This window comes from Cyclopterus lumpus, chromosome 12 (assembly GCF_009769545.1).
Source record: "Cyclopterus lumpus isolate fCycLum1 chromosome 12, fCycLum1.pri, whole genome shotgun sequence".
Taxonomy (NCBI): domain Eukaryota; kingdom Metazoa; phylum Chordata; class Actinopteri; order Perciformes; family Cyclopteridae; genus Cyclopterus; species Cyclopterus lumpus.
Genome location: NC_046977.1, coordinates 18,081,605 through 18,225,783, shown reverse-complemented (window position 1 = coordinate 18,225,783; position 144,179 = coordinate 18,081,605). Strand labels below are relative to the sequence as shown.

Sequence of the window (144,179 nt, the reverse complement as noted above, 5' to 3'; positions counted from 1 at the left end):
AAATACCCAAATAAATGAACAGTCATTCAAAATATCCATGGTGTGCAGAAACATACAATGACAACGTTGTGTCTTTTCTGCAAAAGTGTGTAAAAATATTCGGAGAACTTTGTGCTAGAAATATTTAAGAACGGCTGCCCACATCTCCAATTTGTTGAAGTTATTCTTGTGTTTGGTGTGCTTATGAAACAGCTGTTTCCTCAGTTGGAGACACAATCAGAGTCAGAGTTTTTAACATGGATTAAAGATGGGGATGCCAACCACAACAAAAGAGCAACCAGAAAAAGAACCAAAACCATACTGAGAGAAAATATACTATTGATTTAATAGAATACTGAAAAGATTGGTTGATCTAGGAAAAGGGCCTCTACACTTATATATTACAATCAATGTTTTTGTGTTTTATCATAATTTTTGATAATAAGGGAGGCAGAACTATTCGTAATTTAATTTTAAATAGGTGTCTTTGGGATTGTTTTTGTTGTTGTCTCTACAGTTGTTACTTTGTGATGATGGATCGAAGCCAGAGAGAGAAACAGAGACGGGGGGAGAGACGAGGGCAGAGTTATTTAGTAGTCATTTGTCCTTGGAAGTGTAATGAATTGTAAAGTGAACCGGCTACAGGCCATAATGCTCTTTCAATGCAGCTCCCACGCTCATCACTCCAGCCAGAGACTGTCGATAACATCCCAACACACACCAACAAATCATTTACACTTCAGCAGTCTGCACTCAACGCTATGAGCTACACAGCTGCACACATGTCCAACATCACACAACTATACTCATTTACCCTATTGTTGCTCATCTCCTATTATGTTTTATCAACACAAAATATGTAATGTTACGTCATGGTACTTCACAGAAACCCTGACATGGTCATGGTCACACATCTCTATCCTAAAAAAAGAAAAAACATCTGATTATGCATAATTGTATGTCATGTCATGTTTATTATGTTATTGTCATATTTGATATGTTGTTGTCATGACATATCATGTATGGTGCTATTGTCACGTGATGTCATTGTGTCATCTTTGTCATGTCATTTCATTGTTATGTCATTTTATTGTCATATAATTTCATTGTTATGTCATTTTACTGTCATGCCATATGATATCATGTAACGTTTGTTATTATATTGTGATGTTTGTTATGTTATTTTCATGTGATGTGATTGATGTCTGTTTTTGTCATGTCCATTTCATACAGTTTTATGAGATCTTGTGCCATGTTATCAAGCCATGTTATGTATCTTCACACGGTATGAGATGGTTCATGTTATGTCACACTCTTACACGCCATTTTTTTTCACATTTACATCACATCTTACATCATAAAATATCAGGTTATCCTATTCCGGGTCTCGGGGGTGCTGGAGCCAATCCCAGCTGACATTGGGCGAAAGCAGGGTTCATCTGGACAGGTCTCAATTTATGACATATAGAGAAGACAACTATTCAAGCTCATTCACACCTACGGGCAATTTTAGAGCCTCTGAAGCCATTTATAGAGACATTTAGATATGCTGCTATAGACTTATAGACTGCTGGGGGATGTTTTAGGATACACTGAGCACCTATTTCCTCTTCTCTCTTTATTTCTGGATGAATTTACATCTCTCCATTGCACCTTACTAACTCTGCTTCCTTCCCGGAGTCTTTGTGACTTCACGTCTCATAGGGTCCATTGGACCTGGTTGTGTCTGATGCCTCTTGCCTGGTGAGCCGGCCTCCTGCCTTGGCCCCTGCTGATACGCCCCGCCCTCTCTCCTCTCTACCTCCTTCTGTTTCATGGATTGGAGTTCCATTCATACATTGTCATATTCATGTAATGTGTTTATGTAACTCTGTAATGCTTTCATTCAATGTAATTCATTCTGTACACATGACATCTATTGCATCTGTCCATCCGGGGAGAGGGATCCTCCTCTGTTGCTCTCCTAAAGGTTTCTTCCCTTTTTCCCTGTGCAAGGTTATTTTTGGGGAGTTTTTCCTCATCCGATGTGAGGGATGTCGTATGTGTACAGATTGTAAAGCCCTCTGAGGCAAATATGTAATGTGTGATATTGGGCTATACAAAATAAACTCATATGAATTGAATTGAATTTAACCTAAGCTGCATGTCTGTGGGAGGAAGCCGAAGCCGGAGAACCTGGAGGGAACCCGCGGTGCCACAGGGAGAACGTGCAAACTCTTGCTGTGAGGTGACAGTGCTAGCCACTACACCACCATGCAAGGCTATGTTTAATTATATTTCATATGTGTCATGTCATTTCAGTTCATGTTATGTATGATTTGGTCATGTCATATTACGTGATGGCAATTCATTTCATTTGATCTAATAAGATGTACTTTCAAATGATAATGTGTCATTTCACATAACACTCTCTTGCCATGTTATGTCAAGGCACTTCCCATATGATTCTGTGATAGTGTCATAAGATGTCACATCACATTATGTTGTTTCATATCGTGTCACGACATAATGTGTTGTATCATGGTGTTATGTGCTGTGTCTTGTCCTTAAACATCCGGTTGTGTTGGTCCTCTTATAGTCACACTGGGACCATCTCATGTAGCAGCAGACTGATTCACCATCTCTCTCTGTCCTCATCAATGCATGAACTGAGAAAGAAATTCATGAATGTAATTTAAAAAAGGGATCAACATTTACAGCAGTACAGTCTGTTTTCTTTTGCATAATTTGCTTCCTGGCATATTGCATCATGTTGAGTTTTCTTGTTGTACTGTTTTGTGAAGTTGCTGGGGGGAAAGTCCAATATTCAAGACTTTGAAATTAAGCCAGTATTACAATTACTTGTTTTTTTTATATTTGGGGGGTCAAATCTAACTTTAAAGATAAATGATGGACAGACATAACCCTTTCTGGAGGTTGGAGCTTTGCAAGGTAAAACACAAGACCTCAATGTCGGGGAAGGTTTTGTTGTCGGTTCAGGTTTTATCATGTGTTATTTTCTGGTCACCTTACTCTCTCTCATCAATCGGAGGCAGCAGGTGATGAGATGAGAGCTGAGTTGAGATCCAATTTGAATGATTTATGTGGGCAAATTGCTTCTTTGTAGCAGCAGAAGAGAAAAAAAACTGCATCCTCCATTAGAATCCTGCTTCACGAGTGAAGTCGACTCTCCACAGTCACTGTTTTATGTTTTTATTTATTTTTTATGTCCGTCTTTACTTTTACTTTTTCTTGTTGGTTTTATTCATAAGTAAATATAAATTATGTATGTTATATTAATAAATAAGGAGCTTTAGGAGGAGAACGTAAATGTCTGTATAAAAGTAAAATGTCTGTATAAAATGTAAAGTCTCTAAAAAGAGCAACCTCCCTGAATGGTGCATTTAGTGAATGTTCTGGAGCTTTTGATCACATTCAATCTAAATAAAAAATTAAAGCACATTAAAGACTTTTTTTTTTTTTTTAAACAACTGGAAAAACTCCATCTCGTTATAAAGAAGTAGCGGAACAAACACCGCATGAATGTGTCTTTTCTTTGCTTGAAATTAGTTAAAGTTGGGTAAAGACATGTTCAACTGACTATTTGGATCCACACTATAATTATGTGTTGTATTTTATAATACTATCAGATTTTTGAATAGGGAGAAGATAAATGCAAGAGAATAGTGCAGGATATGACACATTGTATGCACACTTACAGAACAGTCGCATTAATAGCCAATTAGCATTGTACAATAAAGATTTCTTTCCCTGTTCGAATCCAGCCCGGAGCAGCTGCACCGTCCCTGGCGAGGACACACGACTGGTCAGCTGGGCCCTTGCACCGCTCCCTCCCGCTCCCCATAGGCGCTCCCGGCCCCTCTGACTGGTCAGCTTCCCTGTCAGTCACGCGGGGGGGACGCCCCTCCAACCGAGCCCGCCTCCACCTCCCGCAGCAGGTTGGGTTGAGCGGTCGGCTAGGGGACCGTGGACAGCTCCTGTCTGAGGAGCAGAGTAACGCAGGAGGAGGAGAGGGCTGGATATGGGGGAGCCACCGCACAGGCCCGTAAGATCGAGATAAAAAAAAAAAAAAAAAAATAGAAACACTTTATTTTTTTATGGGAACCCACCGGGGAAAATACACAAAGACACGGAGCTGGAGAGGCCTTTGGAGGACGGGGAAACAACCGAGGAAGTGAGGTAAAAGGGAATACGGCTACTGACCCATCCCGGCGCATCAGGGGAGAAGCAGCGAGAGCAAGGAGGAGAAGAAGGAGACCTAATTCCGCTCGACCCGATGGACTGAGAGGACAGATGAATGAAGACTGCCTACACTAACGCCTATAGATGCCTGGCCAAGGACCTAGACGTCTATGCCATGAACACGGACATGACAATGGACGGGCTTGGCAGCCTGCATGGCGGGGTGGCCGTGGGCTCCATGGTCCCTGACGTGGAGCTGATGAGCGGCCACAGCCCGCACCACGGTCGCGGGAGCTCCTCGGGGGGACACGGGGCGGCGGCGGCAGCGGCGGCCACCCTGCGGATACACCAGGACCTGGCCGCCGCCGCCGCGTCGTCCCGCTCCGCCATGGTGTCCGGCATGGCTACGATACTGGACGGCAGCGGGGAATATCGGCCGGAGCTGTCCCTGCCGCTGCACCACGCCATGAGCGTGCCCTGCGACACGTCGTCTCCCGGGATGGGGATGAGCGGCACCTACACCACCCTGACCCCGCTGCAGCCGCTGCCCCCCATCTCCACCGTGTCGGACAAATTCCACCACCATCACCACCACCACCACCACCAGCGGCTCTCCGGTAACGTGAGCGGGAGCTTCACCCTGATGCGGGACGAGCGGGGGCTGCCGGGCATGAACAACCTCTACAGCCCCTACCACAAGGACCACATGTCCGGGATGGGTCAGAGCCTCTCTCCAGTGCTGGGCAACGGCCTGGGCTCCATACACAACAACCAGCAGGGTCTCCACAATTACGGCACCGCGACGCACGGGGGCCACGACAAGATGCTGAACTTCGACGCGCACCACACCGCCTCCATGCTGGCCAGAGGGGACCACCACCAGCACCGAGGCCTCGGTGGCCCGGCGGCCGGGATGATGCCGCACCTGAACGGCATGCACCACCCGGGGCACCCGGCCGTGTCCTCGGCGGGCCACCACCCCCACGCCCACCTCCAGTCTCCATCCCACGGGCCCGTGTTGGCTTCCACCAGGGAAAGACCGCCCTCCTCCTCGGGGATTCAGGGGGTGAACAGCTCGGGGCAGCTAGAGGAAATCAACACCAAGGAGGTTGCGCAGAGGATCACGGCGGAGCTGAAGAGGTACAGCATACCCCAGGCCATCTTCGCCCAGAGGGTGCTTTGCCGCTCACAGGGGACCCTGTCAGACCTCCTGAGGAACCCCAAACCCTGGAGTAAACTAAAGTCAGGCCGGGAGACCTTCAGGAGGATGTGGAAGTGGCTGCAGGAGCCCGAGTTTCAGAGGATGTCGGCCCTCAGACTGGCAGGTAAGAACACAACAAAGTGCGCTGCCACGCTGGTTGGTTTGTTTGGTTTGTTTGTGTGCGCGTGTGTGTGCGTGTACGTGTGTGTGTATGTGCGGCTTCTTTCCCGCACTCCGATTCAAAAATGAAGGAAATGTATTTAGAATCACCGGTGTTATGATTACCATTATTGATCAATAACAAAAAGGGATCGATGTGAAATGACAAGGTCACGGGATTTCCCTCCAAACAGTCCCCCTCTCTCGCTCTCTCTCTGCAGCGACCCAGTTTCTGTTTCCCTGTCCCTGCATGTTAAGTGGGGAAAAACACTGCACTTGTACTAAATATCAATTACATAATTATATGCTATGCATTTTCGCCAAATTATGGATTAATAATACAATATCACATGAGAAGAAAAACAAAGGGGGAAGATGGAAGGAAAGTGCGTTCACTTCAAAAATAATTTAGGAAACATTTGCACAAAATGTAGGAAAATAATTTCATCCATTATAGTCAAACTTCATATGAAACCCGTTATTCTTATATTCTTTATTCTAGGGTGCAGGGGATTCTATTATTCAGCCACTGTCATTATCCCACTGAAGGCTGCTTTTATTCTCTTGCGGTATTTGTTGCAGGGAGAGAGGTATGAGAGAGGGGGTCGGGAGAGGGGTTTGTGTTTGATCGCGAGGGGCGATCAGACGGGCTGTGTGACAAACATGACGGTCTGCAGCATCAGTGGGTCTGCTGCCCCCTCTAGTGAGGGACCTGGTCCTCTGTCGTCGCCCCCACCCCCCATACGCCCTCCACACCCCAACCCCCAACCAGCCTCCATTGTCTGCAGGGGACGATAGCAGTAAAAAGAATACATATGTATACATATATATAAACATATATATACATATACACATATATATACATATACATACATATATATACACATATATATATACATACATATATGTATATATATATATATATACATACATATATACATACATATATACATATACATATATATACATACATATATACATATATATATACATACATATATACATATATATATATATATACACATATATATATATACATACATACATATACATATATATACATACATACATATATATATATACACACATATATATATATATATATATATATATATACATACACATATATATACATATACATATATATAAATATATATATATATATATAGATATATATAATTGAACTAAATTAAAGCTATTGGAATCCATCTGGATGTTGTTATTGTAAAAATCAGGTAGCTTTTCAGATAGGTATGAGAGTGGCGTTCTTCTCGTTGTTTCCTTGAATATTGTGTAACATGTTCGCCAGCGAGATCCCTTTAAATGTATTTCAGAGGTGTCTTTATGGCAATTTGGACATGTTTTAAGCCGGATGTTTGAATTTCACTTCAGTAGAATCCACTAGTAAATAACTAGTGTTTACGTTTTTGTCTGTCTGTGTGTGTGTCACAAGTTTAGTTCAGTTGTGCAATTTAACATGTTGTTCGGTTTTCCCATTCCAGCCATACTGTAGCTGCCTTCTGATGTTTTTTTTCAGACACAAACGCAAATACAAAAGAAACCATATCAATTCGGTAACAATTAGAATAAAACATGAGGAATGTGTGCAGGTGTGCGTTTTTAAAAAGAAAGTGTTGAATAGTTTTATAGCACCGGACCCAAACTGTTCCTAAATTAAGGCTTTTGGAATCCATCTGGATGTTGTTATCTTCCAAATGTGAACTTTTAATCAGTCAAGAAGAAAAATGAGGCTGGAGCAGTTTCTTAACCCATAAAGAAACAGTTATCTTCTTTTAGTTTATCTATGAATACAAATAAATCAATTTATTGAGACACATTGTGTTCACCTTAAATCAACATGTTATTTGTTCCTTCTTAAGTTCCAAAACGTCTGAACCTATGTGTTGTGTGAGGTTCCAAAACAACTAATTGTTATACTTTTAAAAAAGGTGGCCAATAGTAAGATTTGTAACAAATAGTTGCTGGAAAGACACTTATACTGTATAAGAGTTGCGTCAGGATATTGAAATATTTTTACAGGCATCACAATGATTTTTCCAATTTGTAAGCAGTTTGCTTCACTATCACCCTATCACTATTTCACCTCATATATTTTTATGTTTAGTGTGCTTAAGAAAAAGACCCAAACATTTTTTTAAAGACTTAAATCGAAGTATTTAACAACTATGCTACTCTTCCTACCTTTTTTGCACGTGGCAAACAAGATGTTGTATTAAATCGTTAATTTTTTTTTGAGCATCACAACATTATGTTTGCATCCTCAGAGTTGATTTGTCACAAAATACAAATATTGATACATAACCCAACAAAGTCAACTAAGGTGAACAAACGTACAACTATTAAATAATATTTGAAATGATGCAGAACCGTACAGTAAAAAAAAAATGTCAGTGGAAATTAAAAGATGTAATTCTGCTTTATGGGTTGAAAAAAATCCTAAAACCTATTATTTATTATTTATTATCGAGACCAGTGTGTCCTCTTTGGAATAGAAAAACATGGATGTCAAACTGACAACAAATAAATATTACATTACATGTCATTTAGCTGACGCTTTTATCCAAAGCGACTTACAATAAGTGCATTCAACCATGAGAACAAACTCAGAACAACAAGAATCGAGAAAGTACAATTTCTTCAATAAAGTTCTTCAATAAAAAAAAATATAATGAACGAAACTGTTCATTTAACGAACATAATCTACGTGGAGCTTCCTATAAAATCACTGAATGGAGAGTGCCCTTACTATGCCTTATTTCAAATGACTAAAATAATTCCGTAATAATCTCATGACTCGGTTAGTATCAGCCAGTTCTCTGTAACAAGATAAAACATTGAGCACTACAAAAGCTCAGAGGTCAGAAATAAGAAGAACACATTACAATTAATAAATAAGTGGGAGTAGATTCAGTATGTTTGAAATGTTTATAATTGTATAACGTTTGGTTAATAATTCTGACAGGATCTCTATAATAACTTTTCTAAACCAATTTTATTTCTCTATTCCTACATTATACCTGATGTTCTTTTGTGTTTACATTGGGACCTTTATGGAGATTGTATTGTATTCTAAAGTCACGTAGTTTCACATGTTACAATGTTTGCTCGTAATATCTGTCAAGTCTCCTTTTAAATTTACTACAGCGTTTTTTTATGGTGTGAATGTACCGAATAAAGAATATTCACTACTAATAGGTGGTGTTACCCTTTTCTCCCCCCCCTATTTATTTCCAATTAATGGAGATTCAAACATCAGATTGGGCATCTGATTCTCCAAAAACGTATTGGAATTGTGCATTTAATTAGCCTAGATTTGGTTAGTGGATTTGGACCAGCTCTTAATCTTGCAATCCTTTTTTTTTGTACCCCTACATTTTAAAAGTTAGATTATCTCTGCAGGATTCGTCTGTTATTTGTCTGACGGAGCTGCACTCATCGGCTTTCCCTCTCATATTGTAAAATACTCGCTGGCTGCTGTGTGTATGATACTGGTTTATTTTTAAAAGGCAAAGCATCCAGAAATCAAACCTGAAATCATTATTAGGGTTGGGTATTGACTGAATATTTTTTAAATACTAGTTCCAACAGTTGCTGTTTTGGCTATCCGAGTTTAGGTTGGTCAATACCAAAATGACAATTTCTTGCATTGAGGAATTAATATTTGTTTTACTCCAAAACCCTTTTTTATTTTTCATTTAGGAAATTTTACGTTTTACCGTTTGTCATGTAACATTGATGTTCTACGCGAGTAGGTGGCACTTCGACGATGACTGAAAATAAGCTTGTCGATATCCTCAGGCCGTGACTTGTAACAAGCACGACAAGTTTGGGGACGATTCGAGCAAATCCAGTCGCGCCAGTAGGTGGCTCTCCGACTATGACTGAAATTAGACTTGTCAATATCCTCAGGCCGTGACTTGTAACGAGCATGACAAGTTTGGGGCAGATTCGGGCAAGTCCAGTAGATGGCGCTTTGACTATGACTGAAATTAGACTTGTCAATATCCTCAGGCCGTGACTTGTAACAAGCACGACAAGTTTCGGGCAGATTCGAGCAAGTCTAGTTAAACCAGTAGGTGGCGCTGTGACAATGTGAACATATACATGCATCATGTGTCTCTACGTGAAATGTAGATCACGTTGTGTAAATTACATGTGAATCTGATGCGTTTTAGGCTTATTTGTTTTGGCCAGTAGGTGGCGCTTTGAGAATGTGAACATATACATGCATAATGTATCTCTACGTGAAGTATAGACCACGTCATGTAAATTAAAGGTAAAAATTAGCACTGGCTTGGATTTGAACATGGGTCCTCCGGTCACAAGGCGAATGCTAAACCTGTTATGCCACAGATCAGATGAAAGAACTTGATCCGTTCGCATCTAAGGATAAGAAATTATTGTCTACAACTTGTCATTTAAAAAAAAAAATAGGTGTTCTTATGAATATGTCGAATGTTTCTTCATCTAAATGTGTTCAGGCCTTGACTGGCATCATGCATGACAAGTTTGGGCCAGATTCGAGCAAGTCCAGTTGAGCCAGTAGGTGGCGCTGTGACAATGTGAACATATACATGCATCACGTTTCTCTACATGAAGTCTAGACCAAGTCATGTAAACTAAATGTTTTAAAAAAAGTGACGCAAAAATTAGCCCTGGCTTGGATTTGCACACCGGTCTCCCAGTCACAAGGCGAATGCTTATACCAGGGGTGTCCAAAATGTTTGCAGAGGGCCACATTTTTTTAACCACAAAAGTTACATGAAAATACACACTGTTATGAAACAATTTTCATTGTCACAATTACCTTTATTTTTCAAATGACAATGTAACCAAATATAAGCAAATCAGGCAGACGTGAACAACTCTAAAAACACAATTCTGCCTTTCATTCAGTCAGATAACATTGAACAAACTGTATAGAATACCTTCAATTTCCATGAGTTAAATATCTTTGCCTCATGAACATTTTAAACAGGAGTTTATAAGTAATGCAAAGTGGTCTGTTATCATTAAACTTTAAAACAAGTGAATTTGAAAATCTGAAAGCGGCGGCCCTCACTATCAACTTTTCTCTTTTTTTTGCGGTCGCCATGGCAGAAATGATTCGAGAAGGGTTCGCCACACGGATGCAGAGCCAGATAGCATTATGGTGCGTTCACACCAAACGCGATGCGAATATTCGCAACGCTTTACTCGCATGAGTTTCGTCGCCCAACAAGTTGTGCTGCGTTCACACCAAACGCACGTCGAGATCCCAATGCAAAGTCAATGCACAGGCGCGTTAGACGCGAAAAGGGGGCGTGGCTTTTCTCCGTGGCTCGTCTCTGTAAAAACAGTTATAATTTCCGCCATTCACGTCGGAACATCTCAACGCTGATTGGCGCTGGAAGTTGAAATATTTCAACTGTGGCAAAATTGTGCAACGCGCGAAACGCGTCTATCGCAACGCCCGGCGAATTTCGCAACCAAACGTGTCTGTGCGTTAACTTTACATGGGATCCAGACGCGTGAAAAATTCGCGACGCGTTTGGTGTGAACGCCCCTTTAGAACCAACTTGATCTGTTCTGTATCTAAGGATAAGACATTATTGTCTAAAACTTGTCATTTTATTTTTTTAATAGGTGTTCTTGTGAAAATTTCGAATGTATCTTCATGTAAATGTGTTCAGGCCTTGACTGGCATCATCCATGATTATTTTTGGAAGGATTGGATCAGTTAAAGCAACAGTCTATAATAATAAATCACAAAGTGATATAACATAACATCAAGTTAAGTTTGGTGAAAAGTCACCATTTGTAAGACAATGTGTGTGTTTTATTGTCTTCTGCAAGAGCAAATAAATGCTGGAAAAGAAATCATCATCCGAGTGAACTTCTTCCCTGCCCTATACAAATCTGTTACATATATATATATGGGGGGGCAGCAGCTGAGAAGGCCCTGTCACCCTAGGTCCGGTGCTTGCTCCTGATGGTCTTCAGAGTGTTTGCACCGGGTTGGGGCTTGGAGGGGGAGGAGGTCTGAAAGGTAGGGAGGGGCCATGTTGTTTAGGACTTTGTAGGTGGTGAGTAGTATTTTAAAGTATATCCTGAATTTGACCGGGAGCCAGTGAAGGTTGCGTAGGACCGGGGTGATGTGGTCATAGCAGCGGGTGGAGGTGAGCAGTCGAGTAGCAGAATTCTGAACAACTTTGTTGGGAGAGCCGAAGAGGATGCTGTTGCAGTAGTCAAGTCTGGAGGTTATGAGGGCATGGATAAGAATTTCAGTGGTGGCAGAGGACAGGGAGGGACGGAGGTGTGCAATGAGATGAAAGAAGGCAGTTTTGGTGATGTGGATGGCGTGGGGTAGGAAAGGTGGCAGAGTGGGTGAAGGAGATGAGTTTGGATTTTCTGGGGGCGACGACATCAAGACAGGAGGAGAGTGCATCATTATAGTAATTGACCAGGGCGGTGGGGGAGGCAGTCGAAATAGTGGCAGAGGCAGAAGCGGTGGCAGCCAAGGTGGAGGAGAGCGAGGGGAGGTTGATGGACTTGATGTTCCGGAATGTTATGGTGCGACTCTGCTTAACATGGGGGGGTGGGGATGTCTATGTCCAAGGTGATAGCCAGGTGGTCAGAGATGGTGAGGTCAATGTTTAGATTACTGATGGTAATGCCGGAGGTGCAGACCATGTCAAGTGTGTGTCCTTTTTTATGGGTGGGAAAGTCGACATGTTGGGTGATGTTGAAGTAGTCGAAGATGTCCAGGAGTTCTGTAGAGGTTGTGGAGTCAGATGAGTCGACGTGTATGTCGAAGTCACCAAGTAGCAGAATGGATTAAGAGATGGCGCAAAGTTGTGTGAGAAATTCAGACAGTTTAGAGGGGAAAGCAGGATTAGGTTTTGTGGGGCGGTAAATGACTGCAGTAACCAGGTTTGGGACCAGACAGTTTAAAGACAAGGTGTTCAAAAGGAGGGAGTCGGGATGGTAATTGTACTTGCAGTGATGTTAGTGGCTATTCCACCATGTATGAATATCCAGGGGGTGTGGTTTGGTTAAGTGAGAAGTAGTCCTGTTGGTTTTGCTATGTTTCGGTTAAACAGAGAAAGTCCAGATTATTGTCAGTTGTGAAGTCATTGAGTAAGAGGCCATTGTTGTTTAGGGATCGGGTGCTAAACAGAGCAATTTTGAGATGTGGGTCAATTTGGACAGGCAGGGGTGCTTTGGTAAGGGGGTGGATCCAGGCAACTCGCTCGTGGAGATTGTTGTTGTGATGACGTGCAGGAGTTGCAGCCATGCGCTCGGTTGACCAGAGGGAGGGGATGGAAAGAGTGGAGCGATTAGGCCAGGAGTAATTAAACTTTCTACGGGAGGCTCTGTGGATGTAACGGGGCCGACGGAGGAATCCAAGTGCCTTGAGATGAACGGAGGAGCAGAGAAGTTGTTGAGTTTGAGGAGTTGCGAGGTGGAATACTGCAGAACCATGCCAGCCGAGGAGGATGCAATCGCCAGCCACGGACCAGATCACCAGAACTGGAGAAGTGACAGGCACGTCAGGATAATCCACAGGTGATCGGGGTTCAGTGAAAAGCGGCGATGGATGAGGCGAAGAAACGGAGAAGGCAGTTCAGTCAACTGCCGACGTTAGCTAGACGCTAGGCGGCAAGCTAACAGCTAGCTGAAGAAGCAGCAGTCCGACCGACCACCAGGACAGCTGAGAGGCGACCAGGCAACCAGCATGGACAGGAGTATCCAGCAGGGAGTCGGATAACGTTAGTTGTCCAGGGAGTAGACGGTAGTGGTGGAGAGCAGGTGCAACGGTAAGCAAAAATAAAAAAATAATCCAAGACGAAGCATTTGTAGAAGAATTAAAACAGAGAAAAATGGCTATTGAACTTAAGTACAATGTTAAATAAAATACAAAAATATTTAAATGAATGTTAAATATAAATAAGGTAGAATAAAACAAAAAAAAACAGTCCCAGACAGAGCGGCTTTAAGATCGCCAGCGTCCCCGTTGCCGTGGAATTGTAAAGGAATTGTAAAGTTGGCATAAAAATTGTATTCTGTTGTTTCATAGAGAATTGGTCAATATTGTTCAGGTTTTTACAACCAGTAACACATCTGGTTGTTGTGAAGATCCTCCATGTATTATCTTTTAACTCATTGCTTTTTTTTTGCCAGGCGTTACATTTAGCTTATTTCACCACTCTCTCTTCTCTCTTTACAATGACTGTATGAACAGAGGGAGCCTCAAATCCTAGATCAACAACGCTACAAGCAACCAATAGAGCTGAGGTCAAAGGTCAGAGCTGCAACACTCAGACAATAGATGAAGCAAATATTCCCCTGACCCTGAAACGAGCAGAGAGGAGAGGGAGGAGCAGCATGCAGGGTGGAGAAAGAAATGAGAGAGCTGGGAGACTTAGTTTTTTCATTTGCTGTTACATCATCCACATTAATGTTCTTTACATTCACAAACGTGAACATGTTAATGATTAGCCTTCCTGTTTTGGTTCTCTCTTTCAGTTCCCTTCTTCCTCTCCACTTGTCCCCCTCAATATCTTTTTCTTCCTCTCTAAATTAATCACTTGATGTAGTCCTGTTTAGAGATGAAGTAATTATTTGATTCATTGCCAGAAAGGTAAAAGTAATTTTTAAAGCACAAATAACAAACATTGTCTAGTTCCAAAAATGTGCTATTTGTCTTTGTATTACATAACAGTAAATTGGATATTTTGCCGTTTTAGACAAAACAAGACATTTGAAGAAGACAGATTAGGGTTTAGGAAACTATGATGGGCACCGTTAACCATTAAGTGTAAACATCTCAAGTGCAGCAACAAATTAATCAAAACTTAAACACCAATTAAAAATCCAGTATATAATGTACATAGTACATAAACATAGAACAACATTGAACATTGTACTTTAAATAATATAACATGTTGTTATGCTTTTTTTCTGAATAATTTCCCAAATAAGTTTCATAGAAAGAACTACACAAGTAGTATTCAACTGGAATACTCCCAGTAATTAATCCCAAATAATTGCCAGTGTGTCACTTAATTTTAGATTTTTTTGGGGACATCCTACCTATCATATAATCCAGGCATTGCTTAAAATGAGTTTGATTTTTGAGATATTCACATTTAACAGACAAGTAGAGCATGGCGTTGTCTGCATAAAAGCGAAACTATGTGGTGATCCTGAATCAGCTAGGATTTATTTTTATTATTGTCATTGCAAGAATATGGCAACACTGGTTTGCTGGCAGCACTCCTCGACTGTTGCCAAACAATGAACTGTTGTTTATGGGACTGTTCTTGTTCCGTGTTTCTTTACGTTGATAGTTTGATGTGATTTATTTCCTGTCAAATTTAAAATTTAAATCTACTTTATTTAAATGACCACAAATACACAATATGGCCACATGTATGAGGACATGACTATCTATATATTTGTGTGTACCTAATCTGAGGATTATTTTCATTGTTTGGGCTATTGTCCCCTTTAATTTGGTTTCAGACCTCTGAATCAGATTCTGCATCAGTAATTTATTTCATAATTTAAAAAATCTGAGATTTATGGGCAGGTTTAGAAATGGTCATCTTCCTACAAATGTTATCTAGCGACAAAAACTGCCACAAAAAATGTCAACAAGCTTGTATGAAATCCACATAACTGTACAGGTTAGTTAGTCGACATTCAAATGAACTACTCTTAGAAACCACTATCACAGCTTCTGTGTCCACTTCAATTGTCAATGGTGGGACAAATCCGTCCTCCACTACTGATTGGTAGGGTAAAGCAATACAGTCGCTGCACCGAGCTTCCAAACTGATTAATGACACCTTCAGCACTATCACATATTGGAGTAATGTTTGGGTGATTTCGGCCTTACATTGTTTTGCGCTTCCTTTCAACATTTTTATGTTTTCCATTTAAACACAAACTGTCTATATGTTAGTATTGCCAAAGAAGGTTTTTGCACCAACAAAGTTTACAATGTGAGTGTCAGAATTCAGAATTTTAAAGAAAAAGACAATTTATTTTCTTGCATATTACCAAACGTATTCTATGATAAAAGAAACACAAATGTGTCCGTCTCCTCAATGTCTCTGTAGACCTTTTCCTCCTTGCCTCCTTCCCCTCTCCCTCTTCATTTATAATCTTTTTCTATCTCTCCTCCCTTGGACCTGTCTCTCTATCTTGCTCTCTCTCTTTTGGGGGAAGGTATTATGTTATCGTCGGGGGAATTGAACACAAGAGCAGAGGCAGCAGCGGCCCGATGAATTATTGATGGGAATCTCGGCATGACCCGCCTCGGTCTGCTCACTTCACTTCTTCTTCACCTCACAGCCGGGTTAACCAGGCAAAATGGAGGGAGGGAAGGGGAGAGAGAGAGAGAAAGAGAGGAGGAGTCCATTGGTTGGTTGGAGGATGCTGACTGCCTGTGACTCTGAGTGAATTATGGATGAAAAGACATCGATGCTCAAATCAGTGTTAGAATAGAATAGCTCATATAAAAGCTGGAGTACAACTAGGATCCATGGTCAGCACAAACGAGAAAACATAGGGGGAAGTGCTTTAATAGTTTACATGGTAATTCAGTATAATGTGCATACCCTAACCCTGTCTCCGAAACATTACGTACAAACTGCATTGTGAATTTGATAGAAACCTTTTTTGTTGTGGTTTATGTTTGCTTTTGACGTTTGAAAAATGTGTTTATAATAAGTCCGGAAGTCCACGAAGGGACAAGGCCGGGGTGGTGGACGGGTTAAAAGACACAGGGCTCTCACTCAGGAGACCGCTGTTGGTGTCCTCTCTGAACCAAGAACTTTTGTTTCCTACCTTTGTAAACCTTTTGTTTTGTTTGGTTCAATGTCGTAGTCATTGTAAGCCAAACCATGATGTTTTTTAGTAAACATAACCAAATAGTTATGTCACCTTAACCTAACCAAGTAGTGTTGTTTCCCTGACATAACCAGGTAGTTTTGTTACGTTAACTTAACCAAGTAGTTTTGTTACGGTAACTTAACCAAGTAGTTTTGTCACACGAACATAACCAAGTAGTTTTTTATTTGTTTTTTGTTTGAATTTACTGCTGCTGCCTCTGCTCTTGTGTTCAATTCCCACTGTTAAGTTGCTGTCAACGGAAAGCAACACTTACTACAAAAAGCCGGCTTTTTGTGGTGATGAAGGAACATGTTTTTAATAACTTTTGGACAACATTGCAGTTGTATGGCACAGATAATAAGCTATAGCAGGCTTTGGATATACATACAATGCTAAATGAATGCTCAATTCATTGCCGGAAAAATATTTTCAGACGTATCCTATAATGTCTTTTATGTGACCGAACAGAAAGAGGAGAGTCCACTTAGAGTCAAATTGTGCTGAAAATCGGAATGACTTAACCTAAATATTTTCCATTTCACGCATCCTGCTGCAGGCAGACACAGTGCATTATTTATGAGCCGGCCCTGCTTTATGACACAGATTACCAGCAGTTACTGCTTGTGTTTGTGTGTGTGTCTGTGTGTGTTGGGCTTTACGGTTTCAGACTGGGAATAAAGTTTGCGTCGGTTTTCAGGGTTTTTGTTCTGACCTCCTGCATATTTACAGGCTGCTATTGATCTGTATTAGTGGATTTCAGGCTGCTGAGAGGAGACTTTTGATGTTTGTTTGTGTGTCAGCGTGAGAAGATTTGACAGACCTGGTTATTTCTGTCCCCTCCTGTCAATAGTGGTGCTGGAGGCGGAAACCGAGACATGATGAAGTGTGTTTACAGGTGTTGTGGAGTACGACTGCGGAAAACAGAAAAGTTGTAAAAACCTTTGTTTGGGGCTGAGGAAGTTTGAAAATAAAATAAATCTGGGGCTGTGGAGTTTGAAAAAAGGAATTTTACCAGACACACAAATATCCTGTTGCTAGTAGATGCACTCAGAATTTATTATTTATTCATATTTGTATTTGCGATCAGATTGCAATCAGCCAATCAGCAATCAGCTGCCCACTGGTGGGCCTCAGAGTGCAGAAGTGTTGCCAAATGGTTTTATTAAATTCAAATTAAATGTATTTTGGCACTATACAAAGTTATTTTTATATCTAAATGTGCTCAAGACGTCACATGGATGAAGGTCATTAGATTACTGTGCATGAGCTCAATGACTAGTTACGTTTGAATATGACATCATCAGGTGACAAATGTCTTTTGTCAGTTTGCTAGCTAAAGTTCCCAGTGACACAAAATGGATCTGTTGAACAGAAATGTGATATGGGAGATTATCCTGCAACAGTAAAAGCCCTAAAGCATGTGGTGGGGAAATATGACACGGAATACATTACATTTGAATTCATAATGGCAGGCAGAGATTGGTGAGAGTTCGGGTTTCTTTTGGTTTTATACAGCTGAATGTAGCATAACACATATTTACAGCCCAGTCTTTTTTTTCACCTTTTTTTCTTTTGCCAGGTTGGGTTTTTTGTTTTCTTGTTTATTTATTTGGGAATTTTTACTTTTTGAACAAACAGAAGTGGGTCTTACATTACAAAGATGAGCACCCCTGGTGAAGAATTACATCTCTCCAGTTTGGTCACCTAACATCACCTCACAAAGAAAAATAAGAAAAGTAGGACGTAGCAGCATTGCTCTGGGAGACTCAAGGGAATTCTACCACATGCAGATTAGGGTAACTGAGCTAGCACTAATGCTAGCGAGCTTCTTCTCTGGCTCTAACTGCCTTTTTTTTTTTTTTCTTCTTTTTTTTTTACAGTAAATGAAACATTAGCAATGTTAGTAAGTCCCAGTAAAAGTAGCGTATTAAAGCCTAAGGCTGTCTCTGTCAGTCACATGACCCTTGCCTTGCAACTTGTAGTAGTCCCTCAAGAGCAGACTATTTATTGTCCCTGAAATTAGCATATTGAGCTCTGATCTCCAGGCAGGCAGAATCAAGAGCACTTACGTATACCAGTTGTAAATGCGAAGGCCTGAGATCAGATGTCATTATCTAGCTAACGTATGCAGATCGCAGGTGAATACCGGGAGGAAAGCTCCAAGCTTGAATCTGTAAACTCGAGACATCAGCGTTGTGCGTTCAGCCTCTTTACAAACCTTCGTTGCAGTGCCAAATAAGAAAATAAGAGGAATAGCGTAGTGATTTTTTTGTTAAGTCTGTCCACACCAATCACGGCGACCCAGCGAACTGAGCAGCTCGGGGTTCAGAGAAGAAAATGGTCCTGTCGCCGCTTTATTACACCGGTCAAATCAAATGTGACACATGGACTTGGAGCTCGTCGCACAATCACACACACTCACACGCACATACCATTCAAAACACCCATATTTCTGAAACTCTACTCCTCAAGGCTATCTGTTTAAAAGTTGAAGCCCACAATGGCATTATCTTATCTCAATTCATTCGCTGAAAACAGCTGGGCACTGTAGCTTTTATCAAAAAATACTCCAACAAAACAAAAAATTTGCATTTGTCTGGGGATCCAATAATGTACATATGTGTAGGATACTGTTTCCTGGGCCATACTTGATTTGACGATGATGCGTTTCAAGGCATCCTGTAAATACAACATGTTCAACGATCCACTATATATTTTACCCGTGGTGTCAGAGTCTCGGGTCCAATCAATATTGGGGACTCGTGGCAAATTTAGGTCAGACGTAAACTAGAATGGAGGTGCGCAAGAAAGTCCAGAGCTGGCTTGTTTGGGTCGTTCTGGGTTTAGAAGCAATGTGTAGACCAGAGGCTGATCACTGTTTTTAAAATTTGTCTCAAATATTACGTCGGATTAATTTATTGTTCGCGTGAGGAATGTTAGAGCACCTTTTCAACAGACTGAGCCAACTGAACCCTTTTCATTCTTCCCTGTTGCTGTTTTTTTCTTTCTTTCTCAGCAAAAAAATAAAATATCTTCCTCTTTTTGAATTCTCTCACTCTATCTTTGCTCTGTTGGTTTCCTTCCTGTCGTTGTGCCTCCCTCCCTCGGGTTTCATTAGTATTGGTGTCGCAGCCCTGCTGAAATAACTCTGTCCGGAGGCGTAATGAATGACGACAGGCGGGACGGAGCCGTCAGGCAGCATGGCAGGGTTTACGGCGAAAGACAAACAGTGTTTTTAAAAGAAGAGGGCAATAAACGCAAGCTCTGCTATGACCTTGTGCTTCACCAAAATCCTGTATTTCCCTCTGTGTATGACAAACAAACAAATAACATAATTATAATTTTAATTATATTGTCGGGATTATGATGGTTATTACTTTAATGGTTACTGCTTAATAAATAATAACAAAACATATCTGCTATACATTTTAATCTATAATAATAATAATAAAATAAATAATAATAATAAAGTCAATTATTATTTATATTAATATTAACACCCTTTCCAAAGGGAAAATAAATATATATAATTTTTTTTAAATTCATATTATATTTATTAACAACGATGACTCAATATACATTTAAAAATATATATATTATAATAGGAAAATAAACAAATTAACACTTCATTTCATTTAAAGAATTATGTACTTTAAAGATTGTGACCGCAAAATGTGTCCGCACTCAGTGGTAGATATTACAAATCTATTTATTATTATTAGTAGTATTATCAATGCTGTTGTTACTGTCATTGTTGTTAAAAGAAAAACAAATTCATAATAGTAAAATAATAAAAAATGACATAACGAACAACATATAAATATTTCTCACTTTTGTCTATAGTCTGATTTGTCTGTCTGCTGCTCCGGCTGACAGTCCTCTGTATGTAAATGTGTTGATGTTTATCTATAGCCGATCAATACTCAGATACAGAGACCGAACACAAACAGGAAGTGGACACACATTCTGTTTGTTGTCCTTGTTGCTCCGCTTCTCTGCTCGTGTGGTTGTTTTCTGTTATTTCTGTTTCTCTCTCTGTTCGTGTGTCAGTGTTTTTTTTTCTGAAATGTGTGTGTGTGTTTGTGTGCGTGTGTGTGTGTTTGTGTGTGTGTGCGTGTGTGTGTGTGTGAAAACGGCAGTTTTGGGCTCCGCTGTGCATGGGGATGGATGATGTGGATCGATGGCTGTAATCCCGAGCAGATTAAAAGAGCATTAATACTGGCAACGATAACGTAAACGGTGCGGAGCCAGATCTCCATTGATCTGCAGGAACCTGATCCAGACCAGTTCCTGGAAGAGATGGGTGTGTGGGGGGAGCGGAGGGGGGAAGTGGGGAGAGCTGACATTAGACAACAGAGAGTATCTGAATGGCTCATAATAATAATAACATCGCCACTTGCAATATTATATGCAAATACATTTAAATACTATATGCAAATGAATCTCTACATTGTTGGCACATGTACATATGGATACTGTTTCCTGGCACGGTTTAGGGTACGATTGGGGGTTGCAGGTTTCTTCCTAAAGTCAACATGGATTTCCCTATTCTCTTGGGAATGTCGTTGTTTTTTTCCGTTGTTGTTCCGTTCATCTGTTTGTGTTTTTTCAGTTTTGGGCTTCCAGGGCCACCGTACCAATCAATTATTGAGGTGCACGGCCGTACGACAGTGTGCACAGCTCTGGAATCAAATTAGCTGGAAGCAAATGTACAGATTTTAACGGCCACTGAATACTTTATATTGTAATTCAAACCCCAATGAATTCACAGCATTTGAAAACCATATATTTATCCTTATCTAGTTTATTTGTTCTCAATTCCCTCCAAAGTTGCTTCGATTGCATTCAGGCCGGATTGCCTATCCGGGTAGCTGTGTGACACGTTTTTCAACCTGAACTTTTGGGTCTGACCATTCAAATTTAAGCAATCTGAATCTATTTATTTTGAAATTTAGAATCTTGAATTTGTGCATCCGAATAAAAAAGAAGCATTCAGCTTTTGAAATTCTATTTTTTTATTTCAAAGCGGTGAATCGAGGACAAATGAATACGTGGTTTTCGGAGTAGAAATATTTACGAATTCATTGGTATTTAAATTTGAATATAAATGATTTGGGTTGCTATTAAAATGAAAATGCTCATGACTCAATTTCTTCCGTACCTCATCTCCTGTCCCATAACCGTTTGCTGATCATGCTGCATCTAGCAGTGCAGTGAATGGCATATTTGTAATATAGCCAATATGACAGCTTCCTCCCTACATAGGAATTCAAATTCACAAGTTTTCGACGTTTTATAGAATTCATGTTTTTGTTCCAACAGTCTTTGGATGATATTTGGGTTTCTTCACCTCACCGCCATGCTTCGATGTTATTGTGTTGACCTGTTGTCTTGTCGTTTGTCTAAACCAAAACATGAAGGTCTGATGGTCAGATTGTCATTATTTTTTCCCCTCCAGCTCACCTGCTGCAGATTTGCTAGTAAAAGCATTAAAAGCAGCCAGTTTGATGTGTGTCAGATGAATGGGTTTGAAGGGAATCCTCCTCTATTCGATTGTGCCACCTAACTGGATTCATTAAGCGGAATCGGTCTGTTATTGGATTATGCTTCATATTGGATGGATGGCATCCAATTATAGATATTGCGGCCTTTAATGGGGACAGGTTTGGTTGGACTGAGTGGGCGGAAATATGTCGGAGAAAAAGCTGAAGATGGGAATAATTACTCACAGCGAAGGGAGCCGAAACAATTAAAACCACTTAATAAACTATAAACATAAGGGAAATAATACAATATAAAAAACAACTAAGCAATAAAACTAGATATGAAGAAAGAGTAAGAAAAAGAAAACACACCAGGGTCATCTCTGAGCAGTTTTTTGTCTCTCAGAGCAGGAAACCGGGTCAACTTGTATCGTTGGCCACCGATCGTTTTGGAGACAAACACAGCCAGGATGTCTGTTTATAGCGTGCCCTACCTCCTTTTGAACAATCGCAGATTACATTACAATCTATTGATCAGAGAATATTATCTTTCTACCTGTGTTTGTTCTCTGGTGCTGTGTCCTGTGAGACTGATTGGCGATGACTTCAGGCTGCCAAAAAAACATCACTGATAAGAAAAGGTACTGAGAGGCCAGTTAACTCATCATCTATTAGTCTCTCTCTGTGTGTGTGTGTGTGTGTGTGTGTGCATGTGTGTGTGTGTTTTACAAAAAGAGCTTTCCTCTGACTTATCCTCACTGTCAACATAAAGCAGGTTAAAGGTCAGTGAATGTTTTCCCTGAAGAAGTTTTGAAACTTTCTCTCCAGAGACTTTCGCTCTACACATAATGAACTTTTTTATGCTTTTATTAATTTTAACCCATTTACATTTCTTTGCTGGGATTTCCCTTTTTATTTTTATTTGGGGCAATTCCATTGGAGTTTTGCACTATATTTTCAATAATGCTTTGTTTAATTAAATTAGTAAGCATAATGTTGCCATGAAGTCATTGGCTGGATCTGAAATCACACTGTGCTTTATTATAACCGTCCACAATAAAGAAAAACAGCAACAACTTGCGAACAGTGAACACAACACTAGCTCAACACTAGTTTCCATTCGCATATTTATGTGCATTTAGAAGTATCACTTTCAAAACGCTTTATGGAAACGGCAAAATTATGCAAAACCTCTTCAATTGCGCAAACAAAGTCTTTACGTGCACTTGAGGTGGTTTTTGCCTTCATGGAAAAAGAGTGGCTGCACTTTCTTCGTCCCTGAACAGCATGAAATATGGCCAACACTCGCTAACATCAAAGAACAATTGAAATGTTTCCAATTTAAAAAAAAAAATCCTGAAGACTCTTCCTGTCATTTGTCATAGAAGGCTACCTTCTTGTTTCCGGTTTGCAAACTCTTCTACAAACTTCTTCTACTCTGAATTCTGGCGGATTACATACATGCGTAAAATGTAGGGGTTCACTGGGTTTGTCACTATGAGCAGCCTCTTTCACATACAAGTAGTCGTGTGATCCATGTTAATCGCCAAAGAAAAGAACAAAAAGTTACAAAAAAAGTTATTGCCAATTTTAGTTCATGTGGTCACGTTGTTGTGTTCATGTGTTCATGGTCATCTTGGTCTCTACATGACCCCCAGCTTCATGTGGCACCCCGTGACCTTTCCCTGGGGCAGTTTCGACTTACAGTCAGTCAGCATGCTAGGTTGGCATATCTAATACTACGGGTCACAAAACTTGGTACTCAATTTGTGTGGCTAAAAGTGCTGTCAGTCTCACTTGGATGGCTTTAGACTGCTCCCATAGGCTCACATGATTAAAAGGAGGGGTCTTAGACTCAAATCGGACTGCGTACGGGACAGTTATGAAAAGTATATGATTCATCTGCCAACTTTTTATGATGATTACAAAGCATTATTTTGTGTATGTTACTGCTGTATGTGGATGTATTGAACACTATTAATATATAAGTGAAATAATAGCATGTTACATGAGGAAATGGAAATATCACACACAAATCCTATAGACGCTCAAGGTGAAAGTCCACATGACGTTGAATTTTAGAGGTCACAAGCCACAAAGGTCAGACGCCGCCACTCTGGGAGCTTGATCAAGGCCTCCTTCCAGACCAGTTCATACATTAATCCCATCGACGTCATCAAGATGGGGAGAAAGATCAAATCATTTGTATCAATTAACAATGCAAATAAGAGCAAGAACACATCTTCATAACTCACAAATTGATTTCATTTAATGTTATTAGCATTGCTGTTTTTTAAAATTATTATATAAATCTGTTTGTTTAGCCACCTTACAAATTGCTGAATGGTGAACATAAATAGAGCTGATTGAGACAAAAAGGGAAATGAGAGAAGAAGACAGAGAGAGAGGTGGATGACATCAAACTCCTCTGAGGCCATTTCCTCATCAGCTCCATGACATCACTGAGCCACCGGGGGCCGAGATTGGTCAACCCGTTTCTCCTGCTAAACAACTGGAGATACATTACAATGTGTGTGTGTGTGTGTGTGTGGGTTGGTGTGGGTGGGTGTAAGCGGTCAGCGAGACCGTTGTCCGGTGATGTCACCACAGACTGTGTGGACATTCAGATTATACACTGATAAACCATCTCTCTGGACACACAGACACACACAAACACACACACACACTGAATACTCACTCGCTCTCTCAGCCTTTGTTCCTTAGAATAATCAGTCATAGAAACAGATTTATGTATTTGTCTGTATTTGTGATGTAGTGCAGGATGTACACAAGTTGGTAAACCAGAAACCCTTAAAATTATACTTTAAACCCTTCATATTTCAACTAAGTTTGCATGAGGAGAGAATAATTAACTCACCATCCACTATCTTTTGTGACATTAATCATTGAATGGTTTAGGGCTGCAACAACGAATCGATTAAAATCGATTATTAAAATAGTTGGCAACGAATTGCATTATCGATTCGTTGTGTCGCGTGATTATTACGGCACCCAATAAGACGCAGAGATGTTTGAGTATAAAATGTTATGAACCCAAACACCAGGGCGTTAGATGTTCCGACATTTATGGGATGTCCACAACAAGTATAAAGCAGAACTAGAGGTTATTTATTCCGTGGTGAACGGCGGAAATAACTGTTTTTACCGAGACAAGCCACGCCCCCTTTTCCTGCGGTTTATAGTGCGTACAATTTCTTAAAAAACTTAGCAGGTGCGGCCTATAGATAGGTGCGCTTTATAGTCCGGAATTTACGGTACCTGTTACCTGTGCATTTTCTGAATAAAGGGTTGGAAATGAATGTTTTTTTGTTTTTTTATCCGATTCATCGATTAATCGAACAAATAATCGATAGATTAATCGATTATTAAAATAATCGTTAGTTGCAGCCCTAGAATGGTTTAACCCCTGGGTTTAACGAAGGCTGGTGTAATTTTCCTTTTCTTTTATTGTAAACAAGACCAAAACCAACGAGTCCGTCTTTCAATACTTTTGACTTCCATTTGCTCCATTTTGCTCACAGATGCATAGTTCAGTAATTTTCCAAAACAGCTCATCACCGTAGTTTTTAATCAGGCGTCGTTCAAACAAATAATATAGTGTGTTTGTTGGGGACTATTTTCATCAGCGGATTAATGCACATCCGGCGCGCTGGGGAATATTTGTGTCAGCAAGACAGCGTATGTGTGAGTCAAAATAAACTACAGTGTTTGTGTTCATGGTGATGAAAGAAAGTGTGGCTCATTGTTAGTTTTTGGACAACAATGGAGCTCTATGGCACAGAGGCAAGAAGAAAGACACAGGACACCGGACATTCCCTTTTAAAGAAACAGTGGCTGATTAAGCAATCAACAAAGATTACTGTCATTGTGATAATCAATTAATCTCCCACATCTCTTAAGGTAAAACGAATACGAGCCAGCCAGTCATAGTAGTGGCTCAGCGAGGCTGGGGTTAGGAACAGTGCTAACATACTCACAATGAAATTACATTACATTACATGTCATTTATCTGACACTTTTATCCAAAGCGACTTACAATAAGTGCATTAAACCATGAGTCCAAACTCAGAACAACAAGAATCGGGCGGCCACCGGTAACCAGTGAAGGTTGCGGAGGAGCGGAGTAGTGTGGGTAAATTTCGGGAGGTTGAAGACCGGTCGAGCAGCTGCATTCTGGATGAGCTTTAGCGGTCGAATGGCATTAGCAGGTAGACCTGCCAGGAGGGAGTTACAGGGCAATCGCTTGTGGCAATTCCACTTTGTCAATGTACGTTCGTGCCACCGACAGACTCAGATTGTTATTATAAGTGTCTGACAACATTATGGAAAGAACCCTACAGATAAGCAAAACCTGTTACTGGACCTTTGACTTGATCTGGTCTGTTTGCTATTGTGTTAAACCAAGTATCGGACAAGGAGAAGTCTTGTTCAGAAAACTGCGAAAGGTGACTTGTTGCCAGAAGATAATGGAGGAAACGGGAGTGAGAGTTGGAGAGAGGGGTGTCGGTGAGTTTGTAGTGTTGGCCTACAGAAAGCATAGTTATCCTAAATACATATGTTCAATGTAACAGCTCAATTTCCGAACGAGACTTCTCCTTGAGTGACACTTGGTCAGACACAGAGGGTTTGCCTGGAACCCCTTTTAGCGGGTATCCGTCTTTAGCATTCTCCCTCAATACTGGACCAATTTCAGAAATTGGTAACCCTGTTAGTCACTTAGACACCAAACCATGGGCATATATATATTCTAAAAAATAGCAAATCCCCTTTTTAAGCTCTGCTAATCGACTCTAAAGACAAAGTACATCTGAGGTTGATGGGAATGCCATTATTTTGTCACAAGAATTTGTCCTGGCTTAGGGGAACATGAATGAATATTATTGTAATCCGTCCAATAGTTGTTGAGACGTTACACTAAAAAACTAAAATGTCAAGTCAGGTGTAACTTTGGCCTCTAGAAAAAGAGGCGACAGGAATTTGCCACTGTTTTGTAACATTTCAGAGGGTAAACATTTCATTGGTTAATTAGAAAAAACTAAAACAAATCAATAGGAAGATAGACATTAATCCTGCTTTATTTCTCAGCTGATAGACATACAACACAATGCTTTATTAAAGGATTCTTTCAGATTAATTTATGCTCTGTTATTCGGTTTGTGTGTGTGTGTGTGTGTGTGTGTGTGTGTGTGTGTGTGTGTGTGTGTGTGTGTGTGTGTGTGTGTGTGTGTGTGTGTGTGTGTGTGTGTGTGTGTGTGTGGTGTGTGTGTGTGTGTGTGTGTGTGTGTGTGTGTGTGTGTGGTGTGTGAGTGAGGGAACCAGAGACAGAGTGTCTTTCGTCTGTTGTTCCATTTCCGGTTATCGTCTAAACACGGAGGCATCGGGGTGGTGCATTAAGCTCAACCACACACACACACACACACACACCACCCACACACCCACTAACTTATAGTGGAGTGCTGATTGCTACGATGCTGTGTCTCTACTCTCTATACATCTCTGTGTGCGAGTGTAAGTGCTGAGATATGAATCCTCGAGTGTGTGTGCCAGGCTGCCATGTCAAGGTTAAGCATCTCAAGTCTGAACACTGTAATGTACTGCAATATTCCTACGACTAGGAAGGGTATTGTTTTTCACATCCATGTGGTCATAGTTTTGGCCATCATTCGTCTCAGTAATGGTAACTGAGTCACTCACCAGCTCCATTGTAAACGTCTCCCCTTCAACCGAAAGCTCTGGTGTTAAATATTGGTGCTAAATATTGTCTTTGGTTATGATTGTAACTATGCAATAAAGTGGTTGTTTCGACTAACTGACCTACTATTATATGGTGATGTGTGAATGTTTTTAGACATTGATAGTGGAATCGTGTAAAGCTTGGAAGTATAACTTTCGCCGTAGTTGAGGAATGAGGACTCAATAATGACTCAAATTAGGATCTGTGATGCCTCACACAAGGTTTCTTGAGAACATGGATTTCTTTAGAGGGAATTACTGTGCTCTTGGTTGTTCTTGTGATGGTCCTACTGGTCCCCATCCTCGCATCCAGATTGTCATTTGGCTCTTTTAGCTACTGAGAACATGATTTTTCCTGCACAAAAGGCTTAAAATGGCTGATATTAAATCAACATTTGATTTACTTGCTGATTATTGTCTCACCCAACATCCTGTTGTCCAAAAGAATGGCATCACAAATGTTACCCATTTCAAACCTCCACTGCAGATGATCTATTAAAACCCATCATAATATGTTGTTATCCTTTAGTTTACCCAATGATTAAATTTGCTGATGAACAACTGAATTTGCAAAGTGTATTGTAATATAAATATTTAGGGTTTATTTTCCTTATATGAACATGTGTTAATCCATGCAGAAAGCTTATTAAAATGCCTAAATATAATACAATCTACTAATGTATCAGTTAATATACCAAACATGGGGTACACCTATTAATATGTAGATTGAGTTAAAGTCAATTTAAAGTAATTTGTTGATTAAGGGATTTAGGAACTTTTAAAGGGTTTGGTTTTCACCTTTTCAAATCAGTGGCTTAAATCAATTAACAGTTGACCATATAATATTCGGATCATTAACATAGCAGGAAACAAATATTGACTAGTATGTAAAGGCAGTTAGTGGTGATAACAATGTCAGAACTGTTGCCGTTATCAGCACCGCTGAGAGCCGCGCTGAGGCAATTCCTCATTTATAGATATGTTCTGAATTTGTAATATAGCAAACCCTGAATTCCTATTTTGTAGCACAATTTGTAAATTTAACTCCTGGGGAGCTGCTGACCATCCCTGATCATGCTGTGAAAGCCATGTGATCGATTGTTAAAACCCCTGTTCGAAGCCTGAGGCTCAAGGTAGAAATAAATGACAATTAACAATTAAGTCATGATTATTTAAGGGGTGGGAAAAGTCAGCGGTGACATCACAACGACATCACACAGTCGCTGTCGCACAGCTGTAATCACGTCACAGCTGATTAATGATTTCATCAAAACCTCGCTCAGCTCTGCTGGCACATGACCGAGTGTCGAAATGTGGCGCCACACACAAGCAGCGAAGTGTACGTTGAAGGGCGACTTTACTACTTACCCTGCACTTATATGCCCTCTGCGTAATGGATACCAAGGCTTAAGTGGTAATGGTGCAATAAAAAAAAGAAAAAAAGATAGAGAGAGAAGGAAGGGGAGAGACGTGGAGAAAGAAGAACGAGGGAGGTAAGGGAAAGACGGAAAGGTAGGAGGGGCGGGAATATGAAGGAGACACGGAGTCAAGGAGACAGGAAGGAAGAAAAGGAAAGCATCAGAAAAGAAAGAGTTTGGGGAGGACGACGGGAAAGACGATGGGGAAGAGAGTTAAAGAGGGATAATGGAGACGAGAGGGGGGCGATGAAAGAGAAAACAAGGAAGATGCAAAAGATACATTACAGATGAGAGTAATAACAACAACGGGCAAGACAAAAAAGATTGAGGACCGAGACGAAGAAGGCAAGGGGGGAAAAGATTGCGATGGCTGAAATAGTAATTGGCCAGACAGCAAGACAATACTAAATGACACACAAAGAGGCATAAGAGACGCTGTATAAAGAGAGAGACAGAGCTCTCCAGCTGATGGCGGCTCTTTGTGCCATAAATTATTTGTTCTCTTCCAGAATGAAGTCTGTCTGTCTGAGTCTGTACAGCCCCCTGACAGACATCTAGGTTTATATTCAGCTATATTGATCCTCTCGCTCTCTCTCTCTCCTTTTAATCTCTCGTTTCTTCTCAGTCTCTTCCTCTTCATCTCCATCTCTCTCTTTTACTTCTGTCTGCGTCTGGCCATCAAAATGCTAAATGAGGAAAAATGTCCAACATCTAGAAGGATGTTAGCTCAGAGTGCATAGTTAGTTTGTCAGACTCTATGATTTGATGATCAGGTCAGGTTTGAATGTGAGTGACTTGGTGACAGCTATTTGTCAGCTATACATATTAATTAAACTCCCATCTAGTAGCATTTGTTCTACTTTATCCATGCCGTGTGCCGTCGTTTTGTTATTATTGTATGTATTGTTTCTGCTCCATATCATGTGATCGTGGTCCTTCGCCACATATATAAAGGAAAAAATAAAGAAACGGTGCAGAATGATAGCTTCACATCATTTTTCAAAGAAATAAACTTACAAACAAGTGCAAGTTTATTTCCATGATCCTGTGTAGCTAGTATATAATTAAATACTTATTAGGTATTAATGTCTATAAATAGATTCTGCCTTCATTTGGGGATTGTGTTTCAACAGGCTTCAGTTGAATGCAGGTTAACATTTCAGAGAAAAAAAGAGGCGGAACAACAATAGCTGGATTTTCTACGTGTCGTGGTGGTTCGCTAGAAAGTCAAAGTGTGGCGTGTGGATTCCCAAAAACGTGTCTATATTTAGGTCAACAGACTGTCACTTGTTTTTGTGAGGAGCTCCTCAATTTCCATTGCATACGGGCATACATGGCGCTGTGGAGACTGAGGCTGTCATGGTACAGCTGCCAGGCGATGATCTATCTTTGCGGTGAGGATGAAAACAGTCTCTAATGACTCTGTCGAGCTTCTCTTTCTCCTTTCCCTCCCTGTAAAATGAAACCAAAGCTTGCTGGCTCACTCACGTCCCCTCTTTAAACTTTTACTTTTAATATACTTGAGTTCTTCATCACGCCTCATGAATTAAATGCAACACTAAAGGCTTTACATAAAAGTAAATGTTCTAACTAAGTAAACAACATATTTACAATAAAAAAAGGATTAATTTAATCATATTTATTGATTATATTCTTTATCTTTTAGCTGTCAGAAATCCATCCATTATCTCACAAATTAATGCAATCAAGTTGTTGACATGAATTATTTGGACATACACAGATATACAGCTGGGTATCGTCTGAGTAGCTATGGAATTAGAAGAATTGGGCCCAAGATAGAGCCCTGAGGGACACACTTAAATCTATTTAATTAAAGGGTGGTCCATGGCCCCTATCAACTATCAATAAACTATAATCACCAAGTAATGTGATAGTGAGGGAGTCCATACAAAAGTTAAACTTACATTCTCATCATTGCTTTCTTATCTCGATTCTCTGCTGCTATCCATCTTTTTCTCTCCATTTCTAATTTCCCTGCCTAACCTCTCTACTCCGTTTGTTCTCTCTGTGTTTTACGTATTCACTTGAAATGGCTGCATCACCTTGATGTTTCTATTGATGTTTAGCTGCCCTTGACTTGAAAACCTCAGTATAATACACTTGTGTAATTGCTGTGAGTGTTTTACCAGCTCTTGTGGCTCAGCACTTGACTCAACCCTATTCAAGTGAATAGACAAAAGGTTTTAAGGTGGAATAATGCCTCTCAGCCGCCATATTGGAAAAGGCTTGACCCTTTGGTCAGCGTTGGGTGTTCACAGTGGATTGTGTTTTTAAAATGGAAGTCTCAATAGATGCAAATGGATGCAGTTCATTTTTTAATACCATATTTAGAATGCGGAGAAGTGATGTAGAGACGCCGTATACGCTTCTGGTAGCAGCAGCGACCAGTCCATCACGGTACTCCCGTCCAAAGGCATATATGTTCTATTTTACCCCAAACTTCACAATATTGACTGAGGTTATAAATCAAGTGAGAAGTTGAGTCATTTTCTCATAGACTCCACGCCATCAGACTTTTATTGCAAACCTGAGGACCTGCTGGTCAGTGTAGAGCTAGTCAGTCCTAGTGTTATAAGTACTAGTGCAGTGTCCTGTTTGGGGCTTTGGAAACGGCCATGTCCATATCAATATGTTGATAGATTGCTTGATTCCGAACAAATGGCTGATCGGAGTCTGTGACTGTTCAGAGCACGCCAATTGCTTGGACCCTGGAAGCCCTGCTTGCAGTGTTGTGGAGACTACTTGCCATAACTATGGTTTTCACTTTCTTACATCCAGAAGCAAAAGGGAACTGCAGACAATGAATGAGCCTGCTGTGGACGACACTAAGCTCTGAAGCACCGCCCCCGTTGCTGTACAGAGCGCTAATGTTTGTTTATTCAAACTTTATTAATATTGAGAGTGTCTTGCTTCCAAATTGCCCCTTTTTCACAGCACATCCGTGGGTCCACAGCAACACACCTGCAGTGTCAAGCAGATTGGATGAACTGCGCTCGAGATATGCAAAGGACACATACGCACACATACAGGGATTCCTTGCTTTATAGCTGCATGATAAGCTACATGTATCCTCTGACTTAATATTTTCCAAGACAAGTATCCTCAAGGCAAGGAAATACTACACAAGTGAATGTGCTCTTCGTGAATGGAGCTCCTTTTACATAACCTGCAACCCAACAAACTAATGTAGTTTGCTGTTAAAATGCTTTATGGAACCCTAACCCTTGGAAATAACATTAGCCTTCATTGTATGTAGTAAGCTAGTTAGTCTGCAGTAGCATCTCCAGCTACAGCAGAAGTTGCCAGGTGTAGTTGGTGAGCACAGGTTTCTCTTCAGACGTGATAGTACCCAACCTGGCTACCGGACTGTAACGAGAAGGCTTCAGGAAGGCTGTGCACAGTCACTGGGGACAGCGGTTGTTTGTCAATGAATAGTTCCAGCACGTTCCAGCATGTTCCAGCACGTTCCACCCTAAGAAAGCACAAGCTGAGCTTTCAATGTGCTGGAAGTTTGGACAGGCTCGGGCTTGCCTTAATCCCCCCTTCCAGTCTTTATGCTAAACTAGGCTGAAGTTCCCAAAATGTTGTTGTATTTCCCTAAGATGATGATTCGATTGTGATGAACATGATATTCATGTCATGAGATGATCGGGTGGTGAGGAGTTTGTTTAGAATGTTTTTCTCACTTATAAATAAGATGGCTAAGTATCATTTGCCATTTTTTTAAGACACAATACTCAACACAAAACTCTGTTTTCATACAGATACTAAAACAATAGATTCCATATATTTATGTTATTTTTTAATACATGTTTTTTTTTCTTCCTGTAAGTCCTTTTCTTCTTTCAACTACAGAAGCCAAAGTTTTGAAGAATCGGACCTCTAGTATAAAAATTATGATTACAGACATTCCCTCCACTTCCCTCCACTCATGGAGCATAATTCATTTCATAGTTAAAGATGATAATAATAATATAATAATAATAATAACATAATTGTTGTTATTAATATTATTATTATATTATTGAATATTATTTAAAAATGTAATGATTGTTTATAATTATTTAATATGTATTTATTATATTATTGCGATAACATCGTCATTATGAATTCTTTTGAACAAGATAATTGTGAGTCGGCTATCGTGACAGCCCTGTTTAGCATTTGAAAATCGGAATATGGTTGAGATGGTTATACTGATGATGATGATGATGATGTGCTATTAGGGGAATAACTATGACGCCTGTGATTGGAGTTTGAATCACTGTGATTGTGTTGAATAACAGAGACGAGGGAGGCTGTGACAGCTGAGTCACATCGAGACAATAAATAAAAAGAGACGGCGAAGAGATTCTGGTATTTTCTGCTGATCTCGTTCACAGGACATCAGCAACACACTGATGTCTAGAGAGAGAGAGCGTGACCGAGAGAGCTGATGAAAGACAGAGGAACCCTGCTTTATTGATCCTATTGACTCAACCCTTTACTTTGAAAGAATAGCTGCCGCCGCCGCCACTCCCCCGCCACCCCCTTACTCTCTCCCTCCTCAAACCGGTAATCCCCTTTTGAATAATATAATTGCGTATTTGATCCTCACTGTAACCTCGACCAAAGGGGGGAGAAAGAAAGAAAAAAAAAAAGCCTGATGGAATCACTCGAGCGTGCTCTTTGCACATTGCCGGCACGCTGCGTTTGTGTGCGTGTGTGTGTGTGTGTGTGTGTAGGGGGGGGGGGGGGGGGGGGGGGGGGGGGGGGGGGGGGGGGGGGGGGGGGGGGGGGGGGGGGGGGGGGGGGGGGGGGGGGGGGGGGGGGGTGGGGGGGGGGGGGGGGGGGGGGGGGGGGGGGGGTGGGGGGGGGGGGGGGGGGGGGGGGGGGGGGGGGGTTAATTGCTCGTAGAAGCGTCTGCACTTTTTTGGGGTGAACTGCTGCAGAACTACAGTAAGCATAAAAGAGACCGACAGACAGAGGGAAAGCTGCACATTGTACATCTATTTGCAGTATTTAAATTGTGAATTTATATTTCACTGTTTATTTTTTTACCTTTGTGAAACATTTATTTATTTATTTTTGTTTGTTGAGGAGATTTTTCTCATATGGGATACTAGCAATGCAGAAACAAACCTTTTGTAATCAGACCAGTACTGCTTCCCCATATTTTCAATCTTCATTCGTGCCAACTGCATGTTTGAAATGATACAACTTGAATTAGTTCCAACTTGATGTCTTGTTATTCTGCACTTGTGCACAGTCAAATATCCTAAATAGACAGCAGCCATCTCCGAATAAAGTAGTTCCAGAACATTTGAGTGATAGACACGTTAAATGACAAAAAATAATAAAAACAGATGAAGCCAGCAATGTTACGTGTGTATGGAAGGGACACATGGGAAAAGCTAATTCTAACTGCAACATCAGGCAGTTAAACGTTGTAAAATGAATACAAAGATATGAATTTACTAAATTGTTATTTATTCAAAATAATGCTATCCGATACCAGACCTGGTCCAACTATTTGAGTCAGTACAGGCCCGATATCTGATATCAGTATCTGGACCTGTGTATCTCTATTCAGGACTCAAAGATATTTTCACATGTGGCCTAATGATCTTCCGTACCAGAGGGAAATTCTTAAATTACCAAGTGAATGATTTCAAATTCATCAGCCATAATTTGGTTGAAAATAAAATGTTTTTGGTGTAGTTGTTGTTGTTTTTGGTGTGGTAGTAATTTTTTCTACCAATGTTTATTTTTCTTTTCATTTACCAAAAGAAGCTTTTTGTGTAATATACATATAAAAGTGCAAATGTTTTATAATTATATGGATCTGACCAGACACACTTGACAGTTTCTGTGCGACGGCCACTGGGAAATGTGAAACGAAATTTGTCAATCAAAGTTTAAAACAGGTCAGCCACAGTCAGCCCAGAACTGTCGACTGTTGTGTTTCATATGCATGCACAAAATATGCATGGAAGTAATCCTGAAAATAAAAACCTGTATACTCTTTTCTGTCAGGTGGAAGTACCTCCAGTTACTCACAGCTACCAGAGCTTCACGATGATCAACACAAGTCCAGTCAGGAAATGCCAGGTGCAAAACAAACACTACAAAAGTGCACAAAAGAAAAAATCTTATGAATATTTTTTTTTCTGTAAACCTTAATTATAGAACTGCAACTATTGAAAGTGAAGACACTATTTTGGGTGTATTCTGTTATGTATATATATGCACAAAAACACATTCATTTATCAATAAAATTTAGCACAGTGTTATTCTAGATTAATTTTGAACCTGAATCATTATTATTATTATTATTATTATTATTAGTAGTAGTAGTAGTAGTAGTGGTAGAAGTAGTAGTAAAATCACTTCTTAAAACATTTGTAAAAGAAAGTTTTTGGGAATATTTAATATGTCTCATGGTTGTACCATTCCATTCCATTCCATACTTTCACCTACTTTGAACCTTATTTTTATTTTCTTGTGTTTTTAAATCTCTTTTAGTCTTTAACATCATTTATTTTTGCTGATAGTATTTCCTAATAGTATTATCCTTATCATATTATATTATTAAGGTGAATATGGGATTTTCTTCCTATTAAGAACAGAAGGAGTTCATCGGACAAAAATGTCAAAACAAATATTTCCCAATAAAGGCCAAGTGGGAGGATTGTTTTGGCACAGATTGCTATTATTACTAGTAAACATAGTAAACTAAAAAACACATTAGCAGCTAGCTTAAAGAGTTGTACAATGGCCGTGATAATCATGGGATAGCATGTGTATCACTACTAGCATTAGAAATGTAGTGGTGAACATAACACTGTTCATGTTCTCATTGTTTGAATAATAGTTTAACACAGTTATTATTTGGGTTTCCGATGGAAAAAGAGGTTGACAGACGTGGCGATACTAGTCAATATCAGTTCAGTTGCTAGAAAACACACTTTGGCTCACAGTCGGATGTGTAATCACAAAGATCAGCCAGTAAATAGTCAGGTCCAACGTCCAAGATCCTTTCTAGTTAAGCTTTGAATAAACAAGAACAAAACTATCAATCAGTTTTGGGTTGATAGTGATGTCTTTCTATATACACTACAGAATATGTCCTATCTATATAAATATGAATAATAAGATGAGCAGCACTTTTAAATCCAGTAATAATAATAATGACAATAATAAGAGCTCGAAAATAAATTCAGGTATAACGAGAGATTACAAAAGATGATATGACAGAGGTTTAATCAAAACAGGTCAAAAATAAAAGGTGGCACTGGCAACACATGTGCATCAACATGAAGTGTGTTTTATATGGTTTATTTAAAAGACCAGACCGATTTTGATGCTATATATTATTAATATTACAGTATTATTTCAATTTGGCCTTTCATTCACAATTTGTTGACATTTTACGTCTGATGATTCTAAGCAGATGTGTCTCTTTCGATCTCTGTCTGTGTCTATCTTACGCACGCACAGACGCACGCACGCACGCACACACTCAAACACACACACACACACACACACACACCCATGTCATGTCATGTTTCCATTACTTCAGAAGATATTACATTGACTTACTATCATTTCCTGGAGACTTACTCCTACCATAGCAATAACCACGACTTGTCTAATTATCATTCTAGCCTTAAACACAAAGAAAATGTAACCATGTCCTCACCCTCATGATTTACTTCACTGGGAGGTGCATTTTGTCCCCAAAAGGTAGACACGTCCCCACTATGTGACTGTAAACTGATTTAGGTCCCCACCATGCGATAATCCACACACACATACACACAAAAACACTAGATATATCATTTAAACCCAGCGTGTGTGTGGCTCTTCATATGCTGAGATCAATAGCACCACCTGTTAGTCACAAATTGTATTACAACTCCTGTTTGGAGTAAACATGAATTCTAAAAAAACAGATGTAAAATATGTCCAGCCATGAAAAAACATGTGTAAAGGTGAGATATGTAGAGGCGTCGCAACGGAACCAGGCAACTGCCTAGGACCCCGAGCTGAAGGGGGCCCCGAGGGACGGCTGACGTCAATGACAAAATAATGGAAACCGCTTTAGGACGCTGCAACGACAACGCATCGGAAATGCCCCCACAGGCCCTTTCCGAGTTGTCACTGGCTAGTTGCTAGTAGGGGGCCCCGACAGACGGCTGATATCGCTCCATAATCAGCGACACAACTTGAAACCCCCGTAGACACTGCAATGTCACGTCGGGAATCTCCCTAATGCGGTGCCGGTCAAACACAAACAAACAAAATGAAAAAATGAAGCGAACATATCACTCTGGGCACACGAAACGAAAAAAAAAACAAGAAGAGGATGAAAAGAAAAAACGTGACAGTGGCAAGTGGGAATGTGGAAGCTATGTGTGTTACATTATGAACAAGTAGTGCTGCCAGCCAGCCGGCCACTTTATCCCAAACATCATCCACCAGGCACCAAATAAGTTTACTGCACATTAGCCTCTTGAGCCCTGGTGCAAATCAAAACATTTAACAACAGATAAGCTTCATACGAACACTGATCACAAACAAATATAGCCATCAAATTAAACAGCAGAACCTGGGCTACAAGAATATATAAGCTCCAAACACTAACTAAATGAATTACCAAATATCAAAATTCATATCGCAGAATTTCGTCAACCGATTGGCGCATTTTGGTGGCTAACGCTACGTAGCATTATGCTACACAATGAAACAGCGTCGCATAAGAGAGCAGACACTCCGCAGATTCCGTGTAAAGTGAATTCAGCCATTTTCTTCTAAACACATGCATAGCCACACAATAAGTTAGTCCTTTGCTGCCAACGCCAATGATATTTTCTCCCAGAATAAAGCATTTGTTGTCATATGTTAAAACTGATACCAGCATCAAATCAATTCTGCTGTCAGTTTAGTCTGTCTAAACTGGTGCTAATTTGTATTTGGAATTATGTTTTTTAATTATGGTCCTTCTTGCCTAGGGCCCCCAGGGGGTCTAGAGACGCCCCTGGAGATATGCGTAGTGTTCATGAAGGCTATAAAGACGCTCAAACAGACCGAGCAGCAGAGAAACAAAACGCTGTGATAAGAAGCTGTGTGTGTCTGTGTGTGTGTGTTTACAGCAAGGACAGTCTAAAAGAAAAATCAATTGAGAAGCCATCACTTTGTCTTAAACGGTTATAGTTATATTCAGTAAAGAAAGTTGGTTTAATAGAAGCAGACCAACACATTTAAATTCTGAATCACTTTATTGAAATTTAGGATTTTATTCGCAGACTTGACATTGTTTGGGGGGGGCTTAACAAAAAAAACACTTGGGAACCACTGCTTTATTGGACAGCCGGATGGAACAAGGAAAGAGAAATGGGGAACAACATGTGACAGAGTTCATGGTATGCGCCTTAACTGCTGGGACCAGACCGCCCCTCTTTCTGATAGACTTCATAGTATTTATCCTACGAAATCACACCACACCCGAACTGTACCAGTTTGCTTCGAGGTGGGGTTAGACCCACAGTTTCAGGCAGTCTCCGTCTGCTTGTTTAGTCCACATCAGAGTTGGATTGAAAGCTTTCACACCCAGCCCATAGACTGTATATAAGAAGTGGCCACGGAATACAGCAGTCACCATGTTGTTTTTTTGGCAATCGATAAATGGAATTGACCATATTTGAAATGCGGAAGAATTATGTAGCGATGGCTTATACGCCTGTCAATCAAAGTAAGCCCACCCAAAAGCATGTTGTGCTTTATGGTCTTTTTTACTCTAAATAGACCATAATGTACTAAATTAACGATGTATTGAAGACTGGAAACTAGAGATTGAGGCCATAATGTTATGTGGGGCTGCAAACAGGACACTGGACCCAAACGCCGTCAACGATGGAAAAGCAACTTTATTGCTAAACAGGATTCCAAAAACAGGCTTCAAAAAACCAGGATACAAAACACGCACACAAGATCTTCCACGATCTAGACAAGACGAACCGACAAGGGGGAATGACATGAACAGGACTTAAATACAGAGGGCTGGTGCAGGTGATTAGACACAGGAGGAAACAATCAGGGACAGGGCAGACAATCACAGGGACAGGAAGTACAGAGAAACAGAGGACACGAGAGACAAGGACTTCAAAATAAAACAGGAAACACGACACAACACTACAGATCCTGACACATAAACTCAAGTTTACAATGTTTACTGAGGGAATTAATTTAAGAGATAAGATTTTCTCATAGACTTCTATACAATGACACTCCTTTTTACATCCAGAGGATCTACTGAGGAGTCTCTCAGTAGAGAGTGCAAATGCAAGTTTTAGGACACTTCCGCATTGGCTTCTCTTGGCAGAATCGGGGGTTGCCACCTTATTGAAAAAGAAATGGACCAAACAAGAAAAACAGAGTTTATTTGCAATGAACCAAACAGATTTAGCGTGAAATAACTAAACATCCATCATTAAGCTTTACCACTACATCTCAAACTTTCACATTGCATTATACTACGTGATTCTTATGATTTTGAACACACATTGGGAAATTCAGACATCAGATGTACAGGAACATGAACTTCTGTCAACAAGATCATCGGTTTGTGTTTTTATATCCTCCAATATTTAACTGTTGTTCAAATACTACAAACAAAATTAACACTTTTATGTTTTGTCTCTTCCTCCCATCACCCCACTCTCCTCTGCTCTCCTCTCTCTTCTTTCCCCTCTGTCCTCCCTCCAACCCGCCTCCACCCACCAGCATGCAAACGGAAGGAGCAGGGACACAGCGAAGGGACCGCAACAACACACCAAAGAAATCGCGGCTGGTCTTCACTGACCTGCAGCGGCGCACCCTGCTGGCCATCTTCAAGGAGAACAAGCGGCCGTCCAAGGAGATGCAGCTCACCATCTCGCAGCAGCTGGGCCTCGAACTCACCACCGTCAGCAACTTCTTCATGAACGCCCGCCGCCGGAGCCTGGACAAATGGACAGACGACGGAGGCAGCCCCGGCGCCCAATCCTCGGCGTCCAGCACTTGTACCAAAGCGTGATAATAGGTGGCAATGAGGGGGAGGGGAGCGTGGGGTGGATGGGTCTCGGGCGGGAAGGGGGGCGGGGCAGGGTAGAGAAACGGGGCGGGACAGAGGGGTCAAGGGGCGCGGGTTGAGGTTTCGTCCGGTCGAAGCAAAAAACCTAACTTTTTACACATTTTTATTTGTTTGTCCGTTCTGCTTTCATCTAAGGGTGACAAACTGAGAGAGGGGCTGCTCACTGCGACGCCTTATTTGTAGCCTAACCGCCTTTTTGCAAAACCATCGTGAATCCATAACAAAAGTCGAAGGGTAAACTCACCTATAAAACATAGAAACCTCACTGGGGGGGAAACAAACAACAACTTTTAAATCAAAGACTTTCACTGCTGATGACTCCTTTAGAACAATAAGCTGACACACTAGCCCAAATACCAAAGACTAGAAGACAATATATGTTTTCTATTATGCAATATATAAGCTAGGAGCCAACCGACCAAACAAGAAACCAATGGAAGCGTTATGAAAAATTCTCTTGGAAATTGTATTCGACCTAATGTCCCAAAGTCTGGTTTTAGAGATCGCAGTCACATTCAGAAAGCTGTCGTTGAATCCTGATTTAAAACAATGGGAGGTCAGTTTGCGCAGCTTAGGGTGAGGTTGGACTGTGGATACTTTAAAAAAAATGTTTTAACCAAACCAAAGATGTATCAGGGGACATTTCCTCAGTCATAAGAAACCAAAGGATGTTTGACAAAATGCTTGGGTTGAGTGTGCTCAGTATGCTTGGGATAAGCTAGTGGTTGTTATGTTAAAATGATTTAGTCAAACATTCAATTATTAATTCATTGAAATCAGTAGGTTCAGCCGGTCAGTTTATGTATGTGTCAATTAATGACTGAGCGATGGAGGAAAAAACAGTTCATTTGGCTGTGCAGTCCTTGATTTGAACCATCAGGCTCACATACACTAATAGAAAAACCAAAGTCTGTTTTTCCCATGAGAATTGAAGAGTTTGCTTCCAAAATGTTCTATATTCCCATTTTTTTTTGTTTTCTTTACAATATTATGAGATTTCTGTCATTTTTGGGGGTCAGAATTCTTCAATTTTACCCCCCAAAAAAGAGAAACATGTATTGATTGGACTCTTTTAGGGGGGGAGGGTCATTGAGGATTCTTAAAGTTAGGAAATGGCAAAATATGCAAGCACAAACACACAGATACACAACCGTTCACCGACACACAAGCTTTCTCTCTCAGCATTCTCCAGCGTTCAGTGGTGTATTGGTGTATACTATCTGAATGTATACATCGTATGTGAGCACAAACTTGAAGCACATTTTCTTTGCAATAGAACCGGGGCTCTCTGCCAAGCCGAGTGGTCTTCACATCTTAGAAAACTCAGGATACCATTTTTTCTAAACAGTGGCTGAAATCCATTAGGCATTCTGTCGCTGTCACTGTAATGTACACACACGCGTAGACACACTATTGAAGACAAGCAAATACACCTGCTTTACACAAAGACACACAACTTTGAAGAGTCATTTCCTGAACGTTACCCTGGAATCCCCAACCTGACCGAAACGTCAGCTAAACCAAAGCGAACCAAAGTTTACCCTGGCTTCACCCACCCATAATTTATGTTACCATGGTAACTCATCCATCAGGGCAGCGGTTTCCAGCCTAGCATCTTATACAATTGGAACAAAGACACCAAATTTTTTTTTTTAAACACTGCTGCTGTTTGATCACGACAGCTGTAACTGAGATTTTTCAACAATTTGAGCCAAATCTGTGGTCCTAAACGTGGCAAACTACAATGTATGTAGATTTGAAGGCATATTTTTTATGCACAAACTCCCAACATGCATCTCTACAGCTATTGCTCTCTTTCAGAGACATAAATCCTAACCAAATGTGTCCGAACACAATGAAGTTTCTTTGGACCCAGAACAACCAGAAAGTCATCAATCCCTAACAAAGCATTAAAGCTTAAAATTAAACATAATCCATGTTTAATCAAGAGAGTGCTGAGCGGCAAGAGTTCCTGTACTTTCAACAAATCAGCAGAAGTGTCAAGACACTGTTGCACATGAATTGGTTTCTTAAACCATTTCTGACAATGTTTTGTGAAATGACACAATGTTTCAAATGGCCCCATCATAGTGAGAGGCGACCCATACAAATGGTGACAATCTGTCCTCGAAGGCATTTGTGTTGTTAGACCACACACCTTAAGAGATGTAAGTAGTTGAGAACTTCTAGAGTGAGAAGTTCTAACCTTTGGTGTAACTCCAGCCATATTGTAATTAAGATGCTTTCTGGAAGCCTCCAGCTGCCATTACACATACCCCAAAAAACAAACCGCAAACTCTTAACACATCAAGTCAACAGCAGAACCAATGAACTGTCTGACCCCGCGGAAGACGAACTGTCCAGGCGAATCAGGGCCTTTGTAATAGTTAAAGAGGACAATCTAAAGACGATGCCCGACAGGTCCGTCTCTTCCCGAAGGTCAGCGGGCTGGAAAATCGGTATTATCGCTGCAAACGCTAAAAAAGTCACATGTTCAGACTTCAAATTGTGTTCATTCATCAAGATGAGAAAATGAAACTTTTTTCCGCTTGTAAAATGTACTTGTTTCCTTAATGATAGAGGTGAAATGTACCACTCAACAGTTTGAATACAAAACTTGAGATTAAACTCAAGATGGAACTTGTTTGCAGCGTAGTAGAGTTGGATGCTTGGTAAAAAGGACAGATGGACTGAGACAGAGACAACAGTTCTCTGCCTGTCTCTCTTGACTGTCTTCGTGTTCGTACAACCCTCACCAAGCATCCATCGCTACCAAATTCCGCAACACCCAATGATTTTACTTTGATCCGTCACACTGTACAGCCTTGACACATGATGTAAATACTAGCGCACCCAAAAAACCTCAACCGCCACCACCGCCTACTCCAGTTCAACAGCCTTGCCATCCAGCCATCCACCTCATCAATCATCTTTCACTCAAGCTATCAAACCAAAAATAGAAAAGAAACCAAAGGAAAGGCATCAGTCAGCAGCCCCTGCTCCTTAGAAAACCCCAGGCTAAGTCCCGGCCTGGTTAGAGGCAAGCCAAAGGCTTTTAGAAGGATTTAAAATTTAAAAAATGGACACTTGAGACTTTTTCTATATTGACAAATCGAAACCAAAGAAAACCTTTTTCTGCACCTAACTGTTCCACCAAATGGAAAAACTGAAGATGGAAGAGGATTATTACCAAAAAAAAAAAAAAAAAAAAAGAGTGGTGGCGACGATGTCCAGAATGGAGGATGTCGACAACGACGAGAAGAAGGATGGGAGAAAAGAAGACATCACAGGATCGGAGAAGTAGCTTTGTTCTGCCTGATATTGCGTCAGGCCATCTTTAAGGGGAAGCAAGACTGAAAAGGGTAAAACCACACAGGAAGGAGGGAAGGAACCAACGGAGGACGCCGTCGACCATTTTCTTCCCTCCAACCCTCAAAAAACGGCAGAACATTAATGCGTCTCTCACGGTTGAAGAGTGTCTTTAACGTGTGCCTATGCAGTTTTTCAAGTAAAAAAGCGGTTAAAGAACAACAGAAACCTCATCAGCTAACAAACCAAAGATTCAACGTTAACGTCCAGTTGCAAATCCTCCTCCCCCTAAAAGGAAAGATCTGGACTTTTCACTCACTAATTATTATTCTACTACATCTGTTGCATGCAAAAACTGTCTGGGTTAGCATGTAGTCTAATCAAGCCAGTCTATTCTTTAACTTTCAGACCTGACGCAGTTTTGCGTCCTTCTGGACTTTCAAGTTGAGAAAGGTCGCCAGGACGCTCAATCACAGTTTCTTTTAGGATAGCTAGCATTCTGCCAGCGAATAGCTTGCTTCATTTTTCCCACGGCAGACACGCATATGGGTCTGTACAGTATTGTATCTTACAAAGTTGAAATGAAAACATCTGGTATTTTGATTGGTCATTCCTCCAGCATGGCGTCAACACATGCAGCCATTATCGTTATCAACACCCACGACCATGACCAAACGTTACCGCAAACTTCTGATTCTTGAAAAAAAAGAAACATGTTTCGGGAGCTTCTAAGATGGTTGTGTTGTTTTTTTTTCACCGCAAGTCATTATTTGCTCCACAGGACAAAGTCTACCTCCAACAATCTCCAGCAGTAGAAACCAAAAGCTGCCAGACAACAGCACAGGAACGGTTTATTTTCCCCCGCTGCTTCACATCCATGCAGTTTGACACAAGCAGCTTGGTGCGTTAGCAACGAGAGAAAAAAAAAAACATCAACTAGCTGTTGACCGTTACTCAAAAGCTTCCATCTTCCATTTTGCTTCCGCCTAGTCTGTGGATTCAAATAGGCCACTTTTTCATGTTGAGCTGGCTGTTGTCCGGCACACTTCCTACTGCGGAGAGAGTGACAATGTTATGTTATGTGAAACGTACAGTACATACCAAAGATTTTCTGCTGTACAAACAGTAGCACACAGATACCTTTTTCTTTTCTCCATACTCGTCTTAGGACAGAACCTAGATCTGCAATCTATATCGATCAATGTCACTCACTGAGTTTTCACCTTTTCAACCCAAGGCTAGCAGATGGACTCAGATGGTTTCAAGAAAATAATGTGGGCCGTGAAAAAATTAACTAACTGAAAAACAAAACGTCACCCATTCTGAATACTCAGCTTAACAAGGGTATAGAACAGAAAAGGCTTCCTTACTTTTCTTGTTTGAGATTTGTCGAGTTTGAAAAAGTGAACACTAAATTCCAATTGTTTCAAAATGAAGAGATGTGGCTGACACCAGACACAAGAATGATAGTCTGCTTAGTTGAGTTCTGGGTAGCAAACAAAAGCACTGCTAGCTTGGGTGGAAAGGTTTTAAAAAGGTGGAAAGCAAATTGTCGAAATTACAGTTAGTTATAGCCCACACTGCCATGCTGGAGGAGGAGCCTCAGAGAGAGTGATAATTGGACATGCTAACTGTCCATTGCTAACAAACCCACGTTAGCGTGTTCTTTATGGGGGAGGAACTATGCTGCTGCTCCATATATACAACGACAATAAATGAAACAAAACCAAAAAAACACTTCACCCGCTGAGAGAAACTGCTAAAATATCGGTCAAATAGCTTTATCCTTAGTTTTCTCTCTCTCTTTCTGTATGTAAAGCTTCTAGTCCAAAGAAATCCTCCGCCCACCTGACCCTCCAATCTTGCTGACCACGCCCAATGGAGGGGCGTGGCTTGTGGCTCAGGGGGGTGGCGGCCATTTTCCATTCCCACTTGCAGTTCTGTCTGGATGTAACACAGACTAAACCTGCCAAACCAAAAACAGAACAAAAGATGAGTATGAAACCAAAAAACTGTCCCAAAGAGGTTTTCATTGTTAGTTTTTTTAAGTACTTAAAAATTATTTGCCAATACGTATGTGTCTACTATTACTACTACGGTCCTTCCTAAGTTTTTGCAATATGCGATTTTTTCTTTTTTATTTAATGTAATTTATGTTTCATTTTAATTGTGAATTAATTTAAGCGAACATATTTGTTGCCAAATCTCCCTCTGAACCCTTTTTCCCTTGATGATTAGCTTTGCCAAAGTTTACATTGTATGTTCCCTTTTCTTTCTGTTCAATGCTGTATTTATTTATGAGGTGTTTTAGAACACACTAGTTTTGTACTTAATAATTTAATGTTATTTAATTAGATGTAATTGGGTTTTTTTATGGATATTTATGAGTATTTAAGAATGTTAGTTGCATCAAAGATGCAGTGCTTATGCCAGGCCTGTTAATTTATTCTTAGTTAGCTTTACTTTAAAAAGCAAATGAAATGTTGTTTTATGAATGTTTAGACTTAATGACAGAATAATGTAGGAAAGTCGGATTAGACTTGGGTACTTCTGAATGTCAAACACTTGCTCTCACTTTTTAAACAATCTAGTTGTTTTTTTGTCCTAGTCATGATTTTTTTCTTTTTTGAAAATGAAAACAATCTTTTTATGACAAATAATAGCTTACCAAATAATGAGCACTGCATCTGTTTTTCTTTTCCATCTTGGGATTCTTATGGCTAATATATTGGTTATTTGCTTTTAATTTATTTGCCTCCTGCTAACCATTGTTGAACAAGCAATGCATTTCAGACTGATGTTCTAGTGGCACTTGATCAGGTGAAGTAAGGGCCACGCGTTGACATAAACTAATTCACCAAAGATAACTGGAATCCTTGAGAGGCCAATAAACAGTGTGTGTTTACATCCATGCAGCTCTACCCTGGTTAAGGTCTTATTCCTACATCAACTTAGTACAAATTATATACAGTATATTCAAAAGCGACATTTTATGCTCCAGAAAGAAAAGATGACTTCATTTCAGAATCAAACATTTTAGCTCCATGCAATGTCTCAAACACCTGCATAACTAAATTAAACAATATCAATAATGCTCTTATATAGCCTATGTAGGGCTAAAAGGGACATTGGTAAAGATCATTTCAATTATTTTCTTGATGGAGAAGACCATCTTTACTTATATTTTGTGATCACAACCCTAAGGAGCCCCAAGTACTGCCACTTTTTTACACTTTCTATCAATCATTTCTTTGCATTTATTGCAGCATATTTTCCTTTTTCCAAAAACATTTTGATGATCACCAAATAAGTCTGTCAAGCTGCATTTTTTCTACAATTCTGTGTAAGAGCTTATCCAGGGTTACTGTGAACAGAATGTGATGTTAACACACACTACCTCTCCAGGAAAAATACCTGCTGTGTTTCCCATTTGTTCCACGAACATCGGTGTGTGTGTGTGTGACTGCGTAAATGCAAACACACCGACTTGTTTCACTTGTTAAGAAAGGAAAAACTTAGGAGTCCCTTAAAGCTGTAGTTGCTTCCAAGATTGACTTTTTGTGTGCGTGCGTGTGTGTGTGTGTGTGTGTGTGTGTGTGTGTGTGTGTAAAAAGAAAAAAAACAACTTTCTATTTCAATAGTGAGAACCAGAGAGGCTACCTCACTAACTATCCATTTGTCCTTTTAATCGTGTTGATGATACCAAAGAAACCAAAGATTTGTTGTCCTCTTCAGTGCGGTCTGCGCTCAGCTCTGTGCATTTGCGCTCTCAACCCCTAATGGAGACGCCTCACGTTGTCCCCTATCCACATTCTCCTTTCCTTTCTCCCTTTTCCCTCCTTCTCTCTTGGCCTTGTATCGTCTTGTCTGCTCAAAAAGAATGCACGTGAAGGGATCCTGCTGGATGCTGGATATCAGGGAGTGTCTACGCATACATTCTCAATTCTACATTTGTCTGGGTGATGACACAAGAGCAGAGTACGTTTCAATTTTAAAATTCAGCAATATGAGAAATGAGAATAAGGCTTCTGGAGAAATAAAATATATGTGACAGGTAAATAATGGTAACTAACGATGGATGGATCAAATATGGATCTGCTTTATCCATTGTTTTCCTGTCTCCATAGCTTTAAGGCCTCGCTATGCTTCAAACGAAGCCATCGTTACACCATCTTACAAGCGCTTTGTTCGAAGCATAATGGCAACCTCAGACTTTGATCTGCAAAACAAAAATGCTGTAATGCACTGAAAGATAAAAGCTGCACATTCATGAAGTTTTAAGAAGATGAATCTCTTGGTGTTCTGTTCCAGGCACCCACATCCCGTGTCTTCACAAACAAGAAGCTTTCACTGGGGTTTATTCCCAACAACCTGCTCCTCTTTTTTCTCTTTGTGCTCATCTCGCTACGGCAATTAGACAACAGTTTGGTACCAGCTTTGTGCTGCGTAGCAACCACGGTGATCCAACGCTGCTCAGACCCTGTGAGTTCAAGGCTGAACTTTCCCGTTTGATTGGTGGCAAGTCTGATGAACTACTTGTGGTCCTTATAACTGTCTGTAAAGTCAAATCGTGAGAGAAAGCAAGACTGCCCTCGAATTGCCTTCAAATTACTCTCCTGCTTTCTCAAAAAGAGCCTACAAATTATAGATCTCGCCAAACCATCCCTACCATCCTCTAAAGCTCATGCAGGTCATGTACTTTTATGTACTTTTACCTCAGTCATAGTCAAAGTCGGTTAAAAAAATGCTGATGTCTGGCTAATGGTTACCCTCTTTATTTAGCATACTAACATTTTCTAATTGGCGTTAAACACAAAGTCATCTCATCGGTTTTAAAGTATTTAGTCACAAACCAAAGTATTGGAAATTTGACCTGATGATGGCGCTGCATTAAAAGTCACAGTTACGCCAACTTTTTAAGATCTTATCCTGTTGGGGACTATGAATATCTGTACCGAACCCAATTACAACGTTTATTTTTATATTTCAGTCTGTGTCACCAACGTGGTGGACCGACCAACCAATCGGTGAGCATGGCTAAAAATCCAAATGTGATACTGGACGTCATTGCAAAGGGTAACCAGCCCAGTAGAGATCAGGGAGGGACACAACAATGGTCATCCGTTATTTCAGTGCAAATAATCAGCATCACCCCAAAAAGTGCTTTTGTTGCAAAGTATGAGATAACCTTGGATGAGTGCCTTGAACCAATGAAAAGTCTAGACCTCGCTGTTCTCTGCTCTCTTGTACTTTGCCATGCAATCAAAGAAATCCAGAGCGATTACCAAAAGGCTTCCCGTTCTATTCGACTCTTTTACTATCCCTTCTATTTTTCTTTCTCTCTTTTTATTTCCGAGCTGGGTTTAGATCTGTTATTTTATTTAATTTTTTTCCCCTCGTCATCTTCTCACAGCTGTCCAAAGGAGACACCAAGTCAATCTCATTTCCCTTGAATTTGTACACAGACTTTTCAATTCAATTCAGTTTATTTTGTATAGCCCAATATCACAAATTACAAATTTGCCTCAGAGGGCTTTACAATCTGTACACATACGACATCCCTGTCCCAGACTTCAGATGATGAGACTTTTTAACAAAATATAATTTTGAAATATTGCAAGATCATCCATGATTCGAGCTGTGAAACCGACTGATCCATCACAAAAACATATGTAATGTCTTTATAATGATACCTAATTAAGATTAACATCTCAACATACGGATATTTTCTTTGGATCACAGGACCGTTAAAAACAAAGCGCATTTAAAGACAAATAGCTATTTGAACCCAGCTCCTCCCTTCCTTCTCTTTCTTCAAACGGTCGCAAAGCTTTAAAATGAAAAGAAACAACGGAGACAAACTTGTGCGAGTTGTGCGCAGACCGCGCTCTCTTTACCAAACTGTTGCAGATATACCTCATAGACACTAGTGTTAGGATGATGTAATAATAGTAATGTCATAAATTATTCACTTGCTCTTCTTCCTTTTTTTCCTTTTCTTTTTTTTAATGGTGACTGTAACTTTAAAAACAAATACAAATGTGTGGGGGGGGAAAGCTTGACACATTTTGAAGTTTTTTTTTGTTGTAATCGTTAAAAAGGTGCGCTAAAACCAAAAATGAAAAATGCTTGTCTTCTTCTATGCTCTCTTTCTTGTTGATGTATTACTGTTGTCCCATCTGCCGAGGATTGAGGGATTTATAATTTCAGATCTTTTTTTTTTTGGTCTTTTGTTTTGAAGGGATCATTGTACCCTCATGTGGATTTCTTTTGGGATTGGGAACATTGTTGGAACGATGCCCGGCTTATAATAATATAATAATACCGGCTTCTTTGATCCATCGGTTTTGTTTAATATCTAGCCACGTTTCAGTTGATTTTCATGCATCATTTCTTCTTGTTTTGGTGTCCTTCGTCTCCTGTTCTAAGGCTTGCATCGCCGTTACATTACCCATACAGCAGTGCTCTAGCTCAGACTTTATGCATGAGTATATTTACGATTAGCTAGCCGTTTAATGCATTGTGATACTTATTATTAACCTTATTATTATCATTAGTTATCATGCTATACACACGCAACTTCGGGTTCCATCAGGCATTAGTGTTACCTGCAGATAGAAAGCTTGCAAACTATTTTGACAGAAACAGAATCATCGCCACCGTAAGGTTTACCGCGAGCTACTGACAGTTTATGGGTACATGTGGACACCAGCCGTTGTCAGATACGTGATGCACAAACACTTTTGACGAAACTGAAAATGTGAGAAAGGAAAAGGTTGTTAGCTGCCGACTGACAGCGATCTTAAGCAGTCGGCGGCCGCAGCGGCAGCTCTGCTCTGTTGTACTTTCATTTAGCCTGTCCAAGCATTAGCCAGGTTCTCTCCTGTACATACCGGCTCCCAAACATACCAACAAGTTTTTTGTGGTATCTTATTAATTCATGTTCATATATCTGATCTTTCCAGTGCCTATCAAAATGGTAGCAATTGATTTTAAACCAACTGTGATTCACAAATACACTATGCCCTAACACGATGGACCCTTATTTGACTGAGAGGGTAGCTGTTTGCTAGTAGATTTCAATTGGAGAGATAAATGATGCATTTACAGCTGAAATAAGTCAGCAACAACTAGCTTGATCTAAGAGTGAGGAAACAAATGGCCCAATGAACAAAATGAGTAAAGCCGAAAAACAAAGAATTCAAAGGTTTCAAAGCGACAGCAATGTCAAACAGTAAATATCAACTCAACGAGTTTGAAAGGCCAAAATAAATGTTTTTTGTATGTCTAGATGCAAGATTTCCAGATGAGTTTTGGCACAAAGATTAATTGCTTCCTGTAAACCAATTCCTGTACATTATCATCAATATCATGTTTCGGGACTTTCGTTGCGGGGGATCCTTACTGAACAAATCAGATAAAATAAAATAGGATATGAAGTTACAGTTCGAACAAAACTAACGTTTTGATTCAAGCATCAGCAAGACCAACAGGTCAATAGGGGCAGATCCATGACATCAGTTTTTGAACAAAATTACAATCAGTGCACTTCTGACGTCAGGCATCCAACATGCTACCGCTCAGCTAAACATGTATGATGTAAGATTACTTATTCAAACAATTTCCTCCCCAAACATCAAGCTTGACCTTTTTTTTTACTGACCCTTTCTTTTCCTTTTGACCATTTTTCTTTCATGGTTGCCATAGAGTAATCAAAAATCAAACGATGCATTTTATTTTAGACATTTGGTTGGAACAGAAAAAGAGAAGTGACTGAAAACTTGTGGTGTGGAATAAAACGATGATCAAACATGAAGGAGATATTGGGAGAATTACTGTTGTTCCACTCTATGTATAAAAGAAGAAAAAAAATCAATAAAGAAATCACGATGGTCTTATCCATGTACAACTCATCCTCCTGTTATTCTTTTCTCTACTAGAAATATCCTGATGGGGAAACGCAATCGCAGGTGCTTGGATTTCACATTTGGGGATTTTAATACAAAAGTACAACATTTCCATCTGGAATGTGGTGGACATGAAATTAAAACTCTCAACCAAAGTAGAAGTACCTGAAAACTATACACAAAGCACTAGTTACTGTATTAAATTCCATCTAGCTACGGCTTGTAGTAAACACAGCTACCTTCTGTAGCTACTTGGCAGGCTGGGCTTCGTCCAGTTAAATACTTAACTTAAGTAACTGAAGTAACAAACTTAATTATTTTAACCCAAACCACAGCCTTTTACTAAACCTAACCAAGTAGCGTTGTTGCCCAACCCTAAGTGGGTACCCAGAGCGAGAACGGGTCGGGGAGTCAGGATAAGAACTTGTCTCTGGTGTCAAGATACTGTGTTTTGTATGCCAGCCATCTACTCTTTTTTCAACCACTCCTTTCATCCATCCATCTAGTTTGTCCTGTCTCTGTCTTAAATGACTCTATCGCCCTCTGTCTCTTTCTACATTTCTTGCCCCCTTATTTTTGTTCAGCTCTCTGTGTGTGTAATCATCCCAGCATCCATCTCCTCTCATCAATCCACCTCATCACTTCTCTCCTTTAACCTCCCCCTCTCCTCTTTTAATCACTCCGTCCCATCCTACTGCTCATCTTCCACGCTCTGTTGCCAAGGAAACAGCGGCCCACTCTGTGGCTGTTAATCTGGTGACATTGTCTTTCTATTACCCATGGGTCAGGCGCCTGATAAGAAGGACAAAGGGTGGGAAACCACAGGGTGACTCACTTTAAACATTTGTAAAATGTTGGTCTTCATTAACACAAGTGAGTTCTGTAGAAGGGATTTCTTTTCTTTTTTTACTGTGGAAAACATATTTTCCTCACTGCCCTGAGTGCATACAAACTCTTCAGGGATATGAACAAGCTAATCCAGTAGAGCAGACCTGCAATATATCCTGTTTTTGTGAAGTTCATAATGTTCTGTTTTTGTTGACGCCATCTGATAAGAGTTGGTTCAATCTTTTGCTCATTTTGGTGAATGTTGTTGTTGTTGTTGTTGTTGTTGTTGTTGTTGTTGTAATACGTCATCGTGACGTCACTTGTTGGTTTGTGGACTGCCGTTATGAAGTTGAGGTCTGCGTTTTCGCAGTCGCCATCTTGGCTTTTTTGAAACCGATGAAAAGTAGTTACCATATTTGGAATGTGAAGGAGTGATGTTGAGATTCGCCCTGAAGCAGTTCTATAGTATATTTGACTCGAAATGGACCAAAATGTCCCAAATGAGCATTGTGCTGTATTGAAGACTTGAAACTAGAATACCCCTATTTTGCTGAAGCTAGCTGTCAAACTAGCTTCTCATAGGCCGACCTACAATCACAACAACTGTAGAGGAGTCTCACTCTGTCAGAAGGTTTGAGCGTGAACATGTTTTTAGAGTTTTAAATGTTCCTTTTCTGTTTTCTTATCCCATGCTTGTTGATGTGTTTGATACCACACATCCTGATTCCTCCCTCCGGAAAGTCTTCTCTCCAGCTCCCTCCAGTTTTTTTTGTTTTTTTGCTGACTTAGCATGTATGCCCTGATTTTTCCTTTACTTTCTCTTTCCTCTCCTCAATTGCTTTTCACATTCAACTGTTTCATTATTGTCCATTCATCCTTCTCTCTCCACCTCCTCATCTATCATCTCTCCTCTACTCCTATTTTCTCCTCCTGCGTTTTTTTTATTACAAATTCTCTGTACTTCGTCTCCTCTGTCTGCCTCCTCGATTCCTTCCTTTGTCTCCACCCTTCTTTCACTCCCCGTCTTTCATACTTCCCAGTTTACCTCTTAGGCTTTCCTTTAGTTTTGTATCTACCTCACCTTCTGTCTTCCCTGCCCTCTTGCCTTCCATTCTTCTTCCTCTCTTTTCTCCAAATTTCTCGTTTTCTTTAGCCCTCGCTCCCTCTCTTTCCTTCTGTGTAGAAATCAATGGTTGTTCTCTCAATAGGAGGTCACAGGGGTTGCAGTCGCTGGCGTCCCGGCTTTTCAATTACAAGCAGCCTGCAGTAACCACACACACACACACACACACACGCACACACACACACACACACCTTTTCGTCCTAAATAGCCCCCTTCCCCCATTGAACTGACCGGCCACCAGACAGAAAGGACAGGGTAAAGATTTCAGAATGAAAGGAAAGGGGAGCAGTTTGGTTGGTTGTTGTAAAGAGAGGGAGAAGAGGGAAGGAAGTCAAAAGTCGGAACGAAGGGCAGTGGAGTACAAGAAGGAAGACTACAGAAGAGGGAGAGGAGGAGAGTGGATGAAGAGGTCCAGGGAGGGGAAATAAGAAGAGGAAAGGTGAGATAGGAAAAGTGGGAGCTCAGGCAGAAGAGTAGAGGTCTCCCTCAGTCAGTCTTCTTGTTGGTTGTTGTGTTCATCAATCATCAGTCAAGGCCAGGAGTGAACTCTAGGCTTCAAAACATCAGTCCACCAACCAACGGATGACGTCACGATGACTACGTCCTCTTCTTATATACAGTCTATGGTCAAGGCTACAACTGATGAAGGTTCTACATACCTTTAAGGTATCTGCTGAAATAACCCAGTAGTAAGTAGAATTGAAACTTTTCCTGTCAAACAATACCAGCAAATGATCACAGCGATCCCGTGACAATGTGATCCCGTGGACGTGGGTCTTGGGTCGATGGGCTCTGTGAGCTGCGCAGTGCTACGATGTTTAGTACACACAGTGGGACACATACAGCTCCCATTAATGTGATGGGTATTGAATTAAGTACTTTGTTGGTATTGGTATTGGTATCGCTTAAGGGTACTGGTATTGGTACTGGCATTGTTGTTTCTTTAAACAACTCCCAAGCCCATAAAGTCACGGAACAAGTTCCGTCAAAATTCAAAGTCTTCTTTCAGCCACTTCGGTACAAATTCCAGGAAGCAGTCTTCGGTAGTTGACCAGTGACACAGATGTTTGTTGACTAAAAAAATCTGTCAAGAAGCCCTTGAATTGCCCTTGGGAGAATTACTGATAACTGACATGAGGACCAGGGGCAGAGCCAGACATTGTAAACATTCAGGGCCCTGTCCAAACCAAGCGGGGTCCGAGGACATCCTCCCTCAGGCTGATGTTTTAATACATTAACCGCAGCTATATGCATTTTTCAAGCCATTTGGGATAATAGAATGCTCTATACATGTACATACATCTGTACATAATTTAGGAGAAAAAAATATTATCAATGCCAAGGAAAGTAAATCGTCCTAATGACATTTACATATGCAATTTCATCTCCAATTGTCCTAATATGTTACTATTTTTTCTATTTCCCCAGTAATAGAACTTTTGATGCATGAATTTGCTGGTCCAGTCAGAGACTGAGGGAAAATGGCACACACATTTCAGAAGGGATGATAGAATATAATGAGATGAAGAGAGGAGAGGAAACCAGGTTGAAAGAGAGGAGACAAAGATACAAGAGGAGAGAGAAGAGATGAAACAAGAAAGAAAAAAGTTTGAGGGGTGGTGGACGAGAGGAAAGGGAAGGTGCGGAGATAAAAAAAAGTAAGAAGAAATTAAAATGAAAAGGGGAGGATGCAGCTGACTCAGATGCAGGGGGGGGGGGGGGGGGGAGAAAAGGGGAGTCGGGGAGGATGGGAGGGTGCGCCCAGCCCAGAACCCTCAGGGGTTATTGGGTCGTGGACAGCCAATCTCTCTCAGCTTAATCAACAGCAGCACAGGTGATTGCAACACCGCAGGGGACTGCTTTGAAAAAAAGAGAAAAAAAAGATGGCGGGAAGGGGAGGAGGAGAGAGGTTGAGGTGGAGAGAACGAGATAGGAATGAATGGGAAGGTGGGAGATGAGAAAAAGATTGGAATAGGAGGGAAAACTGGGGTGAGGAACAGGGAGACAGGGAGGAGGTGAGAGAGCAAGCCCAAAGAAGGGGGACGGCTGAAGATTGGAAAGGATAACAGGGAGAAAGGAAAGGGGAAAGGAGGGTGTTGGGGTGGGGGACAAAAATAGATGCAGGAGGATGGGAGGGAACGGGTGAGGGTGATCACAAATTACAAATTTGCCTCAGAGGGCTTTACAATCTGTACACATACGACATCCCTGTCCCAGGACCTCACATCGGATCAGGAAAATCTCCCCAAAAATAACCTTTCACAGGGAAAAAGGGAAGAATTTTCCCTGGTCCAAGTGAGAGAACCAGGAATTACCACCCAAACTGTCCACGATGCCTTGGACCCGAGGGATAGGCTGGCGGTCAGGATGCGTCTTCCTGTTCAGGTCTCTAGTCTATACACAACCAAAGGGTGCTATCCTTTTTTCTAACACACACGAAAGGTGAGGAATATGAAGAATTAGACTTCCTCACCCAACCCTGTGCTATTAGGTCATGGGGGTATCCTTCATCTCCTGGTACAGTGGTTTTGGAACTGATATGCATGTGTGTTTGACTGGTTCAGGGTCTTTGAGAGAGGTATTAATTTGCAACCTCTCAATGCACCCGATATCATTGAATGACTCTTCTTTCAGCATCTGTCTAACTACCCGTCTCTGGCCTTCATCTAAGTGCCTTAGGTCTACGGGTGGATCCCACTGTTCAACAGTTTTACAGGGAGTTTGGGTGCTGGTGGGATTCACTGTAGCTGGTGTTGCAACTATGAGCGCATATTTTCCAACTTGTCCCACCAACAGAACCACATCATCCGCAAAGAGCAGCGATGCAATTCTGAGGTCTCCAAACCGGACTGCGCCTTGTGATCCCGTCTTTTTCAGGTACTCAAAAATAAATCGTTAATGCAAACAGCTTATAACCTTGTTAAAAAGAGTGCTTGCAACAATGAGGTTGTATTCTGCTGGTTGGTATTAAGAGTTGGTCAACAGGAACTGTCTTTGTCTCCAAAGCTTGGTCATTGGTTGATGTGTCTCACAGTGAGATCTATGACTACCATTTTCGATTGATGGCCATATATTACTCACGAACAACTTTCATCCAAGATGAAAAGCCAAATATTGCATTCCTTGTGTCATAGGGGCTCAACGCAAAAAACACACAAACAAACACTTCATCTTTTTATTGTATTTTATTTTTAAGGAAGACTCATGTGTATTCACACTGCTAATACCGTGCTTTTCAAATATACATGTAAAAAATCGTGTTATAACAGAGGAGACTAGATGATTTGTGTGGTCTGGAACACAATAAAAAAAGACAAAAAGAAATACAGAAAACAACAAAAGAGTATGCCAGAGCTGCAACAAATCCGTAAGCATCTTTATTATATATGACATTCATACCCTGCTAAATGCATTTACAGCTAGAGACACAGCACACATTTGTCAAAATAGAGGATAATTAAAAATAAATAAAAATTGTTGTTGGGCCTTCACAGATATTAAGCATGTGTTCCCGCCCTGAGCTGAACATTTTGCCATCCCTGCACAAATGTAACTTTTTCCAAGTTATAGGTGTATGAAAGTGACAGTTGAGTTGCGCTAAGCTATGCTAATGTCGCCGTTAGAATACCTTCAGTTGTGCATGCAGAGACCTAAAACAGATAACTACAGGTAAAGTATTCCTCAAAGACAAAATCATTTCCACCATATCAAACTTGTGGAAGAGCACTACAAGCACCAAGTAACACTGTATTGAGTGAGAATATTAGTTGAAATATCAATAGCAATCACATCTGAAAGCACCAAAGTATGCTGTCTGTACTGACTGGAAAAAAGGCTGATGCGAGTGAGACAAGCTCCTGCAAAAGCCAAACACAAGCTACAGACTCAGAAATGTGTTAGCATTCACTTCTGACTCGTTCGCCTCGAAGTCAGTGATTTTTTTTAAACGGGTTTTCGGTTAGTTGCCTGAAGTAAGGTCAGAGGTCAGCACAAGCTTAAGAGGTTTTAACGTTTTTGTTTAAATTTTACAATATGAAATACGTCAAATTTGAAGCCTTTACATGTCTTCCAGAAGGTGGTTGTTATCAGGCTACAGAGGTCGTCTGGGACATTGAACAGGATCACGCTGACTCGTTCACCTTTACAGCCTTGTTGCGTTTATACTTGCACTCATGCGACCGTGGCGTAGGTCATTTAGGAACCAACGTTAGCTTTTTACTTGCCGATTGCACAGCAGGAATATGTAAATTCAGATTTCGAGATGGTTTCTTCCTGTCAGCATTTTGGTTGTACAAAAAAACCAAAGACCAGTGTTTATAAAAAGCCAGTGTTAAAGGCACATCATCGTGGCATAGGAGGAGGACGAAAACAGTAAAGGGGGAGAAGGGCCAGAGGTCAAGTTACCCATAAAAAGTGCACATTTCATTAGGGAGTCTTAACCCAAATGGGACGGCGGATGGGATGAAACCTTTTAGCTGTAGCACCTGATGGCAGAACACATTTTCTTTTAAGAATTTAATTCAACCTATCAACTAATTTGATTAGTTTTCTCACATTTAGTGCACTGTGATCAGGGAAGTGAGTGGATTAAAAAAAAAAAAGCTTGACTTGAGGCTTTAGGCCGACCCAAGTCAGAGTCAAACTATGTTAAAACTAAAATCTTATCTTACACTTATATCTGTGCTACTTCTCTACACGATATTAGAAATTGAACACATACTGCATCTTGCTGTTGGACAATTCCAGCGCCATTGTAATTTATGCTATTCTACGCTTTTTCTGCAGTGACATTGTTTCCTGCTCTTACCTCTTATGTAGAAACGGAAAAAGCTAAACAATAAAATAAACACGTTTATGAATTTGTAGAATAAAATGTGTTCTCCTAGCTTGTAAACCATCTCACAGAATCCCACACATTATTTCTTGACACCCTAAAAAGTCGCAACACTTTTTAAATTTGATTAATTTAGTTATCATAGATTGACTACAACTGCACAGTTTTACAGTTATAGAATATATGCAGTAACTGATACTTATTTCTAAACATAAACCTTAAAGATAACTTTCTTGAATCCTTAAAATAGTCGTAGACTTCCTTCAAGACAGCGCTTCTCTCTCCTCCTCCTCCTCCTCCTCCTCCTCCTCTCTCCCCCCCAAATCTCCAAAGCACAGTGGTATCCACTTATCAGGCAGCAGCATTTTGAGCAGCAACATCCTCCTCCAATCACATTGCAGAGATTGCAGGCAGGGGTGGGGGGCAATGATGTCAAGTGGCGGGAGAGAAACAAGTCAACTGACCGGAGTGGTGTCGTCGTCATCATGGTCGACTGTTAGTCGCTTAGCACTAGCGAGAAGAGAAACAGGTTCTCTGATGGGGGGGGGGGGTTTGCAGGGGCTAAGCGAATGGAATGTAACCACGGTAGTGCAAGGCCTTTCTCTAACCCGCTTTGATGTGAGCGGTTTCTGCAGTGCGTCAGTTCTTTTATCTACACAGATCTTTTCACCCAATGGTATCCTTATAAGCATGTTTGTGTTGATCTGAGTCTTTCCTGTGCGGATGGGAGGTCCTGGGACAAAGGTTGTTGTATTGTAAAGGCCTGAGGCAAATTTGTGATTTTGGGGTCTACAAAATAAATGTAACTGAATTTAGCAAATCAAACATATTCAGCTGATCTAAGAAGATCGTTAAGGACAAATGTTAGTGCCACTGGGTTAATTTTCAAATTGATCAGTATTTTGTGTTTTATTGATATTTGCGTCTTCCGACATCCATTGAAATATATTAACCATCAATAATCTCAATTCTTCAAAATAACAACAATTCTAAGACTATAATACCCATTTCTTTGAGGATTAAAAAAATGCTAATTTGTGTCTGGGTCACATTTTCTGCCCTGAAGTTATTTCCCCCATAAAGTAAAGTACTGTGGTTAAACTCTCAAGCATTCACAGAAACCATTTTGTCCCGTTTTCTAACCCTCTAGCTGAAGAGACAGAGAGACAGACAGACAGAGACAGAGAGAGAGACAGAGAGAGAGAGTGTGTGTGTGTGTGTGTGTGTGTGTGTGTCATCTGTTTATTGGAGAAGGCCGTAAGTTTCTTCTTAGGTAGCTTTGCTGCAGAAAGGGCACCTGAGTGTGTGTGTTTGTTTCTATGAGAGCGTCTGGCTGGCGAAGAAGGCCTTGGTCTCTCCACAGGTGGGGTTGGTGCACAGTGGGCAGCGGAGGGTGAGCTGGCGGGAACAGGGTTCGTTGGACTTCAGGTGGGACTGGACCAGGTCTGCCAGAGCCTGGACAGGACAAATGGCATACAGTTAGTATCGAGACAGAGATAATTAGGGAATTACTCTCTTCTTTAGCTCTCTGTACCCCTGGTTGTGTTGTCATTCACTGATGACCACACCCTGCTCTTATTCACGAGTTATATACAGTGCCTTCTACTTTGCAGAATTTTCTCCAATGTAAACATGCAGTAAATAACACTTCCTGCACACATGCTTTCACATTAAAAGTACCCTGTGGAGTTTTTTACCGATTGAGGTGTTCGTCGATGAGTGGATTGTTGGGTTGGTGTAAAACCAGTCATCAAACCGGACGTTATATGTTTTGTTGCAACCAGCGAACAGAAGTTACCATGTTTGGAATGCGGAGCTGTGACGTAGAGACGACGTATCTGGCTCTGGAAGTGGCACTGACCTGTCACTCACAGTAAGCCCGCCCTAAAGCATACCCTGCTTTAGGTCTGTTTGACTCTAAATTGACCATCATGCTGTATTTAAGAAGACTTGAAACTAGAGATTGAGACCATAAACTCATGTTTACAATGTTTACTGAGGGAATAAATCAAGAAAGAAGTAGAGTTATTCTCTCATAGACTTCTATACAACCAGAGGAGTCGCCCCCTGATGGCCATTAAAGATAATTCAGGCTTAAGACATTTCAGCATCGGCTTCAGTTTTCAGAACCGGAGGTTGCCAGCTGGATACACATTAATTAATCAACTGACAGGCGATAACGGACCAAGAGGCACAGTAATGGGGCAGCACAAAGCAGGAAATAAGACCACTTTAACCACTTTTGTTAGACCTCAAGTAGACACTATGTATTTTTAGTACTTTAGTCTGTTAACAAGAAACCTGCACAGGTCCCCTGTAAAAGCCTTGCAGTGGCTTAAGGAGCCCGATCCCTCGGTTTTGAAATATCTGCAGGTGTTGAGTTTCATTTACAGAAATGTAACCGTGTTTAGAGAAACTGCTCGGTGTGAAGCAACTGGAAATAAGTAGTGGATAAAAACAGTACTTATATTAAAAAGGAGTAGTCTGGCATTCTGGGAAATATACTCGTCGCTTTCTTTCTTATTTAGTTTAGCATTAAACTGGAAAAACGAGTCAAACAAACAAGAGATTAATTAGTGAGCTTTAAAATGTGCTGGTAGGCTGATGACCATTGGACAGAGCCAGGCTAGCTGTTTCCCACTGTTTCCAGCCTCTACGCTAAGCTAGGCTGCTGGTTGTGGCTTCACATTTACTTTAAAACCTCAGTGGTATGAACCTTCTCATCCATCTCCACGAGAAATGTAAGAAGTGTTTTTCCCATTTATGTTGAAGTATTCAGAAACAAAGAGTATGACATGACTGTTGTTGGCCTGACGGAATTAGTACGACTGTGGAAATGTGCATTTTTATGAATTAACTTTGTGGGCTATTAAAGTGCAGCTAATTCCACCACCTCTCATTGTTTTAATCCTGATCTTTATTAGACTCAAGCGTCATTCGTTTGTGCTGGTCGTGGCTATTATTTGATTCAAATTTATTATATTCATACCATGTGCATACACTTGAGGTTTTGGCTTCTTTTTTTTTTTTTTAAACATGTGTTATCTTCGAGCCAAAAGAATAATCGGAGAGAATTTAAAAGGCAAGTTTAAATTTAAAAAAAAATGTAGTTAGTAAGCTGATGGTAAACCCTTGACTCAGCCCGGCTCTGAAGTTAAAAATTGTGATGAATGTATTTTGCTTTATTTCCCAGCCAGCTGCTGCTAGCAGACTGAGAAACTAAAACCACACCAAGGAAACCATCCTTCAGTAACTACCAACTAATCATCCTCTGGACACGGACGGACACAGACGGACACAGACACACACACACATGCCAGCCAGCCAGCCGGGCGGTTCAGTTCTACTGTAGTCAGCTCTAAAGGTTCCTATTGAACTGGCCTCTTCCTTTAATAAACCCTGCATGCACGCGCACACAACTGGAGGTGTTGAATGTTGTGAGAAAGGTTGAGGGTTGAGGAACCGGAAGAAGGGAAGTTGGATGGGGAAAGGAGGGATGGATGTAAGAAACAAGGGAGAGGAGAGAAAGGAAAGAGGGAAGCCATTTATTGACCATCTCCTTCGTTGGAGTTCACTTACTTCACTGAACCTTCTGCTGCTGTCTATTTTTCTATTACTAGAGCCTTTGTACAGTCTATTTTATTCTAATCCTTTATGTATTTGTTAGTATTTGCATTTTAATCATCGCCCCCTTTATCCTAACGTTCTTAACAGTTCAGTCTGGATCTTCCTCTTGAGCTGAAAGTCTGTTCTTGTTTGTTAAATACAGATGTGGTCACATTAAATACACTTAAACCTGCCGCTCCACTTTAAATTCTATTTACATCCATTTAAATTAGTTGATATTTACCTACTTTGCACATTGGCCCATATAATGTTTGGAGATATGATGAAGGAGCCAAGTGTGTGTGTGTGTGTGTGTGTGTGTGTGCGCGTGCGTGTGTGTTTAGCGTACCTCCATAAAGAGAGGGTTACCGTTCAGCGACTCCGCTCTCCTGATGTTCTCCACCCCACACTGAAGAAAAAACGGAAAGACAGACAGAACAGACTGTTCATATGAATTAAATCAAACAGGTGTAAAAAAGACAGAGTTTATATCCGCACTGGACAAAAACTATTAAAGTCGAGATAATGACTTTCTATTTTATTTTTTTATTAAATCGGGGACTTCAAGAAACAAAATAATTGTCTTCGGAGTGTATTCATTATTGTCAACAGCGGGTTTCATTTTGAGGGAAGCTACTCTCGACTGTGGACAGCAAGGATTTGTGAATAGTGGGGACATGTTTTGCAAAGAAAACACATTTTGGCCCAATTTTTTCTTCACAGTTATCACAAGTATATTAGTACAAACCTTTGTGTTTTTGTGGCACCTGTCACATTGAATGGAGGTCACCTCATTGGTCCACACACACACACACACACACACACACACACACACGCGCACGCACGCACGCACGCACGCACGCACGCACGCACACACGCAACCATCTTGCTAATTGTTTAGCATCTGCTCTTCCTTACCTCCTGCCCCAGCACCTGTCCGTACTCGATGTCCAGCTCGTGTAAAGTCTCTATGTGGTCGGAGGTGAAGGCGATGGGCACCAGCAGGATATTCTTCTTCCCTCGCTCACACAGGCCTTTGATCACGTCGTCCGTCTGGGGGCCGAGCCACTGCATGGGCCCCACCTGAATGACCAAACAACAGCTCAGTCCCAGTGGGGGGGAGGTTTGCAGGTTCCGCTTTTTGCGTCATCATCATAATGCAACAGTTCGTCCATTGGTTTCCAACCCCTTAGATTACATTCCAAATGGCCGTGGTCCCCAGAGGGTGGTCCCACTTTAGATTTTTAACAAACGCATGGCCTCCCCTCTACCGCCACCTTTAGGACAAACTTTATACTTTCAACTGGGGAGGCTCGAAGAATAGCTGAATCATCAGTGTGTTTGTACGGTCCAAGATATAATGTGCTTCAGCGGCAAGGGCTCATTAGGACTCACCTTCAATAGGAAGAATCACCTTTCTGGTTTAGTTTTAAAAAACTAACTTGTGTCCATTTTTCCGGTTAGTATAGTTCATTCAGGCTGGCGTAGAAACTGCAGATGGAACCCTGTCACGGTCCAAACAACCGAACCAAGACCGCTGCTGCGGTTTTACAGGATTTTATAATGGCAGCTATGAGATTTTAGCTTGATTTCAAAAAGCTAAAATACTAATAAAGGCATCTGGTGATCACGTCACCTGCTCATGACGCGCTCTTTATAATTGATCTGTGTAAGGCTGTGTACAGAACCTATTGATGCAAACGCGTATGCGTTATTCTCCATGATTGAAGCGGTTGACACTCAGCGTCGATTACATTGCGGACACGTAATAGTACCGTTTGTACTCGCCGCCCCTCCCACACATGGGCATTAGATTGCTCGCTAGCACTGTAAAATGTCGGTATGCGGATGTCCACAGAGCCTTCGCGTGCATATGATGAAGTTCACGCCACGTGGGCCTTCTTGAACTGGCTTTTGTCCCACCCCAACCCCCCCTTTGGTCCGGGCCAAATGAACCCAACTACAGGTGTTAAAAGTCTTGTTAAAGCATGATGGTGAGGTGTGACTTGGAGGGAAGTCACACCTCAATTTCTCATCACTGCGACATAAAATATTGTCACTGGAAGTCTCTCGTTTTTCAACAACGAAAATGTTCGTCTTAAAGGTTAATTGAAAGACGCCATGATGGCACACGGTGTTACGTCTGGAGTATTTAAACATAATGTCTGGTTTATTTTTCTGCTAGACAGGAAGCCAGCAACACGTCCCAGTCCTCCTCTAAACACAATGACCTAATGAGCTTTGAGGGTTCCTGCTCTAAGCAGCTGGCAATATCAGATGGACGGGTGGCGCCATCTTGTGGCGTTCCAAGCAAAGAAACATCCTGTGATAGAAGCACTTCTGAACTACACTGCAGGTCCTCAGCCTGACAAACTTGTAGTTACGTGGTTATACACACACATGCAACGGCCTCTATGTCTCTGCTCACCAGCAGCGATGTGCAGCATCAGAGTTTGTGAACATTAATTATATAATTATTAATGTTCACAAACTCTGATGCTGCACAAAAAGGATTTTGCAGCTTCGTACTTATATAAAGCTGCAAAATCATTTTTAACGTCTACTGTGACACCTGGAGAATTCATTTAAAAAAGGTCAAATGTCAGGTGATGTTGGATCCGGCAGTTTATAGTGTCATTTTGTTGAAGGAATCAGGTACCAATGCAACACCTACTTGTTCCAGCTGGTGCTCAAGTTTACTTTAGAAGCACAGGAAGAATAAAATCAATATTTTTGTAATAACAATGTCATGTGATCAAGTGAAAGATGCGCCATGTTCTGACGAACATACAGATCATCATCAGCTTTAAGTGAACTCATTGTTTAGATGTCCGGCTGCGACTTTACCGTCGTGGTTTACTCTCAGCGCTCTCATCGTATCGTTATCAGCAGGCAGCCGTTTTCCAGAGAAAAGGCTGTAAAAAAGCCACTGTACACTACCTGTTACACTAGCTGGTGAACATAATGGATATTATATGATTAGCTATGTCCCTCATTTGTGAATCACCAACTGATGATATGTCATCATTGTGTTCATTACCTGTTTCGGGTACCGGTGCGGTACTTGGAAACAAAACAGATAACATTTAAGTACCAGTGAGAACTGGCAAGTGTTTTATTAGTTCCTAATTCATAGAGTTAAATAGCAGTGTAGAATGTATTCTATAGTGCGACCAAATAAGGCTAATGATGAAGGGCAGATGCAGCATTACAAACTGTTACAATACTGATGGTTGTCTTTAACGCAGTTCAGTTTCAGCTGACAACCACTGATGTGGTTCCCTTGAGCAAGTCATCAAACCCCCTACTGCTTAGAGCACCGACAGTCTGGCTGCACTCAAGTCTATAGGTCCTGTGTGTGTGTGTGTGTGTGTGTGTGTGTGTGTGTGTGTGTGTGAGCATGCGTCCAAGGTGCGTACCTCTGTACGGGGGGGACACACACACTCACCCTGGACTGCCACACAAGTCTGTAAGGGTTACAGTGTCCCAGTCTCTCCATGACTCTCTGAACGGTGGCTCCCACTTCCTGAGGATACGGGTCGCCTCGGTTTACAACCTGCACACAGAATACAGCAGCGTCGCTTAACAATCTGTACACATACGACATCACTGTCCCGGGACCTCACATCGGATCAGGAAAAACTCACAAAAAGCAGGAGGTAGGGCCACAGAGGCAGGAGACCTTTGAGCCACACAAGGAGTCTGAATGTTCCAATTGTTCTGCCTATTTATACACAAATTCGCTCACGATGTATAGGAACTTCTCTGTAGTGAATTGGGCCGCAACGGTTCATCATTTTTTATTTAATTTTTTTTAAAGAGTGGGTCCCAAGAAAAGAACGTTTGACACTGGTCGATACTGTAATGTTATCTTCTTGGTTGTTCTCTACGTGGAACATCTATTGCACGACCATCCGTCCCGTGAGGGGAGGAGGGATTCTTCCTTGCTTTCTCTTCCAGGGGATCCTCTTTTTCGCCCTTTTAAAGTTTGTTTTTGGGTGAAGACTTTTCCCAAGGAGGGTCCTAGGACAGACAGAGTTGTACGCGCTATAGATTGTAAAACCCTTGGAGGCAAGTCTGAAAAATGTGTGGTATCAGGCTGTAAATTTGACTTTAATTAGAGTTCAGTCCAAGAACTGTCTACCAGAGCCGGAAAGCCCACAAAACCAGGACAAAACACTCCTGAAGTCATTAGTCATGCAGGCTTGTGACTATTAGTGCTGACACGACTTGTACGAATATAGTAGTACTTCATGGTACTTACAGCCATGGGGAGTGAGTGTGCCGAGAACAGAATGACAACGTCGTCCCTCTTCTCTTCTGGAAACTTCAGCAGCTCGTTGCGGACGTGATCTGCAAAACACTGCACACGCACACAATATTTGTCATATTTAATGTACTTTTTATTATTTTCTGTTTTATTGAAATACTGAAACTATAGTAATTTTCCTCAGAGTTTAAAAACAAGAAGTTTCTGACTAATGACTGCTTCCCACCATGGAAGCCATATGCTGAGATCTAAAAATACAGTTGTTAGTTGCTATAATGACCCAGCACGGCCACTTTTAGCTCATTAGTTGCTATGACAACTTCTTGCCCTGGTCAATTAATTATCCAATATATATTTTTCTAGGTTTGTCTCTCAGAGGAGGAGGAGCCTGGAGGGCACTTTGGTGTGTGTGTGTCTAACCTCCACCAGCAGAGGGTGTGTGGGCCAACGGTCGATGACACTCCAACGCATTTTTGGCCTGGCGCCTCTGTTGCTGTAGTAACGGTAGATGGCATTCAGACTGCTGCCTGTTTAAACGACAAACAAACCAAACAAACTAATATTAAAAGCGTGTTCCGTTACGCAACAGGTAGTCCTCCCTTTGAGAGAGGGTTTGGAATGAAGTGCCTTGCTCGAAGGCACAAACAAGAGCTGAAGAGGGAATGAATCTGCGAAGACAAGCTGTTGAAAATGAGGAAGCATTGTCAGAGTTCCTTTATCCACCATCGATCAGCTGGAGAAGAGAAGCAAATGAATACACACTAGACTGAAATATTGTTCTCAATGGTGCCAATATTGGTAACTCATGCTAAATATATTCAGCTTTATGCAGGTATGCACGATTGATGTGCACAGTAAAACCTTCTCTAAATGAGCAATAACTTTTATTGTTCCCATTCTTCTGATGCTGTTTTTGGCCTTTTGAACATCAACGCCTGTCACAGACTGAGTAGGTAGAGCACTGGTGTTTCCCCATTGGCCGCCGCACTTTCTAAATGGAAACGTATTTGCAACCACAGCAAATGAATGCTAAAAGAAAATCACATAAGAAAGAAACCTTTTTTGTTCTGCCATTTGATGTTTTTAAAATAGTTTCATATCACCAGCTAGGACTGGGTAATATCTTGATAATATAAAGAGATTGTGATATAACACTAGATATAGTCTTAGACTTCGGATATCTTAATATTGTAATTTTGCATAGGTGTTGTCCTTCCCTGGTTTTAAAGGCTGCATGAAAATTAAGTGATGTCATTTTCTGAATTCCGCAGGACTTTAAGACGTTTTATTATTTGCCTTTACCCACTTAGTCATATCCACAATACTTATTGCTGTTTATGAAAACTCTCATTGTGTAATTGGTCGAAGATGTCGTGATATTGGATTTTCTGTGTGTGACTGTCACCTGTGGTGGAGCAGCTGTACTGAGGGTACTGTGTGAAGGCCACGGCTCGCTCCACTCCATCCTTCTCCATCTCCTCGATGGCCTCCTCCGTCAGTGGCTGAACATACCGGAAACCGATGTAGAATTTGTGAGGAGCTGGAAAGAGAGACCGTCAGTCAGCAACTGGCAACCAGGTGAAATACACTATATAAGATTGGCTATGGAAAAAAACTAAACCACAAATCTAGCATTTGCAGTTTAACTGAAATAATCTATTAACTACAGTCAAGAAATAAATAATGGGAAGTTATTAGTTGTTACCAGTTGTGATCAGTTTCTAGACCGCAGTTGGGGTAGTTATCAGTGAGGTGTGTGCAGGCGTGTGAAGTGACACTCCCTCACTTTGTCCATATCTACGCTTCACACCCGAACAGCTTCCAACAAATGAGTCCAATAGCAGGAAACACAACGGCGCTGTTTTTTTTGTTGTCGTCAATTTTTAAAAGCGCCGTTCGCATGACAATACATCCCCCCTGATGATTAGCAGCTACACTAAACCGGGACTTCTTAAGCCTACGACAGTGAGGAATGAGAGCTCTGGCATGTGGATGAGATCTGGGACTGTCTCACCCGTCTCAGGACTCATCTCATCCAGCAGCTTCACCATGCCCTCCCCCTGCATGGAGGTCCAGTGTTTGATGGGCGAGCCTCCTCCGATCTTGCTGTACTGCTCCTGGATCTTTGACGTGCGGCGTGCGGCGATGAACGGGCCGAGCTTACTGCAGATCAGAGGACAGATTGCGACGCCAAAACTCGTAGGCTAGCAGTACATGTAATAACTTGAGCTCAAGCAGGTAATGCTGGTTTGTAATGCTGCTTGTGAAATGTACAGTATGCGTATTCTCTTTGAAGCCAACGTGTCAAAACGACATTTTCAGGAAGAAAAAAAAAAATTGTTAAACTGCTCATATATTGTGTGTGTGTGTGTGTGTGTGTGTGTATACACACAAAACTTATGATTTATAGGCTGTGCTTTCCAGACTGCATTAGCAATGTTATTTTAGCTTGTGCAAGTCCCTGGTCAGGGTTTCTATCCCCCAACAAACACACACTACATTAATGTTACACTTGTTTATTGACTAACTACTGATAACCAAGATATTGTTTTGCCATGAAACTGGCAAAGACATGCAGTAGTCAATGTCTGGTCAACAGTGTGTTGGTCCAGAGAAAGATATCAACTATGCCACAAAACTGATGCCAGTTAAAAAGCTGCATTTGGTCAGATGAAGGCAATATTATAACTGACTAGTGACTGCTTCCCACAATGGAAGCCATATGCTTAGATCTAAATATACAGACAGACTTGTTGGTTGCTATAATGACTCAGCACGGCCACGTTCAGCTCATTAGTTGCTATGACGACTTCTTTCCCTAATTATCCAATATATAATTTTCTAGCTTTGTCTCTGAGAGGAGGAGGAGCCTGAAGGGGGGTGTGTGTGTGTGTGTGTGTGTGTGTGTGTGTGTGTGTGTGTGTGTATGTGTGTGTGTATGTGTGTGTGTGCATCCACGGTGCATACCTCTGTACGGGGAGTTTCATCAGGTCTGTGTCAAGGAACAACCGCAACAAGAAGTCGTGCACGTCTTCTAGTTTCTCAGGCCCTCCCATGTTCAGCATCAAAATGCCCGTTTTAGGTTTCCTGCAGGCACAAAAAATTCATAATCAATAATTCATATTTAACAATGCTTCGGCTTCTCTAAAAGAAAATGTATCTTATTGATTATGAATGACGGTTAATAAATATCTTTCAACAATGAAATCTCACAATAAATAGTTTTTTTTTTTTTCGTCTTCATGCCCAGATCTTTTTAAACTATTGTTTGCCAATGCCATTACGCTAACATAAAACACAATCAGCAATATATTTATTTGTACAAATATATAGTTTGGTGATAATTAATACCAGTATCTGTGTTTTAAACTTAACTTAAATACTTTTTGGGGAATTTGGAACTACTGAAAACCTGAGAAGTTAGCTTGCCCTGTCAGCCTGTGACATCAACGTTAGCTAAAGCAACTAATGTAAGCCTAACTTTTTATAATTTTATTTTTAATTATTGGGAGGGGGGGGGGGGGAAGCAGCAGCGCAATGAACAACATTACCAGCCAACTCAAAATTATGTAATATTGATCCCCTAATTATGCCACTAGCCCCACGTCCCCCCATATGGGGGGGAAGGGTACTAATGTACTAATGTCAGCTCAAGTCGCTAACGTTCGTTTGTTGTGTCTAATGGAAAACCAACGAACGTTAGCTCAAGTAGCTAGTGTTCACTTGTTCTGTCACCTTGTAAAACCTCAGCTCAATCAGCAGCTACTGTAAGGTCCTTCTGTCAGCTTGGGAAACCAACTTCAGTTCACACGCTAATATTAGCTTGTCACCAAGTTCTGATGGGTGCTGTAATGGGCACCTACATTCTTTAATACACTTTTTTTGAGACTCAAATGGCCCTGAAGAACCTGCCATCTCATTCATGATTATGGTTTTGCTGTCATCTTCAGAGCACAGATAAGAGCCAGACGCAGACGGGAAGGATTGTGCAACAATACATTAACTGAATGCAAAAGTTGCCTCCATACGGCTGGCAAGGGGGGACAGAAGTCACCTGTCCATATTAGAATAAAAATGTTTAACAAATTTAATAAGGATGAGCACTATCTTGCTTTAGTTTTTTTCATCTCCATTTGTTAATTTCTGTCTTTTATCATATCTAACCAATTGGCTTAAACCAGTCATCCCTACTGAATATGTGACAAATCTATTGTTGTACCCTGGGACACATCACACAAGGCACCTTTAACCAACTGGGAGCAATAACCCGACACAGAGGCTGGGCGACTGTCAGCCACAGATGCTCAACAAGCAGCCAGATGACAGCACAATGGATCACAGATGGCTGACAGCAGACTGTTGTCTTGTAGCGTCAGGGTTCTCTGAAGCGGCATCCACTTTGTGTAAAACTGCTACGCAGTGTGTTGCCGGACGGTTGTCTTGTGTGGGTGTGTAGGTGTTTGTGTGGGTGTTTGTGCGAGTGTCACCTGTTGTTCTGTGTTTCTGGAGTGGAAGTCTGGGCTAAAGCAGCGGCAGTGGAGCGTCTCCTCACACCCAGACCAACAGTGCTCCTGGCAACTAAAGCAGGAAGTAGGAAAACATGTTCATAACACACATGCACTGCATCCCCGAGCCCTTCTTATAATTAGTGGTCAGTCTGGTTTTGGGACACAGTTTGAGTCATGATAGTGGCTGCACCTTGCACCATTTCATTAACTTAATAAATTGTTCTAGGGGTCATGTGATAAACTGCACACACCAAAATCCAGCCTGATGCATTTGGCATCTTTGGAAAGTAGGGGATCTTCTCCAGAAATGCAGATGAATAATGGCCGGCAAGCAGGAGTTCGCAAAGACAAATGCTTAAAAAAGTAAAAAGTACTTTCCATATTGTCACACTGAGTGACCTTAACTTTACTAATTAGCACCAAAACAGTTTGTGAAATACAAAAAAAAGACAATAGGACACCAAACCCGATATGTACCGATTGATGTAAACACACTTTCCAATAAATAGCACTAGTGACTTCGAACCTGACCCCATCTTTAGGGTCAGCTTCACTTTCATAACCTGGTCTGCAGTAACGAGAAAACCCCGCCAGGAGGCCCACTGCGATTATGCAAGTTCATAATGCTGGAATTGTGTAACTCTGTGAAAATGTTTAGTTCCTTCTCGCGGCCGTTAATGACCATGTGCATTGTTCGCGTATCATTGGCTTATACCAAACGCAGCACAAGTACGGAATAAGTCCATGTTGTAACATTAACGTTCAACTGCGAGCCACAGTAATGTCGGGCTTTGCGACAGGTGGAGCTGCGGAACCGCGGCTATTTGTCTATAAAATAAAAGCACATCTACAGTCACGTCTCAGTAAATATTAGGCATTCGACTTGACTGAACGGCAAACATGGACGAGAAATACAACAAACAACTTGTTTGAGCAAGAACAAATGGATGCAGATGATTAAAGAGTAAACAATACAAATACTTAACGGTGTTGTGAAAAGTTCCTGCCGGAAGTCGTACTTCCACCATCCTCGATAGCTTAACGCCCCATTACGAAATGTTAACGCCAATGTCAGCGTGGTTTACACTCCGTTAGACCGCGCACCGTCACTCAAAACTGCACTCAAACTGGATCAAATCAGCGCAGGGGCAGTCTGCTACGTGACACTACCTTCTGAGCTAGCTACATCGTGAAACTTGAAATTATCCATGCGCAGCTCTGTCCTGGCTAAAATGGCTCATAGTCACACTCACGTTGGATCAAGCGACCGGCGCTGCCCAGGACCGCCATCATGATAACGTCCTGTTTTCCCTGCCGACGAAGTCTCCGTTCCCGTTGCGGTGAAGGCTGGATACTTGTGCTCTCCGCGGCCGCCTCCACGAGTGTTTTCCTTCACTGAGTGACTCGCTGATCACACCGACGTGTCAGCCAGATTCCTTCAGCTACCGCCGGCTGGCTGTTCGGACTCTGTCAAGTTGGTCAACGATGGCTTCAACGCTTCCGGTTTTTAAAATTCAAAATAGAAGCACAGACGACGAACCTGGGACGGTGAAACGTTTTAGAGGAGACTTTCATTTGTTGTAATTCCAGGGATTATTTGATTAATAATTTATTTCCTATTAATAATTGCCATTGTCATCTTATTACTGTTTTAAATAGACTCGTTTTTAAATATGTTATCTGTTGTCTGTTTCAATTGAGAAAAACAAGAAAAATAAACTAGATATCTGCAACACTGAGTAATTTCAGAAGACTTTAAACGAAGTGAGACAATTGAAAAATCTATAATAAAAATGTACAGGGGGAAAAAAACAACAATTTTAATTTAAAAAATACATTCAGAAAATTTAGCATAAAAACATTGAATAAGCAAAAACAACATGCTAAAATGTTCTATAAAATGCCATTCTTAATATTGCGAGATTGAAAGTATAGTCAACGCCATGGCTTGTACGTAGTGATTGTATTAATCATTTAAAAATGTGTATTCTTTATACATATTGTTTTGGAAATATGAACGATTTCATGCTTTTATTGTGGAGACCACTTTGCTATATTTCCGGTCTCAAGCTAGCTCACTCTGGTTTTCTTGATGCAGAGCGGTTGTCTTAGTATGGCGTCACGTCAACATTTGACTACGTTCAAGATAACCACGCCCCCGCTCGTGCCGGTCACACCCACTTCAGAAACCTGTGCGTGTGTGTGTGCGCGTGTGTACGTCCGTGTGTTCTGAGATAGTTTATCAGCTCTAACCACCGGGGTTTAACAGTTGCCGTTTAACCCGCTGTCTGGTTCCAAGGAAGTCATTCAAACGGCTCCATGAAAAGACAGAACACCTCTGAAGCCACACGAAACAACACAACCGCCCGCTGAAATACAAAATAAAAGAATTACGCCAATTACGAAAATAAAAGCTGCACGATCAATTAAATTTATGTTTTCATATCAACGCCAAAAACGTGGAGGACACTGCAGGGACTCGAACCCCATCCCTGGAAACCAGGAGTACCATTACCAGCGTCTGTTGCTATTTATATGCTACATGAAGGCAAAGCAAAACCTGCATTACCATGAGCAATTATATTAATGCATAAATGGCCTTTATTTTACTTTATAAATGTGGATGAATACCTTAAAACTACAGCTGGTTCAAGTTTCCAGAACCAGCTTTTCAACTAAACATGTGTTATACACTTTGTTATGATGTCTGTCTTTTAACTCAAGTTTACCCGTTGTCTTATTAGGTCCAAAATCCTGAGCATCTATTTCTACATAATTGGGACATGTTTTCATTAACTGCTCAAAATTATGACTATTCACTTGAGCATTTGTGGGGAAAAAATGTGTAAAGATGAATTCTCTTCACCAGTTTCACATTTCTTCAACAAATCCATGTCACTCGCCATCAATTGCATTCCTTTTTAACGTGTCCTCGGCCTATTTATTAACTCTGCATACACACAGGTTAACGCGTACATCATCAACATACAATGGCTTCCCATGTACTGGTGGTGACTGGAAACCATCTCCAATAGCAACCACACTCACATTACCGAATGGGGGAAAATCCCCCCCTTTGTTTGATCTGCCGTAATCTGCCATGAAAATACGCTATCAGTTCATGATCAACCATGGATATTTCATCAACTATTGCACAACTCGATATTGTGATGCAAACATTGCCAAACACATATGATTAAAAATACCATTATTTGTCCTATTCTGATACCGGTCCACCAAACTCGTCATCCACACATCCTCTGTGGTAAGACTTTTAGAGTTCGCCTTTTGCTTTAACACACTTCATGGGAAACTTAATTTTTACTGCACTTTCCCCTGTTGGCACAAACTGAATCTTCCTTCTATAAACTGCCTCCTGAGGACAAACATCTCTGTTGTGTGAATAAACACTTTTTCATTGCATCCTTTACATTGACATCGTCCTGTGTGAATGCCTCTCTATGTGCATTCCCCAACAATAATCCCATCTCCTTTTCAGCCTTTGAAATGTAGGACATTATATACGCTTTAATAACATACTGAATGTCCATGTGTTGCATTCCAGCATTTTAACAATGGCCTGCTATGCTGATTAATCTATACGTCATCAATCTCTCTTTTAATACAATGTGTGTATTTCTGCAAATACATTTGTATGCAGCCTCAAAGATAGTTCGATCTATCCCTAAATTATGAAACAACTGCTCCACGGGACCAAAACTATCAGTCTTATCTGACTGAGACAATTTAATGGCTTTCATAATCGCTACTGCTCTTTACTCTATCAGCCAAAATCTGTCCTCACTGTGCACATCCACACAGCGTCAAATTACTTTTATCATTTTGAGTTGTAGTGGATTTTATATATACTTGCGCATGTAAGAAAGTTTATGTTTTAAATTTAATACATAAAGAAAGGTATGATTATTAATTTGGGATATTATGAGGAATATTCTGGAGGAATGTATTATAAAGCATAAGAGAGGATCACTGTTTTATTATTCTGTTTGTTGATGACAAATGTAATGATTAACTGTATGATGCGTGAGAATGAATGTTTTATATGTTTTATTTAAACAATAGTTCAAATGGATGCCGATTGAAACCTGATATGTTGCTTTTATTCTGAAGGCAGGATAATAGGTTTTATTCTGACGGGGAACTTCCGGTACCTGACCGGATGTGTGCACTTTGACCCCGCCTGTTTAATAATTAGCTCAGCGAACAGAACGGCGGCATCCTTTGAACTGACCAATAGAACTAACCCATAGGTGTGAATTCATTTGCATGACCAGACTTACTGCCGAGCATTTGTTCTGGGGAGATGGTTCTACTGGACTGGGGACTCGAGACAGCCCCAGTCTGTTGCTCCTTGGGAACTGCAGTCCGTCTGTGGAGAGTTTCTCCTTTCTGGCACCACGATCGTGAACGCTACATGAGTATTATCTTTGCCATTAAATATTGTTAAACTTTAATTCATTGAATCCTGAATTTCCTGCGGCCACGGGACCCGGAGCTTTGAACAAATCTTACAGTACCTTTCTCTCATCTGCCGTGAAGGTCTGTGTATTATATTCAATTCAATTCAATTCAGTTTATTTTGTATAGCCCAACATCACAAATTACAAATTTGCCTCAGAGGGCTTTACAATCTGTACACATACGACATCCCTGTCCCAGGACCTCACATCGAATCAGGAAAAACTCCCCAAAAATAACCTTTCACAGGGAAAAAAGGGAAGAAACCTTCAGGAGAGCAACAGAGGAGGATCCCTCTCCCCGGATGGACAGATGCAATAGATGTCATGTGTTAGCAAAGACACATTATATACATCTGAGAGATATACATCTCTGCCTTTCTCGCCGATCCACAGGAGTAGATAACTGCACTTTTCTTCCTCCTCTTTGGCGCGTAGCGGGCCGGAGAACATTAGCTCCACATGCTGGTGAAACTTTCTCCATGCGTCGGGCAGGTTAGACAAATCCCAATCCATCCGTGACGTGGGGACGCCTGTGTTCTCCATCTTCTGTCGTCAGGTCAAAGTGAGAACTAGCTATTCTGACACCATGTAGTATTTTATGTGTGTACTGACAGTGAGTTGTCTAAGTAAAACACTTAATACCAGATTGACTCTTTGGGCGCAGTGCGTCCATCTTTATTGTCTTCTTACCTACGAGTCACTTGCGCACCTTGGTGACGTCATCACAACAACACTATTACAAACAGGAAGTAGTCAATATACTACACACATGTCTGCGAATCATCCCTCACGCATGCTCACTCATTGTTTACTTGCCGTCATTGTTCTGCGCCGTCAATCATGACACCAGCTCCGCAGATCAGCTGATACCCTCTATCCAATAAGCACACGGTAACGATGACATGGTTAGCCAATCATCTTGTTGCTGTCTCATTTAAATATGACTGTCTCTCTACCTTCAGTTCATTCATGCTGCAGTTACGCACCCCTCCACCTCCCCATCTCCGCCCAGTCTTCACGGATCTATCAGCTTCATCAACTCATCATTCTATCAGCTCATCACCACCAGGTCTGGACTCCATGGGGGGATCTATCTCGTTGCTGATCGGGGCAGTCGGCCCTCAATTGCAAATCTCCCCGCAAAGTCCAAGCACCAAAGACTCTGAGACTTCATTCCATATTCCAAGTGTATTTCGAACAGCGCAGAGGAGGAATCGAGCTTTGGGAATGAATGGGGCCACCTGCTGGCGAACCATTGGCCTTGGAAGTACCTGCCGAAGTCCGCCGACGGGGCAGCGTCTGTGAAGAATCTTAGGGAGTCGGAAGAATTAACCACGTCGTCGTAAAAGAATGTTACCCCGTTCCAATGTTTTAGCAACCGAGACCAGAAGCGCAGGTCGGAGCGGCACTCTTTGTTCAGTGTGATGACGTCTTGCAGATTTGGCATGGATGAAGCCAGGGCCAGCAACCCGGAAATGAACGAGCGGCCCTGGGGGACGTAATGGCGTAATTACGGCATGGCGTAATGGGACGGCATGGCGTAATTTAAATGGCCGAGGAGGGAAAGCAATTCCCGTTTTGTTATTACTTTTGATGCAACGTAGGACTGGGAGATGTTGCCGATGCGCTTGAGTTTCTCTGCTGGAAGAGAAGCTTTCATCTCCAGGGTGTCCAGCGTGATGCCCAAAAACTCGAGTCGAGTTGACGGACCGGTTGTTTTTTCGTCTTGGAACGCCGAGATGTTTAAACAGGAGTTTAAGTTTTGCTAGTGATGTTCCTGAGTTATCGTGCGGAGGGTCTATCAGAAAAGAATCGTCGAGCAGGTGAAGGAGAGAGGGTACTCTGACCCTGTTTAGAAGAATCCAGCAGAGGGCTTCGTATACCTGGTTAAAGATGGCGTGACTGCTTTTACACCAGAACGTGAGACGTACTGCGAAATACAGTTTAGACTCCCACTTGACGCCGAGAAGGATGGATTGGGATAACTTTGAACATGTCGACGATGTCCGTTTTGGAGAGCCAAGCGCCCTGCCCGGCGAGCTTGATGAGCTTGATGGCGTTATCGACGGTGGAATAGTGGAGGGAGAAGGGCTCGGGGAGGATGAGACTGTTAATGCTGGGTGTTGGCCCCATGTGGGGGGCAGACGGGTCGAATATTAATCTTTTTTTCCCGGAGTATTTCCTTGTTGCTACTCCTATGGGGCTGGATCGGAACACTGAGAAGGGCGAAGCACTAAAAGGGCCGATTACGTACCCCTTTTCGACCTCTTTTTTAAGGAGATTGGACGCTACTGTCGGATCTTTAAGGTGGACGCTAGCGGTGAAACGACCCCTACTCGGATCCTCTGTGTGAGGCCGGAGAGCAGATAATCGTCGAACACGGAATCGGGATGGGAAGACAGTTCTGCTGCGAGTGCTAATACGTTTATGGGTGTGGAAGGGTGGACTGTTAGTAGTTCTTTGACCCGTGATGCTTCTGCTGGGGCCGGGTCCTGCGTGGGCACCTGGATCCGGGTAGCGGCTGGTGCGGTCAAATCTGTTTTTGCCCTTAACGCTGTGCTCGGTGGGGAGAAATGGTACTGTAGGGCAGAGTGATGCAGAGTGGCCCGGGGTACCGCAGGTTGGGCAGGTCACTGGCTGGGAGCCGCCCGCTATCATAACCAGCAGTTCTGTGTTCAGAACTGACCAGTTCAGTCGGGTATTAGATTGGGCTATGTATAACGCGGCTTTGCTGGAGAATCCTTTGTGGTATTTATAAAATACATTTCTCCCGTACCTGAGGTTGAGGTCACCGATCAACGCTAAATACCCGTCCAGTTCTTGACGGTGTTCCGGGAACAAGGAGCATATGACTTCGCGAAAGATCCCGAAAGCTGTTAGAAATTCTCTTGACAATCTTGGGTCAGCGGTTTTGATGAGTGCGGTAAAGTGTTCCCCGGTAGTAATTTTCTCGTCGCGCTCTGGGGAAGGCAGGGTGATGAGGTTTATATCTTTCCACTGCAGAATTTTGGATCTCAGGCAAAGTGAAATGTTTTGCCGGGGGCTGCGGTGATGGGCTCGTCCTGGGCTGGTGAACCGAGGCTCTGAAGCTGTGAAACGTTTAGGCCCGGAGCCGGATTGATGCCGTGACTGATTAGCAACATTATTCCAGGGCCCGTTTCCTCTTGGCGGGTAGCGATCCGGGCGCTGCGCCGGTTTGTCGATATGCAGGAGGCCGAATCAATCTACTCGACCTTGATGAGGTCTATGTCCGAATCTGCCATCGTGGGTGAAGTGGCAGTTTAGTAGCCGAACGAAGAGAGATGTTTCCGTGAACATGCGTTAGTACTAGCTCGCATTCGCATGGAAACAGCAGCAGGCGCTAGAAGCAGGAATACAGCATATTTAGAGGAGACGGCGGAAGCTGATAGGCTAGCTCAGAGGGCGTGACTGTGCTATTGGCTGCGCCCGGCTGTTGATCAGCTGGTAGTGACGTGATGGTGACAGCCGGTATGGAATGTGAGCTGCTGGTGAGGGGGCCATACAGGTGGGGCCTACAAGCCTGGTGTGAGGGGGTGGTCTTCCTGTCTGAACTTACGCTAGAGCTTCATTAGAGAGCGCTCTGTTTAGTAAAGTAGATCACTTCTCCAAGATCCAAAACAGAGACAGTAAAAAACTTCAAGAGCTGGCAGACTTACTGATAGAATTGGATTTGCCAAAAGAGACAGCTATCTACCAGGGCTAGCTTACCTTGACACAACAAGGGGAGTGCAGCCCATCGTCGAAAAGCTGCCGTTTTATCTCCAAGATAAGTGGCTGTCCTGAGGATGCAAATACAAAAGAGAACATTGTGTTTCTTTTCCCCCTTTCTGCTTTTTTAAAGACTTCATCTGCAGGGAAGCTGAAGAAAGAAGTGACCCAAGCTTTAACTTTCCTTCTCTCGCTCCAACCTCTTACAAGAGCGAGAAGTTAAGTCACATGAAACCGATCTCTGTACATAAAACAAGCATATAATTATCAGATACAGTAAACAAAACAGATTTTGACAAACTGTGCCCCATTCATAACAGATCCCACCCACTGAAGAAATGCAGAGGGTTCAGGAAGATGATCTTAGATGACAGAAAGAAATTCTTAAAAGAGAACAATATCCGCTTTCGCTAATGTGATTCTACTACACACCAGGCTAAATCCTGTGAAACCTTCATCAAATGTACAGAGTGTGACAGCATTAAAAACCTTGCTGCTCTTCACCCTGGTCCTGCTCCGCCATTCCAGCCAGGTTTCTTCCCCTATTCAGAGAACGGCGGGGAGAGGGAGGACACAAGGCAGCCAGATATCACATCGAGGTGTACCAAAGTATGTTGTGAGGACTTCAAAGGCAAATCATGCTCAAAGATCTGCTCTGTGAATGTGTACCCCAATGGTCATCGTAACCTACAGAGAAAAATGTATGCCATTTTAGATGACCAGAGCAATGTGTCATTAGCTCGATCAGAGTTTTTTTAAATGTTCAACATCAAGGGAGCAGCAGTGACATACACACTCAAAACCTGTGCAGGCAAGATGGAAACGCTTACAGATTAACAGTAGAATCTATAGATGGGGAAATAAACATCCCACTATCTACACTAACTGAGTGTAATGAAATCCCAAACAATAGATCAGAGATCCCGACACCAGAAGCTACGTACCATCACCAACACCTAAGACGGATAGCAACGGAAATTCCACCTCTGGATCCAGACGCTGATATCCTGCTGCTATTGGGAAGGGACATCATTAGGGCCTATAAGATTCGTAAACAGCACAATGGCCCTCACTATATCCCATATGCACAAAAGCTAGATCTGGGGTGGGTTATAATAGGGGATTTGTGCCTAGGAAGCACACACAAGACAAACATGTTGAGTGCCATGAAGACCTGCATCCTTGAAAATGGAAGACCAACTTGCCTTACTCCATGTGAGAATCAGATACGAGTGAAAGAAATCTATAGTATCGAAAGTAATGGCAATAATCCTCTTCTGCATAAACCCACACAAAGTGCATTGGCATCAAAGATGGATAACCTTGGAAAACGGTTTTCTGTACAACAGAGAATGACAACCTGCTCGCTCAGTCTGTTGAGGACCTAGCCTTCTTTCAGATCAAGGAACTAACTGACTGTTTCATCTTGCAAGGCAAGATGAAACAAACAGCTGGGTTGCTCCTCTCCCTTTCCGTCATCCACGGAGACGTCTCCCTAACAATAGGGACTATGCTCACGGTCATCTGATGTCGCTGCAACGGATGTTGCAGAAGAAGCCTGGAATGAAAGTGCACTTCACTGAGTTCATGCAAAAAATGCTTAACTTTCAGCATGCTGAGCTTGCACCGCCACTCAAAAAAGGGACGGAATGTTGGTATCTCCCTACCTTTGGAGTCTATCACCCTCAAAAACCATTCACACGCCGAGGCGTACTGTCAACAGTGAACAGTCTGTTTGATCCACTGGGTTTCTTGGCTCCTGTCACTACTGAAGGCAGACTGCTCCTCCGAGAGTTTTCAACCCAAGATACAGAATGGGACACATGTGTTCTTGAAGCCAAATCTGAAGATTGGTAAAGATGGCATGAATCGCTGTCCGCACTAAAAGAGTCAACTCGACCGGAGCAGTGGAGTTATGTTCCCTCTGAGCTAAATCCAGCAGATCATGGGTCCCGATCTGTTGCCGCTGCCAAGCTTACAGGCACTACATGGTTGACGGGACCAGCTTTCTTGACCGAGCTGGAAAGTCCGGTGATCAACACTGAAGAGGAGGCGACATATAATAATAATAATAATAATAATAATAATAATAATAATAACAATAATAACTTTATTATAGCACCTTTAAAAACAAGGTTTACAAAGTGCTCTACATAGGCAAGGCAACAAACATTTCAGAAATACAGGAGGCAAAGGAGACCATGCCATATAGGCAATGAACACAATAATGGAATAGAAAAATACAAATACAAACTAAAGCAGAACAGACAAATTAAAATAGGGGAAACAAAGAACTGCAAGGACGACATCACTTAAAAGCAGTTCTATAAAAATGGGTTTTAATAAGTGATTTAAAAGAAGTTACTGATTCTGCTAGCCTTATCCCCTCAGGCAGGTCGTTCCAAAGTCGAGGGGCTCTGATGGCAAAAGCACGGTCACCCTTTGATTTAAGCCTTGACTTTGGAACGGCCAGAAGGGCCTTGAAGGGCCCCACCGGAGGATCTAAGGCTGCGAGCTGGCTCATATGGGGCTAACATTTCAATGATGTAGCTTGGGGCCAGACCCAGGCGTGCTTTAAAAGTGATCAGCAAAATCTTAAAGTCAATTCTAAAACTAACATGGAGCCAGCGGAGAGAGGCCAGGACTTGAGTAATGTGATGCCGTCTGTTAAAACCAGTCAGAAGCCGAGCTGCTGCATTCTGAACTAGTTGGAGGCGGGAGATGGATTTTTGATTTATGCCGGAGAGGAAGGAGTTGCAGTAGTCGAGTCGGGAGAAAATGAGTGCATGAATGACTTTTTCAAGACCTGAGCGTGACAGTATATGTCCTCGTATGTCCAGATTCTGATGCTGAGATTCGTGGCAAAGTAACATCCCTCGCCACAAAGTTTACTGAAGACAAGCTGGGTTCAAAAAGGTTTGAGCGTTTTTCTAAATGGAGCTCGCTCACCAAAGCTGTGGCCCGCCTCTGTCACATAGCTCAGTGTTTCTCTCTCCCACGAAACAATCACGGTTGTGTTGCCTGGCACTTGTGCAAGAAAGGTTGTCAGTTGATGACATCGCCAAAGCAGCAACGTCAAAAGTGGCAAGCACCAAAATCCAATCTCAAAGAAGGAGACATAGTTCTGATGAAGGACAGCCAGACAAAAATAAATCAGTGGCCAATGTTGACCATTGAATCTTATTACAGAGGTTAGAAAACTGTGTAGGAATCTCTGGTACTGCTCTAAACTGGTTCAAGTCCTATCTCGAGGACAGGACGTATTTTGTTGAAATTGGTAACTGTGTCTCAGACCAAATGGCCTTGACCTGTGGGGTTCAATCTGTACAGGCCAGGTAATACGCAGCTATAACGTGTCCTACCACAACTATGCAGATGACACTCAGGTCTACGTGTCACTGACGGCAGGTGAATGTGGGCCTGTAGATTTACTTTGTCACTGGATCGAACAGATCAGTGTGTGGATGCAAAACAATGTCCTCCAGCTAAACTCAGACAAAACTGAAATCATTGTCTGTGGCCCACAGTAACAAAGAGAAAGTGTTATCAGTCACCTTGAGACTCTCTCTAATACCTTAAAATCAGGTTAGAAATCTAGGGGTAATATTGGACTCAGAAATGAACTTTAACAGCCACATTAAATCAATAACATCAACAGCTTTTTACCATCTAAAAAACATTGCCAAAATCAAAGGAATAGTGTCTAAACCAGACTTGGAGAGACTAATCCATGCGTTTGTCTCCAGCAGGTTAGACTACTGTAACGGCCTGCTTACTGGACTCTCTAAACGAGCTCTAAGACAGCTGCAGTACATCCAGTACGCTACTGCTCGAGTTCTGACTAGAACCAGGAAATACGACTATATTAGTCCAGTGCTCAGGTCTTTGCACTGGCTTCCTGTTGCTCAAAGAATAGACTTTAAAACAGCTCTGCTTGTGTGCAAATCTCTTCATGGTCTAGCACCAAATTACATGTGTGACATGTTAGAGCCATATGAACCATCTCGGGCTCTGAGAAGCTCAGGGAGTGGTCTCCTTCTGGTCCAGAGTCAGGACTAAACACGGGGAGGCTGCGTTTCACTTTTATGCTGCTAAAATCTGGAACAGTCTTCCAGAAGATGTGAGACAGGCCTCAACTCTGACAATGTTTAAATCCAGGTTGAAAACAGTTCTATTTGACAACTGAAAGTATTTTATCTGCACTCTTTGCTTTTAATATAATTAATTAATTCTAATTATTTTTATGGAATGATTTTATTTGCCTTTTTGTAATTTTATGTAGCTGTAAAGCACTTTGAATTGCCTTGTGTACGAATTGTGCTCTATAAATAAACTTGCCATGGTCAAGATATTCTCCAGACCCATTTCAAGAGGTGGTCCTGCTTTTCTCCTAGAAAGACATGGGAAGGGCAACAAGTTCTCATTCAACTCAGCAGTCTCCGCAGCATGGAGGTCAATAACAGAGCAGTGTAGACTAGTGACATCATGACAATGACGTGTCTCACAGTCCAAAGCTTGCTGAGGGCAAGGCCATAGGTGGGATAAGTTGCTGAGTGTCAGCCCAGTCAACTCACTGCAAAACTGCATTCATATATTTGGTGCAATGGCGGTTGTTCTCCTGTACAGACTCGGACTAGAAAGGACTGTGGGTAATGTGTACATAGTGGCATATATCTTAATATGCCAGGCGGGGAGTCATTTGTGTGAGTTCAGAGGAGTGTTTGTGACCGAGCATCATGGGGTCACTTCCCTGTGGTGTGCTCTCCAAATCAGATGGAGAAGAATTGTGTCTTTCCTCTCAGTTAAAGGCTTCATAACTGTTTAACTTGTTCTTCCAAGAACCCAAAAAATGTTGCATCACCACATAAAAGGAAAGCAGTCATACAAATCTTTAACTAATAGCCTAATTAGCATTCAATTAGCGTGCACGGAGGAATCATTTCATTTCCTCGTGGAGAACTCTTGTTTGACCAGAAACAAAAGAGCTGCTCGGGTTCCTCTGAAATGAGAGTGTTCTTTCTAGATCTGAGATCTATGGTTGCGTTACAAAATGACTTTGAGAGAAGGAAGCAGAGAGGAAGAGAGGAACAAGGAAGTGGATTCAAAACCACACAGCAAAGGAAACACACCTGCTCCTGATGAAGGAAGTTCTCTCACACACACATAATCTGTTATGTTGGTCTGTCTGCTGTTAAAGGCAAATGCTAATAATGCAAACAGGATTTGGGAAAAATATTTATAAAAACACGTTTTATATTCTCACGTCACTCTATTGGAACTTTGAAGTGAATTTTTTTTTCCATGATAGTTTATCATTTTAAGCATAGTACACAACACACTTCCACTCACTTATTCAGTGGGTATACATTTGAATAAACAAAACATATACGTTTTTGTTAGCGCTTTCAAAGCGGAGTGTACTTAGCTTTAGTGAATCCTGTTTTATTCATGTTCCCTATTTTTTATTTATTTAAGTGTATGCCTGTCCTGGTGATGTGTAACCCAAGTGCTACGCTTTAAACTTACTGCAACTCATCAGGCTGCTCTAATAAGTCTCTTAGGTCCCTCCAGTTACTCCAGAATGCTGCAGCTTGTGTACTCACAAAACTCTGCACTGGCTCCCTGTAAAATCAAGAATTACATTTAAAATTCTTCTCCTCACCTACAAAGCCTTGATTGGTGATGCACCATCATATCTTAAGGAGCTTGTAGTACCATATTGCCCCACTAGAGAGCTGCGACTAAATGCAGGGCTACTCGTGGTTCCTAGAGTCCTAAAAAGTAGGATGGGAGCCAGAGCCTTCAGTTATCAAGCTCCTCTTTTATGCAACCAGCTTCCACTTTCAGTCCGGGAGGCAGACAGTCACCTCATTTAAGAATAGACTTCTGTTTAATAGTGCTTATAGTTAGGGCTGAATCAGGTTTGCCCTGGTCGAGCTCCTAGATATGCTGCTATAGGCTTATAGGCTGCTGGGGGATGTTTTAAGATACACTGAGCACCTATCTCCTCTTCACTCTATTTATGGATGAATTTACATCTCTCCATTGCACCTTACTAACTCTGCTTCCTCCCCGGAGTCTTTGTGACTTCACGTCTCATAGGGTCCATTGGACCTGGCTGTGTCCGATGCCTGGTGAGCCGGTCTCGCGTTGCCCCTGTATATCTCTCAGATGTATATAATGTGTCTTTGCTAACACATGACATCTATTGCATCTGTCCATCCGGGGAGAGGGATCCTCCTCTGTTGCTCTCCTGAAGGTTTCTTCCCTTTTTTCCCTGTGAAAGGTTATTTTTTGGGGAGTTTTTCCTGATCCGTTGTGAGGTCCTGGAACAGGGATGTTGTATGTGTAGAGATTGTAAAGCCCTCTGAGGCAAATTTGTAATATTGGGCTATACAAAATAAATTGAATTGAATCATATGTGTATTATTAAGATATCAATATTTAATTACATAAATATCAGTTATCCATACATGCATTCAGCGGCCCTGAACACTAAAGAAAACCTTCACCACCGTGTGTTTCAAACACATTTATTGAAGTGCAGTTTATTGAGTTGGAGTATCTTCTGATAAAAACATGGCCCAAAACACCTCTCTCCTCTACCTTTTGATCTGCATCCACAGAAAATGGAAATTAAACTTTTCTCCTAAGCAGTGAGTTCTGAGATTGAGTTGATGTTGTTCCTGCTTTTCATTTCCAATCAAGCTGGCTTCAAGTTTGTGTTCAAGAACATTGAAGACTAGCAGTTTGTTTTTTAATTAATTTTCCAAAGGAATCTGCAAATATTAACTTAAAAATGTATGATGTGGTATATGTTTTTTTTTTTACAAATTCCTAAGGACAATATTGCCGAAGAATCACAGGAAACTACAGTGTTTATCTAAAACCAGCCAAACGAGCACAAGCTGAAGCAGAACGGGTCGATTCAGTCAGAATGAACAGGAGAAGCTGTAAAGTTTGAGGCATCAAACAGTCATGATTTGAGCTCTTCACCAGAAAACACAGAAAATAAACCAGCAAAAGGGGAATTGCTGAATTCCTTGGAATTTGCCTTAATGTGAGACACATTGTACAGCAGACAGGGTGCTGCCACATGCCAGAATACGTGTGCGTGCGTGTGGCTCAGGGGCGGCAGCGCTGGATGAAGCGAGGGTACAGGCAGACATCTCTGATGTGATGTCGGTTCAGCAGCCAGGTGAGGAAACGCTCAAGGCCTAGTCCGTAGCCACCGTGAGGACACGTGCCGTACTTCCTCTGAAACACAAACACTGGCCTGTTAACACACTAACACACACACACCTTTTCTTTTGCAAACAACCCTGAGGTTTTCCTCTCAGCTCCTCACCGGCCATGGTTCTGGTAATCAGAGCTGCCTCTGAGTCACCTGTACACTCATTTACTTCATCCTCAAAAAGGACCATTTGTACATCAAGTATTACCTTGACTTCTTGAGCAAAGATGTTGCCACTTGTGGGTCGTAGCAGCTCACAGAGCGATATGGAAACAGACGGGTAGAGACATGCGTTTGGATATCAGCGGGCAAACGCTTTGTTTTCATTTCTAAAAACGTGGCTGGGATCTACAACTCATTCAAGGGAATATGTGCAGATTTTCAACTGGCTCTGCAGGATGATGCCAAACGACAGGCGGAGATTAACCACCGGGGTAGCGAGGAGCTCAGGTGCTGGGAGCATGGAGGATGGTTAGTGATCTGGACATAAAACTAAACAAAGACCGCCCACTTTTTAGCTGTCTAATCAAAAGCCAAGGGTCGTCCTTCAATCAGAGGATTGGCGGTTCGATCCCCGCCTCCGTTAGCCCATGTCGATGTGTACTTGGGTAAGACACTTAACTCCCAAATTGCTCCCGTAGCTGTGCCTACAGTGTGTAAATGTGTGTGAATGAATGTTAGTCCTGATGGGCAAGAGGAACCTTAGCTCCTCCCATCATGGTGTGAATGGGTGAATGATGTCATGTAGTGGTAAAGCACTTTGAGTGGTCGGAAGACTAGAAAAGCGCTATACAAGAACAGGTCCATTTACCATTTACTGTACATCACTCAATAACTCAGTTTCACTGGGAAATTCATCACATCACAGAAGCTAGAAGGCAGCGTACTTGAGACTTTAAATATTGAGGTTAAAGCGAAGATGTTTTGTGGCGTACGACTGGAGGAACGAGACTTGGATTATACTGCACGCGTTGAGAGAGTTGGCAAACAAACATTTTACTATATTGAAACTTTGCCACAGTTTACTTGAATTCATCAAGACTTTTCTTTAACGGTTCAAGGGAGCACCAGGTGAGTCATTGATATACAAACTTGAAGGTGTTTTTCGTAAGAACAATTTCCAGAAATGCGGTGCCTTTCTGGGCCAAAGGTGCCACAAAGAAAAAAGCTGCACTCAGTTTTATGTTACCTGGTCAGTGTACCAGTAGTACGGGGTGGGGTCGATCCCCTCCCTCTTGTATCCATCCAGCAGCTCCTCAGCATCCCAGATACGCATCGAGCCTCCGAGGATCTCGCCCACATTTGGCATCAACACGTCGACCTGCGTACACACACACCAAGGAATCAATATATCTCGCCGTATTGGACCACAGCAGGAAAGCCACGAACCACCCCAGTACACCTACGGGTTTCGCACCCAAAGTTTGACCCGTGAGGTTCGTACCGACTCGGTGAGGCGTTTGTCCTCAGGGCAGCGCTGCATGTAGAAGGATTTGATCTCGGCTGGGAAACGGCAGAGCAGGATGGTCTCGTTGAAGGAGTCCGTCATCAACCTCTCCGGCGCCTCGGGGATGTCCTGAGAGTGGCAACATAAACAATTTAAATAACAGAGTTTATCAAATCGAAGACACAAATAATTGCCGACTAAAATGTAAAAATGATAAAATTCAACATAGTCTTTCAAAGTATTCTACAAGCCAAGTTCAGTTTACTCGTCATGGAGAGCAACACCCAGGCCTGTCCTAACAGCGGTGGAATGCCTTCTGTGGCACCGGAGGAGCTTATTAAGCCCTTGAGATTAGCACGCAGGGAGGGTCTAATAAAACCATGCTGTTGCCTTCTGCGAAATGTAAGATTCATTCTAGGTACTAAAAAGCAGCATCTTTCACCTGCTTCTTTGATTTTGACAATTTATTTCTGTCTTGTTTAATTGTTTCTTAAATCCTAATTTATTATTCTTATTATTTATAAGTTCAATAATGTAAGGTTTTGTTTAACTTCTACAAGACAATTGCAAACGTGAAATCAAAGTGAATTCTGGACTACCTCGTCACAATGAGAGCCTCATTCGGAGAGTGATATGTGCGTTAGATATTCTGACATGTTCAGTCGTCACCTCTCCAAACTCGTAGTAGGAGCCGTCGTCCTTCTTGATGTCATGCTCTCGGAGCCACTCGATGGCGTCGGTGTAGTTCATCCGCTTGAACGGCCTCTTGGGGGGTTTGAAGTTCTTGGGGGGGTGAAAAAAATAAAGAAAATCAAAAGAAAATTTTAACAAAGCTCCATGTGCTTCTGGAGGGCATATAATCAAAAGCTAAACCATTAAACGTGCAGCTAATCATTGTCCCCACTGTTTATCAATCATCTAAATGTCTAATGATGAACTTTCTCCATCATCAATGCATTTCGGCACTAAACTATTAATTTGGATGAAAAACTGAGCTGCAGCGCCTTGAACGCGCCCACACAAAAAAAATTATTAATTTCAAATGACGTGACGTACGGGGTTGATGTCGTAGAGCAGCTGCGCGGCAGGGGATTTGAGCACTCGGTCCACCACGTCACACACCAGATCCTCCAGTCTGCTCAGCAGATCTTCAAAAGACATGAAGGGACACTCTGCCTCGATGTGAGTGTACCTGAACACAGACAAGTAAATTAATCAACAGGCAGGAGGCCGACGAGGCGTTCAGTGGCTCTGGTGGGATTAACATTTCTTCGTAATGCACCGTTTTCTTAAATTCATATACAAAGTCCTGTCCTTGATTTGATGTTGAAGGAAAAACTATCTACCATTTATGTGGACGTCTGATCAGTGTTGATGGTAAATGTAGTGCAAACCCTGGGGGGCCCACGTCATGCGACATATAGGTTGCTCAGGGGATTCATTTAATTAAACAGCCGTCTGACGTGAAGGAAAAGTACAGTCACGGGATTAGATCGCGAGCTGCTTTACAGCAGCCATAGACAGCTGCTGTTTAGGCATTTTCATTCCTAATTCTCCATCATGTTTAAATGCGGGTCACAATCCAAAAATGTAAACTTCCACAACCGTAAGGCCGTGTCCACACCACTACTGCATTTTCATTTTAAAAACGCATATCTTTTGCTGCGTTCACACTGAGAATTCACACAAGACCAAAGTTTTAGAGCACCGAAGACGGAGGAGTTTAAAAACGCTCCGGGGACGGATCCTTTTGAAAACTCCGGGGTTACGTCCTAGTAGGGACAGGCGTAAACGGAGAAGTTTGACACACGTTGGCTACTTGATTTGGTCTTATCGGTCACGATATATCCTTCCCCGATTCTTCACGCCGCTGTCACATGACCCTTTTATGGAAGGACATCTTTGATTATTGATCGACTATCAGGTTAATCCAACATTTTCTATTCATTTTCAGGCACGTTAGTATGGACGGAAATCATTTAGAAAATGATGCTGAACTGCCTGTGTGGACAGCGGTGGATGTATCGTGAGGGGCCAAAAACCGCTGCACATTGACACCATCAAGTACTTTTACATACTGTGAAAGGACAAAAGCTGCACATCATGCTTTAGCATCAAGATATGGTCAAGATTGGGCCTCAACACGACAGGCCATTAAAGGAGTAAGCCACCGTTTTAAAAAGCATTGCACTCCTTTAACACACTCCTTAAAATAGAATAATAATTGATGCAGAAGAAACCTCAGATATGTTGTTGTTGTTGTTCTTAATTCCATGCATTCTTCTTCCTTCCACATCACCCACAATGCTACTCCACCTCTAGTTGGGTCAGAGATGTGTTATGCTAGCAGCGGCTAATATAGCCCTGTGCCGTTAACCTCATGCTGAGACGAGCAGCTTGGTACGCCTACTTCCTTCTCACTACGACTAATAGAATATTTTTTATTTTCACGCAGCCAAGTTTTGTTTAACAGACTCAGGACCAGTAAAAAGCCTTTATACAACTTTCTTTCGCTCATATACAGTCGTACTCCTTAGTAGTAGTACTCATCTTTGTCCCCACTGACACATTGATCATCTGACGTAGAATCATTTAGTTAGAATAAGAGTTCAAACCTGCCAGGGGCCTCCAAACATGTTGAGTGGTCACACTGGTTTACCCACAAGAGCTGTACTGAGTAACAAAGTATCTCTTGGAAAATATTTGTAATAAGTATTATCCGCCTGCCACTCCTTGTTTCGCAGGGGGATACTTGTGTGCTTAGTAAACGTGTTGGACTCACTCTGACAGGTGTCTGCGGGTGCGCGACTGCTCAGCCCGGTACGACTGAGCGATGCAGAAGGTGTCGCCCAGGGCAGGGATGCAGGTCTCCAGGTAGAGCTGAGAGGACTGGGTCAGGTACGCCTGCTCACCAAAGTAGTTGAGGTTGAACAGCGTGGAGCCGCCCTCCACCTGTGTCTGCACCAGGGTGGGAGGAGTGATCTACACCAGGAAGAAAACAAAATCAAAAAGGATATGGTGGTTAAAAAGAATGAAGAAAAGACTTCACACCGGGAGTGCTTTTAAATAATTAAAAAAACGGTCAAAACTTTGACTTTGTGAAACCCTGCACTTCTTCAAACGCTGGCTATAGCCGATATAATCTGCCATCATTTCAACCTGTGAAAGCAACACTCGTACCGGATAAAATCAATGTTTTGTTAATTGCTCTTTGCTAAGAAACAATAAACCCTGGGCACGATTTTGTTGCGTGTCACCTCGTAGTATCCGAGGCTGAAGAAGTGATCCCTGAAGCACTGTGTGACGGTGGACCGGACACGGAGGACCTTGGAGACGTTCTCTCCTCTGATCAGCATGTGTCTGTTGTTCAGCTGGACGTCCACGTCCGACTCCTCGTTCAGCAGGTTGTCGGCGCCGCCTGCTGGAGCCAAGCCGATCAGCTCCCAGAAGTCACAGTGCAGCTCATGGCCTCCCGGTGCCTGGAAAAAGACGACAAGAACTCACTGAATACAAATAAAATGGCATCCATCCAGGCATGTCTCACTCACCATAATAATACATTTCAATTTTTTATTTATTATTTAAATTGTCGTTATTATTTTATATACATCAGTATTTATGTGTAGATGAAATGTGTCCCACGTTAAACTTCATTCGACACCCCTCCCTCAGCCATTACCCGGATCACACATACACTTACTTTGACAAAATACAAAAATTATAATAGGCTGCATCTGTTTATTATTTTACAATGCAACGAAAAGGAAAACAGTAGGTCTCAAAACCATCTCTCCAGTTGTGGTTTAATTTAGGGCGGCGGCTAATGATTGTTTCCATTATCAAGTTAACTTTTTTTCAATTAAACAATTCATTGCCTGTCTATTCTTTCCCGGATATAATTTTTTCATAAATAAAAATGTAAAAAAAGAAGGCAAAGGAATAAAATATCTCCAAATGTCTCGGAAAAATAAACCTTGTTCCAGAAAAATAATTCAGTCGACTTTTCGCTGCGTAATAAATCACGTTTTTGTGACAAAAACAGATACAAAAAATAAAATTGACACTGTTGAAAAAAAAAAATTATAAAAAAATTGTTTAAAAAAATGTCTCACGGCATCAATAGTGGCAGTATATTGGCATTGAATTTGACATGTAGAAGAAAACCGTTTCCATAATTATGGTAGGGCATTGAGAGAAACCTCATTTCTCAAATCGAGTTTCTCCTGGAGAATTCTGGCCAAGTGTACGCGTAAGCTGAGGCTTTTGTACACGCAAGCATGTGCAGGACAAATACTTCAAAGAACATCCCAGTGCGTCTGCCAGCAGATCGGACGGATCAAACTTTTATCACACTGATGCAAAAAAAAAAAAGTTCAGGTGAGTATTAACAAAAATCTGATTTCCACCCGGCTGCGCGTATACGTGGATCTTACAATGAAAGGTTAATGCAGCTCACATAACCGGGTGGGCCGATTTCCTGCACAACCTGATTTCTGAGCCTCTCACACTCTGTTATGCAGCGGGTGCGTTTACCTGTTTGCCCTCAGGAACTGGAGTGACGGTCCCGTACAGAGCGACGGTGCTTTCGGTTGACAACACCAAGCCATTGTAGCACTGGCACTGGCGAAGAGAGCGAGGAGAGGAGTTAGTTAGCTTCAGCTCACAGGTGTGTTTTGAGCCATTATGATAAAAACTGCACTTTATTTTGATTTAAACCGGAGATTTTGAGGCTTTTAGAATCATAAGTGTTTCTCAAGTTTGGTGAGTGGTAGTGACTTCATGAACAAACTAATACTATATGTATAAAATAGATCGCTTATGCATCTGTACATCTCCTTTCAGTTTTGTTAGTTGAATTTGATCCTGTGTTTCATGTTATTTTCATTTCAAATTAAAATCACTTTGTTCTGTTACGCTTGTCTCACTGCAAAGAAAATACAAATAAAACACTTCTGCACCTTTTTTTTTTTTTTATAGAAGATGAAACATTTGTCTCAGCTTGAATTGATATGAACAAAAACATTTCAGCACAATGATGGAACACTAAAATGGGAAAGCCGTACCAGTTTATCAGACAGGACACACTGGAGGAAACCAGTTCCGTCTCTCAGCACAATAAACATCAGGTTCTTCCCTGTAGGAGACAGAAAAAAACAACAACTTTCTTTCAAATCACGTTAAAATAGGAAGGCCTTTTACATACTGGCAGTGCAGCGAATAAACTAGACAAAACCTGAAATTCTCGCCTGCTGATATTTTGCTTCAAAACAATTCACAACGGCAGGGATGCTGACTTTGCAAAGGTGAACCACTATTTTAAGAAAAGGTTAAGCTAAGCTACTGGAACCTAGTTTCTTTTAGAAGTGGATCTGGTCTGCCTTTGTCAAGGTTGAAAGTAGACATAAGAACAGAGACACAATCAAATAGGCCCCAAAAAACTGTCTTGAAACAGCAGTTGGATTCTATTTTATTTTTATTTATTTTTTAAATGTCAGGTATTAATTTTTTTTTATTCAAAACACCTTACCCTGTCTCCTGAGGCGATGAACCCATCCAAACACTTTGACTCTCTGACCTCTCTTGGTCTCCAGAAGACGGATTTTAACCTGCAAGACAGTCCACACTCCTCTTTAGCACAACTGGATTTGGGGTTGGTATCAACAACTGTGAAGAAGAATTTACCCACGGGGATAAATAAAGTGTACATTATTATATCATCCGGTTCAGATTTGTCTTCTTAATATATTCTTTGCTCAGACAGTTTCTGATTAAGAAATCCATGTTCTAGACAACATTGAACACGTAGACAAGTCCAACGCAGCTGAAGACGATTGATTGGTAACAAATGTCTCTATTCATATGTAAAACACAAAAGGGGATTATATGTCAACAGGTATTATGGCTCCATCACTGTAATGGTATTACAGGTCATTGTTTTTAAATAATCGATTTGTGAGCTTTAAGGGCACCAATAGACCGATTTGTTACCTTAAACATCAATGTACAAGTTTAAAAAATGACGGCCACAGATAGACAACAAGATTTAAAATAAAATTTATGAATGATACAATATTCCATATCTAATTCCTTTGCACTTTCCTTATCTCTTTGCGTCTGAGAAAAAAAAAACTATCCCATCTGCTTTACGACATGCAGCGCTATGGAAACCAGAATAACTCGCCAACCACTGCCTCCAGCACCACGACTCAGAAACCATCCGATGTGGGTATAATTAACAGATGAATACATTCATGAACTACATTGTGTCATCGAGCATTCATTAACTGTTTACTCACCAGTTACCAAGGCTTTATGTGTGGAGTTGTGATTAATGACAAACATGTTAAACTCTCAGATTGCAGGTTAAAATACAAGTGCTTAATTGACAACATTCAATAAGTATTATTAGACTAATATAAGTGTGGCAACAATGTGGCTGACCGTATCAGGCTCAGGCAGGCTGGGGTCATTTTCAATGTTGATCTTTTTGGCTTCTTCTAGGTTCTTCTCTCTCCTCTCTGTGTCCTCTGCCTGCCACATGGAGCGAACATTTAAAGACACTACATCAGTCTCTTGAGCATCTAGACATGAATTATGGCTCAAGTATGCAAAAAGAATAGAGTTTATGTGAAGTAAATGGCATAAACACCTCCTTCTTTTCTTTGGAGTCGCACTTCGTCTGCTCACGGTTGAAGGCTTTCTTTGCGTTCTTCATCTGCGTCTTAGAGATTACCGCCCAACGCTAAGGAAGATAAAGAGGACAAGCGCATACATGAGGGGACGAGGAAAATTAACAAAAAAGCGGCCCATAAAGTGTAGACAGTTTAAGAGTTTCAAATTCTGCATATTTTCTGTGGTCAAACACTGCAAAGGGTGAAAGACAGTTAAACTATTTAGTAAAACAGATGCTGCAGCTGTGGTTGGAATAATAACGGACTAGTTAAAACAGTGTAGAAAACAGAAAGGGAAGGATTTGTTTACCCCATCTTAAACAAGACCACATTATCTACTGTGTATTGTAAGTCCCTTTGGATAAAAGGATAAGCTAAATCAAATTTAACGTTTTAAACCAACCTCTCCCTCCTTCTGTGATTCGACATAGATTGAGGGGAATGGCTCCTTTCCAGCAAACATCAGAGCCTGCGAGGATTTTTACACAAACACAATGAGATGCTGACGCTACATCCTGTAGCATTAAGCATTTTAAACAACACACACACGTCTGAATACAGTTACATTACAGGATGTAGTTAAAGCTACATGACCGTTTACCTGGAGGGGAGTTTTAAAGGGTTTCTGGTCCGTGCCGTCCCCGTCCTGGTCGCTGCCACATTTGTCCGACACATAAAGCTCACCTGTGAAGTAGAGGTACAGCGCGCACACACACGTTAGGAAATGAAACTAAAAGCATCAAACTCAAATCACAAATAAATTAAATAAGATCTCTGGTTAAAGAGCGCGACCTTGCAGACGATTTTACGCTATCTGCTGTCAGTCAAATTACACAAACTCACAGCGGGTTAACGATAACTGGCTGACGCGGCCCCTCGGCTGCTTCACAGCAGACCAAAAGCTGTCATGGCTGCACGTCAGCCGGAAATTCGCTCCTCTGCGACTCCGTTTTTATTCACAACTTCCGTCGGTATCCACCGCAGGGACGTGTACAAAGCCGCTCCCCGTATCGAACCGGGGAGTTACAGATTCAGATCTCGCTACTAGCTAGCATGCTAACTGCTAACATCACCGCAAATGATGCAATATGACACACACACACACACACACACACGTGTCTTTGGGCGCTACCTAGCTCACTAGCTAGCTCTGTCTTGCCGTTTCTTTCTGACTTACCGACTGTTACTTGTCCCACACCTTTCGTTAACTCCGTCGCCATGTCAGCACAGGTGCTACAGCAGTCCGCTGAGGAAGGGGGGGGGGGGGGGTAATACAATAGGTTTGTATTGGAGAACAACAATGGAAACCAAACCCCCCAGAAGCGAGTGTCAGCGGCGTCCTTTCAACTGTGGCAATGCAACTTTACGTCAGCCAGCAGCTCGCTGTTTATAGTGACACGGAGGAGGGAGCCGAGTCCGGTACATTTCACCGACGCTGATTGGCGAACGTTAGAGCGTCACTTCCGTAACACACTTGAGACTAATAGTCCTAAATAAATAAACGACGCAAAACCATACAAAAATACAACGCTATTTAGGGAAAACGGATCTCGAGTATATATATATATGAAATAACATTTTAAGGTTTTTGGGAAAGTGATGTTCTAAACCAAACACTCAAAAGGGGGTTTAATAGGTTTGATTGATTAAAACGCTGTTATAAGAAGTCCAGGTTCATGCAGCAGAACAGAGAGAACTGGGGAAATGACAGCAGCAATAGTGTATATCGAAATTCACATACCAAATAACAGACAATCACAATACATTTGTCACAACAGGTAAATACATGTTTGTTCAGAGTAGTCAATAGGATAATATCAATTTGTATTATTATTTTATACTGTTATTTATTGGCAACTATATATTTATATCCCACACTGCTACCCTTTCCTTCCTTCATCACTATTTACACAGTGGTCCAGGTAATGGTAAATGGACCTGTACTTGGACATGGGCTAGTGGAGCCGGGGATCGCTCCTCTGATTGAAGGACGACCCTGCTCACCACTGCTTCACCGTCGCAGGTCTTCTCGCTGTCCCTCACAGCTTCATCAGCGGAGCGATCGATCGCCTCCACCTCCCGCTGAAACACCATCTCGTCTTTCTCGGTCCCGGATGCTCTGCTGGATCTTCTGTTGACTTGCCCCAAGGTCTTTCTGCCTCTCAGTCCTTTCTGCTGCAGCTGAGACTGTGTTGTGGCCTCTATGTTCGTCCTTTGAGCACAGATAACAGATACAGTGATATCAGTGCGGCAGAAGATCTTTATCACCTCGTTGTGATGAGTACAGATGTTCTCCTGAAGCTTCTTGGAGGGGTCGACGAGCTTGTACTTCTCAAAAGGCAGGAGATTCATAGTGAGGCTGGAGGTGCTGCTCGCAGTAGGAGACCACACACTGCAGGCAGAACTTGAAAGCTTTCAGTTTTCTCCCAGTGCAGAAATCACAGGCCACATCTTCAAGTCCAGCATAGCAGTGATCAGCTGGAGCCGTCCCATCCCCTTCACTTCCTCCACTAAATCTGCCACCATGGTGTTTTTCACCAGCAAAGGCCTCGGTGTAAAGGCCTGTCTGCACTGAAGACAGCTGTGTGTTTTCCTCTTGTCCTCTTCATCCCAGTGGCTTTTGATACAACTCATGCAGTAGTTGTGTCCACAGGGAAGTCACTGGATTCCTCAGTAGATCCAGACAGATCGAACAGCAGAGCTTCTCCTGATCTAGTTGAATTCCTCGCAGCGCCATTTCATCTCTCAGATACTTTCTTTCGAAAGCAGGAAGACACAAACCTGTACGACACAAACCTGGATGGGATCAGCGTGGTGAAGGAGGACACTGTTCACGTTCTAAAGTCTATAGGTCCACTCACCAGTTTAATTAGTTGCGAGAAGTGTAGCCAACCGGGCCAGGGAGCGACCAGCCTCCATGGTCAGGTGGTGTGCCTTTAGAGCCAGGACTCCCACCAGGCTCAGGTGTGGCTCATCAGCTCACAACGAACAGCCTGAAAGACAAACACACAAAGTATATTTTGTATAGGCCAAAATCACAAATTATCAGCAGAGGGCTTTACAATCTGTACACATACGACATCCCTGTCCCAGGACTTCACATCGGATCAGGAAAAAAAAGAAGAAACCTTCAGGAGAGCAACAGAGGAGGATCCCTCTCCCCGGATGGACAGAAGCAATAGATGTTATGTGTACAGATGAACAGCGTTACAACACATTCAATGAATAGGACAGGATGTATGAATAATGAGTAGTAGGCATGGACCACGATCCAGACCTCCACAATCCATGAAACAGGAGGGAGAGAGAGGCATCAGCAGGACCCCACACATCCATGCTCGAGTACCACAATCAATGCTATCGTTACTGTTCTGCCCCCCCCCCCCCCCCCCCCCCCGCCCCCCCCGCCCACACACACACACACACACACAGAAAGCAGACACAACTCACATGCCTTTGAAAAAGGATTGTGTTTTATTTACAGTCATTTTCATCAGAATTACAATACAAACGATTTGTAGACCGAGTCTTCACAGACGGAGAATTCACTCACAGCTTGAGTAGTTCAGCTGGAGGCTGTATGTACGTGTATGTGTGTGTGGCAGCTTTGGCAGAGGGAAAGTCCGTGGCTGTATCTGCAGCCTTCTCTTCCTCTTCTTCTCGCCGTCCCGTTGGTTCTCCTGCTCAGTGACTCTCTCCTTTCTTTCCCACGACCTACAGGGCGACAGAATGAAATGGGTGAGTGAGTACAGACAAAGCTGAACAGAGGCGGCTGGAACTGTCCTTACCCTCTTGAAGTCGCTCATGTTGGTGGCCTGTACTGGAGTGCCTATGAACGTCAGGTAGTTGATTTTTGTCGTCTCCTCGTCTCCTTGGTTTGACTTGATAAACAACTGGTAAGAAAAAAAAAGACAAATGGCATCAATAAAACACATCCGGCATTCGTAGCCAAACCTATGACAAATAATGCACTGTGATTGGTAGATAGACCAATAAAAGACTGCATACTAGTTTCCTGTGAGGACAGAAGTTTATTTTGCATGTTCCGAGTCGAAACGGAGCCGTGTTGCAGGCTTTGGGGGGAGAACACACAAAAAACTTTTTGTAAGATGTCATCTTAACCCTTTGTTTGAGGACATGTCAACCAGTTAAACCAGTGAGTTTTTTTTTCTCTCCCCCACCACAAAAATGGTTCAGATCAGCCAATCCGTGGACCCGTTTAATTCAGCCTCCCAGAATTTAAGAGCTGCCTCCGCTCTCTTTCCCGGAGAATTTCACACACTTCCCGGCCCCACTCCAGACGTGCGCTGTCGCCGTAGCAATTGACAACAATCAACATTTCCTATAGTGCTACTCAACTGACCACCGGAACACAGCTCAATGTCCGTTCTGCTCTTATAGTATGGTCTATAAGACAATTGTCCAGGATTTTTTAGCGCATACCTTTATCTGAAAACCATCTCCTAACGGGAGCCCTGCTAAATAATAGTGGAAGATGATAAAACACATTCCCTTTATATGTTTTATGAATAGGACCAGGACCAAATCACCCATTGGGACAGATTATCTACTCAGAAACCGCTTGATAAATACGGGGGGCGTTTCCCTGCTCACTGGTTGATCATTCACACTTATCTTACACTCAATAAGACATTTGGTCTCAGGCCTGACCACGGCTTTGTCTTTGGCAACCTGGCCCTCACCGTGACGCTCTGCACGTTCTGAAACTTGACGTAGCGCAGCGGGATCAAACCCTCGTCTTTGTAGTCTTCCTCTGAAAGCTCCAGGCTCTGGGTGGCTTCGCTCCGCTCGGCGTCGTCGAAGCCCATCGACCGGGGGAGGTTGATAAACACCTTCACCACCTTGGGTGCTTGGGCTGACGTGGAGAGAAGCAACGTGGAGGGGGGGGGGGGGGGGGGGGGGGGCAACGAGAGGAGAGAAGGGAAGGAAGGAGAAACGGATAGGATGTGAGCTGCCAGAGAACAAAAATGTATTCTCATTGTAATAACTTCATATTGGAAATTAAGATAATTAAGTGCAGAGCTCCATTAAAAACTCACCAAATTCAGAGGACAGGAGCTTCATAGAGAAGAGCTTCACAGGCTGGTTGAAGGCAATAGTAATCAGCAACTAGACAAGATCAAGGGACGGCAATTAAATAAACCAAATGACCATAAAATTCCACTTAAAGTGAGTAATTAACTACAAACAAGCTACAGTATGAAATAAAGTGTTTAGCTTCGAGGACGCAAATTGACTGACTAACGCGGTGTGCTGCTCCTTTAGGACCCCGAAAGAAAATGGCAACATTCTTCGAATTACATTTTTAATTAAAAGACAGACTTGTGCAAATAATGCACAAACAGACTAAGTTCTCCGTTGTTCTTTTGATTGCGATACCGCACATTCGGGTGGCGAGGTGTCGGGAGTGAACCGCTCATACCTGCTCATCACAGTCGGACTCCATGTAGGTGGAGTCTTTGATTAAGCAGTTATCGAAGCCGCAGTCGTCGCTCTCATTGAGGCACTCGCAGCCAGCTTTGCTGACAAAAGGCATGAGGTCCATCTGCAAACACAAACAAAACCAGACAGAAATCAACTTCTCTGCCTTTTTTAATGTTTATTTATTTTAAAAAACATGCATACATGTCCTTTTAAGGTATCTGGCTGACATGCATCCTCTCCGGTTTACAGTAATGTTGCACATGCTTCTCTTCTGTCTCCAACTTTGCAACACATACTGTGTGTTTTCTTGCTCATTTCTTTTTCCCTTCAGATGTCATTTCTTACCCTCTTTCTCTAGATTCCTAAAAAAATGGCTTATGGAGTAGTAGACTTCTTAAAACTTAATATTAAATCATACACACATGCAACCAAAGTCCTTCAATAACGCTGTCAACTCACGTATCCCTTTGGAATGTCGGAGTCCTCGCTGTTTCCCGGGTCGTTCTCTGTGTGCTGTTTGATCTTCTCCTCCAGACCCGCAGAGTCTGCCCCCTGATACTGGTCCACCCGAACCCGGTTCCTGAAGAACAGGAACGTCGGCGTGGCTGAGATGTTGTTGGCGGCTGCTGTTGCCTGAGAAAGAGAGAAGAAACAGTGTTGTAAAGTTTTAGCTGAATCTTTGTTCTGAAACTACAGCTGGTTCTTTCACTGCATGTTACAGATCTAATTTCTGTTGATTTGACTTCGCCTGCAACACCCAGACACAAATCAATCCCACATCCTGCTGTCACAAAAAAAAAAGAACTACACTAAAAAAGAAAGAAAAAGGAAAGTCATTAGTCTAAACGGAGGACACTCACCTGACAAACGTGAACATCTACTTCGAGGAAGACGACCTGTGGGTATTTGTTACTCAACGTGTTGAAGGCGGGAGCTATTCTGACACAGGGCCGACACCTGAAGGGAACGGGGGTCAGAGGACAGTGTGTTAGTGGCCGGCTCCGGTCTCTCGGGTAGTGCTGAAATCATCACTCAGTTAATCAACAAGTCAATTGCCGTTAAAGAAACCCACAACACTTTCTGTAATTGTAAATACTGAATAATGCACTGTTGTATGAAAAGGTAATTTAGTACCTGACAGTCTCCAATACTCTATGCTACATAGTGTCTTTATAGACACTGAATGTTTATGGAGTGGATTAGAAATATAATATATATCGTCTAATATTCATTTGAATACAGTACCATTTAAAGTGGACACACCCGCCACAAAAGCTTGATCCACGACAGCCTTGTTCTGCTCTCAGTCACTACAGGATGGCCTAGAGGACTGCGCTGTATTTGTCAGGCTTTTAGGTTGTAGAAAGTCCTCTTCACAAATATGGTATTTTGTATGTAAGGGTTTATAAAAAAAGTTCTGTTTTGTACATGCAGAACAAAATGCTGTACAACGGTTAGACCAGACTAACTATTGAAAGGGCAGAAAGTGAACGAGAAAAAGATCCCTCTTTGCAACAGTTGAATAAGAATAGAAGCAATCACCCATCATTGCTAAAATAAATGACTGGTACTGTACATAAACAAACATTTGTTCAGGATGCCCTAATCCCTCTAGACTGTGAATGAGAGACATTTGTCCCTGACCTAAAGACATCGAGAGCGTCACTTTAAGGTCTGCTTTAGCGCGTGATGCTCGACCCGCAGCATTAAGACATCTTTGGTAAACGCCCGTATTACCAGAGGTCACAATTGGATATCGTAATGGCTTGAATTCCTCGCATAAATCTCACGAGGAATTTCATTTACCGACTTTCATGACAAGCTAACCATGGAATCCAGAACAACAATCATATTTCACAAGTTGTAAATGGATTAGCTAGGTCTCGTACAAAAGTCAACTACAGAAACTCCTGTAACGCCAGCTACTCCGACTAAGTTACCGTGTAACTTCCTTTCAGTTAAAGTGGAAAGACAAAGCTCACGCTACGAGGAACCCCGACAGTCGCGAGGGGAAATATTACCTTTTTGAACGGGTACTGTCACTGTTTTTCATAATTAAATCTCACGAACTCCGAGCAGCCAAGTCGCTGTAATACTGCTATGTCATTGTAAGCAATAGAGCTAACGTTATTGAGCTAACAGCTGCTACATATAGCATGCTAACCTTGCTTTCTTGGCAATACAAAATACAAATCTACACCTAACGTGGCTATTAGGCTGATGTCAGCTCCCAAAACCCGCGGAACGAAGATCTGCGAACGCTTTCCAGTACAACGTTCACGGGACAGACTAAAGTGCCCTGCGCCGCAAGCAAGCTGGGCCTCGCAAGCTGGGTCGGTGAGCTTACCCAGCCATTGTAAACTTCACCACGGCTAGCCTGGAGCCAGCGGCCGCTAGCTCCGGTTGGAAGTCCGGGTCGCTGGCGATGACTTTAACACCAACCATGGTACCGTGTGCGGCTGCAGTGTGTGCTGGTTAACCGGGTGATGTTCAGGACAGGAAACTGAGTCACCAAATAAAAATCAAGTGTTGTGTTTTTAGCTTTCCGACAGTATGTTAGCTAACTAGCTGCTTTCAGAACCACACGACAGGTACAGGGAGCTGTTTCTGGATGGGGACTCCTGATTGGCCGATTGACAACCGGAAAGGCGGAATTATTTTTTTCTTCTTCTGCCATTTGTTTTTGGCAACTTTAGGCGCTTCTATGCGTGTTGCTGCCCTCTACAGCAGTTTCCACAATTGCGGTACCCACCATCACCCCTGAATGACAAGCCGCTACCCAAATCAAGGAACATGTTCAAATTGATTTAATGAAAATATGGTGCAGTTTTAACCTGAGATAGTACCGAATATCACAGTATACCAACAAAGACTACTTAGAACTATTGTGCATCTTAAGGACACAATGTAACACAACATACATATCAATTCAGTAATTTCAGCCTTTTTTAACAGACTCAACAGTACTTTCATGCACAAACATGAAATAAAAAAGTACTTAGAAGTAGTTTAAAGAAGACTAAAATGATGAAACTTAGCTGAGAATACTCACTCACTGAATCTATGACAACCAACACTGCACTATGGAAACAATTCAGTGTCTTGAGGAGCAGCTTTTATCCACAAACTCAAAATAAATTGCAAAAAGTGCAATCAAAAAGATTCAAATATAATATACACACAAGTAGATAAATACTGAACAACATTGTGCTTTGAAGAAAATGAAGCAGCACTCCATTCACTTCATTTGGAGGAATTCATAATGGGAGAACTGGGAATGTTTTTTGCTCCTCACATGTCAGGAGTTAGAGTAGACAAGGCCACTCTGAGGTCATCATAGTGTAGTGAGTAGGTCATGCTCAATGTCCAGTCTGTGTTTAGTCTTCAGAGCTGAGAAGCCACACTCACAGAGATAGTGCTGTATGGTATACGGCTTTTACTGCCCGTCATCATTGATGTCCGTTGTTCAATCAGAAACTATGGAGGATAAGCTGATGTTCTGGAAGTGGCTGTCATCCAGACGCAGTTCCTGGAGAAGCTGTGTGCGGTTACGGATAATTTTATGAACCCAGACATGAGGGCGTTTGATGTTCTGACTTTTATGCGACTTCCACAACACATACAGCAGAATTAGTGTTTATTTCTTCCACGGCGGAAATGAGCAGTTTTCATGGCGATAAGCCACTCCAGTTCTCCACTGCGGTCATGTGAGCCAGCATCCGGGGATACTCGGTCAAGTGAGCCGTGCTTCAAATGTAATGCACCTCTATTCATGGTGTTACGGTACAGAAGCTTGTACGGCCCAAAAGCACGGAGATAGACCCTTATTTAAGTAATGATTTGTCCAATTTGATATAACAAGTCAAAAACAACATTCATTTGGACATTATATGAAATAATATTTCAATAACATATGAAGTTACAATACTGTACTGTTTTTAATTGAAGGTCAGCTCAAATTCAATGATTATATTAATAATTTCACAATATTAGAACTGTTATTAAAGCAGATCCTTAAAAAGGTTATATTCTATTTCCACTGGATTGTTGTTCATGACGTCCCCTGCTATGTTCATGTCTATTTTATTGAGATTTTACTGTACAGTTTTTGTGAACATTAAAGGCAAAGTCGGCTCAAATGAAAAGATGATATTCTTAATTTCCCAATATTTGAACTGTTATTAAAGCATATCTTTAAAAGGTTATATTCTACTTCCACCGGTTTGTTTTTCACAAGGACCTCTGCTATGTCCACGTCTATCTTCATGAGATTTTACAGTCTGTACAGTCTTTGAGAAAATCAAAGGCAAAGTCAGCTAAAAAGAAACAATGATATTCATAATTTCCTAATATTTGAACTTTATTTAAAGCAGATCCTTAAAAGGGTATATAAAAATGACACTAGATTGTTATTCAGGAGGACCTCTGCTATGTCGATGGTTATTTTCATGAGATTTTACTTTCTACAGCGGATCTGCTTTAATAACAGTTCTAATATTGTGAAATTATGAATATCATCATTGAATTTGAGCTGCCTTTCAATTAAAAATAGTACACTAGTGTAATTTCATATTTCATATAATGTCTTTTGTGATTCTTCTGCTTGAATAATTCATCAAGTAAGGAATAAAGTTCGACGTTGTTGGCGTTTGGGTCCTGTTCCTGTGGCTACACCCGTGACATATTCAAATATAACTGGTCATGCATTTTAATTTGATGCATTTATGTGAATTCTTGAGCACATTTAGAAGAAGAAAAAGTCTTCTCCCACAAATATATGTTTCTAATTTAATGGAATCATTTGGTTCCAGAGTTCCATTACTAGATGGCACTCTGATTCTGTTTACCAGTGGGCCCCGGCCCAATGGTTGTGATTAGCTGGTAGAGGTAAATTCTATATGATGGTAATTGTATTTCTTTGTATAACTTTTACAAATACTATTTTAATACTACTATTTGGAAATATTGCAAAAAATAGTAGCCTAGTAGGGTTATCGTCCAATTAATAGCTTGACATAACACCAGTTGCTCCCACCTCGTAATCATTAGCAGAAGTTGGAAGGACTATTCACGTGTTTGGGGAATAACCGTGACACATATTTGGGAGAAATAGATTTTTTTAAAGTGTGATCTTCTTAATCTCAAAGACACAAAGCGTACAGGAGTGTTTTTTGCACGTGTGTGTGTGTGAGCCCAGTGAACGGTGGTGGAATTGGCTTTGATGCAAGGGGCACCAGATGAAATCTTGGGCACCATATTGGTCGGTCCCCGTAATGACTTTGAGTGAAATTATATTTCACAATGCCATCCCTTTCCTTCAACACTTTCTCCTGAGAATTATGCTGAGATAAATTAGCAGAAAAAGAAAACACAACCATAAAATACAATCTGTAATCCACAAAGCACAATTGGGAAGAAGAAAAACTCCCAATTTGACCAGACGATTACAACCGCGACAACTTAATTATTAAATGTCAATGTTTTTTTTTGTTAAATCTGGGACTATTTAGTCATGCTTTTTATTGCACTCTATGCTTTTTTATTGTATGTTTTATTCAATGTTATTTCTTCCTATTTTCTTATTTCTTTAAAAATACATTCATATTTTTTGACACATTAATTTTTTCTTAATCTTCTTAATCTTTCTTAAACGTAATCCTTCATAACTTTATGTGGCACAACCGAGGCGGTGCTTAGCACTGGATATCTTTCGTCTCGCGCACATGCAGGTTGAGTCTTAATAACAACAAAGTCACTTGTGACCTTGGATGACCCCCAGCCGGGTATAAGTTCTGGTGTCATCCTGAGATCAATCCTACGGAATCTTCTCGCGAAATCACAAAAATTCCGAGTGACCAAGAACTCTGACGGTCATCCAGGAGTCATAGAACCGTAGTTACATACAAAACTCTTGTTCTATTTCATCCTTTCTGACCGCCAGAGGCGGTGCTTAGCACTGGATGACTTATATCAACAGAGTCACGAGGAAACCCAAGGAGCCTACCTCGTATGGATCAAGTAGAGGAATCTGGACGGAGAACCACTCCCAGTGGGTGAGGGGTAGCAACGTTCACCCTGTAGTATCTGGTGAACGTGCTCGGTGATGCCCATGAGGGTGCAGCACATATATCCTCCACTGGCACACCTCTCAGGGTTGCACATTACGTGGAAACACTCGTGGTAGAATGGCCCCTCCATCCGGATGGCAGAGCATGGTTATTCGCTTTGTATGCACAGGCAATGGCCTCCACTATCCAGTGGGACAGGCGCTGTTTTGAAAGGACACAGCCATTCCTAGGCTCACCACGACAGATGAAAAGCTGCTCTGACTGTTGTATGCCTGTGGTGGCTTCGACATAGGCTCTGATGGCCCGCAGAGGAGCCTTGACCTCCCCTCCCCAATGAGGGGTACGATACGAGCGTGCCAGCACCATAGGGAGAAACGTTGCATTAGGCCATAGTGTGACACCCGAACCATCCGAGTTCCACCTGAGACAGGATTCACTCATCGACAGGGTGTGCAGTTCGCCTACTCGCTATGTCGAAGTGATGGCAAACGGTCTTTGCTGACAGCCATCTCAGCTCTGCCTCCGCCAGGGGTTCAAAAGGAGGCAAGCATAGGGTGTCCAGTACCACGGACAGGTCCCATGGAGGAGCCTTTGGGGTGCTCGGGGGACGCAGTCGCTGAGCCCCTTTTAAGAAGAGGGACACCAACCTGTGGCTCCCTACCGTGTCATTGCCAATTTTAACATGCTGCCATGAGATAGCATCTACATACACCCTCAGGGTAGAGAGAGACCAGCCCTTATCTTGGAGGGACTCTAGAAACTCAAGTATAACAGGCACGGGGCACTGCACCGGGTCCTTGTTGTGACCCACGCACCAGTCTGAAAACAGCCTCTATCTACATTCGTATTGTAGACGGGTAGATGGCGCTCTGGCATTCAGAATAGTCTTCCTGACTAGTTCTGTGCAGCCGCTCAGCAGCTGATCGGGCCCTGCAACTGCACAGACGAAGGCGGGTAGCTGCGATAGGAGGTCCCTCCTGTCGGGGAGGCACCATAGCGTCCCGCGGCAGAGTCTGCGCAACAGGGGAAACCAAGTCCTGGCTGGCCACAACGGGGCCACCAGCAAAATACTGTGGCCCTGTTGAAGGACCCTGAGAAGCGTTCGCAAGATCAGGGGAAATGGAGGGAAAGCATAAAGAAGGCCCTCTGGCCATGTGTGGCCCAGGGCATCTTGTCGTCCAATGTTCCTATATCATCAAAGGGGGTCTTGACAGAAAAAGTTTGGGAACCACTGACCTAGAGGACTGGTCCTCTCCATCAAGGAGAACCAGTGGGGGCAGTGGGTTGACATCTGAGGCAAAGAGATCCACTTTTGCCCTGCCAAAGAGACCCCAGATGCTGTGCACCACCTCTGGAGGAAGCTGCCACTCCCCCGATGGGGGCTTGAGAGGGAATCTGCGAATCTGGAATTTCCTGCTAGGTACGGCAGGAAATGTTTGAGCGCTAGGTGCACGGCCCATAGCTCCAGGACATTGATATGCTCGATGCGGTCCTGAGCGGATCACTGCCCCCGAGCAGTCCTGTTCTGCCATACTGCACCCCAGCCTGAGAGGCACATGTCGGGATGACTTCCCGCAGGGATTGGACCACGCCCATGGGGACGCCCCCCGACAGGTATGCCCTCTCCCTCCATTGTGATAGAGCCAGAAGGCACTGCTGCAACACCTCTACCACCCTGTGCCTGTGGCACCTGTCATCCAAACAAAGGCTGTTCAGCCATCTCTGCAAGGGGCGAAGTGACAGCAAGCCCAGGGGAACGACAGCAATTTGCCCAATAGGCGAAGAAAGAGGATGTAGGGCAACTGTCTTCCCCCTTGGAAGAGGGAAAAATTTAAGAGGATGTCGTCCACACACTGGCACGACGGACAGGCCATCATAGTGGCTGAATCCAGAGCTACACAGATAAAGGTTATGCTCTGAGAAGGGCTCAGAGAACACTTCTCCCTGTTCACCCTGAGGCCCCACAGGGCCACATGAGAGAGAAGGCGAGCGGTGTCTTGTGCAGCCTGAAACAGGGATGGCGCACAGATCAGCCAATCGTCCAAGTACGGCAGTATCTTTACCTGTAATTGCAGGGGGAACGGGCGGCAGCAACACACCTTGTGAATACTCGTGGGGAGAGGGAGAGTCCGAATGGAAGTACCCTGAACTGAAAGTAACGGCCTTGGAAGGCGAAACGAAGGAACTGTCTGTGATGAGGCACAATAGGAACATGAAAATAGTCATCGACAGACATGAACCAGTCTCCTCTGGAGATGGCATGAAGGACCTCTGCTGTGCTGAGCATATGAAATGGTAAGACCTTCAGGAACTTGTTGAGTCCCCTGAGATCTAGTACTGGGCGCAGTTTGCCGTCTTTCTTCCTTACGAGGAAGTGTAGGTTGAGTAGAACCCCCTGGGCTGTGCCAGGGGGTCCACCACCTCGATTGCGCCTTTGGCCAGGAGCATGGCTAGTTCCTGGCTCAAGGCTAGGGCTTTTGCCGGGTTGGCGATGGTGGTCACCTTGACCCGGCTGAAGGCTGGGGTCCGGCGTCGGAATTGAAGCTTGTAACCCTGGGTTAGGGTGGAAACCACCCAAGGGTCTGGAGCATGAGCTGCCCAGTAGCTGATATGCTGCTGGGAGAAATAACTGCCAGCCGGCCCAGAGACCTCATTTCCTGGCCCCCCTGCCCCTAAAGGTCATGGGGGGCCAGGACACCCTCTTCGCACCCTCTTCGCTCGCCTGGTAGCTGTCGGAATTAACGTGGTCTCAGTTAGCCTGGAGACACTATGCTAGCTATACACGGCGGAAATGCTACCAAGGTCAATGCACACGCTATCTGAACCGCTCACCGAAAGCCGGTGTAGCAATCTGGTAGCAATCTGGCCACACCGAGCAGACACACTCTCGTTAGCGCTCCACTCAATTAGCAGGAGCGAGAGCGCTCTGCCAACCGTGGAATCCGCCTTGTGGAAACAATGTTAGTCAATCTCACCCGTTTGATGCTTCACGGTGTAGAGGTGGCCAACCTGGTGAAGACCGAAGATAGACCTGTGTGTCCTCCGGTCCGGCTCGATGGTCCGACGTAGAGAAACGCACCGTCTCCCTCCTAAGAGGGACAGCTTGTCCCAGCCTTTGGAGGGCGAGAGATCCGCAACTCCGACCCGAGGTCACAAGGCTACACGCGACGAGCTTCAGAATTATCTTTTGTACAAGTTCAGCTTAGCTGATGCTAACATAATAGTTAGACTGCGTAGGATTGATCTTGGGATGACACCGGAACTCCGAGGTCACAAGTGACATTCTTGTTATTAAGACTCGACCTGCGTGTGAGATATCCAGTGCTAAACACTGCCTCTGGTGGTCAGGAAGGATGAAATTGAACACAAATTACTTTTATTTAAATCATTTTAATAGAATCAAGAAAAACATGTAAAAGGACAGTGACAGCAGCAGAGGGCAGGCAGCATCCGCCCCTTAAAGGGCCACAATTAAGAATTCAATTACGCGCCGCTTACCTGTGCGTCACGTGACCAGGAACTCCTCCACGGAGCTTGTTGTCGCCTCGCTAAATGCAACGCGCTGTGTTTCTTTTAAGGAGCTATTTATTGTTGTTTGAAGCATTTGTCCTCTCGGACTGGTCCGGCAGGTTCGTCCGGGGGCAGAGCAGGTAAGGCGAGGCAGTGGAGGGGGTGGAGGAAGAAGAAGAAGAAGGAGTAGACGAAGAAGAAGGAGGGCGGGGAGCCACCACCGCTGTTCTCTACAAGCATGAAGAGGTGAAAAACATGGTGCGGTGACAATACCCCCGGGACACCGACTGAGAGCCGCGTTCACCTTTTTAAACATAACACAATACAATAAATCTGCCAACGGACACACGGTAAGTCCAGTTGAATGTGGGAAGGTTGTTTTTTTTCCTTAATGTCGTTTAATATGCACAGAGGGCAGGTGAGGGTTTCACCTGGGCGGCTGCTGCTCCTCTCGTTCTCTCTCTCTCAGGAAGCGTTGTTGGTTTAAAACTACTTTGTTTGGGGGTTAAAATGCGAGCTTGAAATGCTGACATGAGCCTATAACTTGAGCGTCTCCAGTTAACACACGTATAATGTACTGCAATAATGCCTTTGCCCATCTCCATAGGTAGATGAATGTAGACTTGATACAATCAAAAGTAGTAGCTAAATACCTGTAAACTGATCATTGAGTGAACCTTTTAACTCTTCAAGCTGAACATTACAGCCTTCCCGTCGTATCAGGACAGTTCTCTTAAAAGTTAGTAGACTGCCTCAGTTTGAGCTAGGTCTACCTAATGAACTTTACACATAGGAAGGCAATGGTACAAGTTGTGATGTAGCTGTACTCCATTTTTAATTTTTTTTATTTTAGTCACTGGACAGTAAAAAAAATAACCTCTTTGTTTTTGTAAAAAACTAAAACCTGGCCTACAAGGTAATGCGATACAATAAGTACGGTACGCCAAATTCAGACATTTAATAGTTTTCGATCTAATGTAATAATGTTGCACAACCCTAGTTGGTATACCAAAAGTATCAAATCCAATATCTGTATTGCCAAGTGCCTCATGATGTGTATCGCAGCACAATATTTTACGGTACTATACATATTGCAATAAATGGAGCTAAAAATACAACTTGCTGTGTACAACCTGAATATTCTAATACGAAGATGACATATTGATAACTCAGCGGACAAATTGCTTCAAAAGTTATTTGTATTCCACATAGTTACTGAGCAGTGAACATATAATTATATAAAACTAAAGTACATATTGTATTCTCATTGTGTTACTGCACACTTTTTTACTTTATTTCACATGCCACTACTTTAAAATATAATGCATGTCAACTTAATCTTACATCCAGATAAAACATCATATGAAATAAAGTGCTTTACGGTCTCATGGAGCCCTTTCCTAGTGAAGAGAGAGATTCTGGTGTAACTTTATCGTGTCAGGAGCTGGACAGGTTGCGAAACACGCCCACACCGTCGAAATAGCTGGTGTTGCTTTTGTTGTCTGAACACAGTGACGCGTGTTTTTCATTAATTCATTTATCTTTCCATAAACAAACAGCAGAGTTCTCCTTCTGTGGCCGAAGCAAGTCCGAGTTCATTTTGCTTAGGGAAATGTTTGCTTCCTAATGGAAATAGTTTTGACCCCGAGACTAGCGACTGAGAATTTTGAATTGCAACTTGAGTCAAATTGGACTCAATGTTTGACAGGAGATGATATCACAGCCCCTTCCGTATGTTTTTTTCGGATCTGTTTGGGGCTAGAGGTCTTTGACGGTGATGTGTTGTTGGTTCCAATTCATTTTTTTACATCAGTCACCCAGAGAGGAATCAAACCCATAACTCGGCAGTATTAGTGCCTTGCTCACGGGCTGTTTATGGATTTGTTATAAGGACTCAGCTGTGAGTGAAATGCATAATAATCTCAATGGAGATTTGACTCATTAGCCTTCGTTAATAAAAAAAAAGCAGAGAATAATAGATTATGACAATAATTGTCAGTTAAAGCCTTAATATTTACTCTACAAGATTATAAAACATATTTTTAGCCCCTAAAAATGGGCCAAAGTGAAGGAAAGAATGCTTGTTTCCTGTCATCCGGCAAGTTGTTTTTAGATCCGAGAAAGTCTCGTTGTAAATAAGGCAGTTAGTTCCCCTTCGGTACAGTGCATTTTGCGGCTTCCACAACAGCGGCATAGATGTGTTTCTTTTGGTTTTCCTAATAACATTTTTTCTCTACGTGAATAGTAGAAACATTCTATGTGTGCATGACACTGTACATTTGATCATCTAATGCTAATTTCCTCATGTTTGGCATTAAAGCGTTACATAATTTCAGAGTGTGCAAATGGTGTCATTGAAATAAACGAGGAAACTGCTTTTTGATTCCTTTTTTTTCTAATGAGAAAGAGGCTGGGTAATGCCAGAGAGTGGCACCTTGTGCACTGCTCTGTGTGCAGAGTCGCTACGTTCAGTGGTATTCCAGTAGAGAACAGGCAGCCTTTTATTCTTTTTGTTTCCCACCTGTTTTGTTACAGACCCATAACATACGTCCCAACATCTTGTCCCGTGTCCTGGAAAAAGTGTTTCTGACTTTCACAGATATTTTTAGCATGCGTCTGCTTGTGTGTCTAGTCAGTTTTTTGGTGTTCACGAACTGAAGACGATCCCATGTCCTAAAGACACAAACCTCATATAAAGCAAATATTAAAGGTATATAACTACCGCTCAATATAGTAGTTACTGGTGGAGTCCGCTATTTATTTATAGGAAAATAAATAAATAAACTCAGAAAGTTTTGTAAAAGTCCTGTATATTTGCTTTCCAGATTCCTGTATAATGCAGTTCATGTGGTTGAGTTGAAATTGACTGATAAATATTGATATTGGTTCAACCATAGTTTTATGGTCGCACAGACCCATTTACGATTTCTCCCGTGTAGACAAAAAATTCAGAGGAAGTCTGGTCTTGAAGATTTGCCTCCAAAGATATAGAACAATCATGGACATTTTTTGGTAAAATTGTGTAGGAACTATGTATTTTTCACCTTTGGATTAGTATTCTGTTTGAGTTGATCTTTCCAGGACTCGCAGAGCATAAGAGCGGGACATGGGAAGACAATAGAAAACTAAACAAGTATTTCTACAGATCCTCGCTGTGCTTTCAGGGCGTGTGTCACCAACGTCGGCACAAAGTCTCTTTCTTTATCAAATGAATGTTTTTTTCTTTTAGCCTCCTCACCTTTTGAGCGAGAGCCGCACCTCCTCCCCTTTCTCAGGTTACATTGTCGTCGCTTAGGTATGCTCTCCTACGCCCGCCCCTGTGAATCCCTCCCTCTTTGCTCTTTGTTGTTGCCATAGCAATGCTTGGCACAGAACCAATTGCCGATAACCGGTTTTTTATTTTTATTTCCTGTAGATGGCATTTCTAGAAAATGAATCGGCAGTTTAATTGGTTGTTTGTTGCAGCCCAAGACCATTTTGTCTTTTTAAAGGTGTGCTGCAGCTGTGATTCATGGCTTAGACTGGCTTCTTCTCCATGAGCTCATGGGAATTGCACCACTGACACCTGTCTGCCGTGCAAAACGGATTTAAACTGGTGGCCATAACTTAAATATGTAATTTTTAAATCATGCTATGTTGTATCACTTAAAGAAAAGCACTTCTGATACCAACGGCTCTTCACACCTGGCTAACAATACCAGATAAACAACTCTTATTTCTCTTTTCATCCGTCCATCTTGTTCTTCACATCTCTCTGTTTAACTCCTGCGAAACTGACTCTTGAGCACTGCTTGCACCAGAGCAGTCTGCTTTGTTTGTTGTTTCCACATGGATCACCCCCCTCCCCCGGTCTTTGCTGTCAGACTTTTGTTCTTTTGGTGTTATTTGCATGTAAGGGAGACGCCACACAAACAGAAACCAAAGGGGATCTGAAGAATCCCACCAGGATCTGAACTACTGAAGCTTTAGAAATAGTCCTCTCGCTCTCAAACTTGTGCTTCCTGACCAGTTGAGCCGATCAGTTTAATGAGTTGACTGTATCATTACACCTCAATGATTTATTAAAAGGTTGAGAACCATTGCAATTGAATCAGCCGTGTAAGTCCACTTTTACTCCACCTCAACTGCTGGCGACAAAACAAAAAGTACTGAAGGTGTAGTCATTCTTATTTGAAGTACCTGCTGAGAGTCTAGCTGTCATCTTATTTACTCCCTCCTCATTCTTTCCCCTCCTCTCCCTACATTTAGAAATTCTGTTTTCCTCCCTCCTCAAATTTTCCTGTGTGGACATGCAGGACCCACCAGAGCTCATTCGGTCACAGAATAAACAAAGAAACATACTGATCTACCCAGTAGTATACAAAGTATCTATAACATGGGGCATTCTGCAAGTACTTAACCTTTTTATACGTTTAAGTACATTTTGCTGTTAATACTGATGTACTTAAAAAAATAAAAATAAAAAGTACAGAACTTGTGTACTGTACTGCTCCAACACTGCCAAATGGATCTTAACAAGCAATGCTATCAGCCCTGTAAGGCTGTACCTGGGGCACAGTTGTGCTTTGAGCAGACTGTTCATGTTATTGGACTGTAAACTTCTGCCCCTCATGCGCTTGTATCTCAGCAATAAACTTTTAAAATACAATGTATTTTCCTAACAACCAAGAAAACAAAAATCGATGTGGTGAGGGAACAGAAAATGGATTTATCTAGAAGGGTGGAAAAGACATTTGTCACAAGTTTGAGTCCCTGCGTGACCCTGTTGAGGGTCTTTTAGATGCACTTTCTTGGAAACCGGACTAATGAACCGTATCACCTGTGCTATTGCACTCCGCATCATTAAACATTAGGCTGATTTAAATCTAAGCGCAGGTGATGAATTTCCAATGGTGCAGCATATTTGCTGTCTGAAGGCTTACCGAAACAGCTGGGCACTGTAGTTTTTTATCAAACGAGAAGAAATGGTGCTTTTGTTGGACTATTTTCAGCAGCGAATTAATACATCTAGTGCAGTGGTTCTCAAACTTTTTCTGTCAGGCCCCACTTTGGAGGAAGAAAAATGTTTATGACCCACCACCCTGACAAAATTATAACAAAATGGTGCATTCAGAATTTTTATTGAAATAACAACTTTTTGTTACTCCTGTGCCTTTTCAATTAATAGAATAAAGAAAATTGCAATAATTTTCAAGCAAACCATATTGCTCCATCAGACAAATAAAATGTTCAATCACTTTGTTAGAACAATGCAAACAAAGTTCTATCTGTGCAAAAAATAACTAATATTTGTTAAAAAAAATGCTTATTATGGCTGCAATTAACCTGTTTTGCACTGAATATCTTTTCAAGATAATAACAAGGTGCAACCTGTGAACTAAACAAAACGACTTCAAATATTTGTGCAAACCAAAATGAGTGCAGATATGTGTGATCATGTCTTATTAGTATTAGTGGCTGCATGAGCCTGCTTTCCTCTACAAATCATTTAAAATGGGGTTTGAGGCTTGATACGGCCACTCTCAATTCATGCTCAATGTTGAGCTTTTGTTTTGAAGGACAACCGCAGAAAAGACGATCTCACGGATGTAGGATGTGGCGAGTCGCCAAGAATCTTGGCCTTCGCACATGCGCAAGCGTAACCTCCGTAACATAAAACTCTGCACGAAGGTACAGGCATTTCAACATGTATTTATTAATAACTTAGATTTATGTTTGTGTACTTTGTACTTTTGTAATATGTGAAGTTCTCAATAAAGGTATTTCTGCATTTCCTACTGCGCCCTACTAGAGGGGCGGCCTCAGTTTTGAAAACCACTGATCTAGTGAGTGTTTCCTATGGCAGAAATGTGTTAGCCTGAGTCCAGACCTCCTTGAATCCTCCCTCCCCACCAACTTTGAGTTGCTGCTGTGTTTTTTTACTCTGCGCCCCTCAAATCTTGAAAAACTCCGGCAAATCCAGTATGTCGACGTGGCTACGCAATAGTGTCGACTCACACACAAGCGCTGGTGGATTCCGGTGGATGTGTTGGTCTCTAGTGAAGGGAAAATCGTACGGTCAAGAAGGTGCAGTCACATTCCTCAGTCGCAGATGTGTGCATATTCATTACGGCACTTTAACACACAAACGAGCTCCGCAAAGTCACATGACGCATCACATGACATCAGGAGCTAAACCTGATGGGGCGTTTCCAGCGCTCAATGCCATCTTACTGAAACCACAAAATGCCAAAGCCCTTCTGCATGCTTCAAATGAACTGGGTTAGACTGCGTCTAATTTTAGATGCATTCATACACGCTTCAACCGGTAGGGTAGCAGTCAGTCTCCTCACAGTAGCAACCATCATTCATTAATCATTTGAATTGTGTGGTATTTGTTTTTAAGCAAATAACCAGTATAAATGACAATAAAAAAAGTAAAAAGATAATATGTTGAATTTCTGACGGTTAATGCTGACTTTGGGGAATTTAAAGAATTTTTGGACGATGGTGAAAAGAGTTGGACTGGAGCCTTGCTGTTAGTTACATTTCTTTGAAAGAAAATTGTCAGGTCGTAAATCTTAATAGTCTGCGAAAACCTCAATCTGAGATAAAGCCTCTAGCTCAAATGGCTAAAGGGGATGTGAAAAGTAAAAAAACCTGTATGATTCAGCACGCCTCCCTTCTTGTTTTGTTGTTGCTTTAAAAACAAACAAAATATAAACTCTTCTTTCTCAGAGATACCGGAGGCGCCAAGATGAATCGGCATCGTGTGGACTCCCTGGGGCCGGATGATGAGGTCATGCCGTACAGCGACGACGAGACGGATGACGAACTGGAGGCGAGCTCTGAAGAGGAACCAGAAGTGATGCCAGGAGTCCCGCAACCCCCGGTGGAAGATAGACCCAGTGGTGAGACGCTATAGACATATTTTAATTTAATCTTTGAATGAACTTCACACACATAAGAAAATAGATCAGTTTCAGTTTGTGCATCGTACACAAATATTTTTTCTGTAGTTTACATATTACATTTTAGTTAAGGAAACTGTATTTAATATTGTTTTCTGTTTCAGAGATGGCATGGAAGGTGAAAGCTAACGACCGACCTTATCACCAATTGCCAGAGTTTCAGAAAAAAGTCTTCCTATGCATCAAGAAGAGCAGATACTCTGTAAGTTCTGTCATACCTTCCATAAAACTGCTATTTAATGGACTTTAATTGTCCGAAGGCGCCTTTATCCTCCCCTTTGTTGGTCCTGGTAGAAACTAATCCTCAACTGAGCAAAGCCGACATCCTGGACCAAGAGACTTAAGGTTTAAATAAGCTATTCATCGTGCTTTCTATTTCAAATCAGTCAGCAGGTACATTTTCTTCCTTAAGGCTGTCACTGGTTTCAGTTCATTTTAGTGGTGCAATGGATCCTAAAACCCACGGTTCGGATCAGAGTCACGGATCGGTCAATAGGAAAAAAGGGCGCAAATTACTTTTACAGATCACTGATTGTGTTTTTTTGCCGCTGATACTAATTACTGATCATTGATGATTGCAAGCAGGTAGTTCATATATGGGGCACAGGTGCAACTGACAGGTGTAATGACGCATGGGTGACGGGGAGATCCCACGTTTTTTTACCACAAACAAGACACACCAGAGGGAGACCAGGAAACTAATAGATATCAAGTTGTATTGTCAGTTGTGAACTATAATTAAATGGAAACCTCACCCAAAAATACGAACGGGCTGGAGTCTCTTTTATAAAAGAGAGTAAGGAACAGGATCCTCTACCGCACCCAGCCGAGTGGCTCGTCACGGAAATCAGTCACTATAATCACTTTGCGGTTTGATTATAGCAGCTGGACTACAAGGATCCAGACTTTTTCCCCCCTATTTTTTGGCACCGTCCCAAACATGTATTTCAACTGCTGTTAAGTCTGTATACCATGAAAAAGGTGAAATGTTATCCTTTTAGTTTGTTATAGTGATAGTGTTTTTTTTTTCTTCAGAAAAACACACAATTAAAATAAAAGACTATTTTTATTTATGAAAACAAATAAGTAGTTATAATGTATTATTAGAGCTTAGTGTAAACAGCTCATAATTCATCTCTAATATCTATTTATGTTGTGAACACATCTCCTTCAAACAACTATATTTATTCAAGTCTCTCAATGACACTACATTTTACAAGATTACATGTGAACACGTCACGATAACGTTATAATTTACCTGCTCAATAATGTCCTCTGAACAGAGCCTGAACGCATCATGTGTACATCATGTAAGTGATTGGAACCTCCTGTCAATTTGCAACGACACCACTAACCTGCAGATAATTACATTTGCAGTAGAGAGATGTTGTGACCCCGTTGACAAGTCTGCTACACGTGCGGAAATAGGAAGAATGTGCTTTTTCTTTATTCAAAAGTAACATGGTAAACTTTAAATCATATGAATGTTACAGCTAGCTGGTTATCAATGTGCCATTTCTTTAGGTCTCCTTTTTTTTTTTAAATTTTTTTTTTACTATCGAACCCTTTTTAATAGCAAATAAATTGATGCACCATAAGTGATGTTGGTTTAACGGCAGCTTTTAATACTGCATTTATCTTTTAACTGAGCAAACAGAACCATGTGTAAGATGGGCTTCAGGACACTTTAATCTCTCATACTAGACATGTCTATGAGGGATGTTAGGTCTGGTACACCATTTTATATAATTCCCAAAGAAAAGTAAGTATAAAACATGAATCCCAGGTTAAACTTGATGTACAACACCAACAAGGAGGTCAGCTGTGTTTATTTTAAATTACTTGATGTATCTGCCTCCTCCTGATGTCACACCTCTGTTTTCATTTGAGTGTTTTTGTGTCATCGGTCTTTCCAGAGGCTGAAAGCTGATCGACTAGCTGGTCCAACCTGGATGTCACAAATAGACACATTAGACACAGCAAGACTCTGTGGGATGGAAGCCAGAACATGCTTCTAACAACTTCAACAGTAACCCTTTGTACTTTTAGAGTCCTAGATTGAACGGAAAGCTGGTTGAGAGAGATGGTAGATGGTGGTTATGAAGTTTTTATGAAAGTATCACTTGTCAGAGTTCTGGTGGTTGTCTGTAATGAAAGGCAGTGTTTTTCCAGGTTTGGGTTGGTTCCATTGTTGGTTATAAAGCAGCCAATGGTATTTTAGACCGTACTTCTAACTTTGTCCCAACACTTTATGTTCGACCCTGTGCACAACATCAGATCCATAAAGAAATAAAATGGGTGTCCCCAGTTTGCTGTGGAAGAACTTGATTGTCCTGCGCAGAGCCCAGACCTCAAGCCCATTAACACCTTTTGAGTCAAGTGGAGCGCTGACTGGCCTCCAGGCAGCACAGTCAATGTTATTCTGTGAAATACAACTCTCAGAACAGATCTGGAGTTGGAAGGGCTTCTGTGTCTTGGTAGGGGACACTGTGGGAGGGAAACCAGGCTGTTATGTAAAAGGTCAGAGGGTTATCCTGTGCTGAAATGCAGCACTGCCTCAGTACAACAGACACTATGGCACCTGCCGATGTTGGGACAAATAGCTCATGGTGCAATTGGTTTTCAGAATTGAATGCATACTGCATGCAACAGTACGTACTATGATAAATTTACTACTAAACATTGTACACATTAGTTTATGGTCTCAAGAAAAGAAAAAAAGAAGGATATGCCTTAGGGTGGGGCTACCATGTGATTGAAATGTCGTAACCAGCGCTTTGTACAACATTTCTACGTTGCTCCGCCACCAAATAGGATCACTCGCGCTCACTGGTTGCAAAGAAACATAATGGTGTGGCCAAAATCCAAGATGGCAACTGCCAAAATGCCAAACTCAAGGCTTCAAAACCACAGTCTGCAAACCAATGTGTGACATCATCACGACTGCATTCACTTTATAGATAGTCTGAGTTAAACTGGTTTGAGATCCAAGTAGCAGTTTATTAGCATGGACCAAGGGTCAAAACTGCCTGATTTTGAAACACATTATTTCTGTAAAAAATTCAATAATCTCTGTGTGTGTGTGTGCGCACGATAAAATGCTAACTGACTTTGCACCCATCTTATCATTGTGTTTCTCCTCGGCAGGGAAACGACATCAAGACGTACAAGTACAACGTCCTCACCTTCCTCCCCCTGAACCTGTACGAGCAGTTTAAGAGAGTGGCCAACCTCTATTTCCTGGCTCTGCTCATCTTACAGGTACTTCTGAAAAAGAGATCAACCCCCTGTTTCTGATTTACAGAGTAGTTACTATAATAAAAGGACCAATAAATGCCATCAACGGTTTTTTATTTTGTTAGATTATTCCAGACATATCTACTCTGCCCTGGTATACCACACTGATTCCTCTGGTGGTGGTGCTGGGAGTCACTGGCATCAAAGACCTGGTGGATGATCTGGTAAGACGCACACACACACACACACACACACACACACACACACACACACACACACACACACTAAAATAAATGTAATACCAGTTCGTTGTATGTACCTTTTTTTTAATGTTTTATTATATAATGTAATATTATTTACACAAGTTTGTACATTTTTGAAGCAAAGTGCCAAAAAAAAATCAATTTCAGACAAAGAATAAAAAAAGAAATTGATTGCTGTTTAAGCGACAGCACATTGACATGTGATTACATAAGTATAAAATTATCAGGTTTGTCCTGACCTTTTTAATTAAAATTGTTCCAGGCGCGGCACAGGATGGACAAGGAGATTAACAACAGGAAGTGTGATGTGCTGCTGGATGGCGGGTTAGAACAAAGAACATTTTCTACGCTTGTAGTTAGAAAACAAGATATCTGCCATCTTTAAAAACTGAAGGCATTTTTGTGAAATGACAGTAGGTCAAGTTCTCGGTTGACAACGTGGTTTAGATTATTTTGAGCATTAATTTAGCATTTTTAAATGAATCCACTTTAACATCTGACGCATATAAAGTCTTGTTTGTGTTGTATTTGAGGTTCCTGTACAATGTGGGCCAGTAAGTAGATGCTCCCCAAACTTTCTTGTCCTCCCATTAAAAAGTAATGACAATATAGAAACTCTGCTTCAGGTTTCAAGACTTGAAGTGGAGGGACATCCAGGTTGGCGATGTGGTTCGTCTAAAGAAGAACGACTTCATTCCGGTATGATGACTCATGATGATTTCTTTCTGAAATGTATAACAGCTGACAGACTGAAGCACGAGAACAGATTGTTCAAATGCGCTTGTGTGTCTTCCTGCCATTTCCAGCTGACCCAAAGAGCCACCTTGAAACCATCAGAAATGTTTCTCCAACAGGTTGCTAATCATTGCTAACTTTGAGAACATTGTTTATTATTTTCTATCTAATTTTCATCAACTTAAAACGATTGAACTGTTCTAAAAATAATGATATTACCTGGTTACATCTGTCAGACTGGGTGTCCTGTATCCTAGTTAGCTAGCAATAACGTGGCTAACTGCTGTAGATCGGTTCAGTCTCAGTCAGTAAATAAGCCCATATTAAAGCTGCGGTGGGTGGGTAATAAATAAAAGTGTTGTATTTGTTGAAATTCTCTTTCCAGCCCGACAACAATCACTAAATCAAATGATCTGACATGTAATAAACCTGTCCAATCATTTCATTCGGCTCTAATGGGCTATCTTGCTGCGTGTGTTTTGCCCGAGATATCCACAAGCTGCTAGCTTGACAGCTGTGAGTGCTATCCGTAGCCCTGTTTGTTGTTTATGTTAATTTGGATGATTTGGGGCATGTGGCTTGGAGGCCCCTTGGATAACCAAACCATAATACAAGGTCAAATAGAAAGTTTGTGTTTTTATTAGACTGCAGAAAGGTCTGTGAGGGCCAACATCTGGTGTCCGTTAGCCAAGTCGAGAGCTAAGTTTACGCCGATATGAAAACGCATTGAGTCACACCTATAAATCATCTAATAATATCTCATGGTTGATTAAGTGAAAGGCTGTGCCAAGTCCCAGTTATGTTGGGATGAACAAAGTACCAGGAATAAGAAAAGATCAATTGGGACTTTTTAGCAGTACTGTACTACAAAGATTTATAATATAATGTAGTTTTAGTTGTGAAATCAGCTGATTAACAACGACAGTGGTGCTCTGTGGAGAGGACCCGCTACCTATGTAGATGTATACAACACATTCTTAAACATCGTTTTGAATATTTTCTATTTTTGCTTACTAGATCTCTCTCTGTGTGTGTGTGTGTGTGTGTGTGTGTGTGTGTGTGTGTGTGTGTGTGTGTGTGTGTGTGTGTGTGTGTGTGTGTGTGTGTGTGTGTGTGTGTGTGTGTGTGTGTGTGTGTGTGTGTGTGTGTGTGTGTGTGTGTGTGTGGTGTGTGTGTGTGTGTGTGTGTGTGTGTGTGTGTGTGTGTGTGTGTGTGTGTGTGTGTGTGTGTGTGTGTGTGTGTGTGTGTGTGTGTGTGTGTGTGTGTGTGTGTGTGTGTGTGTGTGTGTGTGTGTGTGTTACCCTCTTCAGGCTGACATCCTGCTGTTATCCAGCTCCAATCCAAACAGCCTCACCTATGTAGAAACAGCTGAGCTCGACGGGTAAGACCATCCAACTTTTTTTCAAAGTTTGACCAAAATCTCATCATTGTTATCATACTTTTAATATTATGGACACTTGGCTTTGAACTGTAATATTGACCGTGATATTCAAATTAAGTAATGGAATACAGTTTGTTAAGAGTGGCGGCTGCCCAGCGTTCTCCTGCAAGTTTTGGTTTGAGTCGTAGTTTCCTCACGAGTTCAGTTGACACATTACTCACCGATAATAGGAGAGCAAACGTGTAAAGAGCTTAACGTATGTTGAGTGAGAAACGCCTTTTTAAATCAAACAGAGGCCTGTAAGTGGCTCGACTGGAACTATTAACTAGCTTTGTGGCACACAGCTTACATCAAAGAATTCAATTTTTTTTCCATAAATAAGCTTTATATATCCTGACTAACATGGAGATAAATTAAATCATTCCATTATCCAAACCGCTTGTCCTATTTAGGGTCGCGGGGGCGCTGGAAATGATCCTTTACATTGGGCAAAGGCTGGGTTCATCCTGGACAGCTCGCCAGTTTATCGCAGGCCACAATAACTTAAAATGTTTTTCATTTAAATAAAAAAAATATCCATCCCTCTAAATCCAACTTTTAAGGTCTTTTGTCTGTTTGTCTGAGATTCTGCTTTCCTCAGGGTTTTCTTTTATTCCCTGCAGGGAGACCAACCTGAAGTTTAGGCTAGGACTCCGAGTGACTGATGAGAAGCTGCAGGAGGTTCATCAGCTGGCTGAGTATAATGGTACTACTCAAACAGACTTTCCTGAAAACGGAGTTTAAATATAACAAATTTTAGGAATGTAAAATTGTTTATTTAAAATAACGCTACTTTGTTTATTGAGAGGAATATTAATCATAACCGTAATGAAAAACATTTTCATCCACACCAATTTGGAAAAAAGAAAAACTTAATTTTCTTCAACAGCTAGTGAATGACTTATATTAATAAGTGCATTCTGTGTTTGCATTACGCAACGAATGCAATATGTGAAGCAGGATACTCCGAAGAAGATCGGTACTCTCGTTACCTTCTTGATATTTCACATTCTAATGTAATTGAAAGTCGTTCTTGTGTCCTTTTTGTCTCTCCCGAAGCTCTGATTGAGTGCGAGGAGCCGAACAACCGTCTGGACAAGTTCGTGGGGACAATGCTGTGGGAAGGGGAGCGCTACCCTCTGAGCCTGGACAACATGCTGCTCCGAGGCTGCAAGATCCGCAACACCGAGGCGTGTCACGGCCTGGTGATCTTCGCAGGTGTGACACCTGATCTATAGGCAGGGCCAATCCACATTAGAGCTGAAATTATTAATTCATTGTTGATATAAAAAGAAAGGACATTTTGATAAGTGATTGCTTATTTTCTTTGCCTGTCATGATTGTTAATTAAATGGTTTTGGCTTGTTGGTGGAAGACATTTGAAGAAGTCTTCTGCAGTTCTGATTATTTTTTTAAATTTGACACTCCAAACTATTTAGGGATTGAGAACATTCTAATAATTGTCCCTTGCATCCCAAATCACCATTCATTCCTAATTACCAAATTCAATTTAACCGTGATCGTAAATAATTCATAATATATTTGATGATCCACAACTATGACTGATTGCAATGGCTAGCCTTCACCATTTTGATATATGATGTCGTAGGCGGCGACACCAAAATCATGAGGAACGGCGGGAAGACGAGGTTCAAGAGGACCAAAATTGACGAGCTGATGAACTACATGGTTTACACGGTAAGGCAAATGCATCACCATAACAAAACTTATTTTTATTGTAAATACTTGGATTAAAGTTCTGATTTACGAGAACAAGATTGCAAATTTACAATAAAAACCCAATTTGAATATGCCCATAGATTATAAAGTCTTAAATGTGTGACACAAAAACTGTCCCGCCACTTTGCAAGGTTTAATCGACCTCATCACACCACAGATGTCACCTTTTTAGAGACTGCGGTAACCAAGTGCAAACTTCTTTTTTTTTTCATTGTATTTATTTATGATCATAAACGATCACAGAAAGAGCTTGTTTCCTTCAGGAACTTTGCCTCCTTGGCAATTCAAAGTCACAGCAGTGTTTAAAGGTTGTGTGACGAGGTTGATCCAACATCACAAAGTGGTTCTTATGAATTCATAATATTCCAGCATTCCTTTTGGATATTATCCCCTTGCCCCATTCCAAGTGTGGTTCACCAATATTACCGGGTCTGTTTCATAGACCCCCCCCCACACACACACACACACACACACACACACACACACACACACACACATTGTGAACCGTGTTTCTGTTTCCTGTAGATCTTCGTGCTGCTGATCCTGGTGGCGGCCGGTCTGGCTATCGGACACACCTTCTGGTACGAGGAAATCGGCGCCGATGCCTGGTATCTCTTCGACAACAAAAACCAGGGCGCCTCCTACAGAGGCTTCCTCAGCTTCTGGGGATACATCATTGTGCTCAACACCATGGTGCCCATTTCGCTCTACGTCAGGTGAGTTAAACTTCACCCACGTATTTAGGTGTTGGGATAAGTAGTGTCAAGGATACTGGTTTTGAGTGTGAATGTTACATTCCCCTTCCTGTAGTTTGAAAGCTTTGTGTAAAAGTGAGATCTTTCTGCGGTGTATCTTTCTGGCTGTAATAACTACCTATACCACAGAATTACTATTCTATGGCTGAAAAAAAAGACATGGGTGAAATGGAATAGTGACCGCTCTCCGGAAAACACTGGACGTTTTTTTTTTTTTTTTTTTTTTCAGGCTGGTTTTGTGGATTTGGAGCTGGTCTGACCCTTTTCTAAAATGTAGGAAGAAAAGAAAAATGGGTTTGACCCACTTTAAAAATCCTTTAGACCAAAAGATCTACTGTTATTTTGAGAGCTATTGAGAGACAGATGTCATCAACATGGCTGAGAATTCATCTTTGTTTTTCTTCTGGAAAACATCTGTAAGGATTTTGCGTAGTGCATCTTTAAATCTTCTATTAATGCTCTTTTTAACTTAGCTTCCTGGTTAGGTTTGATGACAAGTGGGCAGCAGAGAGGCTTCATGGCATTGGTTTCCTCCTCTTTACCCCACGTCGCATTTCCTCTCAACTTAAGCAAGAAGACCTGAGGAGTTCTGATGCACCGTTGTCAGAACAGCTCCACCTCCCGAGAAATAGTTGAAAAAGTCCTGACTCCATCTCCTGTTTGTGTGCTTTGTGTTTAGTGTGGAGGTGATTCGTCTGGGCCAGAGCAAGTTCATCAACTGGGACTTGCAGATGTATTACCCAGACAATGACACACCAGCTAAGGTACATTAATCCTGCTTTTCGAAGTATTTTTAGATTCTTAATGTAACACGCGGCACATCTGTGCACAGAGGATGTATTACTTTTTTCCAAGAAAGGGAAAGAACCAATGAATTCCTGTTGACAATGTTTCAGTCCATAGACCTTCATCAGGTAAAAATGCATTATGTACTGAGCATGACAGTGTACTCGTTATCACAGCTCCCCTCCCAATCAAGAGTTTTTATTAGAATAATTTATACATTTTTCTGAAAAATGTTCACACTTGCTTTTTATGTTTTTTGCTCTAAAGTTTAACATTAAAATTCTTAATATAGTTTGTCGGGCAAAAATGGATTATGGAAATGCCTTTTCCGACTCAACAACTGATAATCTGTTTCCGCTGTCGACAAATCTCTTGTAGATTGTTAGCTGGCCAAGGCGACCTGTTTGTTTCCGGTTTGCAACTTCTACTTCTTCCACTCTGTTTACTGCCGGATAACCGTTGGTGCAATAGTTGGCGTCTAAACTATAGCGCCAACCTCTGACCAGACTACGCTTTGCATAGCCGAGTCAATGCGCCCCAAATCCGTTAACTGCGCCTAATTCTCATTTCTTTTTTCCAATTTAAAAAGTTTACTTGAAATTAGTTTTCTCGCCAATTAAATGGAAACACCACTATTGTCATTTTATCATGTGTTGTTAAACAAACTGACAAGTGGTAGAAGGGCAAATTAATAATCTTCCTTAACCAGAAATGGATTCACTGTTCACAGTAATAATTCTTTATAGGAAACGTTAACATCCCTGTATAGAGACATATTCTGAACCGATTTGGCGAGCACTTTATCCTGCATGTTTTGTTTTTTTTGGTTTTAATGTAAAGAATTTAAATTGTATTGTGAATCAAAGAAAATATGTGAATATTTTTTTATGGGATCAATGCAGTTTATCAGATATTTAGGTAATACGAACACATGTTAACAATCATGTGTATTTTCTAACGGTGTCACTTTATAAACAAAAGAAAAATAAATTCTCAACTCAAGGTCCATTTACTAGTTTTCTAACTGCTTCTCACTGTCTCCAACCGCAAATTGAGTTTTTATATGTTTCGACTGATGATCAAATGACCAAAGTTCAATATTGAGATGATAAGTAACGACCGCTGACTCTTCTGAACTAAAGAGTGCGGAGGAATGCAGGTGAGAAAAGAAGTAGCAGATTGGCAGTGATATCTTTGCCCTGATCCTTTTCTCACTTTTCATGAGTGCAGGCTAGAACCACCACCCTGAACGAGCAGCTCGGTCAGATTGAGTACATCTTCTCCGACAAGACGGGAACTCTCACTCAGAACATCATGGAGTTCAAGAAGTGCACCATTGCCGGCCGCAGCTACGGTACCAATCCGCTTTATTTCACTCGCATGCAAGAAAGCATCTGAAACTTTGACATTTTAGTGAAAACTGAGACTGAGTCTCCCTGTTTTTTTGGGGAGTTTTTCCTGATCCGATGTGAGGTCCTTTTCTGTGTCTCTGTTTGTGTTCTTTATGCATTTTTACTGCTATGAAGTGTTTGCTCTCCCGTCCACAGGTGACCCGACCACAGCAGAGGGAGTGGCGCTGGACCGAGGAAGGGTAACATTTTTATATATATATATATATATATATATATAAAAAAAAAAAAAAAAATATATATATATATATTGATTGATTGATTGTGTGTTTAGTTCCAAAATAACATGATTCACATGTAAAATGTGACTAAACGTTTTGAAGGTTTATCAGATGGTCCTTTGCAGGAGAAAATATGACATGGACAAATTATATTTCATAAATGTCCATACTTTAAAGATTGTAAATGAATTTTCAGATATTAATACAAAATTATATGTACCAGAACATTTCTGAATTACAATTTGTATTTCACATCAGTCTTGTTTCTACAACTATACAACATTTTGTAACCCAAGGTGACGTGTAGAGCACATCTTTTATTTTTTTAATTAAAGCAGAAGTTGTTGAAATTTGCGGAAAAACCACAAAGCGTATAACACTAATAATTACTGAAATTATGCACAACAAATATAAAAGTAGCTCTGACTGCTAAACTGAAGAGGAAAAACTAATATTACTCGCAGAAAAAATCTGGTGAAAAAATTAAGAGTGAAACTGGGATTCTTTTTCCGTCACAAATCTTGTTTTTTTTTTTTTTGCCAGAAAAAAAGTTGATTGCTACCACTTTCCTCCCTGTACTTGATTACAGTGATCTCTTATTTATGAATGCCCCAGCAAACTGTCTGCGTTCTCTAGACACTGTGTATCATGGTGCTTTAAGGTTCCTCACTGGTTGTAAAGCCCTCCCTCACCGCTGCATCTTATATGCTCGAGTTGAGTGGCCATCTCTGGCAGCACGCCGCCTTATACATTGGCATATTTTTATTTATAAAGCTATCTTGGGTCTGCTCCCCCACTACTTATGTAACTACATCTTTAAATCCCAGAGCAATTATTGCTTACGTTCCAATGAGCTTTATTTATTAATTATGCCCAAAGTTCACTCTGAATTTGGTAAGCACTGTTTTAAGTTCGCTGCACCTGCTGCTTGGAATGCACTGCAAACAACTCTAAAGTCAACCTTGAAACTTTAAAGACTCGTGTGAGAGAAATTGGAGCGGCTTCATACCGTTCTTGTTTTGGTGTGAACCCGGCGCTTTAGTCCTGTTGCCTTATCTTTTGCCTTTTTTTTTTTTTTATTGTATTTTATCTGTGTTATGTGATTTTTGTTGTGTCTTGTGACTGTTGCAATTTTTCTATGCTGCTGTCTTGGCCAGGCTTCCCTTGAAAAAGAGGTCATTGTATCTCAACGGGACCGACCTGGTTAAATAAAGGCTAATAATATATTTTTTTAAAAAGACAAAAGTGGTGTTGTTATTGATCAGTGAGCTACTCAACTCACCGGAATAATTGCTGACTATTCCTACTTTTTTTTCTCTCCACCCTGTTAGCCGGTGGACTGGAGCTGGAACCGGCAGGCTGACAGAAAGTTCACGTTCATGGATCACTCTCTGGTTGCCCGCATCCGATCCGGGAAGGATAAAGATGCTAACGAGTTCTTCAAACTGCTCTCTCTCTGCCACACCGTCATGGTGGAGCACAAAGACGGTAATCCCAAGATCCTTAGTTTGGGGCTCAGGGAGTGGAGCTAATGAGTAAACCAGCGATGTGCTGCTGTGGAAGTATTTTAGACACCTAACAGAATCTATCAGTTCATGTGAACGCTATATTTAGAATATGTTCACATCTTTACCTCGTCTTCAGAAACCCCTTTCTGGCGGGGAACTGCAGCCATTATCTATTGTTTCAAAGCAACCAGACTCCATTATCCCAAAAAAATGTTTACCTCACAGAGCACAGGAGTTGCTGGTGTACCACTGCCTTGAATGGTTGGTTTACTTGTGTTAAGTATAACTTTGATGAATCCAACTAACCCTTTTTAAAAACACCAGTCACACAAATATAAACAAACAAACAAACCGATCGAGGCGACTGTAGAGCTGTGAGGTAAAATTATAGAGCATAGATATAACTGCTTCAGCGTCCCATCTGAAAGGGCTGTCTGACGGTAAGATAAAGCTGCGCAAATATTCTAAATGTAGAATACAATTTTCGGGCAAAGATGTTTTTTAGGGGCCACAAATAGTTTTTGCTGCTGCCCCCGCGCACAGCAGTACCCCTGTGCTGGTACTCCAAACTGGGGGCGTGCCATCTACTGTAGGTTACACACTGGCTATGGATAAATAAATAAATAACTCATGCAACACAATCCCTCTGAAGCTGCATTAAGCAGCATTTTAGATATTGTCAATGAATCGAAATGTAAATGAAAACCACTGTACAGACGTGAGCATCTTCCCCTCAGGTGAGCTGGTGTACCAGGCGGCGTCTCCTGACGAGGGCGCCCTGGTGACGGCCGCCAGGAACTTCGGCTATGTGTTCCTGTCTCGCACGCAGGACACCATCACCATCAAGGAGATGGAGGAGGAGGAGAAGACCTACGAAATGCTGGCGCTGCTCGACTTCAACTCTGACCGCAAGCGCATGTCCATCATCTGTACGCACACACACACACATACACACACATACACACACATACACACATGTGACATGCCAGCTGTCAAAAACCTGTTTGCCAGTTACCAGTGCCAATACATCCATCATTATCCTTTTAAGTAAAAGTTGCACACTCTTTCAGATTTAGCTTCGCTCAACTTCAGCTCGGACCGTAGATAGACTACTTCACCAACAAATAAAAACGTGCATGTCGCCTCCACAGTTGTGAACTACAGTCGCAAATATGCTGACCTAAGATTTAATGGTCCAGTATGTAGCATCTATTGGCAGAAAATGGAATATCATATTCATAACTATGTTGTCATTAGTTTATAATCATCTGAAGCTTAGAAAGAGCCCTTCATATCTACATGGGGAGTGTGTTCTTAGGAACTTGGCTACGAATTCTTGACTTAAGTCCCAAAAAAAAAAAAAAGGCCAATCCTAAATGTTGTTTATTCTCTCTGCTCTCTTAGTGAAGTTTCCTGACGGTCGCATCCGTCTCTACTGTAAAGGAGCCGACACAGTCATCTACGAGCGACTTTCCCCAAACACCAGGCACAAGGAAACCACCCAGACTGATCTAGACGTGAGTCCGTAGAGCTTACCTCTCATTTGTCGTATTTCACTGCCGTGTCCAGCGAGACGCACGTAAAGAAAGCTGCTTCAGTTTGAAGGAAACGTGGTCTGCATTTCTTGTGCTTCAGGTCTTTGCCAACGCCACCCTGCGGACGCTGTGCTTGTGCTATAAAGACATCACCCCAGCGGAGTTCGAAGCCTGGTCCCGGGCACACAAGGAGGCCCAGGTGGCCATGTTCGACAGAGACGGCGCCCTGGACCGCGTGTACGAGCAGATCGAGAGCAACCTGATGGTAAGTGAGAAACAACGGATGTGTCTTGTTTTTTCTTCTTTTATTTTCGTTGACCTGGAAGGTCAAGTGTGTAGCATTCTGGGGATTTAGCAGCAAAAATTTAATTTAATATTCATGTTACATAGAAGCACTTGAAACTAAGACTGGCTGTGTTTTTCATGAGCATAGAATGCCCGTCATCTACATAAGGAGCTCCAAACACTGGCTCTAGAGAGCCTTTTGCTATTTTACATTACCTAATATGCTTGGAAAAAGAAGGGGTGAGCTTGTTTCAGTCTGCAACCTCACCGACGGGTGCCACTATATCCTACACACTGCTCCTTTCCAGCTCTCTTTTTCATGATTTGATTACAATCTGCCGTGTGCCTCTGTCCAGCTCATTGGGGCATCGGCCATCGAGGACAAGTTGCAGGACGGAGTACCAGAGACCATCGCCACACTGGCCAAGGCCGACATCAAGATCTGGGTCCTGACTGGAGATAAGAAAGGTACCATCAGAGTCTCACTGTTAGCTGACCGGAACTCTTGATTATAAGGCAGTAAGAACCGCTGTCTGAATGGGGAGGGGGGGGGACAATGACAATGACGATTGTTAATTGGTTGATTTATCAATGAACCTGCCCTCTCTTTCTAATAATACATTACACTGGATCGACACAACAATGTTAAGCTGCTTCCTCCTTGTTTTTGGTACACAGGAAGTGAACAGTGGGAATGTTATTTTTTTATAAGATGCGTATCAAAGCATTTGATTGTCTGATCAACACGCTGCAGCATCTCCTTAAATTAATAATAATAAATTCTTCTGTAATGATTTCTCCCCTTACTTGGAATGTGTTCTATCTTTCTCCCCAGAAACGGCAGAGAACATCGGATATTCTTGTTCACTTTTGACAGACGACATGCAGATCCACTACGGAGAAGACATCAAGTGAGTTGATTTCAAAAGTCACTGCTTAAATAGTAATATATGGATGTCTAGTAAAGCCGTTAAGATCAACTGAGGAGTTATTTAGGTTTCAACTGTGTAACATTAGAAGACAGGCTTGTTGGTTCCATGTTGATGTATTTATTCATAAACCATGTTAATATTCATGAACTGGTCAAATGCCTTGCTCTCCATTCTTTATATTATTATGAATCACATTTCTATGACTATTTATTGCTTTTATTAAATTTTTCTTGTATTCTTCAAATGTATCTGCTGCTGTTATTGGTATTATTATTGGTGCTACTGCTGCTATTACTACTGTTAAATTTATAATCTATGTCACGACTGTTGTAATTTAACATGATGTTCATGACATGACATCTGTTGCACTTCTGTCCATCCTGGGAGTGGGATCCCTCCTCTGTTGCTCTCCCTGACGTTTCCTCCTTTTTCCCCCTTTTTTTTTGAGAGTTTTTCCCCTTGTGATGCAAAGGTCCTATGACAGAGGTCGTGTGGGGTGCTGTACATATTGTGAAGCCCTCTGATAGTGGGCTATACAAATAAACTGAATTAAATCTTAAATTGAACCGATCCCTCCCTCAGCTCAACATCAGGGCTCAAAGTCTTTCCCTTTTTATTCGTGTAAGAGTTTGTCTGCTTTTCCCGTGTTTGCAGTGAGAAACTGGGGAGCCGTCAGGCCCACCGGAGACACGGGCCTCAAACGTCACGTCAAGGCAAAAAGAAACCCACGGAGCCTTTCTTCCCTGCGCCGGGCAAAAACGCTCTCATCATAACTGGAGGATGGCTGGTGAGCGCCATGTCAAGATGAACACCGTGTTCAAATGACGACAAGTTTCGAATTCAGATTTCCAGCTAACATGATGAATTGTACTGATTTTAAATCTGTCAAAATATCCAGAATGAGATTCTGTACGAAAAGAAGAAAAAGCGCCGTCGCCTGCGCCTGCGTCGTCTGGGAAAGCGGACGCCTCCCAGCAACCCTCAGGACGGACAGCCGATGGACGACTGGGAGAAGGAGATGAGACAGGTGCAGCGACGTCGATATTTAAATGTTTAAATGTTCTATGCAATGGCATTGACGGTGGCGTCGCATGACTGGTTGACTCGATAACAAATGCGGTGGACTGTCTCTGCAGATCGACTTTGTGGACATGGCCTGCGAGTGCGAGGCAGTCATCTGCTGCCGCGTCACACCGAAGCAGAAGGGCAACGTGGTGAGTTTGGTGAAGAAGTACAAGAAGGCCGTGACGCTGTCCATCGGAGACGGAGCCAACGACGTCAACATGATCAAGAGTGAGGCCGTGAACGAATTTTCCAATAAAAGACAAACCGCAAAGCATTCCAGTGACTAACTCTAACTCCCTCTTCTCCCCCCTCCCAGCTGCAGACATCGGGGTGGGCATCAGTGGTCAGGAGGGGATGCAGGCTGTCATGTCCAGCGACTACGCCTTCGCTCAGTTCCGCTTTCTGCAGCGCCTCCTACTGGTGCACGGACGCTGGTCCTACATTCGAATGTGCAAGTTCCTGCGTTACTTCTTCTTCAAGAACTTCGCCTTCACACTGGTCCACTTCTGGTACTCCTTCTTCAACGGTTTCTCGGCACAGGTCAGCAGCATTTTTTTGATTTTCCTACATTATCATTCATTTGAATGAATTGACCATTTGATTATGTTTCTATTGCATAGCTTGAAATATTGGCGTCTAAGTGGAGCGAGAGGAAATGTCTTTTGATTCCTACTACGTCCACTTCCTCACAGCTCGCCTTCTATCACAACATGCAGAGGGGATCGATATGGGGCCGGAAATCAACAAACACACTGACTATTGTTCCCCTGTCTGCAGGTCGCCTATGAAGACTGGTTCATCACTCTCTACAATCTGGCATACAGCAGTTTACCTGTTCTGCTAGTTGGACTTCTTGACCAGGTAATGAACACAAAAGTACAGATCAGATAAAGGTCACTTTGGGTTTTACACATAATGTTTTATCTCATAAATCTTTGTTTAAAAAAATGTTTAAGTTAAAACGCAGGTCAATGTGTTAGGATTAGTCGGGGAAAAAAAAAACTAACTTTGTTAACTCTCCTCCTCCTCCTCTTCCCTCTGCAGGACGTTAACGACAAACTGTGCCTGAAATTCCCCAAACTCTATCTGCCTGGCCAGCAGGGGTCCTTGTTCAACTACAAGAACTTCTTCATCAGCTTGTTCCACGGCATCTTCATCTCGCTCATCATCTTCTTCATCCCCTACGGGGCCTTCCTGCAGACCATGGGGCAGGACGGAGAGGCCCCCTCCGACTACCAGTCCTTCGCCGTCGTCACCGCCTCGTCGCTCATTTTTATCGTCAACCTGCAGGTGAGCTGCGTCCAGTTTGAGAAATTAATACATATGATGGTGTCATTGTGGTATTTGTTTTTTTACAACCATAAAGCTACTTAAGGAAAGGTACAAGGTGGAAGTTGGATTTATTTTGCGTGAATGACCTGCTGACCTTTGTCATCTCCTTCCCCTCTTGTTCTTCAGATCTCTCTGGATACGTCCTACTGGACCTTTGTGAACTGCTTCGCGGTCCTGGGCAGCATAGCCATCTACTTTGGCATCATGTTTGACATCCACAGCGCCGGGATCCACGTCATCTTCCCCACACCGTTCACCTTCACCGGTCAGTCACCAGCCGTCCACCACAGTGCTGCGCGGTTGACTCGGCTTGTCTGGCTTTATATTCTCCTAAACACTCAGAGTTGCTCCTGAAACGAAAACAAATGTGGTCGGTTTTAAGCCCGAAAAATAAATAAATAAAACAAAAGTCTGCCCTATGACAAACCAGGGAAAGCTTTTTGAAGCAAAATCTTGAAAGGACATATTTTACAGACAGGATCTTTTCTAAAAGCGGACAGAGAAAAGTACCCCGGCACACAAAGGCTGAAGGCAGTGCTTTTTAGTCAGTCACATCCTGTGGTAATATATAAATCTGAGAGTATCTGCTGAAATACATACACACAACAATTGAAATGTGTATTTCACAATTGGCATAACAGGACCACACATCACTGGTTGCATTGCTCAACATCCTCCAATCCTTTCCTTTTGTGAACTTTCTTTAATTAATTTTTTTACAAAGAATAAAGCAAACATCTAGCCTATTTCTTGCTTGTACAATTATGTAAATTATACATTGAAACATGGGTTCTGTTGGAACAACAAAATAGTCTGCTCTGACATTCTCCTTATCATAATAACATACCGGGACTGGAGTTCTTGAAGCTTTTTGTTGCTCTTGTCCGCTCAGTCTTTGCGCTGATGACTCAACCTGGCGCTAAAGTGTCACATCAAACCCCGCCGTCTTCACGCTTCTCACGGCGCGTGTATTGGTTTGTTTGCAGGTGCAGCGTCAAACGCTCTGCGTCAGCCCTACCTGTGGTTAACCATCATCTTGACTGTGGGTATCAGCTTGCTGCCCATCATCTGCATCCAGTTCCTCCATAAAAGTATCTGGCCCTCTGTAGGCGATAAGGTACAACAAACATGCTGCTGAGCCTCTCTTTAAAAGGAAATGGTCATAAAATGTCACTTCTCCCAACACTGCAGTGTTTCGCTAATGTTCCCTGCTCATCCCCCCCAGATCCAGAGGAACAGGAAGAAGTACGAGATGGAGATGGAAGTGGAGGAGAGGAAAAAGCCGCCAACCTTCCAGCGCGGCCAGCGTTCCCGCCGCTCCGCCTACGCCTTCTCTCACTCCCGCGGCTACGCCGACCTCATCTCGTCTGGGCGGAGCATCCGACTGCGCCCGTCGGGCCGCGGAGGGCCCCAAAGCAGCATCAGGGAGATTCCCCAAAGAGAGGCCGAGAACATCTGACAGAGCTGAGCGGTAGATGGAGCAGAACTGTATCCAGAAGGAGTTTGAGGAGCAATTGCTTCTTCTTCATGTTGGTCTGTGGAGTCGCTGCTTAAGTGGTCAACATCGGAAACGGCACAGAAAGAAACAGCCTGGTGGGAGTTTAGAGCGACCACTCTGGTTTATTTAAGTCCCTTTTAGAGGGAGACTTTGACTCCACTGCCTCCAGTTCCTCCTCTATGCACAGATGACCACCGCTATCGGGTTTTAGGTCATGCAGCAACTGTGTGACTGACAATGTGATTTAACTAAGGATTTTAAAAAAAAATATATATATTTTTAGTCAGTTTGTCCCTGCTCAAGGCTACTGTGACTGGATGTGGAGCCGTAACGTTATTTAATATGATGCTTATTTTTGGCATTCATAGTTTTAGCCAGATGTCTGCGGAGCACTTTATGTTAGTGTTTTATTCAAATAAAAATTATGCCAGTCAATTTGTCCGTTATCTGCATGAAAACAGACATCTGTTTAGTTTAGTTTAGTTTTACTTCCATCCGTTGAGATGCAAATCCAAAGATTTTCTTGGACGGGCTCAAGCTGAACATATCAAGTATGCTCTTTTAATGTTTTATTATAAATAATAGTGGGATGTTACTATGCCGGGCTCTGCAAGGTGGTTGGATGTTCTAGTGTGTCTTTATTTAAAAACAACTTGTAAATAGTGATCTTCTCTCCTGTGCTGCGTCACATGTCCAAAGTGTCCTTACAGATATTGTATTACAATATTATTGTAGTCACTACTTTAAGTGACCTCAACCTTTTTTTGTTCCCGCCTTGATCTTTTAAATACCTCTTTCAAACCCAAATCCTATCATTTGTTCTAAACCTCATCTTTTTTGTTCTTTTAATATACTGAAGCTGCAAGGAGCTCCAGTTTGTCTTCCTTCAACAACAGTGTTGGCAGAATGTAAATTCCAGCACTCTTTACTTCCAATAGAAAGAAACGCAGCAAGGAGGAATGTAAATTCCAGCACTCTTTACTTCCAATAGAAAGAAACGCAGCAAGGAGGTCTAGGATTATCTCCATTTTGATTATGGCGAAGTAGTTTGTTCCGTTTCTGTTTTGTTTTTTTCTTTACATCGCACGTGACATAATAATGAGGATTCACTGGTTGTTTACAACAAACCCAAAAGGATTTAGGACGTTCATAAACCGCACTAAGCCAAAACTGACAGTTATGTTACTGTATCCTCTCGTGTTACTGTATGCGGGTCTTTTTACTGAATGAATGGAGGCTGCTTGGGATTGTACCGGCAACAGTTTGGTCTCTGTCATGATTGTATTTTATCACGTGATTGTTAATAAAAGCCAAGGGCACGTTTAGCAATCTGAAACAAGTGTTTATTGTGGTGACTCATGCCTCTGATTTTATTTTAAAGTGATTGGGGCAATATTAAGAACTACCTTCGTTTCAGCAGGGCCATGGCAGGAGGCAGGGCCACAGGTTGTAAAGTGTATTTATGGATACACTCGTAAAGGAAATAACCATATTAAAATATCTGTTTAACACACTGATTGTAGATTTAAAGAATGTAGAAATTGAACCAGGATTTCAATAAATAAAATCATAAAAACAACATCTTTGGTTGTGCTGCCATTGAACTCAAGTCCACCTATGAGTTATATAGGTGTTCCTTACTAAATCACTAGAGAACTCTTGTAAACCTAACATTTAATAATCTCAGCTCAAAGGTCCACTTAACAAGCTCTTCAGAGGTACAAGCAGTGTTGAGATACACATCTAATCTTAAATGTAATGTCTATTTACAATATATAATATGTATTTTGTTAATAATATCCATATATATTGTATCATATATGCACAGGTTATATTACACAAGTTATTATATAACGTGTTAACTGATAAATTACCCAACTATGATGGGTCTTTACATCTTTGAACATGATAAATCATCAACCTATATTTGAAATCGAAATGGTTCTCCCCTCTGAAAATATCAAAACTTGACAGTTATGAGCCCGACTTGTACCCTCTGCAATCGCCTCTGGTTGATGGGAAATGCATGCTGGTATTAACCTGACACGCCAGATGGTTTGATACACAGATCCAACTGAGAAGCCGTGATGGGAAACTGTTTAAAAATAAAATACTAGTCCACATAAACACAAGTACAGACAGGCGCACAGACTGAGAACAACAAACGGCTCTCATCACTAACGAGACTAAGGACACAACGGGACGAAGGACACTAACAACTGTTGTGACTAAAGACCCAACAGGACTAAGGACACAACGGGACGAATGACACTAACAACTGTTGTGACTAAAGACCCAACAGGACGAAGGACACTAACAACTGTTGTGACTAAAGACCCAACAGGACTAAGGACACAACGGGACGAAGGACACTAACAACTGTTGTGACTAAAGACCCAACAGGACTAAGGACACAACGGGACGAAGGACACTAACAACTGTTGTGACTAAAGACCCAACAGGACTAAGGACACAACGGGACGAAGGACACTAACAACTGTTGTGACTAAAGACCCAACAGGACTAAGGACACAACGGGACGAAGGACACTAACAACTGTTGTGACTAAAGACCCAACAGGACTAAGGACACAACGGGACGAAGGACACTAACAACTGTTGTGACTAAAGACCCAACAGGACTAAGGACACAACGGGACGAAGGACACTAACAACTGTTGTGACTAAAGACCCAACAGGACTAAGGACACAACGGGACGAAGGACACTAACAACTGTTGTGACTAAAGACCCAACAGGACTAAGGACACAACGGGACGAAGGACACTAACAACTGTTGTGACTAAAGACCCAACAGGACTAAGGACACAACGTGACGAATGACACTAACAACTGTTGTGACTAAAGACCCAACAGGACTAAGGACACAACGGGACGAAGGACACTAACAACTGTTGTGACTAAAGACCCAACAGGACTAAGGACACAACGGGACGAATGACACTAACAACTGTTGTGACTAAAGACCCAACAGGACTAAGGACACAACGGGACGAAGGACACTAACAACTGTTGTGACTAAAGACCCAACAGGACTAAGGACACAACGTGACGAATGACACTAACAACTGTTGTGACTAAAGACCCAACAGGACTAAGGACACAACGGGACGAAGGACACTAACAACTGTTGTGACTAAAGACCCAACAGGACTAAGGACACAACGGGACGAATGACACTAACAACTGTTGTGACTAAAGACCCAACAGGACTAAGGACACAACGGGACGAAGGACACTAACAACTGTTGTGACTAAAGACCCAACAGGACTAAGGACACAACGGGACGAAGGACACTAACAACTGTTGTGACTAAAGACCCAACAGGACTAAGGACACAACGGGACGAAGGACACTAACAACTGTTGTGACTAAAGACCCAACAGGACTAAGGACACAACGGGACGAAGGACACTAACAACTGTTGTGACTAAAGACCCAACAGGACTAAGGACACAACGGGACGAAGGACACTAACAACTGTTGTGACTAAAGACCCAACAGGACTAAGGACACAACGGGACGAAGGACACTAACAACTGTTGTGACTAAAGACCCAACAGGACTAAGGACACAACGTGACGAATGACACTAACAACTGTTGTGACTAAAGACCCAACAGGACTAAGGACACAACGGGACGAAGGACACTAACAACTGTTGTGACTAAAGACCCAACAGGACTAAGGACACAACGGGACGAATGACACTAACAACTGTTGTGACTAAAGACCCAACAGGACTAAGGACACAACGGGACGAAGGACACTAACAACTGTTGTGACTAAAGACCCAACAGGACTAAGGACACAACGGGACGAAGGACACTAACAACTGTTGTGACTAAAGACCCAACAGGACTAAGGACACAACGGGACGAAGGACACTAACAACTGTTGTGACTAAAGACCCAACAGGACTAAGGACACAACGGGACGAAGGACACTAACAACTGTTGTGACTAAAGACCCAACAGGACTAAGGACACAACGTGACGAAGGACACTAACAACTGTTGTGACTAAAGACCCAACAGGACTAAGGACACAACGGGACGAATGACACTAACAACTGTTGTGACTAAAGACCCAACAGGACTAAGGACACAACGTGACGAATGACACTAACAACTGTTGTGACTAAAGACCCAACAGGACTAAGGACACAACGGGACGAAGGACACTAACAACTGTTGTGACTAAAGACCCAACAGGACTAAGGACACAACGGGACGAATGACACTAACAACTGTTGTGACTAAAGACCCAACAGGACTAAGGACACAACGGGACGAATGACACTAACAACTGTTGTGACTAAAGACCCAACAGGACTAAGGACACAACGGGACGAAGGACACTAACAACTGTTGTGACTAAAGACCCAACAGGACTAAGGACACAACGGGACGAAGGACACTAACAACTGTTGTGACTAAAGACCCAACAGGACTAAGGACACAACGGGACGAAGGACACTAACAACTGTTGTGACTAAAGACCCAACAGGACTAAGGACACAACGGGACGAAGGACACTAACAACTGTTGTGACTAAAGACCCAACAGGACTAAGGACACAACGGGACGAAGGACACTAACAACTGTTGTGACTAAAGACCCAACAGGACTAAGGACACAACAGCTATCGTGACTACTGACACTAACATGACTTACGACACTAACGGCTCACGTGGCAAACACCACTAATGACTTATGTTATTAACGACTCAAGAGACAAAATATCAACATTTACTAAGAGCGGTACAGTGGAAAAAAGTCCTATGTGTCCCCCTCTGCAATCGCCTCTGGTTGATGGGAAATGCATGCTGGTATTAACCTGACACGCCAGATGGTTTGATACACAGATCCAACTGAGAAGCCGTGATGGGAAACTGTTTAAAAATAAAATACTAGTCCACATAAACACAAGTACAGACAGGCGCACAGACTGAGAACAACAAACGGCTCTCATCACTAACGAGACTAAGGACACAACGGGACGAAGGACACTAACAACTGTTGTGACTAAAGACCCAACAGGACTAAGGACACAACGGGACGAAGGACACTAACAACTGTTGTGACTAAAGACCCAACAGGACTAAGGACACAACGGGACGAAGGACACTAACAACTGTTGTGACTAAAGACCCAACAGGACTAAGGACACAACGGGACGAAGGACACTAACAACTGTTGTGACTAAAGACCCAACAGGACTAAGGACACAACAGCTATCGTGACTACTGACACTAACATGACTTACGACACTAACGGCTCACGTGGCAAACACCACTAATGACTTATGTTATTAACGACTCAAGAGACAAAATATCAACATTTACTAAGAGCGGTACAGTGGAAAAAAGTCCTATGTGTCCCCTCCTACCAACTCTGTGTGGTCTATCTCTCTTTATAGGTTGTCAGTTGCTCTGACCTCCATGACTTTTGTCTGTTAACTTTTCATGGAGGTCAGATTGAAGCCTACAGAAAAAGGTGTCAACTGAAAGAACATATTTTCTGTTTAACTGGGTTTTTCAACTTGATAGGGACAAAATCGCACAATTATTTTCTGCTGCCAAAAAACAAAAAAAGGAATCTTAGGCTACATGTTTTTAAACCAACCAGCCAACGCTGTATTGAGCTAACGGGACTTAATAGACAACGAAGCAAATAAATTAAAAAAAGACATACAAATAGAAAAGGACAACTACTACTTGTATTAGTTCATGCATGAAAATGAAGTTCCAATGGACAGCAACTACACATCACATGGATTTTATCTGGGTGCACCAAACACAGATTGGTTAGTTTATTCACAGCATCAAGGTTTTTGAAAACTTTAAATTCATGAAAATAATAAATACAAGCAGGTTTGTTTCAATATAGTCATAATACTGTAGGAATTATTTTAGTAAGGTTTGGACTTCATTCAATTCAGTTTATTTTGTATAGCCTAATATCACAAATTGCAAATTTGCCTCAGAGGACTTTACAATCTGTACACATACGACATCCCTGTCCCAGGACCTCACATCGGATCAGGAAAAACTCCCCCAAAATAACCTTTCACAGGGAAAAAAGGGAAGAAACCTTCAGGAGAGCAACAGAGGAGGATCCCTCTCCCCGGATGGACAGATGCAATAGATGTCATGTGTACAGAATGAACAGCATTACAAAGTTACATAAACACATTACATGAATATGACAATGTATGAATGGACTTCCACAATCCATGAAACAGAAGGAGGTAGAGAGGGGGGGGGGGGGGGGGGGGGGGGGCATCAGCAGGGTCCATGGCCATGCCGCATCAGGAGGCATCAGACACCCCCAGGTCCAATGGACCCTATGAGATGTGAAGTCACAAAGACTCCGGGGGTTGAAGCAGAGTTAGCAAGGTGCAATGGAGAGATGTATATTCATCCATAAATAGAGAGAGAAGAGGAGATAGGTGCTCAGTGTATCCTAAAACATCCCCCAGCAGCCTATAAGCCGATAGCAGCATATCTAGGAGCTCGACCAGGGCAAACCTGATTCAGCCCTAACTATAAGCACTATTAAACAGGAAAGTACACAGCTTAAGTCTACTATTAAATGAGGTGACTGTGTCTGCCTCCCGGACTGAAAGTGGAAGCTGGTTCCATAGTTCATCAAGCAGTTTTTCATAATATTCCCTGTTCCATGTCTTCCATTCATTGATGTTTAGTATTTTCTGTTTTACTTCATTACTTCAGTTCCTGCCTTTTGTTTTCCCGACAGTTTTGGTCGGCTGCACCACCCGGATCAGTTTCACCCGTCCCTTGTTACTCCTGCAGTCACTTGACCTTTTGTATTACTGTTTAACTGTTTATTGTCTACACCACTTGTTTTTCAAATGTTTTTACTATGTTTCGTGTGTACACTTTATCCCTTTGCTGCTGTAATCCTGTAAATGTCCCCACTGCGGGACTAATAAAGGATTATCTTATTTGAGCTTATCTTGACCTCCTGCACACCTGTCCTCACTAACTCAAGTCGTCATTCCCTACATACAGTATATGTTTGAGTGTTCTCTACACTGTACACGGTCAGGCTAGAGATACTAGCGGTGAACACAAGACAGTACCTGATACTGGGTTGTAAAAAGTGAGCAATGAAGTGAACAAAGAGGAAAACAATTAGTCATTAATTAAATGGATGTGTGGAACAGATTTATTGTGTCATGCGGATGCTCCAAACAAACCAAAGTGTACTAAAACCAGAGAAGACAAGGTCAACACATCCACATACAACTGACTGAGGTTGTGCTTTGTAAGCAGGATGCATTTTCAGGTGGAATTCATCCAAACATTTGCGTCAAACTCATCATTTCATGTTTTAAAGAGACTCTAAACACGCTTACTTGCTTTAATCACTCCTTTCCCTGGAATGTATGAAAGCCTGTGTGGTGGCAATTTTGCAATTCCACTTTGACTGAGCCACGAGACAAGAAATCCCTTCCAGTGTTGTCACACTTTACTAATGCTCAGAGCAGGGGCGGACTGGGGGAAAAAAGTGGCCCGGGAGTTCCTGTCAGACCGGCCTACTCAATACACGACACGTTGCCCCACTTGGAAATATACCCATACACTTAACATTATTTTGGACGATTACAAAGAAATCATATATGTTTTGTTTTTTATAACATTTGGCTCCACCTATTTGCCTGGATGGACAAATGGAATAAAATGATACTGGCTATTGTAACACTACACGGTATAGTTTGCTAGATGAATATGCTTAACTCTGGGCTAGTATCAGATGGTTATACTATAACTACAGAGCCTTAAGGAATGCATGTCAGCAGAGAAATACCACACAATAAAGAAATTGGAATCAGAGGGTAGAATTAGTATGAACTATATTGTAGAACAGAACATACGATGGGGTGTGAACATCAGTGATATCAGTGGTGTTGCATGCTTGGTGTGTGATTGTGTGTGTGTGTGTGTGAAGGTTGAAGGTGCATAACAAAACAATAAGTTAACAAACAGAACCTAAACTAACTCTGCCAGTCTAGGTGCATTATAGTCACACGGTAATAAAAAACAATATCAGTATACTCATGTGTTATTATTACTTCACTCCATGAGTAGTTTTTGCAGCAGCTCACTCTTTTCTGCAACGCCGTCTATGATTTTCTCACTGTCCAGCATCTGCAAAACATCTGTCTGAGTAGCCATCAACATAAAAGCCTCCAGGTGCTGTTGAGAGAGTGAGCTCCTGAGCCTGTTCTTGATCTATTTTAAGACGTTTTATTTTGAAAAGGAAATATGTACCCACGCATGTTTTATTTTGAAAAATGACCGGATACATCCGCCTGTGCGTCTGAGACTCTTAGTCTTGACCCATGTCAAGAGGCTACATGATACTCTAGCGTCCAAAGAACGACTCGCAGACGTTGGTTTCTTTAGCTTGTCGGTTCATTCACAGGAGCTCACAGTAGTGAAGGTACTTCGCTAACGGTGGCTAACCTGAATCGCTAACTAGCTCACGTTGCTTCGCTCACACTCGTCATAACAACAACACAACACAGTCACTTCGTCGGTACACCTCCCGCCTACCACCCTACTCCCCCAATCACAGGGCTCAACCCTCCCAACCAGCACGCAGCTTCCCTGTGATTGGCCAGCTAACCTGAACATTTTAAGCAACATCCAAACCGTGAGTGTGAATACTGGTCGCCAGGAGGAGTATAAATGTCAGTCAGTGATTCAGTCAGTGATTCAGTCAGTGATTACGGACTTTAGATATTAGAGTAAATTTAACGTGTTCTGTGAAGTATAGAATGTAGTCCGGGCCGGCGATGTCAGAGGGAGGGCCGGTTGGCGACGGAGGTGGGCCGGCCCAACCCACGTCGGCTACGGTATCCCCGATGGCCAGTCCGCCCCCTGGCTCAGAGCATGGTCCACTAAACAAATGTGAGTTCCCAATGAGTTGCACCAAGAACACACTGTGTTCTACTTTCAGACCCAATAGCGGCCTTTTCCTTGATTCCTTTTCTGTTGATGCTCCCTCCTACCAAGGCTTTTTCTCCTCACAACACATCCTTATCTGGGTTTGCTCTTATTTTAAAGCTCTGTGGCAAGTTGCCCCCCTCCGACAAACTATCAGCCTCTGCCTCTCCGATTGTTACCAATTAGCAAACCCTCGGCCAGTCCAGGTCAAGGCTTAACCTTTTTAGGGGGATCTATTGGCAGACATGGAATATAATATTATATTAAGTATTAAGTATGTTTTCTTTGGTGTACAATCACCTAACAATAAGTTTGACAAACCAAACACTGA

General features: G+C 42.0%; 6 protein-coding genes across 9 annotated transcripts; 2 read left to right on the top strand and 4 right to left on the bottom strand.

Moving 5' to 3' along the window:
- Window positions 1-4,276: 4,276 nt before the first annotated feature.
- Window positions 4,277-40,155, top strand: onecut2 (one cut homeobox 2). Its single transcript, XM_034547140.1, is given in 3 exon segments — window positions 4,277-5,486; window positions 39,864-39,883; window positions 39,886-40,155. Coding segments are annotated over 3 exon segments (1,500 nt in total).
- Window positions 40,156-56,548: 16,393 nt separating this feature from the next.
- On the bottom strand, window positions 56,549-72,081 carry fech (ferrochelatase). Its single transcript, XM_034547471.1, has 11 exons — window positions 71,851-72,081; window positions 70,577-70,667; window positions 69,057-69,176; window positions 68,104-68,252; window positions 67,495-67,629; window positions 66,510-66,616; window positions 66,084-66,182; window positions 65,268-65,375; window positions 62,738-62,902; window positions 62,169-62,228; window positions 56,549-59,668 (listed from the first exon to the last, which is right to left on the bottom strand). The coding sequence occupies exons 1-11, from the start codon at window positions 71,888-71,890 to the stop codon at window positions 59,531-59,533; spliced, it is 1,212 nt and encodes a 403-aa protein (XP_034403362.1). The 5' UTR covers window positions 71,891-72,081; the 3' UTR covers window positions 56,549-59,530.
- A 13,243-nt stretch (window positions 72,082-85,324) lies between these two features.
- Window positions 85,325-95,575, bottom strand: nars1 (asparaginyl-tRNA synthetase 1). 3 transcript variants are annotated; one of them, XM_034546416.1, is made up of 15 exons: window positions 95,337-95,575; window positions 94,761-94,843; window positions 94,563-94,628; window positions 94,138-94,230; window positions 93,930-94,019; window positions 93,016-93,094; window positions 92,552-92,622; window positions 92,022-92,108; window positions 90,746-90,967; window positions 90,271-90,470; window positions 88,545-88,680; window positions 88,158-88,271; window positions 87,486-87,617; window positions 87,231-87,362; window positions 85,325-86,064 (listed from the first exon to the last, which is right to left on the bottom strand). In XM_034546416.1, exons 1-15 carry the CDS (start codon window positions 95,377-95,379, stop codon window positions 85,933-85,935), a joined length of 1,680 nt encoding a protein of 559 aa, XP_034402307.1. In that variant the 5' UTR covers window positions 95,380-95,575; the 3' UTR covers window positions 85,325-85,932. The 3 variants fall into 3 exon arrangements, with proteins under 3 accessions (XP_034402307.1, XP_034402308.1, XP_034402309.1); XM_034546417.1 differs by having other exon boundaries at window positions 95,358-95,549; XM_034546418.1 differs by lacking the exon at window positions 95,337-95,575 and adding an exon at window positions 94,952-95,221.
- A 2,035-nt stretch (window positions 95,576-97,610) lies between these two features.
- Window positions 97,611-102,235, bottom strand: txnl1 (thioredoxin-like 1). Of its 2 annotated transcripts, none has more exons than XM_034547518.1 (8): window positions 101,952-102,235; window positions 100,465-100,561; window positions 100,064-100,237; window positions 99,603-99,725; window positions 99,220-99,289; window positions 98,863-99,035; window positions 97,948-98,052; window positions 97,611-97,873 (listed from the first exon to the last, which is right to left on the bottom strand). In XM_034547518.1, the coding sequence occupies exons 1-8, from the start codon at window positions 102,047-102,049 to the stop codon at window positions 97,844-97,846; spliced, it is 870 nt and encodes a 289-aa protein (XP_034403409.1). In that variant the 5' UTR covers window positions 102,050-102,235; the 3' UTR covers window positions 97,611-97,843. The 2 variants fall into 2 exon arrangements, with proteins under 2 accessions (XP_034403409.1, XP_034403410.1); XM_034547519.1 differs by lacking the exon at window positions 101,952-102,235 and adding an exon at window positions 101,626-101,920.
- Window positions 102,236-106,105: 3,870 nt separating this feature from the next.
- On the bottom strand, window positions 106,106-110,014 carry LOC117740750. Its single transcript, XM_034547288.1, is given in 9 exon segments — window positions 106,106-106,296; window positions 106,513-106,649; window positions 106,909-107,088; window positions 107,207-107,394; window positions 107,625-107,755; window positions 107,758-108,046; window positions 108,049-108,344; window positions 108,648-108,785; window positions 109,990-110,014. Coding segments are annotated over 9 exon segments (1,575 nt in total).
- On the top strand, window positions 109,346-136,184 carry atp8b1 (ATPase phospholipid transporting 8B1). Its single transcript, XM_034547331.1, has 30 exons — window positions 109,346-109,532; window positions 115,900-116,072; window positions 116,237-116,334; window positions 119,280-119,393; window positions 119,495-119,593; window positions 119,895-119,956; window positions 120,259-120,331; window positions 121,678-121,748; window positions 122,411-122,493; window positions 122,847-123,005; window positions 123,397-123,485; window positions 124,053-124,243; window positions 124,962-125,046; window positions 126,299-126,422; window positions 126,616-126,659; window positions 128,030-128,186; window positions 128,944-129,135; window positions 129,611-129,723; window positions 129,842-130,006; window positions 130,383-130,494; window positions 130,862-130,937; window positions 131,613-131,745; window positions 131,857-131,985; window positions 132,095-132,251; window positions 132,340-132,563; window positions 132,801-132,884; window positions 133,068-133,313; window positions 133,482-133,620; window positions 134,342-134,472; window positions 134,581-136,184. The coding sequence occupies exons 2-30, from the start codon at window positions 115,919-115,921 to the stop codon at window positions 134,812-134,814; spliced, it is 3,738 nt and encodes a 1,245-aa protein (XP_034403222.1). The 5' UTR covers window positions 109,346-109,532; window positions 115,900-115,918; the 3' UTR covers window positions 134,815-136,184.
- Window positions 136,185-144,179: the final 7,995 nt, after the last annotated feature.

What these genes read in the sequence shown, in the direction of transcription:
- fech (XM_034547471.1), bottom strand. Translation starts at nt 71,890, where the DNA reads ATGATGGCGGTCCTGGGCAGCGCCGGTCGCTTGATCCAAC. An exon ending in GACTTGTGTGGCAGTCCAGG is followed by an intron (nt 62,903 to 65,267) that starts GTGAGTGTGTGT and finishes TTGGTCATTCAG; the next exon opens with GTGGGGCCCATGCAGTGGCT. An exon ending in GACAGGTGCTGGGGCAGGAG is followed by an intron (nt 62,229 to 62,737) that starts GTAAGGAAGAGC and finishes TTTTTTCTTCAG; the next exon opens with TGTGGGGTGGAGAACATCAG.
- nars1 (XM_034546416.1), bottom strand. Translation starts at nt 95,379, where the DNA reads ATGGCGACGGAGTTAACGAAAGGTGTGGGACAAGTAACAGTCG. An exon ending in ACTCCAAAGAAAAGAAGGAG is followed by an intron (nt 94,020 to 94,137) that starts GTGTTTATGCCA and finishes TCCATGTGGCAG; the next exon opens with GCAGAGGACACAGAGAGGAG. An exon ending in TGCTCTACGACATCAACCCC is followed by an intron (nt 88,272 to 88,544) that starts GTACGTCACGTC and finishes CACCCCCCCAAG; the next exon opens with AACTTCAAACCCCCCAAGAG.
- txnl1 (XM_034547518.1), bottom strand. Translation starts at nt 102,049, where the DNA reads ATGGTTGGTGTTAAAGTCATCGCCAGCGACCCGGACTTCCAACCGGAG. An exon ending in TAGATGTTCACGTTTGTCAG is followed by an intron (nt 100,238 to 100,464) that starts GTGAGTGTCCTC and finishes TCTCTTTCTCAG; the next exon opens with GCAACAGCAGCCGCCAACAA. An exon ending in GCTCCTGTCCTCTGAATTTG is followed by an intron (nt 99,036 to 99,219) that starts GTGAGTTTTTAA and finishes TCTCCACGTCAG; the next exon opens with CCCAAGCACCCAAGGTGGTG.
- atp8b1 (XM_034547331.1), top strand. Translation starts at nt 115,919, where the DNA reads ATGAATCGGCATCGTGTGGACTCCCTGGGGCCGGATGATGAGGTCATG. An exon ending in GATGTGCTGCTGGATGGCGG is followed by an intron (nt 119,957 to 120,258) that starts GTTAGAACAAAG and finishes ACTCTGCTTCAG; the next exon opens with GTTTCAAGACTTGAAGTGGA. An exon ending in CGGCCTGGTGATCTTCGCAG is followed by an intron (nt 123,006 to 123,396) that starts GTGTGACACCTG and finishes ATGATGTCGTAG; the next exon opens with GCGGCGACACCAAAATCATG.